Genomic DNA, 143,829 nt, shown 5'->3' with positions numbered 1-143,829 from the left:
TCCATGGAAACGGAAGGAAGTGACCCTGGATCCTGGCAAGATGATGTCTTGATGTCTCACTAACTGCCAGCCACCAGGGACAGAGGGAAGCTCGGTTCCTCTCTGAAGTTCTGAAAGCAAGCCAGGCGGGAGCTGTCAACAGGCAGAACTCCATCCGAGGCTTCTAAGTGGGGGTTTCGGCTTCTGGGCAGCTCTGCCCAAATTCTCCTCCCTGTTAGCATGAAGCTCATTTATTTTTTAAAAAGCAGATGATGCTACTCCTTGTTTAAAGCCCCACTGTGGCTTCTCGTATTGTGTCATAGGGACAGGCCCAGCCGGTACCAGCACTTCAGCCTCACGGAGCCTGTCCTCTGCTCTGAGTGTCTGGTCCAGGATATTCCGCCAACATGTAAGGACTCCAAGGGCAGGAGCCCCGTCACAGCGTCCTCTTGTTCCCCAGCGTCTCCCCGCAGCGCCCACTCCCTTGGTGCTCGCGACGCCTTTTTGGCGTGAATGAATGTCCCACATCCACTGCCACAATTCGTGTCAAGAGCCACAGTCCCGACGTCTCCTGGGTTTACGCTCCCGTAAATTCCCCAGTGCCCATCTCTAGGTTCTTTCATGGGTCTCTAACCTGTGGAGGTGTGCCTTGGCTTGTTCGTTCCATTTTAACATCCTGACTGTCCTTTTAAAACCGAGAGAGGTGGGCTCTCCTTTAGTCAAACGTGTCTCACTTGGCACGATTCAGTGAGTGTCCGGGGCAGAGGGCGGCCTCTCTTTGGGGCAGGAGGAGGGCGGACCTGCGGAGAATACGGTCACCAGCACCCAGCCGAGCTGGGAAACAGGCCAGCAGGACCTGACTTCAGGTAAGGGGTCAAGCCCGACACGGCCCAGGAGGGCACAGCGTCCTGACTGGCCACACCAGCTGCCCGGCTGGGAACATGGCAGTGTGTTGGTCACTCAGCTGAAGAGATGAGGACGGACTGTGCCCGAGAGGTCAGAACGTGAGAGGAGACAGCAGGGCCGCCAGGATAAACCTCCAGCAACACCGCACCGAGCCGAGCCTCCTGGGGAGGACCCATGTCTCACGTCTCCATGCTGAGCTCTGTTCCCCGCGCCTGACCAGTCCTAATACCAATAGGAGAGCGACGCCAATTCCACTCAGCCAGGCCAGCTTTATGCCACGAAGATGAGCCCAACTTTGGATTTACAGAGCATAAAACAGTGTGGAAAAGTTAAGATACTTAAGCACTCTAGTTATGAAAAAGTTATCCATGGAAATGGAAAACAAATGTCTAATTAAAATCAGTGGAGTAAAGACAGGTCACAGGGCCAGGTACATGGGCGTGGGGTTTGCAGTCCAGATAGGGAGTTTGTTGTGCAAACTGTCTGTCCCTCTTGGCCTGCAGCTTACCAGTGAAAAGACAGCCCTGGCTCCCAGCCTGCTCTGAGGTTGATGAACACAGCCTATGTCCAGGCTGAAAGAAATCATCTTTAGGAGGAGGTTCCTCTAAAACCAGTCCGCTGTATGAGGATCAAAAAAGGAAACACTTGAAAAAGGAGACATGATGAGCTCTGATCTGGATTTCTAGGGCCTTGGGAGCAAACAGCTCAAGAAAGGACCTTTCACCCTTATGGTCATCTGTGCAGCTATAAAGGCGGTTATGTTGAGTTTTCTCAAAGCATTGTAATTTGCTAATTTAAAGTAATAATAACCTTGACATTCCCTGCATTTTTTCCAGTGGTTTTTCTGTCTTTATTAGTCTTTTTTTTTTTCAAGGTTCCATCATGTGAACAGTGGCTGTCAAATATGCGCTTTGTTGAGAACACAGGCTAAGGAGCACAGCACGGCCGCGAAGGCTGGGCACAGCACAGCAGCCAGCTGCTGCCCAGCGCGAGGGGGCAACTGCCTGGTCATGCTATGGCAACTCGCGTTAGTTGACTGTCCACTTTCATGGGTTATGGTGGAATTCCAGTCTGAACAAATGTCAGCGACTAAGGAATGCATGAAAAATCTCCATTTTTGAAAATAATGTTAAGTGTATTTTTTACTTCAGAGAATTCTATTCTCCAGGCCCATAAAATCCTATACAAATTAACACACACAGCTTTTAGATTTTTTTTTTTCTCTTTTGATTCTGGTTTATTGGAGTACGTATTATTAGAGTCCCCTTGAGGCTGGACATCCCATGTTTGGTGGAGAACAGAGTGAGTCTACAAGTGTGGTGATTTCATCAGATAGTTCCTTCATCTTGGCTTCAGTTCCTTCAGAGCCCTCTCAGGTTGTCCTGGTGATTCCAAGTCGCGGGTCAGCTTCAGCGGATTTCCAGCTCAGCTAACCTTGGCTCTGAACAGCTGTCCTCACTGGCATCCCTGTATCTGTCACTTGAAGACAGCTTGCATCCCTGTAGGAGGTAGGCATTCAGATTCCCAGTTGCCGCAAGTAACAGCCCCGGGTATGGAGGGGAAGGCTTCATTGGCCTAGAAGAAAACTCGGGATGGAACTGGACACCAACAAAATAGGGGTGATTTGCCAGTTCAATGATTTCCATCCTTTCTCCATCAACATCCTGACCTACAAAACTTAAGTCTTTCTGCTCAAGTTGGCTGATCAGGCTAGGATTCACCTCATACCGATGTCTGTGTCTTTCTTCTATGAAAGGTACATCACCATCAAGTTTCCTTAATATTGAATTTTCAGTTTTGAAAACAGTTCTTCTTATTCCCAGCCTCATCGTTCCTCCCAAATTGCCAGGGTTGTGCTCCGGCATATCAATCACCTTAAATTCAGAGTTGTAATGGCTTTACGATTAGAGTTTTATGGTAGTGAAGGGGCTCAGAACAAGTCTTCCCGAAATCTAGATTTTAATTTTACAAACTTTGCTGTGCACACACTCATACACACACTCTCCCCCACCCCATCTGTCCTGGTGTACACACACACACACACACACCACTCCATCTGTCCTGGTGTACACACACTCACACACACGCATTCCCCATCCCATATGTCCTGGTATACACACACACTCACACACATTCCCCCACCCTATCTGTCCTGGTGTACACACACAAAATTCTCCATCTGTACTGGTGTATACACACACTTTCCACTACATCTGTCCTATTGTACACACACTCACACACACTCTCCCCTACCCGATATAGTCTGGTGTCCACACACTCTCCTACCCCATCTGTCCTGGTGTACAAACACACACACACACACCACTCCATCTGTCCTGGTGTACACACACACACACACACACACACACACACACACACATTCCACATCCCATATGTCCTGGTATACACACACACACACACACTCCCCCACCCCATCTGTCCTGGTGTATACACACTCTTCCCTACCCCATCTGTCCTGGTGTACACACACTCACACACACTCTCCCCTACCCCATCTGTCCTGGTGTACACACACAACATTCTCCCACTCCATGTGTACTGGTGTATACACACACTTTCCACTACCACATCTGTCCTATTGTACACACACTCACACACACTCTCCCCTACCCGATATGTTCTGGTGTCCACACACTCTTCCCTACCCCGTCTGTCCTGGTGTACACACACACACACCCTCCCACCCCATCTCTCTTGGTGTACACACTCACACACACTCTCCCCTACCCCATCTGTCCTGGTGTACATACACACACACCCTCCCACCCCATCTGTCTTGGTGTACACACTCACACACACTCTCCCCTACCCCATCTGTCCTGGTGTACACACACACACACACCCTCCCACCCCATCTGTCTTGGTGTACACACTCACACACTCTCCCCTACCCCATCTGTTCTGGTGTACACACACACACACACACACACACACACACACACAATTTACCCACCCCATCTGTCCTGGTGACATTTGCCCCTACACGCTCTTTCTCTTTTCCATGATTATGTTCTAGCTGTGGTACATCTTTATCACAGTTTATTCAATCATTCCCTTACCAATGGTCCTTCATATTGTTTCTTTTTTTTGTCCTTACCGAAAAATACAATGTACATTGATAAACATATAGTTTAAGGTGCTGGCACTTTTCTTCTTAGGGATGGATTCCCAGAAGCAAGTCTGCTGGGTTGGCCCTTGAACAACACAGGGGATAAAGGCACAGACCTTCAGTGTAGTTGAAAACCCAAGTATAACTTGTCGGTCCTTTGTATTCAAGGTTCTGCATCCACAGATTCAACAAACGGAGGCTGGAGTACATACTCACTGAAAACTCTGTGGATAAATGCACGTGCACATCTTACACCAGCGCTGCCCAGGGCCAACTGTATGCATGTTTCTGATGTTAAAAGACAGAGTCATAATTATCCCCAAGGAGGCTGCCACAATTTATATTTCTAACAGCAGTGTATCAAGTTACCCTCTTCCACTGCTTCCTTGCCATTAGGAGATGACAGTTTAGAAAGACAAGACTTACTGGACTATGGATATTCTGACAAATCTGTTCAGAAAATCACTCATGTTCATATACAGTCACAGCACATCAATAATCTCCAAAAATAACTACAAGAAAGGCCAGTTACAGCAGCCATTTGCTGTATCAATGCATGATTTGTGATGAAATCACAAGGAAATCACAAGGAAAGGAAAGTGTGAATTTGAAATGAGGCCTAAAATGGTATCTGAGTTATGCAAAACTGAGAAATTTTTTTAGGTTAATAAAGTGTTTGTGAGCCTTTAAAAGAAAGACATAACTCACACTAAGTCACATTCCAAAGGGAAATGCTTTTGGTTGATGACAGTGAAACTCATGGAAGTAGAACTATCTTCTTTAAATAGAATTCTGCAGAAGTTTATTTCTAAAGTGGACTATGCACATGGAAGTTTTGAAAAGCAGTAAGACATTTATTGACAATTACTTAAAATAAATTATTTCTCTAAGTCTCTGAAATGTGACACTTGAACTACATACACATCCTATTTGTTGCAAGACAATGTATAAAATATTAAGAGAAATAAGGAAACACAGAATACAAGTGGTTCCTGGGTTATACAGTATTTTGGTTAAGACATGCATTTGTACGTAAATACCCCAGTGAAACACAAGCACACGTTGGGTGCGGCTGCTCTTTACACAGCCCGTGTGTTCTGTGCTACACACTGCCTCCTTTTCACTCTCTTCAATTTCTCAGTTATCTCACACTTGCATACTTATGTGTCAGTAATACTTCTGGGAAGTCTTCAGCAAACCCAGAAGGCTAAAACTTCAACAACACTGTCTTCTGTTGACTGACGAGGCAACTCAGTAACTGTGTACCCGCAAGAGGAGAAAACGTATGCTCTCTGGAATGCATCCTGGATTGTAAGGTACTGAAAAACACGTGATGCTCAGTATGGAAAATCGTGTTTAGCTGTCCTAATTAGGACAAGAATGTCAAACTCTCAGTGTCTGTTAAATTTACATACACAGATCTAAAATACAGTGTTTGTGTGTGTGTGTGTGTGTGTGTGTGTGTGTGTGTGTGTGTGTGTGGCATATTCTTGCACATGACCACTGAATCCATAGAGTACTATCTTTAGCTCCTTTATGCTGCCCAGAATACTTCATTACTGAATAATTCACTCAGGATTTCTAAAAGCTCACTGTAATACAGGTAAGTTTGTCTATTTACAGTTGGATATACTCTGGTACATATTGTTTACCTGGGTATCATACCTAACTGTTGGTACAATATTGTTCTTAGGGGGCCCCATTTTTACACATTTGTGTTGATAGATTGCATGAGTTCCCATGTTCCTTCAGCACCTCCGTGAGGTTCCTCCCCAGGGGAAGGGTTCTCCTTGGTACAAGTGGGCTGCAGTGTCAGGGTCTGTCCCCGGTGTGAACTCTCTGATGGACACTGAGTCGGGACTTCCTGCTGAAGGCTTTCCCACACTCAGCACACTCATATGGTTTCTCTCCTGTGTGGATTCGCAAATGTAATCTAAGAGTTGACCTCTGGCTGAAAGTTTTGCCACACTCAGTGCATTCATAGGGTTTTTCTCCAGTGTGAGTTCTCATGTGTATAATGAGTTGTGAGTTCTGGATAAAGGATTTTCCACATTCACTGCACTCATAGCGTTTCTCCCCTGTGTGAATCTTCTGGTGTATAATGAGATTTGACTTCTTGAAGAAGGTTTTTGCACATTCATTACACTCATAGGGTCGTTCTCCAGTATGAATTCTCTGGTGTGTGGTAAGTTCAAATTTCTGGGCAAATGTCTTGCCGCATTCGCTGCATTCATAGGGCTTCTTCTCCATGTGTGCTCTCTGGTGTACAATGAGGTTTGACTGGTGGGTGAATGCTTTTCCACATTCCAGACATTCAAAGGGTTTCTCCCCGGTATGAATTCTCTGATGTTTAATGAGGTTTGCTTTATGGGAGAAGGTTTTCTTACACACATTACATTCGTAAGGCTTTTCTCCAGTATGTATTCTCTTATGACTAATGAGGAGTGATTTAAACGAGAAAGCCTTGTCACAATAATTACAGATAAAAGGCTGCACCAAATTTCTAATTTTCTGGTGTTTAAAAATGGCTTCTTTATGGCTGAAGGCTTTCCCACTTTTATTATATTCCAAGTATTCCACTCCAGGATGGGTTTTCTCTTGTTTCAGATAGAAAAGTGTTTTTCCAAATCCATTACAGTCATCTGCTTTCTTTCTTATATAGTTTCTATTGCTAGTAAGTAAGTCTGAATTATATCTCAAAGTTTTTTCATATAAGTCATATTTATAGGGTACTTGTCTTAAAGAAACGAAGTCTGTGCTAAGGTTAAATGTTTTTCCAAAGAGATTATTATCTCTTTCTTCGGTTGGGGTTTGGTCCTTCAAGATTACAAACGGCCTCGCCTGCTCATCTGGGTTTCTGTGGTCCGTCTCCATCTGGTCATCAGCCTTCCATACCTCTAGGAAAGAGCACATGAAATACTGTCAACCTTTGCACCAAAATGTTACAGGATGTGAAGCTCCACAAATGTTCCACTGCAGGGCTGTCTCTTTCTTTAGTTTGGGACCCAGTCTTTCAGTATAAAAAAGTCCCCAGTTCCAAGTTTTCCTAGCTCTTAAACAATGAAAGAAAAAGACAAAGCCTGTGGCAAAATGGACACAGACAACACCCCAGATTACAAAACGGCCTGAAAAGTGGGTAAAGTGAAATAAAAACAACTGATGTGGGAAGGCTGGCAATTCCAAAGACAAATGTGACTTGGTGTCCTCAAGGACACCAGCTGACACAGAACGAGATAGTAAGTAGATGTTAAGGGAAAAACCAGGCAGATCTAAGTTGAGCAGCCAATGCTGAGACTCTAACTGTGGTTGGATGGCCACCACATCTACACACTCAAGGCTCTTTCCCCTTTCCTCTCCTCTGTTCCTCTAGCAGGTTTACCAGTAACTTCCTAAAGGCAACATTTCTCACAGATTTGCAGACAGAACCCTACGTGGAGCTCCAAATCTCCAGTCAGACTTTTGCAAGTGGAAGGCAAAATCCAGAAACTCATATATTCTGTAGGAAATATGAAAGGGATCCAAGATCCTTTTGGCAGAATCACTCACTGCTACTGCTTGGTGCACTATTTTTTTCAATCAAAGTTGTTGGAGAAAATGTTTCTATCATTGTATCTTATTTTTCTCCTTTAATGTGTTTCATTTCTTTCTCAAACCAGTCTAAGTCCCAGCTTTTATTCCAAGGAATCTCAAGGATCAAATTTACCTGGCCCCCACCTATGCTGTACAAACCTTTACTTTCATCTCTGTGTTACTGGTTATTCCTGATCATTGGGTCCTGCTGCCATTTGTGGCACTCGTACTGAAAAATGTGTATTTTCCTTGAGGCTATATACCAATTCCCATGACCTAAAATATAGAAGTCACCATTCTGGCTAGGTGACAATACTAATGAAAGAGAAACTAATCATGAAACAAAGGCTTATAACATGCCAGGAAAGAACCAAGGCTTGACTGTGAGAGGCAAATAGATACAAAAATTTAACAGAAAAAAACTAAGCAGGAAGAAACTGATGTTTGGAGGTATGACTCAAGATATGAGGTGCACAAGTCATCTGTCCTCAGCTTTCTCTAAAGGTTTAGGGATTTGAAAAACAGATTCCTAAACAATACTTCAAAGATACCAACCCATTCATAATCTCTAGGATATTACTTCCAATGGCTTCTATCAGATTCTCCTTCCCACCTTCTGCATTTTTCCTAGTATGTTCTTTTTTTTTGGACTTGGCATATTTTATTAAGACCACTTGATTAATAATAGACAGCGTTTCTGGTTAAGTCTTGGAAAAAAGTATGAAAATCTTTCAAAAACAAATATCAATACTTACAGTTCACTCAAGACCTATGCCCAGATGTTTTATTTTTTGAAGGAAAGGAAAAAATAATTCTGGATTATGGCATACCACCTATTTCCATGACAATACCATCTCAAAGTTCTCATAGCTGAACATTTTAAACATTAATTGATCAAATACTGTTTTATCTAAAACTAAACTAGCAAATATTTAAGAAGAAAAAAAGCGAACTGGTAGTTTTATCTTCATCATTTTCTTTTTTCTTTTTTTTAAATTAAATTATTTATTTTAATTGGACGCTAATTACAATATTGTGGTGGTTTTTGCCATACATTCACATGAATCGGCCATGGGTGCACCTGTGTTCCCCATCCTCAACCCCCCTCCCACCTCCCTCCCCATCCCATCCCTCTGGGTCATCCCAGTGCACCGGCCCTGAGCACCCTGTCTCATGCATTGAACCTGGACTGGCAATCTGTTTCACATATGATAATATACATGTTTCAATACTATTCTCTCAAATCATCCCACCCTCGCCTTCTCCCACAGAGTCCAAAAGTCTGTTCTTTATATCAGCATCTCTTTTGCTGTCTCGCATATAGGGTCTTTGTTACCATCTTTCTAAATTCCATATATATGTGTTAATATACTGTATTGGTGTTTTTCTTTCTGACTTACTTCACTCTGTATACTAGTATGTTCTTTTTTGGGGGGGAAAAAAAAAAAGAATTTGGCTTACGATGGGCCTGAGTGGTGCCATGGGGGATCTAGTTCCCTGGCCAGGGACTGAACCCAGGCCCCTTGCATTGGGAGTGTGCAGTCTTAGCCACTGGACCACCAGAGAAGTCCCTCCCTAGAAAGTTCTGAACTGGCAATTCTAACTCTGATATCCACAACTATTCTTACTGAAAATGTGGTTTGATAATATTAGAGACCTTGATAATGGGACATGGCTCCTAACTGCTTGGACTTAAGAAAGCCTGAAAATAAAGAAGGCAGAACTTCAGAGTCTGCACTATCTCAGCTTTAATACATAAAGCTTGAGACCAAAACCAAGAAGCTTGTAATTTTGGGTAACTGAGAAAGGACCTAAACACGACTGGGCAAATGCCGAATTACACCCGAAAGCTGTCCTTACCCACTGATAGTAAGTTGCTGTAATTCTCCAGCATCACGTCCATGTAGAGGATCCTCTGAGAGGGGTCCAGTTGCTCCCATTCCTCCTGGGTGAAGTCCACAGTCACATCGGTGAATGAAACTGATCCCTGAAATGGCATATTGCTATTTATTCTGATATGATTAGCATTTGGTGATGCAGGAAGGACACATAAAAACATACTCTATGTTGTAAAAGAATCATCTTTAAAATTTACATATGACACAAACTGTAAAATTTCATTGTTTTGTCATGCCTCCAAAAATATCTTTATAAAAGTTAACGCATTTATTCAGATTCCCATAAATTCCAGCATTGTCATATTTGGCAGATACTAAGATTAAATATTAATATGCAGTATTTAATGTTACCAGTTAGTGATGATGCTCATATAGGTATTATTTTCGTGGCCTCAAACTAGACAATATTTAAAGAGTTAAAGCTTTGAATATTTAAAGGTAGAATATGAAATTCCAATTATAAGATAAACTATCAGGCACAGGTGAAGATCTACACTATCCAAACCATAAAAAAGGCAGACAAATAAAAACTAACAAGTGAGACTACAAACTAAAAGGCTTCTGCACAGCAGAGGAAACTATCAACAAAACGAAAACCTTATCTGATACGATTTGCAAATATTTTCTTGCAATCTACCAAATGAGAGAAAATATTTGCAAGTCATGTACCTGATGAGGGGTTAATTTAGCAGAAAAAAAAACCAATCTGATTAAAAAACAGGCAGAGGAAACAGACATTTTTCTGAAGACATACAAATGGCCAACAGGTGTATGAGGTGTTTAGAATCACTAGTCATCAGGGAAATGCGAATCAAAATCACAGTGAAATAGCCGTTCTTATAGGTGTGGTGCCTATTTATATACATAAAGACAAAACTATTTACATGTCCTTTATATTGTACAAGGCACCTTAAGTTATCTAGAGATGATTTAAAGTACATGGGAGGATGTATGTGGATTATATGCAAATACCACGCTTTTTATATAAGGGACTTATATAAAGTCCATTGAAGATACCGAGGGATGACTTATCACTGTGTTTATTTCAGTATAATTTACAAAAACCAAATATGCAAACAACCTCACTATCCATTGATGGAATATCATTCAGCCATAAAGAAGAATGGAATGTTGCCATTTGTGACAATATGGACCTTATGCTACATGAACTTAAGTCAGATAAAGACAAATACCATATGGTCTCAATTATATGTAGAACCTAAAAAACAAACAAACAAAAAAAACCCCACAAGCATGTAGATACAGAGAACAGACTGGCTGTCAGAGGCTGGGGTAGGAAAATTAGGTAAAAGGGGCCAAAAGGTACAAATTTCCCCTTATAAAGTGAGTCAGGTAATGTACAGCATGGTGACTGTGGGTAATAATATTGTATTGCATGCCTGAAAGCTGCTAAGAGAACAGATCTTAAAAGTTCTTAGACTCAGGAAGTTATGTGTATATGCTCAGTCATGTCCGACTCTCTGCAGCCCCATGGACTGTGGCCCGCCAGGCTCCTCTGTCCATGGGGTTTTCCTGGCAAGAAAAAGAGTGGGTTGCCACGTTCTCTTCCAGGGGATCTTCCCAACCTTAGGGATGGAACCTGCATCTCCTGCGTCTCCTGCATTGACAGGCAGATTCTTTACCACTAGTGCCACCTGGGAAGCCCAGGAAAACTGAGAGGAAGTAAGAAAAAAAATATGAGATAAAGATCTGAACACTACAAATGACCTAGTCATACTGCATGAATTTTCAGGTAACCCAGAAGTATTGTTTTATGACATCTTACAGGAATCTTTAGCCATGTGGCCTGGGAGCAGAGAATGCTGGTGGTAGGTCATCTATGCCTAGGATCAGTATCACTGAGGTCAGCAATCATAGAGTCAAGATTTTCCCAGCAGTAAGTATTCATTCCCATTTTCAGATCACTTCTGAAATCTGTTACAAAAACAGGAACACTGGGAATTTCCCAAGGAATAAACTGAGTACTGAGGACCAAGATCAGTCTTCACCCTTAGAGGCAAGCTATAGACCCCTCGAATCTAACCTTCGCTTCCTTTCATTGCCTCTCAGCTGCTACCAACGCTTCCTAACTCTTATTTCCTGTCTCCTCTTATTCTCATCTACTACACATTATAAGCTAGCATGATTTTTCTAAAGTATAGCTCTAACTACAGGATTGGCTGGATTAGAAACATTGTCCATTATCTCTTAAATTAGTGACTAGCCCACCATTCAACACATTTCAAATTCCTTCTCCACCCCCCTTCCCCTGACTCCACTCTCTATGCACAGATTCTCCCACTTAGGTCAGGTCACAGATTGCTTAGATGGGACCTTCCATAATTTTGAGTCCCTCCTCTTTTAAACCCTGGAGGACTTTGGTTATACTTCTCATGTGGCATATATTTCACTCAGCTTTCTTAAAAAAAAAAAACAAAAAACACAACCTTATTTCTCTTACTCTCCCCATTAGATGTTATGATTTTTTAGACCAGAAACTGTTCTCTTTGTATTTCTGTTAGCACGAACTACACGAGTACAAGTTAGGTACTCAAAGAAAATAACTTTATATGAGTTAGAAAACTAGAGCTGTTTCTCTTTAGAAACAAAAGGAGACAAACATAGTATTTTGGGTTCATCTTTGATATAAATTTCTCAGGGTTGAGGTACACTGACTCAAAGATCTTCTTTCTCCATGAGACCCTCAATTTCTGTAGGTAACTTCACTGCAGACAGAGCCAGAGGGAGGAAATCGGCCGGAGGTTCCCAAACTCTGCCATGTGGGCTGAGAGCGGCAGGAGGCCAGCGCGCCTTCAGAGCCCGCCCACTGGAGGCCTGCCGCCCAGTCGGGGGCTTCGGCGTCCAAGATGGCCTGAAGATGGGGCTGCTCAGCATGGGCTTCCGACTCTCAGGCCCAAACTGGCTGCTTCACAGAGGGGACAGAAACCCGCCGGCAGGACCCCACTGGGCAGCTACAGCCTGATCAAGAGGCGCAGAGCCTGGACACCTCGGGAGGGGGCTGTGCTCCGACTGCGTGGTGTCTCACCAGAGGCAGGACTCTGGGCTCAGAAACACAGGCTTGGCCATTGGGCTGACAGCTGTGAGAGAGCCTGGAGCGTGGCGCGGCTGGTTGTGACAGGGCGTGTGGAAGTCGGGTGGTATTTTAAGGGTGGGCTAGTGCCCTCCCTCTCCAGAGTCCCCCAAACTTCCTTCTTTCCTTTTCATCTGAGCCTCTTCTTCCTGTCTGCACACCCCTGACCTCAGGAGAAAGGTCTCACTTCTGTATCACTTGAACGATCTGTAATCACAGAATATATGCCCAAGCTACGTTCGGTGCGGTGACAAACACGAGGCTCCTAGCGAGTGAAGCTGCAGGTGGCGGGGCGGTCTTGGTACTACAGGGGGGTGGGGGGGCGTGGAGGGGATGGCGCTCAGTCACACGACAGTCCAGCCTGGGCCCAGCCTACTGTGACTCCAGGGATGTGACACCAGCCAGGATCAGTGGGGTCTAAGGGAATGCAGCAGGCACGTCTCTGTTTCTGAGTTTAATTTTCGTTTTAAACTGGCGAGTAGTTGATTTAGGATGTCACATTCGCTAAGACTTCCCAGGTGGTCCCTGTGGTTAAGATTTCAGCTTCCAGTGCAGGGGTGCGGTTGGATCCACACGCCTTGCTGCCAAAAAAAAAAAAAAAAAACAACCCACCAAAACATAAAAAAAGCAAGACTGTAACAAATTCAATAAAGATTTTAAAAATGGTCCACACTAAAAAAAATTTTTTTTAAATGTTGTGCTTAAGTATTTAGCAACTCGATTCACTAATATAAATGGGTATCTACATATTCCTGTGCTATACAGTAGGTACTTGATTATCTCTTTTCTAGGGTGTATATGATAATTCCAACCTCCTAATTTATCCCTCTCCTTAATCCTTCCCCTTCAGTAACTGAAAGTTTGCTTTCTACATCTGAGATTCTGTTTTTTAAATTATTTCATTTGTAGCAATTTTTAAATTCTACTGGGCTTCCCTAATAGCTCAGTTGGTAAAGAATCCGCCTTCAATGCAGGAAACCCTAGTTCAATTCCTGGGCCAGGGAGACCCCCTGGAGAAGGGATAGGCCACCCACTCCAGTATTCTTGGGCTTCCCTTGTGGCTCAGCTGGTAAAGAATCCACCCGCAATGTGGGAGACCTGGGAAAAATATCAATAACCACAGATACGCAGATAACACCACCCTTATGGCAGAAAATGAAGAGGAACTAAAAAGCCTCTTGATGAAAATGAAAGTGGAGAGTGAAAAAGTTGGCTTAAAGCTCAACATTCAGAAAACGAAGATCATGGCATCTGGTCCCATCACGTCATGGGAAGTAGATGGGGCAACAGTGGAAACAGTGTCAGACTTTATTTTCGGGGGCTCCAAAATCACTGCAGATGGTGATTGCAGCCATGAAATTAAAAGACACTTACTCCTTGGAAGGAAAGTTATGACCAACCTAGATAGCATATTCAAAAGCAGAGACATTACTTTGCCAACAAAGGTTCGTCTAGTCAAGGCTATGGTTTTTCCTGTGGTCATGTATGGATGTGAGAGTTGGACTGTGAAGAAAGCTGAGTGCCGAAGAATTGATGCTTTTGAATGGTGGTGTTGGAGAAGACTCTTGAGAGTCCCTTGGACTGCAAGGAGATCCAAGCAGTCCATTCTGAAGGAGATCAGCCCTGGGATTTCTTTGGAGGGAATGATGCTGAAGCTGAAACTCCAGTACTTTGGCCACCTCATGCCAAGAGCTGACTCATTGGAAAAGACTTTGTTGTTGGGAGGGATGGAGGGCAGGAGGAGAAGGGGACGCCAGAGGATGAGATGGCTAGATGGCATCAGTGACTCGATGGACTTGAGTCTGAGTGAACTCCGGGAGTTTGTGATGGACAGGGAGGCCTGGCGTGCTGCGATTCATGGGGTCACAAAGAGTCGGACACGACTGAGCGACTGAACTGAACTGAACCCACTCGCTTCCCTGGTGACTCAGCTGGTAAGGAATCCGCCCACAATGCGGGAGACTTGGGTTTGATCCCTGGGTTGGGAAGATCCCCTGGAGAAGGGAAAGGCTACCCATTCCAGTATTCTGGCCTAGAGAATCCCACGACCTGTACAGTCCATGGGGTCACAAAGAGCTGGATATGACTGAGCTACTTTGACTCAGATTCCACCTGTAAGTGGTATCATATTTGCCTTTATATGTTTGACTTACTTCACTATTATCTCCAGGTCCATCTGTGTTGCTGAAAATGGCATTATTTTATTTTATGGCTGCAGAATATTTCTACCCTATCTTCTTATCCATTCATCTGGCAGTGGACATTTTGCTACTGTGAACAGTGCTGCAGTGAACCTTGCGAGCATGCGCCCTTTCAAAGTGTGGTTTTCCCTGGACAGACACCCAAGAGTGGAACTGCCGAATCATCTGGCAGGTCTGTTTTTAGATTTTAAAGGAACTTCCATACTGATCTCCATAGTGACCGTTACCAAGTTTACATTCCCAACAATGGCTTAAGAGGGATCCCTTTCTCCATGGCTTTCCAGCATTTCTTGTTTGTAGACTGTGACGACGGCCATTCTGACTGCTGCGAGGGAACACCTCATTGGAGTGTTGATTTGTATTTCCCCAATAATTAGCAATGCTGAGGAGCTTTCATGAGTAAAATTTACCTCTTGAACTTGGGTTCCTGAAAGCCTACCCTATTTCAAGTTGTTTATGATTATCTACCCAAGACATTTTTTGAGGGCCCCTGTCATTTACAGCCTCAAAGGCCTAGTGATTATGAAGTGCCCCTAAGCACTGACTTTAAAGCTGTTTTTATAAGAAATGGCCAGAAGGTGGCAGGATTTCTTCTTGCCCCATTCTGGTTACTCAGGGAATATGAGCCTGAGGGAGGGAAGGTCCTGTTCCTGGGTGGTAAATTACAGTGGGATACGCCTGACCAAACACCCAAGGGCCTGATGAGTCTCATACCTCTTACCCTTCATCTTCCGGACAGACCCCTAGCCCTGAAAACCTGTTAAGGGTACTGTCATCAAAGGCAGGGCAGCTCTGATGGGCAGGCTGGAGATAATCACTGCCGGGAGACGGCGAGAGGCACTCCACTCATGGCAAAGGTCATGAGGAAGGAGGCTCGGCATACGCAAAGGCGGGATCGAGCCTCAGGAATCCCCCTGGATATTCTCGAGCATCTACCCCCAAAAAACCAGAGTCTGCCTACTTTATTGCTTTGTGCTCTCACCTCTGACTTTACTGGGGGCTGTCCCCCACCACCATCTCACTCTCTCTGACAAAGAGTTAACTTACAGCTCCAATTAATAAAGTTCCTGGGCATTAGGAGTGTTTAAATCCAAACCCCTCAGATAGCTCTCTAACTCGCCTGATAAGTTTACCCGGACTCCTACAGCTATGCATACGATTGTTTACAGTCTCTCAGCCGTGAGCTTAAGATATTCAAATAGCTTAGAGCCTCTCAGAGAGTTAGAAACTGTCAGAATAAAACTAGTAAAAGATTTCATTGATGAGCCAATGCTTGCTGCCAAGTTTCCACATCCCCTGTATTGTATCCTTGAATGTGTATTAATTAATATAGTTGGTATGTAGAAAAAATAAGTAGTGGCCTTGGTGTTAGCAACTTTAGACCCTTAAGGTAATAAATTCTTTCCTTTGTTGTAAACCCACTGCACCTCTGCCCTATAGGAATGCAACTTTATCTAACACCTTCGGAGGATGGCGCCAAACCTTAAAATAATTACTCTTAGAGAAAATAAGTCTTACGGTTGACAGATCTTTGTCAAGAGTCATAAAATGTTAATAGGCCTTCTGGCCAGAAGATGATGTAAATCACCCAAACCATTTGTATACGATAAATTTGCAGTAAAGAAACCCTGGTTTCGATAAGGATCAAAGACTGCTGACTTTGCATGATTTCACATCCCCTATTATCCTCTATGTGCAACTTAGGGTATAAAAGCCCCTGTTGAAAATAAAGCTACGGGCCTTGCTCACCGAAGCTTGGTCTCCCCATGTCATTCTTTTCTCAATTTCTGGCTGAAGTTTCCATCTGGAGCGTGGCGGTCCTCTGTGACCATTTATTTGCCTGGGCTTTTAAGACCCGCTGGAGAAGGTGTCTAAGGTGGGGCACCTTCCGCTATTTGAAAGGGTGCCTGTGGCCTCCGTGGTCAGAGCTAACCTGCTGTCACAGGTTATATTGATTTTCCACGTAAACCAAGCTACTCAGCCTCTTTTCTCCACTGAATTTTCCTACTGAGCTATCCTCATTCTATTACTCTTTATATCTTTGATGAATATTTAAATTAATCGCTGATGCCGTCTCCCCTTCGAATACCCTGGATCAGCCGGGGCTGGACCCTGGCAGGTCACCCCACCACAAGGAGAGGTGGAGATGAGGTGACTTTTCAGATCTCTTTCAGGCCAAAAGGTCCACCTTCCTGTGGTTGCCCAAGTCGTGTTTTGGCTGCCCCTGGACTTGGAAGACTGTGGTTCCACGCAGAGGGGACCAGGCACTACGGGTCACAGGGGACACGTTTCTTGGTACATCCTCCCCAACACCCTGTATTTCATGACAGTCCAGCCTTGGGACTCAAGTCTGCTCAGGCACCAGGGATATGACACCAGCCTGGGTGAGCAGGGCCCAAGGGAATATAGCAGGCATTTCTGTTATTCTTTTTGAATTAATATCTGTATTTTACACTGGAGAATATTTGCGTTACAGTGCTGTTTGTTCTGTGTACACCAACCTGACTCCCACTGACAGGTGTCTACATATTCAGTTTAGACTCTTTTCCAGCTAGGTAAGTACAGTGAGTACAGTGCTGTACAGCAGGCCCCTGTCGATGAGCTCTTCTCCATATGCAAGAATGCATGTATATTCCAACCTCCTAGCTTGTCCGTCTGTCCTGTCTTTCCCCTCTGGTAACGATAAGTTTGTTTTCTATAGCTGTGACTCTTTCTTGTTGGTAAATTAGTTCATTACTATCAACTTATACATTCAACCTATAAGTGGTATCTCACATTTGCCTTTCTCTGTGTGACTTACACCACTCAACAGCATCCTCTCTAGGTCCTTCCATGTTGCTGCAAACGGCATGATTTGTTCATGAGCCAATCGTATTCCACTGGCTTTATCTTTATCCATTCATCTACTGGTGGACACTTTGGTGCTTCCACCCTGGCAACTGTTAATAGTGTTACAGTAGGGCTTCCTGGTGGTCCAGGGGCTCAGACTCTGAGCTCCTGACGCAGAGGGTCCCGATCTGATCCCCGGCCAAGGAGCTAGATCCCACATGCTGCAGTGCAGACTGAGGGTGCCTTGTGCCATAACTAAGGTCTGAGGCAGCCAGATAAATACATCCTTTCTAACAACAGTGCCACAGAGAACCAGGGTGCGTGTGTCTCTTCCGGTTGTCCTTCTCCTAGATATAGGTCTGGGGATGGGATTGCTGCATCATCTGGCAGCTCTAGTCTTAGAACTTTTTAAAGATTTTTTTTTAATGTGGACCATCCTTAAAGCCTTTATTGAATTTGTTACAATTGTCTCCTGTGTAATGTTTTGGTTGTTACTGCCAGGAGGCATCTGGGATCCCAGCTTCCTGACAAGAGATCGAAGCCCCACCCTCTGCATTGGAAAGCTAAGCCTGAAGCATCGGACCACCAGAGAAGTACCTCTTCTAAGATTTTTAAGGAAGCTCCACACTGATCTTCCTAGTGGCTATTACCACTGACGTGGCCACCGGAAGCCTAGAGAGGGTTCCCTCTTACCCTCTCCCATACCTGTATTTCTTCTTTGTAGTTTTTGTGAGGAGGACCATTGTGAATGGTGCCAGAGGAGCAGCTCATTGTATTGCTGACTGGCATTTACCCCCAAATTAGCGATGTTACAAATCTTTTCTTGTTCTTGGTTTCTTAAACAATGTGAGTAAAATTTAACTCTTGAAACTGGTTTCTTAAGCCTTTCTCTATTTGAAGTCGTTTTCAATTACCGACAGTGTTTTTGTGAGGGCACCTGTCACTGAAGGCAGGGCAGCCCCAGTACACAGAGGCGCCATAAGCACCAGTGTAAGAGCTGCTGCCAGGGAAAACGGCCAGGCTGCAGAATTTCCTTCAGCCCATTTTGTGGTCTCGGGAAAAGTGAGCCACAGGGAAAGTCTGGTTTGTGACATGGAAATCAGAGTGAACACACCTGACCAAACCACCACCGGCTTGAGGCTCACTATGTCCTCCTCGTTACTGTCATCCCTGAATACATTCCGGTCCCGGGAAAACGACCTGTTAGGACCCTGTGAGCAGGAGGTAGAACCAGAGGAAGGATAGAGGTGGGAACCCCTGCGAAAGGATCCGTGGAGATGAGGTAACATTCCAGTTTTATCGGAGGAAAGACAGCTCACCATGATTTCAGTGTCCAAGGACAGCCTTAGCTGTAGAAGGACATTAATGGACAACAGTATGTGGTACCGAGCACAGGAAACAGCCAGCACATCCAATGGGGGGGCGGGGGGCATTGTTGGTACATCCTCCCAGCTCCCTCAGCAGGACAGACCAGGAAATGGACCAAACACGGATCAGACTGCAGCGAGGAAACAAGAGTGATGGCGTAGGAGTCCGGACAATATGGAGTCTTCGGCATACTTCTTTTTAACTTAGTAAATATTCTTACAATACAGAATATATGACTTTAAAGATTCTGATAAGTTCAAGACCAACTTGATTAGAACTCCATATATAACTAAATAAATTTCTTCTACCTAAAACTAAAAACAATGTAAAACTATTATATTTCCATGAAAAAAAATTACATGGGAAGGAGAAAATGAAAAAAAAAAAAAAGACCACTCTCGTCCACCCAGGCCTCAGTGACCTGGGTGGTCATACTCCTGGGGACCCAGCAAGCTACGATCTAAGGGCTAGATACCAGGGGGCTGGGGGCGCTAAAGAGGACTGCCGGGACATGAACCCCTTGCTGCATCTACAGCACCTGGTCCCCTCTGGAGCAGACCACAGCTGACCAGTCTGGCACGCCTACACCTACACCCGGACTGCTTCTGCTGCTGCTAAGTCGCTTCAGTCGTGTCCGACTCTTAGCGACCCCATGGACTGCAGCCCACCAGGCTCCTCCGTCAATGGGATTTTCCAGTTAAGAGTACTGGAGTAGGGTGCCATTATACCCGGCCTACTGCACCCCCATAATACTGGACACTCTGGGCTGGAAGCACTTGGAAAGGTCCCCAGTCTCCATTTCTTTTGGTAGGGGGGTTCCCAAGTTCAACTTCTTACAGTCTCTCCTACATAGGAAGCAGCCTCAAAACAGGACATTTCTGGGTCTCAGATGGCTCTTGCCGTCTCAGACCCGGGGGTGGGGGTGGGAGGGTGGTTGTGAGAGGAAAGGGGCGTGGAGGAAGGGCACTCAGGCTCTGCGGCGATTCCTCAGGCGGTCTGCACGCTCCTTGACAACGAAGTCAGGCTCAGGAACGCCACGAAGGCTCGGGTTCTGGGCGCCCACCGCGCAGACCGCGGCTGGCAGAAGTGCTGCCGCGCTGTGGCCGTTTCCTGGAACAACACTGCTAAGCCAGGGGCGAACACGCGCTTCCCCCCCAGAGGCCGGCCTGATGCTGACGGAACCCGCCCTCGAGAAATACCCTGGGGTAGCTCAGAGAGAGAGGATTCAAAACAGACCTACTTTCAAAAACCAAATACAAACGGTAAATTTTCCTCGCGCTTAATGGAAACCAACTATCTGCACCTTGAAACGATCTCTGCCTCCCTAATTCTTAAGAGATTGCCAAGCAAACCTACAACCAACTATCATCAGGCAGCCCTCACCAGCAAATCAGAACAATAAGTGCTGGAGACCCGCAGGGAGAGAAGGGAATCCCCCCCTCCGCTGCTCCTGGAAATGGAAATTGCGACCAGCCACGATGGAGACAGGTTCCTTTAGAACAAAACCAGCACCTACCACGAGATCCTGCAAGCCCTCACCAGGCCCTATATTCAGGGAAATGCATCCTTTGAAACAACACAGGCATCCCACATTTCAGGAAGGCACTCTTTCCCAGCGCCAAGGCACCAAAGCAGACATAAAGTCCTTGCACACGGGTAAATACTGGAGCTGTGCTTCATATATGCCTCGGAAAATTACTCAGGCATAGAAAAGAATGAAAAAATGCCATTTGAAGCAACGTGGAATCGAGAGATGATCACAGAGTGTCAAGTAAATCAGACAGAGAAAACTGGCACAGGGTATTGTTTATAGGTGGAATCGAAAAGTACAATCAACTAAAACTTACTAGCAAACACAGTCCAACTCCCAGTCACACAACAAATGCTAGCTTATCAAACACAAGACGGACTCTGGGGGTCGGGGTCAGGGTGCGGAGATCACTGAGGAAGTTCGGGTTCAACAGTACACCGTAGACACAGACACATGGTCAAAAAGAGACCCACAGACACATCAGAGAACAATGAACAAGCACGGACTGGACAGAATCAGGAAGTGTGCTCAACACTCTGTCAACAGCTACATGGGAAGTGAATCCAAAAAGAACAGATGCATGAATATAAAGGAATCCACTTCTTGCTCCACCACAAACAAACATGATAACAGAAATCGAGTACACTCCAGTGCAAAATACACATTACAGGGACAGGAGGAAATGAAAACAGACGCATACCCCAACCCCCTCAGGCCTGGTGACTGGGGCGCTGGCACACCCCTGGAGCCCGCAGCCCGGCTTCGGGGCTGCGGAGGGTGTGCGGGGCAGAAGCCCTCGCTGCATCTACAGCACCTGGTCCCCTCTGGGACACGCCACAGCTGACCAAACTGCCAGGCGCTCCTGCACCCACACCGGGGCTACTGCACCCCCACTTCCACTCTAGGCTGGAAGCATTTTAACAAGTCCCCGTCTCCATTTCTCTGGTCGGGGGGTTCCCAATTTCAACTTCTTCCTTACAGAATCCACATATATAGGAAACAGCCTCAACAGCACACCTTTCTGGTGGCTGAGATGGCTCTGGCCAGGCGGAGGTGGTGAGGGGGCTTTGTGAAAGGAAAGGGACATGGAGGAATGACACCCACACTCTCTGGTGTTTACTCAGGCAGTCTGCACGCTACTTTACAACTCAGGAACACGACTTTGGCTGGGTTCTGGGTGCCCACTTGACTGACCACAGCTGGCAAAAGTGCTTCTGCCTTGTGGCCGTTTCCTGGAACAAATCGTCAAAGCAGGGGCTCTGAATCGTGGTGCTGGAGAAGACTCTTGAGAGTCCCTTGGACCGCAAGAGGATCTAACCAGTCTATCCTAAAGGAGGTCAGTCCTGAATATTCATTGGAAGGACTGATGCTGAAGCTGAGACTCCAGTACTTTGGTCACCTGATGCAAAGAACTGACTCCTTGGAAAAGACCCTGATGCTGGGAAAGATTGAGGGCGGGAGGAGAAGGGGACGACAGAGGATGAGGTGGTTGGATGGCCTCACTGACTCAACGGACATGAGTTTGAATAAGCTCCGGGAGTTGGTGATGGACAGGGAGGCCTGGCGTGCTGCAGTCCACAGGGTCACACAGAGTCGGACACGACTGAGCAACTGAACTGAACTGAACTGACACAACTGAGTGACTGAACTGAACACGCTCTTCCCAGTCAGAGGCCTGCCTGATTAAGCTAAATGACCCTGTCCTCAACAAATAACCTACGGTAGCTCAGAGAGATAGAATTCAAAACAGGCCTGACTTTCAAAACCTGACAGCAAACGGTAAATTTTCCTCACATTTAGTGGAAACCAACTATCCGCACCTCTAAAAAAACTCCGCTTTCCTAATTCTTAGAGAAATGCCAAGCAAACCTACAACCAACTATCATCAGGCAGCCCTCACCAGCAAATCAGAACAATAAATGCTGGAGACCCGCAGGGAGAGAAGGGAATCCACCTCCACTGCTCCTGGAAATGGAAATCGCGACCAGCCACGATGGAGAACCATATGCAGGTTCCTTTAGAACAAAACCAGCACCTACCACGAGATCCTGCAAGCCCTCACCAGGCCCTATATTCAGGGAAATGCATCCTTTGAAACAACACAGGCATCCCACATTTCAGGAAGGCACTCTTTCCCGGCGCCAAGGTGCCAAAGCGGCCATAATATCCCAACACAGGGATAAATACTGAAAGTGAAAGTGGTGTCTGACTCTTTGCGACCCCCATAGAATTCCATAGTCCCTGGAATTCTCTAGGCCAGAATACTGGAGTGGGTAGCCTTTCCCTTCTCCAGGGGATCTTCCCAAACCAGGGATCGAACCCAGGTCACCCCCATTGCAGGAGGATTCTTTACCAGCTGAGCCACAAGGGAACCCTCCTCCACTGCCTCTGGGAATGAAAACAGCTGAGACAAGATGCAGAACCTTATGCAGGTTCCTTTAAAACGAAACCCAGACCTACAGTGAGATTGTCCAAGCCTATGTGCATGGAAAACTATACTATGAAATAAGGCACCCCAACATTCAGGAACCCATTATTTACAACAGCCAAGATATGGAAGCAACCACAACATCTATGAGCTTTATATACTGAAGTCGTGCTACATATAGGCCATGAACAATTACTCAGCCTTAGAAAAGAATGAAATCATGTTATTTGCAGCAACATGGCAGATACTGGAGATGATCAGACTATATCAAGTAAATGAGACAAAGACAATTGGCTCAGGGAATTCCTTACAAATGCAATCTGAAAAGACAAATGGCACAGGGAATTCCCTAAAGCCTCAATCTAAAAATAAATACAATGAATTAATTTAGGAAATGCAAAGAGACTCCCAGAGTTAAGACAAAAGCTTAGGCTTAAAAAAGGCAAATATACAGTATTTGAAGAGATAACCAAGGAGACTGGGATGAAACCATACACACTGAGACACAGATAGAGTGTCACAAAGAGACACCCAGAGATACATCAGAGAAAAACGAACAAGCATTGAATGGAACAAGGAAGTGCGCTCAACACTCTGTCATGAGCTACAGGGGGAGAGAATCCAAACGAGATCAGATACTTAAGTATACTGGAATCCACGAGTGGTCCACACACAACAGCCTATTAGGTGAAGTCAGTCAGAAAGAGAATGACAAATACCATATAAAACTACTTATATACGGAATCCAAAAAAATAGAACAAACTAACCTATCTGCGAAACACAGACAGAATCATGCCCACAGAGAACATACCTGTGGTTGCCAAGCGGCAGGGGTTGCGGGAGAGATGGAGTGAGAGGTTAGGGTCTGCAGATGTAAGCTATTACAGACAGATAAACAACGAAGTCCCAAGATATAACACAGGGAACTATATTCAACATCCTATGATAAACCATAATGAGAAAGAATATTTTTTAAAAAGAATGCATATGTATGAATAACTGAGTTACTTCACTGTACAGCAGAAAGTAACACAACACTGTACATCAACTATACTTCAGTAAAAAAAAATTTTTTTTAAAGGGCCAAAGACCTTAACAGGCGCTTCACTAAAGAAGATATACAGATGGAAAGTAAACATGTGTAAAGATACTTAAGATGTCAGAGAAGTATCAAATTATACTGCAAAACACCTACGAAAGTGGCCAAAGTTCACAACACTGACAACACCAAATGCTGGCAAGGACGTGAAGCAACACAGACTCTCACTCACTGCTGGTGGGAATGCAAATATTACAGCCACTCTGAAAGACAGTTGAGCAGTTTCTCACAAACTACTCTTGCCGTACAATCTAGCTGTACAATCCAGCATTAGTTTTCCTTAGCATTTACCCAAATGATTAACTTACATTCATAAAAACACTACACAGACATGTTTATAGCTGCTTAATTCGTAACTGTCAAAACCTGGAGGCAACCAAGATGTCCTTCAATTGTTCAATGGGTAAATAAATAGTGGTACATTCAGACCATGAAATATCACTGGGTGCTAAAAAGAAATAAGCCGTCAAGTCATGAAAAGACATGGAAGAACTTTAAATGCAGATTGTTAATGAAAGTCTGAAAAGGCTACATACTGACTGATTCCAACTGTATAACATTCTGGAAAAGGAAACCACTGATATAGGTAATATATATCTTTTTCACTGCCCCTCCAATTCTGCCAGGTGCTCAAGGAAAGGGAGGGAAGGATGACTAGATGAAGCACAGGGGATTTTGTGAGTAGTGAAACTATTCTCTAACATACAATGATGGTGGATACATGTCATTACACATTTGTCAAAACATACAGAACGCACAACACCAAAAGCAAATCCTAATGTAAACTATCGGAGAAGGCAATGGCACCCCACTCCAGTACTTTTGCCTGGAAAATCCCATGGACGGAGGAGCCTGGTGGGCTGCAGTCCATGGGGTCGCCAGTCGGACACGACTGAGTGACTTCACTTTCACTTTTCACTTCCATGCATTGGAGAAGGAAATGGCAACCCACTCCAGTGTTCTTGCCTGGAGAATCCCAGGGACGGGGGAGCCTGGTAGGCTGCCGTCTCTGGGGTCACACAGAGTGGGACACGACTGAAGCGACTTAGCAGCAGCAATGTAAACTATGAACTTTAGTTTGAGTATCAGCATTGGCTCATCAATTTTAACAGCTATACCACATTAGTGCAAGATGGTAATAAGAGAAGAAATCATGTGTGCAGAGGGAGGAAAGGAATTCTGTACTTTTCACTCAAATTTTCTGTAAGCTCAAAACTATTCTAAAAAAATGAAGTCTATTCATTAAAAGCAAAAGAAAACACATATAAACAGAACAGTATAATTAGTATATGCCATCTCATAATAGTCTGTACTTATACTTGTGTAAATATGTAGAAGTACATTCTGGAATGCTACCCAAGAAAGTAATGACAATGGAACTCGTGTAAGTTAGGGGGAGAATTTAAATACATATCCAGCTCTTTAGTGAGTTTTCTGGCATCATGTTAATCTCACTGGAAAAATAAAATACACACTGTATTACCCTGAAGAATACTATATGAATAAACTAGAGATAAAATAATAATCTGTTTTTCTTCCTGGGAATGCTGCTCAAAACACGATCTATATGAATGTTCATAAAACTAATTTAGACCTAATACTCGACGACCAAGGAAATGGTATTCATAATCAATGCAATATTTGCTTAATTAACTTGATTTACTTTTTAACTTTTTAAAAAATACCTGATTAACTTGATTTTACTTTTTGTCTGCTGGTATTGATTATTCTTACTATGTTTTTCTGAATTTTACTCATTTATACCTTTCATTTCATTTTCTAGATCCTTATATATTTCCTCAAATGCACAGAAAAGTTAGGAATAAACAACTCACCTGGGATTTATTCATTTTCTGCAGCTTTTGGATAAAGACAGAGAACTATGAAGGCAGAACTGGAAGAGAGGAAAACAGAAGGTATTATTATTAAAGGTCTGACTTGCCTCAGAACTTCCAGAATGACTTGTTTATAAATTGTTACACGTCACCTGAGAAAATTCCACCTCATGGGCTAGTCCTTTTGCCTGTTCAGAAAGGGCAAAAAGGATCATGCTGGCAGAACCCAGCTTCAATCAAACATTATGAAACATCTGAAAAGGTAAGACTAAGACAATTGTTAACTGACAAAACAAACAGCAGAAAACATAACTGGTTAAATTATCAAACAGGGAATTTAAAATTATTATTCATATATTAAAGCTTTGTGGAAAAGATTTACAAAATGAATTAACAAATAGGGAACTTCAAGAGACGGAACCACCAAGAAAAAAAATGGAAATGCTAAAAAAATGCAGTAACAGAGTTGAAAGACCATCTTCAATATGCAATGCTACAACAAAGCTGAGAAAATTTTCAGTAAATCTGAAGACAGAAAAATTACCCAAAGGAATTGGGTCCAAAGAAATTACCCAAACTGAGACACAAAGAGGAAGTTTAAAAAACAAAAAAAAACCCCAAGGAATCCAAGGGCTGTAGTGCAATATCAAATGGTCTAACAAAAATGTATTGGAGGGACTTCCCTGGAGGTCCAGTGGCTAAGACTCCACACTCCCAATACAGGGGGCCCAGGTTCAATCCCTGGTCAGGAAACTAGATCCCACAGGCCACAACTAAAAATAAGATCCCACATGCTGCAATGAAGACTGAAGATCCCATGTGCCCCAACTAAGACCCAGCACAGGTAAACACATAGATAATTATTTTCAAAAATAATGTATTGCCAAAAATTTGGCAGTCCAGTGGTTAAGCCTCCGCACCTCCAATGCAGGGGGTGCAGGCCTGATTCCCGGTTGGGGAAGTAAGATCCCATGCCCCTCGGAGCAATTAAGCATGCTCAGTCCAATTACTGAGCCCGTACCCACAACTATAGTCTGGGGGCTGCAACAAGATTCCACGTGACACAATGACAATCCCACGGGCTGCAACTAGGACTCAACACAGCCAGATATATAAATGAATATTTTTAAAAGTAGTATTTGAAGACATATTGACCAAGAATTTTCCAAAAATGGCTAATAGCAAACTTCAGATCCAAGAAACTAGGATAATTTATCCAAAAAGGGTTAAGTATCAAAAAGCAAAACAAAGACACACCTGGACATATCATATTTAAGTCAAAGTTAAAGAGAAATTCTTAAAAGCAGCCAGAAAAAAAACCTGACATATTCCATATAGACATACCTTCTTTTTTAATTGCTCTTCAGATTGCTTTTTTAAAAAAACAAATTGAAAGTTTGTGGCAACTCAGCATTGTTAGTTAATGGTTAGCACTTTGTAGTAAGAACATTTTTATTTATTTATTCATTTGGCTGCACTGGGTCTTAGTTGCAGCATGCAGCATCTTCAATCTTAGTTGAGACATTAGATCAGATCAGTCACTCAGTCGTATCCGACTCTTTGCGACCCCATGAATTGCAGCACGCCAGGCCTCCCTGTCCATCACCAACTCCCGGAGTTCACTCAGACTCACATCCATCAAGTCAGTGATGCCATCCAGCCATCTCATCCTCTGTTGTCCCCTTCTCCTCTTGCCCCCAATCCCTCCTAGCATCAGAGTCTTTTCCAATGAGTCAACTCTAAGCATGAGGTGGCCAAAGTACTGGAGTTTCAGCTTCAGCATCATTCCCTCCAAAGAAATCCCAGGGCTGATCTCCTTCAGAATGGACTGCTTGGATCTCCTTGCAGTCCAAAGGACTCTCAAGAGTCTTCTCCAACACCACCATTCAAAAGCATCAATTCTTCGGCACTCAGCCTTCTTCACAGTCCAACTCTCACATCCATACATGACCATAGGAAAAACCATAGCCTTGACTAGATGGACCTTTGTTGGCAAAGTAATGTCTCTGCTTTTGAATATGCTATCTAGGTTGGTCATAACTTTCCTTCCAAGGAGTAAACGTCTTTTAATTTCATGGCTGCAGTCACCATCTGCACTGATTTTGGAGCCCAGAAAAATAAAGTCTGACACTGTGTCCACTGTTTCCCCATCTATTTCCCATGAAGTGATGGGACCGGATGCCATGATCTTCATTCTCTGAATGTTGAGCTTTAAGCCAACTTTTTCACTCTCCACTTTCACTTTTATCAAGAGGCTTTTGAGTTCCTCTTCACTTTCTGCCATAAGGGTGGTGTCATCTGCATATCTGAGGTTATTGATATTTCTCCTGGCAATCTTGTGTTTCTTCCAGTCCAGCGTTTCTCATGATGTACTCTGCATAGAAGTTAAATAAGCAGGGTGACAATATACAGCCTTGACGTAGTCCTTTTCCTTTTTGGAACCAGTCTGTTGTTCCATGTCCAGTTCTAACTGTTGCTTCCTGATCTGCATACAAATTTCTTAAGAGGCAGATCAGGTGGTCTGGTATTCCCATCTCTTTCAGAATTTTCTACAGTTTATTGTGATCCACACAGTCAAAGGCTTTGGCATAGTCAATAAAGCAGAAATAGATGTTTTTCTGGAACTCTCTTGCTTTTTCCATGATCCAGTGGATGTTGGCAATTTGATCTCAGGTTCCTCTGCCTTTTCTAAAACCAGCTTGAACATCAGGAAGTTCACGGTTCACATATTGTTGAATAGGATCTCCTAATTGCAGCATACAAACTCTTAGTGGTGGCATGTGGGATGTAGTTCCCCGACCAGGGATTGAACCCAGGCCCCGAATTGGAAGCACAGAATCTTAGCTACTGGACCTTCAGGCATGTCCCGGTAATAACGCATTTTTAAATTAAGGTATGTAGAGGACCTCCCTGGTCGTCCAGTGGCTAAAACTCCACGATCTCAAAGCAGGGGGCTTGGATTCGATTCTTGGTTGGGGAACAAGATCCCACATGATGCAACTAAGAGTTCGCAGGCTCCAACCAGAAGATCCCGTGTGTGGGCTCAGTCAGGAAGTCGAGTCTGACTCTATGACCCCATGGACTGGAGCCCACCAGGCTCCTCCGTCTATGGAATTTTCCAGGTGAGAATACCAGAGTGGGTTGCGATTTCCTCCTCCAAGGAATCTTCTCAACCCAGGGATAGAACCCAAGTCTCTTGCATTGGCAGGTAGATTCTTTACCAATGAACCACCAGGCATGGCCCTGCCACAACTCAAGATTCCACACGCTGCAACTAAGATCAAAGATCTTGCCTGCTGCAACTAAGACCCAGCACAGCCAAATAAATAAATATTTTAAAAGTAAATAAAGTTATATACATTTTTTTAGGCATAACACTATTGCAGACTTAACAGACTGCAGTATAAAGGTAAACAAATTTATATGAATTGAGAAAACAAAAAATTAATGTGACTTGCTTTATTGCAGTGATCTGGAACTGAATGCTGTTTTGGAGGTTTGCCTGTACAGAGGACTCAACATTAAAAAAAATCACAATTTCTCATCAGAAACTATATAAGCTGGAAGGCAATGTAGTGACATCTTTAAAAAAAGAAAGAAAAAACTACCAATCCAGTATTCTATACCCAGCAAATATATCTCACCAAAAAAAAAAAAAAAAAAGAAAGAAAGAAAGTGAAATAAAAACCTTATCAAACAAAAACAGAGAATGCATTACCAGTAGTCCTATACTACAATAAAAAATTTTAAAGACGTTCTTCAGGTAGAAGGGATACCAGACAGAAATGTGGATCTACACGAAGAAATAAAGATCTCTGGGAGTGGTTAAAACGAAGAGAACTATAAAAGACATTTTATCTTACTTTTAATCAATCTAAAAGATAATTAACTGTCTAAACCAAAAAGACCAGAAAAGTTTTGTGAACTTATAGGATATGTAAAAGTAAAATATGACATTAATAGCATAAAAGATGAGATGATGGAATTGTTGATGGAAGTATAGTTTTAAGGATCTTACCTTACACACAAAGCAGTGGAATATATTTAAAAGTTCACTGTGATTCACTCAAGAAGTTTATTTGAGCCTCCTCCCTCCCTGTTTAGTATGATACGTCCATCTGCATTACACATTAACCAGACCGCCTCAAAGGCAGGAATGCTTACTTGCCATAAAGATCTGTTTTCTTTTGATGCGAGCAATGTAACTTCTTAAAAGAGTAATGTTCTTTCTCAACTCTGTAAGAGGTCATGATGACTTGAGGTTCACTCTGCACATGCTTAGTTGAACTACTGTATACTTGGTGAACTTCATGTCAGTATGTCATTTTGATAAATGATCCTCTGTCTCAAAAATGGACAAGAGATTGTCATATTGACTGAAGTAGTCAGAAGAGTGTCTAATATCCCTTATATATGTGGAATCTAAAAAGAAATGATACAAATAAACTTACAAAACAGAAAAAGATTCAACAGACTTGGAGAACAAATTTGGTTTGGTTGCTGAGGGGAAGGGATAGTTAGGGAGTTTGGGATGGACATGTACACAGTGCTGTGTTTAAAATGGATAACCAACAAGGACCTACTGGATAGCATAAGGAACTCTGCTCAGTGTTATGCAGCAGCCTGGATGGGAGGGGAGTTTGGGGGAGAATGGATACATGTATTTGTATGGCTGAGTCCCTTTGCTGTTCATTTGAAACTATCACAAAATTGTTAATCAGCTATGCTGCTGTTACGTCACTTTAGTCATGTCTGACTCTGTGCGACCCCATGGACGGCAGCCCACCAGGCTTCCCATCCCTGGGATTCTCCAGGCAAGAACACTGGAGTGGGTTGCCATTTCCTTCTCCAGTTAATCAGCTATACTCCAATACAAAATAAAAAGTTCAAAAACAAGTATATGACTATTCCTTCAACATCTAATAAGCAGAACAGTTCTCAGAGCTCCTAAGTCTGTCTCTTGGGTTATAATCCTCAGATTGGCTCAAATAAAATTTTCTTAACTTGACTGTTAATTGAATTTTCACCAACAATAGCTAGATCAAAACAAAAAGAAGACGGACTCTCCTGGCAGTCCAGTGGTTAAGACTGGACTTAACCAGGGAGCAGGGAGCATGGGTTCAATCCCTGGTTGGGAAACTAAGATCCTGCATGACATGCAGCACAGTGGGGAAAAAAAAAGTAACAGGATAAGAAAAGATTCCTTGCACACATTAATCAAAAGAAAGCTGGATTGATTAATATCAAAGTAGACTGAACAAGAAAAATTACCAGGGATAAAGTGTGACATTACATAATGTCACTGCGATAAATGACAATGATAAATATATCAAATCACCAGAATACGTAACAATCCTAAATGTTTATGCACAAAAGAACTTCAAAATATAAGAACCCAAAGTTGATAAAACTGAAAGAAAAGATAGGTAAAATCCACAATAGTAGCTCAAGAATTCAGGATTCTTTTTTCAGGTGACAAGACACGTACATAGAAAACTAGTAAAGATACAGAAAAACTGAACCACACTACCAACAAACTTGACCCAGTTAGTAGTTACAGAAAACTCTACCACTAACAGTACAATAGTCCTTAAAGTACATAAATAACATTCTCAAGGTATAACATATCCTTGGCCATAAAATAAAACAAAACTTTTTTTATTTTTGGCTGTGCTGGGTCTTCTGCTACAAACAGGCTTTCTCTAATTGCAGTGAGTGGGGGCTACTCTTCGTCACAGTGTGCAGGCTTCTCAGTGGGGTGGCTTATCTTGTTGCTGAGCATGGACAGTAGCTGCCCCAGGTGTGTGGAATCCTCCCAGGATTGAAGAGTGTCCCATGCATTGGCAAGTGGACCACTGGACCTCCAGGGAAATACAAGTTAACAAGGTTTAAAGAACTGAATTATGTAACAAAGTATATTCTTTAACCAAAACAGAATTCAACTAGAATTCAGTAACAGACAAAGATCTAGAAAATCCCCAATGTTTGGAAATTAAACAACAAATTTCTAAACAACCAATAGGTGAAAAAGGAAGTCACTAAGGGAAGTTTAAAAAACTGAATGGAAATGAAAAACAAAACATAACAGAATTTAAGGGATGCAGCTAGGGCAGTATTTAGAGGACAGTTACAGCATTAAAATCAATGTCAGTAATGGGAGAGACATTACTACAGATGCTACAGACATTAAAAAGTTACTCTTTTGCAATAAAAAAAAACCACTAGCTACACTAATTAAGGAGAAAAAGGAGCAATCTCAAATACACATAAATAAGCAAAGTGGGAAATATCAAATAAGAGAGAAAAAAAGATGAAATAATGGGGAAAAGATTCCATCTTCATAGCAATAAATTACTACAGAACAATAATATAAAAACGCAAATATTTATGAAAAAACTTACAAAGTGCTCCTACGGGGGAAAAAAATGAAAGACTTGAACAAATGGGAAAGCCTATAGTAAGAGCCAACATTATAAAGGTATCCATCCCCCGTAATTAAATGTTACCATCAACTGGATCATAGAAGCACGAACAGATTTTTTAAATATAATTTATTCTAAAGTATCAGTGGGAATCATCAGCAAAGGTGTATAATCTCAAAATGGTGAAGGTTTTGGGGTGCCCAATAAAGGAAGAGCAGTAAACTCAACCACAGAAAAAATCGTAACGCCTCCACGGTAAAAACTACTGGTGAGCAAAATTAAGAGGCAAAATGAAAAATGTTTGTCGTTCGTGCGACAGGACCAGCTGGCTGCGCCACCTCGGGTAAGCGCGGAAACGCGCGAAGACGCAGGAGAGGGCGCGCCTCGGGGAGCCCCGGCTGAGGGGCCCGGCGGGGAGGTCGCGGCGTCGCCGTCCGCGCGGCCCGCGCCTCGCCAGGGCGCTCCGGCCGCCCTCCGCGAGGCTGCGGCCGTGGCGCACGCGGCGCCCGCGCGCTCTGAGGCGCGCCCGGCCCCGCCCCGGCCTCGCCCCGCGCCGCCCTCCGGGTCACGCGCGCGCCCGCCCGCCGGCTCCCAGAGCGCGGCGGCGCGGCCGGAGACCTCCGCGGCCGGTCGGAGGCGCCCCGCCTGACAAAGGGAGGGAGGCCGGCCCGCGCCGCCGCCCGCCGCCGCGCCGTCCCCGCCCCCGCACGTCCGGCCGGGCGGCCCCGCCGGCACCGCGCCGCCCACAGCGCCGGGCCGCCGCCGACGCCGCCCCGAGGGTCGCCGCCCCGAGGGGCTCCGAAGTTTGGGCTCCCGCCGCGCGCGGGCACGAGCCCACCCCTCGTCCCCTGCCCCTCGGCCCCCGCGGCCCCGCGGGGCGGCCTGGCAGGCCCCCTCCTACCTGGAGGGGCACAGCCTCCGCTCGTGGCGCAGGGCCAGGCTGGGTCACGGTGGGGAGACCGGGGCCCTGTCACCTACTCGCGGCTGCAGGTGGGGGAAGGGCGGCCACCGGCGCGCTCGCAGCAGTGCGCATGCGCACATGCAAGGGGCTGCACGCCGTCCCAGGGTCCTCCGAGGGGTGGTCCGTCAAACTTCGGGACTACATTTCCCATAAGCCCGCAGAGCCACACCGTAGGGACTCTCAGGAAAGTTTTCACCTTGTTCAGCCGATCGGATGAGTGTTGACCATGATAATCCCTTGGCCTGGACCTCATTTCCACCAAAGGGAGTATGAGTTACAATCACCACCTCCCCCAAAATAGGAATCCTGGCTTTTAAAGATTACACAGGTAATCTATGATCACAGCATTTGAATTAGAAAATATGTATAAAATAGAGCAAATATCACCCATGATCTCACCTTTCAAAGATAACTATATATAACATATTAAGTTACCTTTCTGATACTAAAAATAAATAAAACTGGCCATAAAGGTACCATGTGCTGTCAGTAGGGTTGTTTTTTTTTTTAAGTTTTGGATTTACAGTAAAATTTGAGGAGAAAGTTCCAATGTACCACGTGTGCCCACACATGAATGGCCTCCCCCACTATCAACACCCAGTACCAGAGTGGTATATTTGTTACAATTAAACATGCACTGACAAGACACACAAAGTCCATAGTTTACACTAGGGTTCACGCTGGGTGTTGAACGTTCTATGGGTTTTGACAAACATACGGTGACATGTATCCACCACCATAGTATCACACAGAGTAGTTTTACTGCACACAAATTCCCCTGTGCTCCATCTATTCCTCCTTCCCTCCCTCTCCCTAAGTCCCCGAAAGTCACTGACCTTTGTACTGTACCGCTAGGATTATTACTGAGTCCAAGCTGCACGGAAGACCAATAAGTCAACAAATAAGTTGTTGGGGCAAGGAATAGCGACTGAACTGGGAAAGCAAGCAGACCAAGAAGATGATGAACTCATGTCCCAAAGAACCATCTTGCCTACTTTTGGATTCAGGCATCCTTTATACATCCCATAAAAGGGGAGGGAGTGGAGTCAAACAGTTCCTGGTTCCAGGCAGCCTCTGGAGGGGATATGTTAATTTCTTCTTCTTGCAGTTATTCACAGGTGGGCGTGGTCAAGGTGCTTCCAGTGAGCTGAAGAGAGGTATTTTAGCCTAATACACGTGACCTGGGAAGCAGGGTTCCCAGAGATGGGTGATTATGTATAATGTAAGCTTTGAGGCAATATCCCTTTAGTGATTAACTTGTAATAGAATACAAAATTTCTTCCCTATTAACAGTTGTCTTTTTCAGAATGTCATATAGTTAGAATCATTCAGTCTGTAGCCTTTTCAAGTTGGTTTCTTTCACTTGCTGCTGCTGCTGCTAAGTCACTTCAGTCGTGTCCGACTCTATGTGACCCCACAGACGACAGCCCACCAGGCTCCCCCGTCCCTGGGATTCTCCAGGCAAGAACACTGGAGTGGGTTGCCATTTCCTTCTCCAATGCATGAAAGTGAAAAGTGAAAGGGAAGTCGCTCAGTCGTGTCCGACCCTCAGCAACCCCATGGACTGCAGCCTTCCAGGCTCCTCCATCCATGGGATTTTCCAGGCAGAAGTACTGGAGTGGGGTGCCATTGCCTTCTCCATTCTTTCACTTAGTAATATGCATTTAAAGTTCGTCCATGTCTTTTCATGGCTTGTCAGCTCATTTCTTTTTAGCACTGAATAATATTTCATTGTCTGCACGTACCACCATTTTATCTACCCATTCAGCAACTGAAAGACATCCTGGCTGCTTCCAAGTTTTGACAACTATAAAAGCTTCTATAAGCATCCCTGTGCAGTGTTTTGCATGGAAATAAAATGTTTCTCATTTGTGTAAATGTCAAGGAACACAATTATTAGGTTGTATAGTGAGAATATAGTCTTGTAGAAACTGCCAGACTGTCTTCCAGACTGGCTGTACCATTTTGCATCCCCACCAGCAATGAATGAGAGTTCCTGTTGCTTCACATCCCTGTCAGCTTTTGCTGTTGTCGGTGTTGTGGACTTTGGCTATGCTCATAGGTGTGTCGCGGAAGCAACCAGTTTTCAATTAAACAACATACGGTCTCAAAATCTACTGTTATTGAACCAGACCTGGGTCTTTCTGTGCACACTGAAGCTGGTGTGTGATGCCAGGTTGTGGTAAACAAAAGTGCAGAGTTTATTGCAAGGCTAAGCAAGGCATAGGGTCAGATACTGCTTCAAAGAATGGAATTCCCTGATGTCTTTCAGGGAAATTTTTTTAAAGACAGGATGGGGCTTCCCTGGTGGTCTAGTGGTTGAGAGTCCACCTGCCAATGCAGGGGATGTGGGTTTGATCCCTGGTTCGGGAAGATCCTATATACTGTGGGACAACTATGGCCGTACACCACAGCTACTGAGCCAGGGCTCTAGAGCTCTAGCCTCAACTACTGAAACCCGAGCACCTGAGAGCCTGTGCAGCACATCTAGTGAAGCCACCACAATGAGAAGCCCACACGCATTTAGACAGTAGCCCCCGCCCTCAGCACCTAGAGAAAGCCCACACGCAGAAGACCCCCACAGCCAAAAATATATAAATAAATCAATCTTAAAAAAAACAAAGACAGGGTGAAGGAGAAGGTTGTGGGGTAATCAGCTCATGGACATTTTTATGATTGACTGGTGATGAAGTAATAAGGAGTCTAGCTTGATTGACTCACCAACCTTCTGGTTTCAACCAGTCTGGGGTCTACATGTTTGTGGTCAATATTTAGTTAACTTCTTCTATCTGGTGGAGGTTTCAAGAAGTAGCTCAAGGATATGGTTCACAATATTATCTACAGCCCTTGAGGAGTAACTAAAGGTCCCTGAATCTGTCTAATGGTTAAACAATTACTATTTTGACTTGCTTGACTCTGTTTTTATATGTTTGTATTTCTTGGATTAAATTTTCTCCTTGAACCTTGGGGAAGGCCTACAAGACAAAAGTTTTCTTCAAGCAAGAGGCAGGCAGAGGGGACTTCCATAATGGTCCAATGGTTAAGAATCCACCTTGCAAAACAGGGGATATAGGTTCGATCTGTGGTAGGTAAGACCCCACATGCAACCAAGCCTGAGCCCATCTGCTTGCCCCAACGAAAGATCCAGCATCAAGACCAAAGACCCCGTATGCTGCAATTAAAAGACCCGATGCAACTAAAGGAATATTTTTAAAATGTTTTCTCTTTACTCAAAATCAAAGAAAAGCAATATGATAACATATGTAATATCATTTTGACCTATCAGTTTGGACAGTTTTTAAAAGAGTAAGGATACCCAGGGTTGGAACAACTTGGCGAAAAAAAATTTTTTATGTGTATTCATTCATTTATTTTATTATTTATTTTTGGCTGTGATGGGTCTTCGTTGCTACACACGGGCTTTCTCTAGTTGTGGTGAGCGGGGTCCTCACTGCGGTGGCTTCTCTTGTTATAGAGCGCGGGGTCTAGGCTTATGGGCTCAGTAGTTGCGGCTCACAGGCTCCAGAGCAAAGGCTTAATAGTCGTGGCTCACAGGCTTAGTTACTGCGCACGGCATGCGGGATCCTCCCAGACCAGGGATTGAAATGGTGTCCCTTGCACTAAAGGCAGATTCTTAACCACTGGACCACTAGAGAAGCCCCGAAAAAAAATTTTTTATACAATTCTGGTAGGTAAAATCTTTCTGAAGGCTTTATTGTATCAAAGTTAAAATTTTTATAGATTTTAATCTTGTACAACAATGTATATACATGAATGTTCTTACATTGCAGCCTATATCTGCTACAAAACACTGGAAAAATCTAAAAATCTTTCAGTAGGTGTAATTAAAATAATCATAATATGTAAATGGAATTTGGGGAGACATTGAAAATGATAATGCATACTAACTCCATTGGGCTTCTCTGGTGGCTCAGTGGTAAAGAATCCACCTGCCAATGCAGGAGACTTGGGTTCAATCTCTGGGTCGGGAAGATCCCCTGGAGAAGGAAATGGCAACCCACTCCAGTATTCTTGCCTGGGAAATCATATTGACAGAGGAGTCTGGCAGGCTACAGTCTATGGGGTTGCAAAGAGTTGGACACGACTGAGCAACTGAGCACACACACATGCTAACTCCATGGGGGAGGTGTCTAATGCATTCAGAAATGAAAAACTGCAGATCACACAGATTATGTAGAGTGCGAGCCTATTTTTGTAAAAGATTATACATATTTTAAAAAGACTAAATACTTAAATGTATAAAAAGAATAAATACACACTCTTCCCCCAATGAGTTAAATTCCACACACATGAGTTAAATTCCCAACTGCCTTATGCAACAACGTAGAGTACTGTATGTGGGGTTGTTTCTGAAGACCTTGCACATTATTCTTTATTAATTTCCTCTTAGGAATAAAGGGAAAGTGTGGAGGATTAAAAAAAAACATATTGCAAATTTTAATTTAAATGTTGCCTTTAATTTTTTTGACCTTCCACTAAGGTTTCACACTTCCTCAGTCAACTACCCAGCGTGTCCCAGTGGCTGTTGCATCTTCCCTGCATGTTGGAGCATCAACTTCCTTTCCAACAAGCATCGGCACCTCGCAGTAACTGCATGCTTGGACAGCGCTGTTATCGGATGCAAAGAGACTTTGTTACAATAGGGACTGTTGAGAGTGGAGCAAATATTCCAAAGCACATAAATAAAGTGTGGTTTGTTCCTGCGTGCGTGCATGCTGAGTTGCTTCAGTCGTGTCCTACTCTTGGGTGACCCTATGGACCAGAGCCCACCAGGCTCCTCTGCTCTTCTGTCTATGGGTTTGTTCCTAGATACTGGCAAAAAAATTTATTTTTGTTCATTTGATCAAATGACATTCCCATGGGGCACGGATCCTAGATCATCCAATTTTGTCAAACAACTTCTGTACTCTGTTACGTTAAGATTCATTGGTCTTTCTTGCACTTTGAATGGATCCTTTATCTCAAATCCATGATTTTGTCATATCATACCCTGGTCACTTGAAAAATACTGGCTTACTGAGTCCTAAAGATCTTTAAAATGTTGATACATTTTATTGCATAGTGTCAAATGACCATAATAATATCACCACTGGTCTCAACAGAAAAGCTTTCATAAGTTTTGGGAAGCAGAATCAGGTTTTTGCCAACATTCAAATTTTCACTTGAAAGATAATGTTACCATTGAGGAACAACTTGTAGTCACTTGTTTTCCTTGAAATAACAGCTCACTTCATTCATTTCTGAGAAAATGTCTGCCAAACACCCAGCCTTCAATTGATTCAAGTAAAAATATTTCATGAGAAAAGCAGCTAGTTCAACTCATGACTCAAACAGGAGCACAAGTGGTTTTCCTGGAGACAACATTGCATCTCTGTGTGCAGCAGAAGTATTATACTCTGTATGTACTTCCTGTTTCATCGGACAGAATATTAAAAAGGCGAGTGCTGAAAGGTTGAGACAAGCACAATTAATCATTTTTACTGCTCCACTGAAGTCATTCTTTAGTGAAACGGGCGCTTCTTTCCTGTAATTGTGTGAGAGTGCAGACAGCAGGGACCACCAGGGACTTCCCTCGTGGTCTGGTGGTCAGGACTCTGTGCTTCCACTGCACGGTGCATGGGTTCCACCCCTGGTCCGGGAACTGTGACCCTACATGCCTCAGCACAGCCCGAAAACACTAAAAGAAGGCAGTGACTGCCAGTGCAGTTTGGTGCCACTGTCTGGAACCCCCAGGAGGCTCCCCAGCATGTAATTTTTCAAAAGTGACCTTGACCTCCTGGACCCTCAGCAAGGGTCTTGGAGACCTCAGGGGCCTATGGGTCATACTTAAAGCACAGTCACTATGCACTATTATCACACCTAAAAATTTCACAGTGTTTCCTAAATACTATTCAAATATCCAGTTGGTGTTCACATTTCCAACTTGTTTCCATGAGCATCATACATTTCTTCAAATTTTTCAAACTCAAGATCCAGTCGGGGACTTCCCTGGTCCAGTGGCTAAGACTCCTAACTCCCAGTGCAGTGGGCCCAGGTTTGATCCCTGATCAGGGAACTAGATCCCACGTGATGCAACTGAGAGTTTGCATGCTGAAACTAAAGATCCTGCGTGCTCTAACTAAGGCCTGGCACAGCCAAATAAATAAATATTTATTTTAAAAATCCAAATGAATCCATGGCCCAGGATTAATGTCTTTTAATACATAGGTCCTTCCTCCATCTCTTTTTTTCCCTTTGTCACTTATATGCTAAAAACACTGGATTGTCTAATCTGAAGAACTTCCACATGGTCTGGACTGTCTTGATCACCTTAAATTTTAATTGTCAATTTTCTCTTCCTTCATCTGAACTCTGAACCTGAGGTCAAGGTTTAAGAAGAAATTTTAGCCAAATATTACCAGTGATTCCTTACTCCTTTCCAGGTCTTGAAACAATTATTTTTCTGAATAAGTTTAATTTTTCCCCCAAGTGTCTTTATTTTCGACTCCTTTATTCAGCATTCCTGCCATAGTTTATCAAGCACATGCTGGAGGCAGGCACTGTGTGTGGACACAGCTCTGAGGGACCCAGAGCCCTCTCCTTGTGAGCTTCCATTCTACTTGGGGAGACAGGCAATAAGCAAGTAAAACAGAGCATGTCAGATGGCGTTTACTGCTAAGAAGGTCATATCAGGGACTTCCCTGGTGGTCCAGTGCTTAAGACTCTGCAATTCCACTGCAGGGGCAAGGGTTTGATCCCTGGTCAGGGAGCTAAGATCCTACACACCACTTGGCATGCCCCCCCCCAAAAAAAAAAGTTGTATCAAGAGCTTGTGGAGGGGTGCGTTTTTGAGCAGAATGGCTAGTGAAGGCTTTACTCAGCAGGTTAGGTTTGAGCCAAGACTCTCTTAGACTCCATAATTCCTATAATCATAACTCTAAGACTCCATAATCAGACCCCTACTGGTGGATATTCCTTACTTGTATTATTTCCAGTGTCTGACAACACCACTCCATCTGGTCCCCAATTTCTCCCAGCCAGTTGACCGGCCTTCCTCTTTTTTATAGCCGAGATGATGAAAAAGGAATGATACCTAATCACAAGCTTTTCCCTCCTCGTTTGGGGCTCTGAGAAGTGACCTTCAATTTACTTTTTTCAAGGCAAAACTACAAAGTAGGGGCCCTGCAAAAATTCTAATTTGTAGCAAAGTGAATATATTATGCTATCTTTCCTTTATTTTTTTTTTTAATTATTTGGTTGCATCAGGTTTTCGTTGCAGCACGTGGGATCTTTGTTCCGTTACGCGGGATCTTTTGTTGGAGGTACCGACCCTCTAGCTATGGCGTCCAGCCTCAGTAGTTGTAGCAACAGGCTTAGTTGCTCTGCAGCAAGGAGCTTCTCAGGCGGCTCCGTTGTAAAAGAATCCACCTGCCAATGCAGGAGACACAGGACACGCTGGTTCAATCCCTGGGTGGGGAAGATCCCCTGGAGGAGGAAATGGCAACCCACTCCACTCTTCTTGCCCGGAGAATCCCCATGGACAGAGGAGCCTGGCGGGCTGCAGTTCATAGGGTTGCAGAGTCAGACATGACAGCACACACGTGCATGCACGTGGGGTCTTAGTTCCCTGACTAGGGATCGCAAGGTGGGTTCTTAACCACTGGACCACCAGGGGAGTTTCTTTCCTTTATTTTTAACATAAATGAACTCTGGGGAATGGAACCAACCTGAGCCTCAAAAAAATTTTTATCTTATTTGAGTGCTTGACAAGGCCATCTTTATCTTCAATGAACGAAGGGGTCTTACAAGGTCAGTGGCTGAGATCCATGGATCCTCTGTGCATACGAGGACTGTCTGTCTCATTTGTCACGGCCTTTCCAGCACTGTGCTTGATGTAGATGAGGAAAGAATGGATGACCGGGGCAGGAAGTAATGACGCTTGAAACCCAGCTACGGCCGGTATCGTGCACGTCTGTCCACCTGAGTGCACCAACTGCTACCTGCGCATCCTGCATCCTGCTGGAGTGGGCAGCTTCCAGCATCGCTCGACTGTTCAGGGCTGCCCACCTCGGTGGGCCAGCAGTGCCTCTGCAACACACCAGGGTAGGTAGCTGCTCCTCTGGCCCTTCTCTTGGGCTGGCCAGGTCTTGGGACTGCAAAGAACTCCAGCTATTTCCTCGCTCTATCTCCTCTTTGTGAAGAGACATCTAAAGACTACACTAAAAATAGAAGAAAAAAAGATTTCCCTGGTGGCCCAGTGGTAAAGAATCTGCCTTGCAATGCAGAGGACCAGGGTTCGATCCCTGCTCAGAGAACTCAGAATCTAACATCCCACATGCCGCAGAGTAAGTAAGCCCGCGCGTCACATCTAGGATGTGTGTACTGCATCTAGGAGATCCCATATGATGGAACGACAACCCAGGTGCTGCAACCAAGACACGAATCAGCCAAAGTAAATAAATAATTAAACAAATTTAAAAAAAGAATATCCTATTTATCCCACCTTAGGGGAAAAAATCATAGTCATTCTGAATCAGGTTTAATTTTGGGTACATTGGTTTTTATAGAGAATTTAGAGATAACTGCATATAAGTCAGAAAGACATAGGTTTGAATATTATTGAACACAGTATTATTCTTTTAAAAAGCAAATATTCTGAACTTGTTTTATTTCTTCTATTTGCCTTAGTCTTTTTTTATATTTATTTTTAATTGGAGGATAATTGCTTTACAATGTCGTGTTGGTTTCTGCCATTCGTCAACACCATTCAGCCACAGGTATCCACGTCCCCTCCTTCATGTATCTCCTTCCCACCTCCCACCCCATCCCACCCCTCTAGGTTGTCACTGAGCACCAGGCTGAGCTCCCTGCACTACACAGCAACTTCCCATTAGCTCTCTGTTTCACACATGGTCATGTATATATTTCAATGTTACTTCATCCCACCCTCTCCTTCCCCCATTGGACAAAGTATTATTACAAAATAAGCAACTGAATCAAAGCTTCCTCTATTTTAAGAGCAGAGCCATAAATATTAACAGAACAGATCAGGACTGCATTGGTCCAAATACCTGTTCACAAATGGAAAAAGCCTGGAGAAGCCAACAAGTTTTAATTCTGACAAAGATAAGCTGTTTATGGCTTCAAAATGATAATATGACTGTTTTAGGGGCTCCCCCAGGCCACGTTCAGGTTCAATTTTTCCTTAGAAGGACTCAGAACTCAGCAAGCTGTTATACTCATGGCTACATTTTATTGCAGTGACAGGATACAGATTAAAATCAGCAACAGAAATGGCACAAAGGCCAAGGTCCAGAAGACACGAGGCACAAGATTCCAGCTGTCCTCTCTCAGCAGTGTCATGCACACAGCACTTGATCCTCCTAGCAATGGTGTGTGACATCATACGCGGAGTACAGCTAACCCTAAGCTCAGCTGAACCTTGGTATCCAGGGTCTTTACTGGAGGTTGGTTGATCATATGGGCATGTCTGACTGCCTACATGGCTGACCTTAGTCTCCAGCCCCTTCCTATGTCACGTTGATACCCTGGGATCAAAAAAAGGAATACATGTTTATTGTTTTATGCCATGGAGTTTTAGGTGTTTGTTATACTATAGCAACAGCTAACTGATTCAGTGGGGTAGTAAACAGAGCAACAAAAGTACTTTTTGAAATTAAAGTGTACTGACACAAATCAGATAACCGTTAAGACATACTTTCTCAACACACTGCTGTCAAGCAAACATTTCTGGTTCTAAATGTGACAATGAAGAGTCAGCAATGCTTCTTCTTTAGTTTAAAAAGAGGTTCTTAGGGGATATAAGTACACCTATGGCTGATTCATGTTGAGGTTTGACAGAAAACAGCAAAATTCTGTAAAGCAATTATCCTTCAATAAAAAATAAATTAATTTAAAAAAATGGTTCTTGCATCATTTTCCTTGTCGGCTAGATCTTTAACATTTTTTAATTAAAATATTGTTTTAAGTGTAAGAACACCTGGGACTCCCCTGGTGGTCCAGTGGCTAAGACTTGGAGCTCCCAATGCAGGGGACGTGGTGGAGGAACTAGATCCCACACGCCACAGCTAAGAGTTCACATGCTGCCACTAAAAAAGAAACTTTGTGCCGCAACAAAGGTGGGTGCCGCAACTAAGCCCCAGTGCAGCCAAATAAATTAATTTTTTTTAATGCAGGACACTCAATGAGATGTATCCCCTTAACAGATTTCTAAGTATACTGTGCAGTAGTGTTTTGCATGAGCACAGTGTGGTACAGTAGATTTCTAGAATTCATTCATTTTGCATAACAGAAATTTTAAACCTGTAATTAGTAACCTACGGGATAAACACATTTAAAAAATGCCATTTTCGGGCTCCCTGGTGGTCCAGTAGTAGGAATCCCCCTTGCCATGCAGGGACACCGGTTAGATCCCTGGCCCAGGAAGATCCCACATGCTGCAGAGCAACTAAGCCCACGCACCGCAACTACTGCTCCTTCGCGCCCTAGCACCCGTGCTCTGCAACAGAAGCCCCTGCAGCGAGAAGCCCGAACACTGCACCCAGATAGTAGCTCCCACTCTGCAACTAGGGAAAGCCCTTGAGCAGCAACGAAGACCCAGCCCGGCCAAAAATAAGTAAATAAATAACACCATTTTCTTCTAATACTTTTATGATGTCACTTATTTACATTTAAATATTTTATCTCTTTGGTATTTAAATTAGATATGGATTCAACTTTATTTTTCTCCCTGATATCATGTGTTAATAAGTCCATCTTTGCTACACTGACTTTAGGTGCCACCTTTGTCAAACATAAAATATTTGTAATTGGTTATACTTCTGAACTTTCTATTTCTGTTCCACTGGTCTTTCTGTCTATTCATGCAACAATATCACACTTGTTATCATTGTGTATTATGGTATGTTTAATTACTAGGGTCCAATCCCCCCTCATTAATCCCCTTTTCTATTTGTATTTTTATTGACAATTTTTTCAGAAAAGTTTTATATTTACCAAATATTGAGCAGATAGCAGAGCTCCATATCTCCCCCCCAACAAGAGTGCACAGTTTTCCTCTATTATTAACATCTTACATTAATTAGTATGGATCATTTGCTGTAATTAATGAACCAATGCATGTGAGTGCTAAGTTGCTTCAGTCATATTTGACTCTTTGCGACCCTAATGGGCTACAGCCCTCCAGGCTCCTCTGTCCATGGGATTCTCCAAGAATATGGAGTGGGTTGCCATGCCCTCCTCCAGGGGATCTTCCTGATTCAGGGTTCAAACCCAGATATCTTATGTCTCCTGCAATGGCAGGCAGGTTTTTTTTTACCAAGGACCACCTGGGAAGCCCAATGAATCAATGATAGTATATTATTAACTAAAAGCCATAGTTTTTCAGATTTCCTTAATTTTACTGACTGTACTTTTTCTGTTACCAGATTCCATCCAGGAGGCTACATTTAGTCTTCACGTCTCCTTAGGTTTTGCTACAGACTGAATGTTTGTGTCTCCACAAAATTTATAGGTTGAAAACTAACCCCCAATGCAATGGTACTTAAAGGTAGGGTCTTTGCGGGGATGATTACGTCAGGAGGGTGAATCCATCATGAATGTGCTTAGTCTAGAAAGCTCCCTCACCCCTTCCACTATGTGAGGACTCATTGAGAAGACAGCTCTCTGATCCAGGAAGTGGTTATCAGACACCAGATCTGCCCATGCCTTGACCATGACACCCCAGCTTCCAGAACTGTGAGAATTAAATGTTATGTAAGCCAATAAATGTTGCTGTTAATGGGTTACTGAAGTCCATCCGAATGAACTAAGATGGACTCCCTTGGTTGTGGCTTTTTCAGACTTTCCTTGTTTTTGATAACTTTGACAGCTTTGAGTACTGTCAGGCATTCTGATATTCCTCTATTGGTGAGTGCCTGATGTTTCTGTCATGGTTAGACTGGGGTTATGGGTTTTGGGGAGGAAGACATCAGAGGTAAAAAGAACCATTTTTATCCTATCCTATCAAGGGCAGTATATTAGCTTCCTCGGGCTGTTATAAAATTAAAAAAGTTTCACAAAGTGAGTGACTGAAAACAACACAAACTTGTCCTTTCAGAGTTCTTGATTCTGAAATCAAATTGTTGGCAAGACCATGCAGCATCTGAAACCGATAATGAGGAATCCTTCGTTGCTTCTTCCCAGTTTCCGAGATGCCCAGATGCAGCCCCTTCACCGCTGCCTCCATGGTCACGTGACATTCTCCTCTCTCGTCTCAGTGTCTCTTCTCCCCTTCTTATAAGGACACCAGTCACACTGGACTAAAGGTCAACCCTACTCAGTAGGACACCAGCTTAACTGATTATATCTGCAACAACCCAGTTTTCAAATATAGTCCGCTCTGAGGTCCTGGGAAGGACATGAATTTTGAGAGGATTCTATTCAACACAGGACAGGCACCGTCAACAGGATTTGACTGCTGGTGTTGGTTTTGATCATCGGGCTGGAGTAGCACTTGCCAGGCCTCTCCACTATAACGTGACCCTTCTCCTTTCCCCCTTTCCATACTGTCACTGCGGAAGGAAGTCACTAGGAGCAGCCCACAATTAGGAAGTGGGAAGTTATGCTTCCTCCCTTTAGGGGGAAAGTTCCACATAATGTATTTACAATTCTTCTGCACAGGAGACTTGTCTGTTTTCCCTACTTATTAATTTAGTCAATCAATCCAGTTACATGTAAAGCCGATTCAGAAGTGTTAACTCGTCTCCCTGTGGGAAACAACTTGACTGACTCGAAGACAGTGCTTATGGGCAACTCCTTTTGCCTTTAGTCTAACTGAAAACTCCATTCATGTAAATCAGCACCTGTTTCCTCCACCCTCTTCAGAGAGGTCGCTTTATACATTTAGAAAGATAGATTCTCTTGTCACAGTCTTTATTCTTGCCTGGGATCTGCCAGCCTCCTAAATGATCGTTTAGAAATCTGCATCCACTAAGGTTCACTCTTGGTGTTGTAAAGTTTTATAGGCTATGAAAAACGTGTAATGTCAGGTATCCACCATATAAGTTATCAGAGTACAGAGGCTAGAGAAATATATTAAGCGATCCCACAAAAATGCAATCATCCAAAAACCAAAGGTGGAAAATTCTACAGAACAAACGTCCTAGTTTCTTTAACAAGTAAATGGCATGGAAAAATGGGGGAGAGGGGAAATGTTGTAGATTAAGAGAGGCTTATGAGACACAATAACCATTTGCTCTGTGAGGGCTTTCCCTAGATCTTGATTTGAACTGCTGCTGCTAAGTCACTTCAGTCGTGTCCGACTCTGTGCTATCCCATAGACGGCAGCCCACCAGGCTCTCCAGTCCCTGGGATTCTCCAGGCAAGAACACTGGAGTGGGTTGCCATTTCCTTCTCCAATGCATGAAAGTGAAAAGTGAAAGTGAAGTCGCTCAGTCGTGTCCAACCCTCAGCGACCCCATGGACTGCAGCCCACCAGGCTCCTCCATCCGTGGGATTTTCCAGGCAAGAGTACTGGAGTGGGGTGCCATTGCCTTCTCTGTGATTTGAACTAACCAACTGTAAAAGAGACTTTTTTTGATTTTTCTTTTTAAAATTTTTGGCAGTGTGACATGTGGGATCTTAGTTCCCTGACCAGGGGTTGAACCTGCATCCCCTGCACTGGAAACGGTGAGTCAGATAAGCCAGTTAAGCAACACATTGAAAGTGGACACATGGATTTATTTCAAATGTGGTTGAGGAGAAAGACCCAAGTAGGAGTTTGTATTCCTGGTTTGACTGGGAAGGAAAACAAAGACAAGAATAGCTTTATCTCAGTAATGTTACAACAGGTTTTTTTTTTTTTTTTTTTTTTTTCAGTTTCTGTAGAAGGAAAACCAAGCTTGGAATAGCTTCAAGAGCAGCAGCCACGTCACTCCCCAAGATCCTGGGATATGCCCAGTAGGAGAGTGGAGACAAGGGGATGCAACTGTCTTTTCCTTTACTTACCTGGTAAATTGCTGTTCATCCTTAGCACTCCTCTTCCAGGAAGTCTTCCTGGCTTGCCTTACTGCAATAGCCCACCCCATCCCCCAAGAGCCTTCCTACGCTTTCCTTCTCAGAGACCCATCAAGGCTTACTCTGTGACACTGGAGCTGGGTCTTGTGGGATGAGAAAGCTCAAGGGTATTTGCCAAGCCCCTGAGCCTGGCTGGAGCCCTGGGTACTCGGACCACAAGAAATCATTGCATAATCTTAAATTAGGTAGTGGCTGCTGTTCCGTCTCCCTTTGGTTCAGTAAACCTCACCTCTCCTTCAAGAAGCACTGACTAAGCAGGGTCTGGCAGGGCCACCTTAAGGCTGTACCACCTTAAGCAGCTCCGCCCCCAGCACAACCAATAGCCCGGGGTGGTAACTGGCGACTGCACAGCTATGGCCATCCTGCTCCGGCCTGCAACTTGGGGACTGTTCTCCTGGAGGGGCTACTGCTCCAGGGGGACGCAGGTGGGTAGGAGGGGAGGAGCCCCTTAGAGGGTGGGGGGCCTGGCTCCATGCTGCCCCAGCATCCGGAGATCTCCTGGGGAGGATCGCTGGGCTCACCCCATGTCAGATGTGGGTGTTGAGTGAAGGGGGCTGAAGCCCCTGTGTCTACCATGAGGGGGGCTGGGGGGTTTCAACTCCAGAGTGCCCCTTTGGGGCTCCGGAACACACACACATTTTGAAAGAATGCATGGGAGGCAGGAAGCTGGTTCTAGGCCAGGTCCTGTCATGGATTCGATGGCTTCTTTTCCCCGACCGTAAAATGGGAAGAAATACCCAAGAAGGGCTCCAAGAGCCCTAGGAGGCCCCTGCCAACGTGGGGCAGGGCTGTGGGTGCCTCTGTTCACAGGCAATGGAAGCCCCACCCCTCCCCTCCCACCAGACAGGTGGCCCCAGATATCTTTGAGTGACCCTGCCAACGTGCGTTTCTCTCCTGCAGGGCAGACTCAGCACGGGCTTTGTGGAGGCTCTGAAGGCAGTTGTGGGGAGCCCCCACGTGTCTACAGCGGCTGTGGTCCGAGAGCAGCATGGGCACGATGAGTCCATGCACAGGTGGGTCCCACCTCCACATCAGAACCCCCGGGGAGTGAGGGTCCTGGGGTGTCTTCGGCACCCTTTTGGGCGCTCTGGCATTCTCCACCTCTCCTCTGTGCCCCCAGAAGGGTGTTCTCTACCCACTGCGCAGCCTCAGGCCCTGCAATACCTACAAACATGAGCAGTACCTGAAGGTACCACACACCCCTACACTGCTGAGGGTCTGGTTGCAGGTGCCAACCTCCGGACGCCGTGGTGTGGCCCCAGAATGTGGAGCAGGTCAGCCGGCTGGCAGCCCTGTGCTATGGCCAAGGCGTGCCCATCATCCCCTTCGGCACAGGCACCGGGCTGGAGGGTGGAGTCTGCGCGGTCCAGGTATGAGCTGCGGCTGGCCTCCTCCGCGGGCCAGGCTCTCCCGTCACATTTGTCACATGGGCGGCGGCCTCCTCCACCACGCTCAGCACCCCTTACCAGCCATCCTGGAGCTCCGGTCCGCCTGCTGGGAGGTTGGCCACGAGCTGAGGTCCTCCTGGAGGAAGACCTAGGGCAGCCATTCTTTGCATGCCTCCCGCCAGGGTGGCGTCTGTATCAACCTGACCCGTATGGACCGAATCTTGGAGCTGAATCCTGAAGACTTCTCTGTGGTGGTAGAACCCGGCGTGACCCGCAAAGCTCTCAACACCCACCTGCGGGACCGCGGCCTCTGGTTCCCTGTGGGTAGGCTGGGGCATTTCCCCGGGCCTGGCGGGCTCCCTGGGGGCGGGGTGTTTCTGAGGCTCGGTGGGACCCCTCTGCGGGCACCAAGCTGCCCTCTGCCCTCCAGACCCAGGTGCAGACGCCTCTCTCTGTGGTATGGCGGCCACTGGAGCCTCGGGCACCAACTCTGTGCGCTACGGCACCATGCGCGACAACGTGCTGAACCTGGAGGTGGTGCTGCCCAGCGGGCAGCGGCTGCACACCGCAGGCCCCGGCCGGCGCTACCGGTGAGTGCCGTCTCTCGGCCGCGGCCCCCGGGAGACAGGAGACTGTCCTGTGGGACCAAGCTGGTAGTCCAGTGGTGGGGGTAGTGCCGGGAAAGGCAGGGCTTCCCTGGTGGCTCAAGCTCAGAGAATCCGCCTGCGAGGCAGGAGCCCCAGGAGCCGCAGGTTCCATCCCTGGGCGGGGAAGATCCCCAGAGGAGGGCACGGCAGCCCCTTCCAGGGTTCTGGCCTGGAGGATCCCAGGGACAGAGGAGCCTTGTCTACGGAGTCGCAGAAAGCGGGACAGGACTGAAGCGACTTAGCAGGCGCGTAGGGGAGCGGCTGCCTGGGGGGTAGTCTGCACCGAGGGCGGTCAGCCCAGACCTCGGGCTCTGCTCCCTCCTGGCCTCTAGCCAGAGATCCGGCGGCATGTGGCCTGGACGCTCACCTGCCTTGTGTCTCCGGGCCCAGGAAGAGCGCAGCCGGCTACAACCTCACTGGGCTCTTTGTGGGCTCCGAGGGAACGCTGGGCCTCATCACAGCCGCCACTCTGCGCCTGCACCCTGTCCCTGAGGCCACTGTGGCCGCCACCTGTGCCTTCCCCACCGTGCAGGCGGCGGTGGACAGCACCGTACACATCCTTCAGGCTGCAGTACCTGTGGCCCGCATTGGTGAGCAGTCCAGGTGGGCTCCCCGGGGGAGGCCCCCTTTAAAGGCCAGGCTTCACCTCACCTGGCCTCTCCTTGGCCCCAGAGTTCCTAGATGAGGTCATGATGGATGCCTGCAACAGGCACAGCAAGCTGAACTGCTGCGTGGCACCCACGCTCTTCCTCGAGTTCCACGGCTCCGAGCAGGCGCTGGCAGAGCAGGTGCAGCGCACAGGTGTGCTGGGGTGCTGTGGGCAAGGGGCACAGGCTGCCCCCAGAGTAGAGCTTGGTGTAACTCCCCCCCGTCCCCCACAGAGGAGATCATCCGTCATAACGGAGGCTCCCACTTCTCCTGGGCCAAGGAGGCGGAGGAGCGCAGCCGCCTCTGGGCAGCCCGGCACAACGCCTGGTATGCAAGCCTGGCCCTGCGGCCGGGCTGCAAGGTGAGCGGGCTGGGATGCAGGTGGGAGCCTTTCCTCGGCCTGGCACCCTATCATCCAGGGCGGCCAGCTAAGGCCCTGGCGGGCAAGACTGCCACATCCTTGGGAGGGAGCCCCTTCCTTGAGCCAGGCCCTGGGTTCAGGGACCGAGCAGTGGCAGCACGGTGCCCTTAGAAGTTTCAACACAGAAGGCAGACTGGAAGAGGTGGTGAAGGGGGAGGTGGTAGCCTATGGGAAGGGGAGGCAGGGCCCCAGGTAGCCAGTGCTGGGGGACCTGATCGGGGGTAGGGAGCAGGCTGGGAGCCCTGGGAGCCTATGTGGGCCAGTTTTCTTGTTCCCCAGGGGAAACTGAGGCTTAGAGACGGAGTGGACACATGCATGTGAGAGGCCGAGCTCCCTGAGCCCATCTGTAGCCTTGACCCCTTACCTCCTGGGCATGCTGGGTGAGGGGGTTATTGCTCACGGAGCTGCCCCAACTCAGGGCTATTCTACCGACGTGTGTGTGCCCATCTCCCGGCTGCCGGAGATCCTGGTGCAGACCAAAGAGGACCTGGAGGCCTGGAGACTCACAGGTTCCGCCAGCCCCCTGTGGGCGCGTGGGGCAGGGTGGGGCGGGGCCAGGGCCACAGCTCTGTCCTCTGGGCCCTCAGGAGCCATCGTCGGGCACGTGGGCGACGGGAATTTCCACTGCATCCTGCTGGTAGACCCCGAGGACCCTGAGGAGCTCCTCAGGGTCCAGGCCTTTGCAGAGCAGCTGGGCAGGTAAGGGCAAAGCGGGAGGCAGGGCAGGAAGGCGGTGGCGGGGGCTAGGGGTGTCCCACTGAGGGTCCCTTCCGCTTGCCTCCCAGGCGCGCACTGGCGCTCCATGGCACGTGCACCGGGGAACATGGCATTGGGCTGGGCAAGCGGCAGCTGCTGCCCGAGGAAGTGGGCGCGGTGGGCATGGAGACCATGCGGCAGATCAAGGCCACGCTGGACCCCCAAGGCCTCATGAACCCAGGCAAGGTGCTGTGAGGGGCTCTGGGCACCTGGCCCACAAGCCCTCACAGAGTGGCACCTCCCGTTCTGGAGCCTGTTTTCAAGCCCCCAGACTCTGCAGGGGTCTTCACCAGCTGGAAAGGTCTTCACCTGTCTTTTTAAACGAACCTGAAACCAGGGGGAGGAGAGAGAAGCTTGAACAGGCCTCCGGCTTCTCCCCAGCTCTCTTGCTGTCCTCAGGAGCCTTTGCTTCAATAAAATTGCTGGGGGTCATTCCCAGTGAAGCAGCTTCCTCTCTGCTCTGACACAGCCGGGCCTGGGGCGGGGGAGAGGCACCATGGGTCACCCCAAAGACTAGGTCCACTCCCCTCCTCGGCCTCCACAGCACAGGACAGGAGAACAAAAGCTGGGGACGCAGCACCCATAGCCCAGCCCCATCTGCCTGGTGAGGGGAACGCCCTTTGCTGGTGGGGAAGGGAAATTCTGCTCCATGTTCTCAATCCCGCGCCCTCCCCCACACCCAAATAAACCTGAGCCCCACTTGCAACTGTCTGGAGATGAGCAAGCTGCACCTGTGAATGGCCTCCTGTGCCTGCCCACCCCACCTCCTCCAGGTTCTCTGTCCTTCGGCCCGTGATGCCCTCATCCCTCACCCGGCCCCTGCTCTTTGACCTGTTGCAGCCTGAGGAGGGGATGGTGCTCAGGCTGCAGGAGGAAGGTCACTTCAGGGGACCCAGGTCCCTGTCCCAGTTGCTCTGCCCATGAGAACCCCAGAACCTGAGGACTAAACCATGGCCATCCTCACTTACCATAGACTCCCCCCTCTGAGCCCCCAAACTGGGCCCTAGAACATTCTGATCATGTCCTTCAAGTGGCTGCTACCAATCACTAGAAATGGAAGTGATTTTCCTGGTCCCACAACTGTCCACGGTGTGGTATGTTTCTCTACCAGCTTTCTTGACTCTCATGTCAGGCTCTGTCCCACCGAGGCCTGCCCCAGGCTTGGTCACAATTTCTAGCCAGAACTCCTCGTCCAGGGTGCCTGGCAGTCGTTCCCCCTAAGCCCATGCGAGGGCGCCTGACACCACAAAGCTCAGACACCAGTTATCGCCTGGGGTGTCTGCTCCCCTCGCAGGGACTTACAGCTCTCAGCTCTGGGCCCCCCGTTTTCCAGGGTCCAGCAGATGCCTGGAGCCCAGGAAACAGATCTCCAAGCCCCCACCCACCTGCAGGTCCCAGGAGCCTCTGGTGGAGGCCCACCTCCCTCCCTGGTGGCCTTGGCCCTCAGGAAAGAGGCTGAGCAAGGGGTGCAGGGGAGCCAGCATCACCCCCCAACTCACTTCACTCCCATCCTCCTAAGACCCCGCTGAGCTCCTTTCCTGACTCCACCCCATCACCCATCAACTGTTCAGGCCCCCAGAGGCAGCCGCTCTGAGACAAGCTTTGTTCAGATTCCTCTGGTAACACCAGGCTGAGCCCTGAGTTCGCTCTACTGTGACATTTCTGTCCCTTGGATGTAACAGGGGTAGTGTGGGGCAAGTTTCATGTCCCCGCCCCCGCCACCACCCAGTAAAGGAAACAGGAACACTAACATGGACTCACCGGTGCCTCCCCTCCACGCAGGCTGCCTGCCACCAGCAGTCCTCCAGGGTGGCATTCTGCAGGGCCAAGGCTCCTCCCTGGTGTGCCACCCCACCACCCAGCGCCTGGCAACTAGTAGGTGCTCAGCGAATGGCCATTTCCCCAAAATTCTTTATAAGGAGAAGCTCCAAACAAGCAGGAGAGTTGAAAGAACAAATACACCGTTCACTGAAGATTCAACAGTGAATATTCTTACCTGGCTTGCTTCGTGTGTGTATTGTTGGGAAATCATTTGGAATTGTTACAAATTTTTTCACATCATTCACCTATACAATTCAGCATGTTTCCTAGGAATAAGGACCTAAAAACCTTGACATATTAAATGGCTACTGTGCATGCTAACTTGCTTCAGTCATGTCTGACTCTTTGTGACCCCACGGACTATAACCTGCCAGGCTTCTCTATGGGATTCTCCAGGCAAGAATACTGGAGTAGGTTGCCATGCCCTCCTCCAGGGGATTTTCCTGACTCAGGGATTGAACCTGTCTCTTATTATGTCTCCTACATCAGTAGGCGGGTTCTTTACCTCCAGCCCCGCCTGGGACTACTAGACGACTAGTTTTAGTGAGGTGCCCTTTGCGCAGGAAGCCACCCTCTCCAAGTGTGCAGTCCACTTGGCAATCCTCCAATAGCAACCCACTCCAGTATTCCTGCCTGGAAAATCTTATGGACAGAGGAGCCTGGCAGGGTACAGTTCATGGGGTCGCAAAGAGTCAGACATAACTTAGCGGTTAAACAGCCAAGTGTCCTGAGCCAGCAGAGAGAGTGGGTGGAACCCGCCTCCCAGTTCCTGCCAATTCCCCCCGCCCTCAGAAAGGCAGAGCTAGGGAGAACCGTTTGGCTGGAGGATGACAGACACCAGTTCCATCTGGGAAGCCAGGACAACCCCATCCCACCCCCGTCCAGGAGCTGGCAATCTGGGGCTAAAGTCAGAGGACACGGCCACCAGCAGAGGGCTGTAGTGAGCCGGGTGGGAGTGAAGTCCCTGGGGGTGGGATAAACACCAGCACAGGAGCCTGGAATAGTACCCGGGGCGTGGGCTCCAGCCCTCCTCTCACCCGGCTCACCCAGGGTGCCGCCAAGGCTGCCAGGTCTAAGCCACCGAGGTGGGCACATGGGTCCCCTCTGCCTGCAGGCCTAGGGGTCAGGCAAGGAGACATTCAGGGCCACCTTTGCTGGAGGAATTAAATATAGAACAGGGAGACACAGTTGCCAGGCAGAAGCAGGAGGTGCTGTGAATAGAACAGTGCTCTCTGTGGTGACAAAGCCATGAGAGAGCCTGCTATGCATGTGCCAAGGCTTCCGGGCAGATTCTCTGACCCTCACGGTGACCTCTGAGCTGTGACTTTGTTCCCACTTCACATGTGGGGCATCTGAGGTTTAGATGGGAGTCCTTTCCCAACATGGTTCTGCCAGGCAGAGACGCCCCATACAGACAGTTGAGAGCCCAGGCTCCTGCCACCACAGCAACTGCAGGTTTCCGGGGTCACCACCCCACCAGCTTGGAGCCAAACTCCTCTTGAGTTTTTCTCTGGAACGCTGGACATGCTGGGGCCTTGGCTCACAGCTGCCCACCAGCCTGTAATACACAGAGCAGGTGCTTCAGCAAGCGTCCGACAGAACATGACTGCAGGGCCTTGGTGGGGTCAGAGCCCACCCGCGGGGGGCTGGAGTCCGGCAGAGCATGTGTCCCCCTCCTGAGCTGCCCTCGCAGGCCCTGCAGTGACTCTTCGGGAGCGGGTCTGGTGCAGAGACACAGGCCAGGTGGGCACTGGCACCCACTGCCCTACGTTTCCCACCCTGCCCAAGGTGTGCCAACTCTGGTGAGCCCCGAGTGGCTGGTTCTAATTCAAGGGCTCTGAGGGCTCTGAGCTGGCTCAGCTCCAAAGCAGGGCCTCTTTCTGGGCCTCAATGAAGCATGCCCGTGAGTCAGCATGGAGACTCGGCCGGAGCAACAGGAAGGGCAGGGTGCAGAATGAGGAGCCAAGGATGGTGGTGGTGGGGTAATGCCTGGAAGAACGCGAGTCCCTACAGCCTCCCCGGGCTGCAAGATCCTTGCCCAGCAGATTTTTCCAGAAAAGTTCTGTCACGACCACGCCACAGGTGACGCCAGATAGATTCCATGGGGCTTGAGCGGGTTTGTAAACCTGCGGGACTCCAGCCTGCCCTGCCCTGTTCCCTCACCCATGAATCCCCGCTGAGAACCGTGTCACACACTCGTAGCCCCGACACTAGCCTGAAGGAAGGCTAAGGCAGGTGGGCGAGAGACAGGGACGGAGACCTTCAATGCTCACTTCTTGGTTGTGTAATGATACTTGATTAAAATGAAGTCACACAGTGCATCTTTTATTAGACATTATTTTAATACCATATCAAAACACCTTGACTAATGAAGAAAGCCTTTTCCCCCAGCTTTGAACATTTTTTTAAACATTTTATAAGGTTTTTTTTTGTTTTGGATTTTAATATATAAATACAGAAACCTATCTTGCCGGAACTGATGTCACGCATGAACATCAACAGCTAAAATGTTCTCAAACAGAATGCCTGAAAACAGGGGCAGCTGTACACATCCTTTTAGTCTCTTGTTTGTCTAAGTTTTCTGGAAAAAAGAAAAGAAAATACACAGGGGTCTAGGAAAAACGTTCAGGCATTTTTGCAGGACACTTGTGATTGTTAAATCCTCTGAACTGACCAGAACCAGGAGGGAAGTGGGAAGGAGAAATGGGAAGAAGGGGGAGAAGGTCCTGATGGGCTCGTTTTTGGCAACAAAGTCAAGATATCCGGGTCCCCAGGGGAGAAAAGTGCAAAATCAAGCCAGAAAAATGGGGGGAAAAATCAAACAAACAAAAAAACCAAGGCAGAGTGGCTGATGGAGAGGCCGCTGGATGCCGGGCACAGGAGGGCTGTGAGCTCGCTCCACGCCCTTGGGACTTGAGTGGCAAGAACCCGGCTCTGTTCGTTTGTCACTGAGTGGGTTCTGGCCGGGCAGCAGACAGCGATCTGTAAACATCACGAGGGAAAACACCAGTCGACACTAGACTTTTTGCTTTTTTTATAATTTTTTTTTTTTTTGTAAACACTTTAGAGACAGACCCACAATGCCTTTCAAAGGTGAAAAAGAAAATGCCCTTTCCCTCCTGGGATGAGGATGAGGGGAAGGATAGCGGGTGATTCTTTCTTCTCTCAAACTGGCTCTCATCCAATCTGGTGTCCTCAGGGAGAAAGGGGGGCCATTCTCTGGAAGTCAGTGCAGGAGGGCGCCCTGTTCCCACTGCTGTCCCCAGCTCAGCTCTGCCCCAGTGTCCGAAGCCTCCTCTCAGGAACGGGGCCCTGGCTGTCCCTGTGGGGACCGGAAGATGTCAGTCGCGCTTGGTGGGCCCGAGGCCGGCCATGTGCGTCCTGTGGAGGCCGGGCTGGGGCGCCCCCCGAACCGGACGTCATGCTGGGAATCTGGACTCGCAGCTGGTGCCAGGCTCCATGCCCTCTGCCTCCTTCTTCCCCTCGCGTTTTCTTCACCCCACGTCCTCAGTTTTTGAGGTGAAGGTAAAAAGAGCAAGTGTCCCTGAATAGTTTGACATCGTCAGCTGTTCTGGGGGTTTACTTGGGATAAATGAAACAAACCTAACAAAGAACAAAAGAAAACAAAAAAACGAGAGAAAGAGGGAGACGAAGAGAGAACGAGAAAGAAAGGAAAGAGGCCACTGAACCCCTGGGTGTGAGATGAGGTAGGTTTTGGTTCCTCTGGGGGTGTTGTCTGTTTGGCCGAAGGGACAGGTAGGATGGGGACAGGAGAGGACATTCAGCAGTAAAGCAAGGTGCCCGAGGGAGACACGGGCTACACAATGGTTACAGGGTGGGAAATGCCCACCGGCTGATGGGCACTCCCCTTTCTGGGGAGGAAGCTGGCTGGGCTGGTCTGCAGTGCAGTCAGGGACCTGGGCTGTGGTGGCGGGGCCCCAAGTCTGGCCTGGAGGCCCCCGACTCATCTGGAGGGGGGTGAGGGAGGTGGCCAAAGGAGGCAAGAACCTGGTGAGCTGACTGCAACAAGGGCTGCAGGGACAATGCGCGGTCCTGTTCAATGACCATCATGTCCACATGGGGGTGCAAGCGAGATGTCCCCATCCCCAAAGAAGCAGGACCCCCCACCCCCCACCCGGATGAGGACCTGCTCCACAGCCCAGAGAGCACAAGGCACAGGCTCCCCCCAACCCAGCACTTTCTGAGGCTCCTGCTGAACCTTCTCAGGGAGATTTGCCCTCAACGTCTGGATCACACTGGTCTTTCCCCAACTCCACCTCCACCCGTCCAGATTCTTCTGAATGACCATGCAAGAGTGGACTCTCAGGCTTCCCAGGAACCACTCCCACCCCACAGAAGCACTGCTGCTTAGACCCTCTTCCCCCGACCCCTTTCAGTGGGGAGGCGGGGGTTTGTGAGGGCAGCTCAGCAACGCCCTCCCCACTCCAGGCCCCCAGTCACTGGCTCACCATTGAGAGGAGTCAGCAAGCGAGCCCAGCAGGGTCAGTCCGCAGGGTGTTCTGGACAAGATCTGTTCACTTCAAACCACGAGTCTATGCAACTGAAGGGGGAGACGGCAAGGGGGGCGCGTCACTGGCCGAGCAGCTGCTCCTCAGGGCCGGGTCTCCGAGTAGGATTCCTACGTCTCACCCGCGAGGACCCGACACCCACTGCTACTGGCGGGAAGGAGCAGGGCACTCAGGTGGGTGCTGGCTCAGCCGGAAGACCCGTGCCATAAGGTGGGGTGGCGTGGGCCTAGGCCCACAGGAAGAGGGGAGAGCGGCCTAGAGAGGGATGAGGCCTCGGGGGCGTGGAGTCCGGGAAGACGGCACAACTACCAGAGAGATGGCGAGTGTGGGGGGCTGCGAGGGGCGGCCAGGCGACCGTCTCCAAGGCTTGAAGGGCGAGGAAGGCTGGGCAGCGCCCTGAGCGGTCTGTCTCCTGAGGCTCCCTCCCTGGCGGTGACTTCTCAGGAGACCCCACTGCTCTGCCCGGCTGTGGCGGGCAGCCAGCAGCCAGCCCTCCCGGGAGAAGGTGGCCAGGGGGGGAAGTCAGGAGCGCCAGGCAAAGGCCGGCAGTGAAGTCCTGGGGTCACAGAAAGGGCTGTCCGAGCCTGTCTTTTCGAAACAGGTACCAGACTGGCTATTTGCATAAGTCTCCCCCAGAGCTAGAGTCCCGTCCCCAGTTCTGGTCAGCGCCTGCCGGGACGCTGGCGGCCTGGCGCTGGGCCCGGCTCCCCGGCCCTCACTCGCGCCCTCCCAGCAGCAGCCGCATCCGCGTGCGGCCTGTGGCCGGCGGCCCCAGTCAGGCTTCAGGAAAGCCTGCGTCATGAAGCGCTCCGGGACCCGAGGGGCCGAGAGCAGTGGTGGCCACGGGTGGCACGGGGCGGCCTCCCGTCCTGAGTGAGGCGTCTTCTTTCCAATTGGAAACAAGACCCAGGCTCGAGCTGGAGCCCGAGGACGAATCTCGGCCCTGTTAATTATGGAGGTGCCAGCCCCACAGGTAATGAATATTACCGCCCGCGGGGCCTCTGGGGGCGAGGGGCGGGGCCTGGGAGGAGCCTCCAGGGCCCCGATGGGGTGGGGCCTGGGGCCGAGGAGCAGGGCGGGGCAGCCAGCACCTCCCTCCGTGCAGACCCCGCGGCACAGACCAGTCTCGGCACACTGCGGAGCAGGGGGGCTCAAGGAGACGCACATAGACCCAACCTTCCAGGGGGCCAGGGATCCACAGGCTTCCCCGGCTCTGCGCCCCGCACGTCCAGACGTCCCTGCCTGCTGGCCTCTGCCTCGACCCTGTTCAGGGTCCTTGTGACGGCTAGCTCTTTCCTCCCACCACAGGGAAGGAGCCCTCTGGGGTCTGGGTGTGGCAGAGCTGGGCCTGCCAGCTCCCTCATACCTTTTGTGATAAATGCACAGGCAGGGCAGCCTGGCTATCGTGTCCCCCTGAAGCAGCTCCTCCAGGCAGATCACACACTCACCCGCGTCTTTAGTCAGCACGTCATCTGCAGAGAGGGGACAGCGGGAGAGGACGGGGGTCAGTCACCAGCTGGCAGGGGTCTGAGGGCCGGTTGGGACGGCGTGGGCCGCCTGAGTGGGTGAAAGCCTGAGGTGGACCTTGACATGAAGGTCCTCACTGCAGACACCAGACATGTAAACCACACGCCAACTATCTGAGGACAAAATGGGATTAATCACCAAATATGCAGCCCAGGAGACAGCGGATGAAAATGGACGGGAGAGTGAGACACAGGGAGCTGGGCAGCACAAGACAAATTGGCTCCCTGGACAGACTTTCCCTCTAAACATACACACAGGCCAGGACACTGATTTCTGGCTTGGGGAAAAAAAAATGGTGATGAAGAGAGTTGTACTAGGCAAGAATGAGAGGGAAAAACAGGCACTCTAGCCAATAGAAGTGCACGCAGGATTATTCACAACAGCGGGTGGGAAATGTCCACTAGCTGATGGAGAAATGAACCATCAATGAACCATGCGTGCGTTGTGGACCCACACAATGGAGTATCGCTGAGCCAGGAAAGGTGAAGGGCTGATGCGGGCTGCAACATGGACGCACCTCGACAACATGGTGTGAGTGAAAGAAGCTAGACGGAAAAGGCTGTACGATTCCCTTCATGCGAAATGTCCAGAAGAGGAAAATTTAGAGACAGAAAGTTAGGTCAGGGGGCACCGGAGAGTGAGTGCTTCATGAGTAAGGGATTTTCCTTTTTCTTGTGGTAACATGAGATGTACCCTCCTGATAAAAATGTAAGAGTACAGTACACTACTGCTTATAGGCATCATGTTGCAGAGCAGACCTTGAGACTTATTCATCTTACGTAACTGAAATTTTCTACCTGTTGAATAGCAGTTGCCTGTTTCGCTCTCCTCTGCCATCTACCCTTTGCTCTCCAGTTCTATGGAGTTGACTGTTGACTCCTTTAGATCCTTCATTTAAGTGGAATCATACAACGAGGTCCTTCTGGGGTGATGAAATGTTTGCAACTAGACAGAGATGGTGGTTGCATAACGTTGTGAATGTCCTAAATGCTACAACACTGTTACTTGTGTGTTAAACACATTTTAATTAAATAAGGGAAAATCTTTTGCCACCTCATGCAAAGAGTTGACTCATTGGAAAAGACTCTCATGCTGGGAGGGATTGGGGGCAGGAGGAGAAGGGGACGACAGAGGATGAGATGGCTGGATGGCATCACCGACTCAATGGACATGAGTTTGAGTGAACTCTGGGAGTTGGTGATGGACAGGGAAGGCTGGCGTGCGCGATTCATGGGGTTGCAAAGAGTCAGACACGACTGAGCGACTGAACTGAACTGAACTGAGAAAAAAAAAAAAAAAGACACCTTACGCTCCCACCAGAAAAGAATGAATGGAAGGAAGATGCCCCGGGTGAAGCCGTAGGCACAACAGGAGGAGCAGAGCCGGGGGCCAAGCCAACACCCTCTAGGACGCCCCTGTGACATTCTGGGCACTGGTGACTCAAGTGAATAAGCCATGGTCTCAGGACTCAAGAAACTCACAGCCCAGCAGGGGAGGCTGAGCAAGACGGAAATGAACAGCATGGCGATTCCTGGAAGTCTTAGGACGCACACAGATCCAGATGTGAGAAGTGTGGGAGGCGCCTGGGCAGGGTGGGGACGGCTCAGGGAGGGGTGTTCCAGGCGAGGGGACAGCATCTGTGCACCTGGGGGGAAGGACGCTGCTGCAGAGTCATGGGGCCACGGGGGGGAGGAGAGACCAACTTCCTGAGGACGGGCTTGGGACCTGCATTCTGCTGCGGGGCCTGGGCTTTCTCTGGTTCACTGAGGGGCCCTTGGAGTCACACTCTGATCACATCTGGTCTTCTGAAACCACTAAGAGTGACTGGAAGAGCCCTCGGTGGGCAGCCCGCTCCGGAGGCTGACGGAGCACGGCAGGAGAGGGGAACTCAAGGCCAGCGCCAGCACTGGGGGTGGGAGGCTGACACGAACTGGGGCAGCTGGGCAAACTGGGGAGGAGGGGCAGCGGGCGGGCGCTCGTCATGACAGGAAGGAGCCCAGGAGGAGGGGGCCGGCTTGGGACGGAACAATGAGCTCAGCGATGGGTAGGAGGTGCTGAGCAGGAATCTCCCTGGGGACACAGCCACGGAAACCTTCCAGAATCCACGCAAGTCCAGATCTGGGGTTTAGAGGAGAGCTGTGGGCCTCAGCGGGAGGTGGGGGATACAGAGCTTAGACAAACCCAGAGAGGGCAGATGACTGAACCAGGTGAACTCTAGTATTTGAGAGGCAGGTGAAAAGAGGCAAAGTCAGCAAAAGGCTACCCAGACGTTCTCAAAACCACAGGAGAAATATCCAGAGGGTGGCTTCTGGATGTGAAAACAGCAGAGCCTGAAGCAGGAGAATTCCTCACTCCTGAAAGATTTTAATTGATTGTGGACACGGCCAGTGATATACACTGAGATTTCGTGTGTGTGTGTTCAATGAGCCTCAGGATCTTAAAAGCCAGGCAGGACACCTGGTTTTATTCCTGATTGGCAAACAGGGACAATGAGGCCAGAGAACCAGATACCTTGCTGAAGTCACAGCGGGCTGGGGACCCTGGGAGCTCAGGGAAGCAGGTGGTGCCCACACGCAGCACAGACCCCAGGAAGTGGCATCCCCCCACTGCGGAAGGCAGGAGGAGCCCAAATCCGGCAACAGGTCTGAGTGGGTTGAGTAAAACTTCCTGTCCCAATCCCTGGGGCACTAGGAATCAGCAGCCCCCAGGTGTCCCTGGGTGCCCAGCAGGGGCGGGAACATGGCTGAAGCTCAAGTCTGGCCACCACCCAGATCCTACAGGACTTCTGCTCTCTCATGCTGGGAGACCGCCGTCAGCTGCCAGGGGACCTCGCCACCCAAAGGACAGGACCCTGAACCACGCTGAGATTACTATGCAGATGGACTCCAATGCCTCTGGGCTGGGCACCCTGAGGTCCCCAGAGCTTGGATACTTGACTGATCCTGGTCAATGAGAACACAGAACCAAGCTGTTCTTTCTCCTCAAGCCCCACAAGCTCCAGCTTCCTGACACTGCATGCAAAGCCAGGGTCTCTGGCCTGGGAGGAAGCGTGGAAGTGAACCTGGCCTGAGGGGTGGTGCTGACAGGGCCAACGCTCGGCTCCAATGCAGACCAGAGAAGCAGCCCAGGGTGGTGGGCAGTGCGTCCTGCTGCCGGAGCGAGGGTGGGAGGTGGCGGCGCACTTCTGCCCGTCCCTGTCCCTGACAGCTGCCGTTCATCAAAGAGGAGCGGCTGAGGAGGAAGAGAAGAGGGAGCCCTCCTTCTCTGGGGCCAGCTGCAGGCCACGGAACCCCGAAGATGCTGCAGGGTCAGGGCTGCAGCTCAGGCTGAGGGTAGCGGCCAGGACCCCCGCGCTGCTCCTTCCACTTGGCCAACCTGCTCCCGTCCTTCAGAGACCAGGCGACAGTCTCTCCTCTGGAGCTGGAAACCAGCACCCACCTCACAGACGGCTGCGGCCCTCCCTTCGGGTAGGGGGAGGAGCCTGGCTGTGGGGAGCGCAGGCCTGACGTCGCCCAGTGAGACGCTGGAGGGGCACGGAGGTGGGTGTGGGCACTGGGGGCTGAACCCACGTCCCCAGGCCTATGGCGGTCACAACCCCGGTGAGCAGGACGGTGGGAGCCAGAGGGAGAAGCCCCACACACGCCCCAGACAGGCTCCACCTGGCCTCGCCTCCACGCCAGGTACCCAAGAGCCTGGCACTGCAGCCTACCGGGGACCGGGAAGGGGTAGTGCCACCCACGCCGGGCCATGCCAGCTCCCTTCCTGGGGAATCTCCAGGCAAAGGGGAGACTCTGAGTGGAGCGCTCCCCTACCAGCAGCAGCGTCCCACCCCAGCCCCCGGACTGCCAGTGCTGCCCAGGTGGGCTAGGCTTCCATCATGACAAGCAGAGGGGGGTCCTCAGGCCCGAGGGGCTTCCTGTTATAGAGGCTGCCCTGGGGCCCCTCAGCCCCCTCTCCCTAGGGCTCCCTCTCACCCACGCCTCATGCACAGCAAGCCAGGAGCCCTCTCCTGCCCTCCCTCTGCAGGAAGGGCACCTGCACAGACACCCCCAGACAGACCCCAGGCCGTCAAGACTCAGCCACTCCTAGCATCAGTAATAGCTCCCAGCAGCGCCCCCACTGGCTTGGGCAAACTCTCCAGCCAGGACCTGGCTCCCCAAGGCCCAAGAAAAGGCACTTCCATCACAACCACGGGGTCCCTGAGAGCAGAGACACAGGCCAAACAAGCACCATGGACATAAGTCTGCTGGCGGGGGGTAAACGAGCAGGAGGCACACCTACTTTGAGGGGAGCCAGAGTCCCTTTCCTTTAAAGAAACCTTGTGTGACATTCAGCATTTAGCTGGAGGCGATGACCTTTGGCAGAGAGGAGGGGTGGGCAGGCAGGACCTAAGAGGCAGGGCATAGGTCTGTGCCCCAGAAGAAAGCTAAGCAGACAGGAGCTTTTAAAGCTGCTCTGACAGCCACCAAGCTCGCTGAATATTGCTGGCAAAAGAGCCTGCCACATGCCAGGCTCTCCCAGAGCCAAGGAGCCCTGTTGGTCGCGGTATCGGGGCCTCCTCGGTCCCAGGACTGTGACCCTTCTGTTCACGGTAGAACCAGGCCCCTCACCTCCAGATTCACTCTACTAGCTGACCAACATGAAGGTCAAAACCTGAGTGCATGTTCTTGAGGATGCAAGTTGCCCCAGTCTCAGAACCACAGAGAGACACTGAAAAGGGAGAGAAATTACAAGACCCTGTCAAGCTGGCCACATGTATCCAAGCAAATGGGTCCCCCGACTCCATTCTCACCCCTGAGGTATCCATTCTGGGTTCAGAGCTGCCCGCAGAGGAGAAGTGAAGACAGGAGAGCCTGTGCTCTGGGGTGCACCCCCATTGCATCACCACGTCACCCCGACTCATGGGCCCGGTGCCCGTGCGGGAGCACCAGCTCCTAGTCTTCACGGTTCTCCTGAGCACTGGGTGAACCAGTTAAACTAGTCTTGCCCTTCCTAAACTGGCCTTAAAAAAAAAAAAAATCTGGCAGGTGGCTACTGGAGGCCTTCCAACCCACGGCTCAGGCCAACCCTCATAATAAGAAAAATACTACTTTCTATCAGCCTCATTTAGGAGGTTTCTTTTCCCCCCACTCTTTGGTGATTAATTTCACCTTATATAACTGCTATCCATTTCCTAAAAATTTCCCCAATTGGTGCTAGCATCTACAGAAAGGGGGTGTGTGTGTGTGTAGATGGGGAATCTCCCCGGAGTGACCAGGAATTTCAGTCAATCTTCATAAGAAAACAGCACATACCCACTAAGAAAGTCTCAGATCATCCCCTTCCCAGAAAGATTGAGAGTTTTATACCTCACAAATGCCTTAAATCTCTTCTTTTTTTCCTTTTTTGGTAGAAAAGACAGAGTAGGATGATAAGAAGTCATCAGTAAAATACAGCCTAGAGGTCCGAATTGGGATTTTGGCTTAAGGCCCCAAAAGGCCTGTGTGTATCTCAGAACAGGCCCCAGAGCAGCCCTGGAGACTCGCACTCCATATACAGACCCCAGTGGCAAATGCCTTCCTCATACCTGGAAGGTTTAGGTGTCCTTAGACAAAGCCCGCCTGTGCTAACCGTGCGGCAGTGGGGCGAGGCACCTTCTTCGCCTTAAGACAAATTCCACTGATGGCACCAGAAGCAACATGCTGCTCTTTGCCTTGGGTGATTAAGGCCTGGCTTTTACAGAAGAGGGCCTCCTGTTCACATTCACACACCCATTCTCTCAAGCACACCCTCCCCTCCCCTGCCCCCAAAGAGATGGCTTTTCAACTGTGTGTACGTCAGTCACTCAACCGTGTCTGACTCTTTGTGACTCCATGGACTGTAGCCCATCGGGCTCCACTGTCCATGGGATTCTCCAGGCAAAAATCCTGGAGTGGGTTGCCATTTCCTCCTCCTCTTCCCAACGCAGGGATCGAACCCGGGTCTCCCACATTGCAGGCAGATTCTTTACCATCTGAGCCACCAGGGAAGCTCCCAAGTGAAAGTCACTCCATCGTGTCTAACTCTTTGCAACCCCATGGGCGGTAGCCCACCAGATTCCTCTGTCCATAGAATTCTCCAGGAAAGAATACTGTTCCCCCTTCTCCAGGGGATGTTCCCAACCCAGGGATCGAACCCATGTCTGCCACATCGCAGATGGGTACTTTACCGTCTGCCTGAGCCACCAGGGAAGGCTTTTCAACTAAAGGAGGCAGAAAATGGGAACAGACCAAGAACAGTCACAGCCAGGCCTCCGGCTGGCTGGCTAACCTCTGCTCCCTCTGAGGGGATTCAGTCTGAGTGTGGCTGAGTGAGGCCAGGAGGACACCGAGGGCAACACGGCACACCCGTGCCAAAGCAAGGTACTGGGGCTTGATCCCGAGGAAACGGCAGCCCGTGGACAGAGCCTGGTGGGCTACAGTCTGTGGGGTCCCGAAGAGTGGGACATGACTGAAGCGACCGAGCACGCACGCACGTCTTTGCACAGCACGCTAGGCAGGTGTTCACTTTCACTTTGTCCACGGGGTGTCGTGGCGGGGGACTGGGGTTTCATGGAGTCCCCCGATGTACTCATGCTCAGCCCCAAGGTGGCGGGTCAGTTCTTAGTCCCCAAAGGTGTCCACACATCACATCTGTTCTGCCCTGGACAGTCAGGCTTAAGCCGGTTGTGCAAAGCTTGGCCGGGACTCCCCTTCCCCACAGAGAGCTGGTGCTCCCGCAGACCCTCAGCTGTCAGCTGTGTGTGACCAAGGCCTGTCTCCCGACCAGACGCTAGAGGAGCTAAGCGGGTAGCAGGAAGGACGGGGCGCACTAGCCTCCTGAGGGACTCCCGCCCTGCCCCGCTCCCCTTGCCCTTCCCGCTCGGAGGCAGGGTGCAGAAGCTGCCCAGAAGCCACCCCCGCCTCCTGCCCCAGCCAAGCCCTCACCGTTGTAGGAGAGACGAGGTTTGCTCAGACACATTATAAAGTGCATTTCCATCTCATCAGAAGCCACGGACTTGGAGCAAATGGGGCACTTGAAACCTGAAAGGAGAGAACAGAATGAAATGTTTTGTTTCCCCAAATCAAGCATATCCATAATAAAGGTGCAAACTCTTGTGTGACTCTGGCCATGTGGGCTTAGAATCAACACAGAGAATGACAGTCTAGATACATCCCAAACTGACTTCTGCATTAAGGCAACCAGCATTTCGTTTCTTTGTTATAGCCTCCAACTCCCACTTTTTTCACGGAGACTCACCCTTAGCAGAGACATTACTTTGCCGACAAAGGTCTGTCTAGTCAAGGCTATGGTTTTTCCAGTGGTCATGTATGGATGTGAGAGTCAGACCATAAAGAAAGCTGAGCGCTGAAGAATCAATGCTTTTTGAACTGTGGTGTTGGAGAAGACTCTTGAGAGTCGCTTGGACTGCAAGGAGATCCAACCAGTCCATCAGGAGATCAGTCCTGGGTGTTCGTTGGAAGGACTGATGCTGAAGCTGAAAATCCAATACTTTGGCCACCTCATGCGAAGAGCTGACTCATTTAAAAAGACCCTGATGCTGGGAAAGATTGAAGGTGGGAGGAGAAGGGGACGACAGAGGATGAGATGGTTGGATGGCATCACCGACTCGATGGACATGGATTTGGGTGGGCTCCGGGAGTTGGTGATGGACAGGGAGGCCTGGCGTGCTGCGGCTCATGGGGTTGCAAAGAGTTGGACACGACTGAGCAACTGAACTAAAGGGAACACCCTTGTCATGCCCCTTGCCGAAGCCTATCAGCCATCTCTGGCACCCGACTTGAGTTTTCTTTGCATTCAGATCCTTTCCCAAGGGGGGTCTAGTGGGCAGTGGGGACAGGGAGTCATTGAGCGAATCAAGGTGACTGAACAGACTGTCTTTGAATAACAAAGAGCTAACATCCTTCAGCCTCCGGCCCTCAAACCACTTAGCTGGATCACCTGGGGAAGGAACCCCTACAGGTGTGGGCACCTCCGCCCCTCAGCAAGAGCACCTTCCCTCCCGCGGCCCCCGCAGCTGTCCTTGGAGAGTGTGCGTGCAGCGGGGTGGCCCTGCACAGCACTCCCGAATGCCGCACATGCCTTGGCCACATGCTTCCAAGAGTGACAGCTGTTTCACAACCGCAGGCGACTGACCCTGCTGTTTTATTCTCCAGGAAGTTTACTCATCACACACCTGGGGAGTTTCATCAAACTGTATCAGCGCTGGATATTTTGTCGGAGAACCTTTTGAGCTGAACTCCATTATGCATTGATCGCTTTTTTATAAATTATCTTCTGACCGATTTTTACAGATGAGTACAGATTTTTACAGATAAATACAAATCTTTCCAATTTTCCCCATTTTACTTTTATTAAAATTACTTTTCAAAGGGGGAACTCCCTCCCTGATGCTCCGGCGGCTAAGACTCTTGTGCTCCCAATGCAGGGGACCTGGATTCCATCTCTGGGTCTGGGAACTAGATCTTGCATGCTGAAAATAAAGATCCCACATGCCTCAATGAAGACTTGGTGCAGCCAAATAAAAAATACTTAAAAACAAAACAAATGGGAAATTCCCTGGTGGTCCAGTGGTTAGGACTCTGCTTTCCCAGGTTTGATCCCTGGTCAGGGAACTAAGATCCCACAGGCTGCACAGTGGAGCAAAAAAAAAAAAAAAAAACCCTACTGTTTTCAAATAGATTACTTCACTTTCATTCTACTAAAAAGACCGAAAAGTCATCTATTTATTTGTCCACATCAAATTTTAAACACCACAGTGTCTCCCTTATGCAACCATAATCCCTACTTTCCCAGTCTGGAGTTTCCAGGTCAAATACAGGACGTCTAAACACTGTTGTGAAGATTTGACCCTTCTGTTGATTTTCAGCCTAAATGTCCACACAGTTTCACTGGACGCAGGAGCAGTATCTACCATGAGGAGAGGGTTCAAGGCAGAGAGGAGCTCACAGCTTCCCCAGCGTCCTTCCCGAGGGGGCTCACTCACTCTGCGGGGCAGCACCTGACCTGGACAGCTGGCGGTGCTGAGACAGGAAGCGGGCCGGCTCCCGGGCAGGGCACAAACCCGTGGCATGAAGTCTTCTCCGAACCCACCTCTCTTCAGGGACAGGGCTCTGAGCTCCAGAACCAGACAGAACACCCACAGTCCGGCCTGCTCCGGGCAAAGCGGACCTCAGACTCTGCGGCACCGACCCCACCCCCCCAGCCCCTTTCCTCAGAGACACTCAGCGTCTGTGTGCGCTGGTCCTGGAAGTGCTGCCATCTCAAGGATCTGGCTGAGCTCTGAGAAAGGGCTGTATTTTCTGATCTCTGGGTGGTTGTGAATCCATCAAAGAGAAAACCAGAACACAGAAAAGAAACATGAGAGGGGAGGGTCCACCCCGCGTCCCAGCACAGGTGAGTCTGGCACAGTGAGAATGCTCTTCTAACCTCGTCCTTCTGTCTCCCTGAATCTGCCTCAGGCCTGTGTCCTACAAATTCACCAATACTCGTACTCAATAACATTCCACAGAATGACCAGCCACCGAGAGAGCAGTTGTTCACCCTTCTTTCTCACTCAAAAGACCAAAGTTCTGCAACACTTCAAGTGACTACAAGATGCTTTCACTTTAAACTGGCCAAGTTAGGACTCTGCCTGCAGGCTGAGGGCGCAGGGCTGAGGGGAGCCCAGGATGGACCTGACAGGTCCTCAGATTGGTAAAGTGACTTCTCACTAAAGAAAAGCCCTTCACCTTGTACATTACTCACATCTCTGATTACTTAGAACAGTCATGGTTGTTACAATGGCATCATTCAAACCTTTGCACCCCACCGTGATTCCCTGAGCACAGGAGAAGGGTCAAGTTACAGCTACGATGCTGCGAAAAAGGGACACCCTGCAAGAAAGGTCTAGGAGGAAACGTCACTGGACATTTATGTCCTAGGAAAAAACAAGCTGAGATTCACAGGTTTAGGCCGATCCTCTCATGGTACAGATAAAGAAAGAGACCCTGGGAGGCCAACAGCCAAACAACTGAGGGGCTGAGCTGAGACCAGAATCAGATTTCTTAGCTCCCAACCTAAAGTCCTCGCCATTGGAGAAAAAAGAGTTGACTGTGGGTGTGATACTGTGATTTCTAATCAGAAGTATACGTTTGGCCTTTGTCCTGTTTCTGGCACAGACCTAAACTAAAACCCTTGGAATCCACTAACGAAAGGCCAACAGCATCTGGTCTTTTGTCATCACTTCCTGAAACAGCTCCAGAACCAAAGGTGAAAGAGTTAAAGGGCTGTTTATTCATAACCATCCCCTTTGAACTACACCACAGTCTATGTACATAAGGCGACTTTTGGAAAGTCCCTAGATGATAACCTAAGGATGGGGTCCAGTTGCCAAGAGAACCAACCATGTGATTAGAAGACTGGAACTTCCAGCCCCACCCCTGACCTAGAGGCTGGACCAGTCACCAGGGATTTAATCGATCATGCCTATGTGATGAAGTCCCCATTAAACCCCCAAGGAGAGGGTCTGAGAGCTCTCTGCCTGGAGGTCTGAGGAGAGCGGTGTGCCTGGAGCCAGTGTGGCTCTGCGTTCCTTCCCCCGACCTGACCCTGTGCACCTCTCTCCCTGGGCTGTTCCTGAGTTACATCTTGGCAAAATAAACCGTTGGTCTAGTGAGTGAAATGTTTCTGAGGTCTGGGAGAGGAAGGGGGCATGGGAACCTTCAATTAACAGGCAGCTGGACAGAAGCGGAGGTGACAACCTGGGCTTGTGACTGGCCTTGGAAGTGGGGGCCATCCTGGGGGGCTGAGCCTGTGGGATCGGATGCCATCTCCAGGTAGATACCCTCAGAATTAAGTTAATTGCTTGGTGGTGTTGGGAAACACACCTCAGAACAGGGTTTTCAAAAAGAGGTGGGCTGGGAAATACTAGGTCTTGGAGGAAGCGCCACTATAGTAGGAGAGACCTATATTCTAATGAAAGCAGGGTCAGTACCACTTCCATCACCTACCTCTGCGTTTGTGTGTGTGTGTGTAAGGCTAAAAAAACAAAAAACCTCAGGGTATGTTGTCATGTGAGTGGGGAAGGCCAAGATGACCCGGGTTTTCCAGCTTCAAGACCTTGGCAAGTTATCTACTCTCCCTGGACCTCAGTTCCTCATCTGAAAAAGAGAGACATCTACTTCCCTTTGGAGGATCAAATATGAAATCTGAAAGCAGGCTAAAATGACGCTGAACAAAGGTACACCATCAGCAAGTCAGGCAGTGCGTAACGGGGAAGGGGGGGCGGTGAGGGATGGGGAGACGGACCAGCGGGGCACCTTGGCCGTAACAGGGAAGGGGCGGCGGGGGCGGTGAGGGATGGGGGAGACAGACCAGCGGGGCACCTTGGCCGTAACGGGGAAGGGGCGGGGCGGTGAAGGATGGGGGAGACGGACCAGCGGGGCACCCTGGCCGCAGGTCATGCAGAAGTGTGCTGGGGCTGACCATGGCCATCTCTGCTGGGCCCCTCTCTTCAGAGCACAGGACTCTGGAGCACTGTGAATGGCGCTTCCTGTACAGCCGACAGGGAACTGTACCCACCAGGTCCCTAACCTCTAAGGCACCCACTCATGCAGGTGATCATCAACCGCATTTTCGCTGATCTGGGCAGCTTTACAGGTCTTCTCATTTGCTGGGAATATGAGGCGGGTCAGCATTAACGTTAACTCAATTTTGCAGAAGAGGACACCAGGGTAGGTCACCTGCCCAAGGTAACGCAGCCAGAGGGCCAGGGCTGGAACCCAACAGCCAGGGAGTCTCGCCTCCCAGCAAGCGCTGTGTTCCCGGGACCGTGGGACAGGCCAACCAGTGCAGGAGGGTCACATGGCAAAAGGGATGTGAAACGCTACAAACATACACACACACACACACACACACACACACACACACAAGGTATCCTCAAACATTCACCTCAAGGCTTCCACATCGTCCCAGCAATGCCCCCTGAAGCAACCATGGTCCTGGATAATCCCACAAACTGTACCAAGAGATAACTTTATTTTCCCCTGGGGGTTCTATTAATATGGAAGGACCGAGTTCTGCTTTCCTCTTGGCACTGAGCCTGTAGCATTGGTTGTAAGATGCTGAGTTTGCAAACTACCTTTTAAATGGAAAGTGAAGAGCAAAAGGTAAAATACGGACAGCCTGGGGGTGGGGGGACTAGTGACCCCAGCTCCCGTCCCAAAAGGTCCGCATGATCAGGACGGACACCGGCGCTCTGCTGCCCCAGGCGCTGCTTGGAGCTGTCCAGTCACGGCTCAGCACCAACAGCCCTACGATGACAAGTACTGTGATCTTTTTCACGTGAAATGGCTGATTTTAAAATGCCTCTTTTATCTTTATTGACTGCCCTGGGTTTCCGTTGCTGCAAGGGCTTCTCTAGTTGCCCCGAAGTTGGGCTTAGATCCGCTGCAGCACGTGGGGTCTTAGTTCCCTGACCAGGGAATGAACTCCTGTCCCCTGCACTATGATCTCTCTGAGCCACCTGATGGTTAAAAAAAAAAATCTAGGAAATTTTGATACCACTTTGAAAAAAAAGTCCCAACTGAACTAAAATCAGCCCAGCAAGCCAAGATCAAACAGTGGTCCCTGAAGTCATGCAACTGACATGATTTCCGTCAGCTTCATACAACCTCATCAGCACTCAGGAAATTCGGGAAAGAGATGCTCTCTTGTACTTCACGAGGAAGCAAGCTCCAGGTGGGACTCTTGAGGACTCTGCCCAGCAAGCCCTGGAAGCGGGGTGAGCAGACAGCATGCGCCCGCTGCCTTCCCCTGTCTAATCTCTCTTCGGAGGGCCCTGCCTGCATAGTGTCTTCGTCTGCCGGAGGGAGGAGGCGCCGCTAGCTCAGGCTGGCCGGCCACATCTGCCAGCGGCTCCCGAGCCTATCTGCCCCCCCAGGCTGTGGCAGAGGCAGGGGCACAGGACAGAGCACTGCAGGGGACTCATCTCCACCCCAGGCCTGTGCTGGGGGGCTCCACCGAATGAACACTGTTACAGGACCCTTCCACCCCCCAGTCAAGAGGAAGATCCTAACGGAGACCCCGTCTTCCTTCTTCCTCTTGCCATCAGATAAGCCCAGGGTTACACAGAGAGGTGAAGGCCAGAGCCCAGCTGCTTCCTGTCGTTCGACAAGCGTCTGGCCTGAGTGGGGGGAATCCTCGCTGGACTGAAGATCAGAGCTCCTGGGACAGGACAAGCCTGCACCTGGTATGGGGCTGTCCCCCTGCTATCCTGGGTTAAAGGGAGGTGGTGTCAGTGAGCTCCCTGGCAGAGAACCAAGAGGGACCCAGGAACACACACGTGGTCATACACGTCCAGCGTCTTCTGGGACAGGGTTAACTGGGCCCCTTGGACTTGACCCAGCTGCTTCCATCTGACCAGAAGAGCAAGTGAGGAAAGATGGGGAAAACCAGCTCAAGTTACAACTCCCTCGTGCCTCTACAGCATTTATCTTGCAATACAAAGGAAAGCTTTTCTCATTTTCCAAAACTGCAACCTTCTCCTTTAAGACCTGATTTCTTGGACAGGCAGAACGCGTGCTCTCACGTTGCCCCAGTTCCCTTCCGGACCCTCCCTCTAAGCTGATGCGCTATTTTAGCCCTGCCCCAGTTCTGCCTGTCTCTGGGATCACCTAAAGGGAGAAGATGCAGAAGCAGCAGCCAGGGAAAAGGAAGCCACGCCAGACAGGCCCTCCACCCTGGTGGGGGCTGAAGGAATTCCTCCCACGGAGGGGCGCAGGGAGCACCCCCCACTCTGTCCCTACCAGCCAGGGCCTGGTGTCCTGCCAGATTTCTCCCTCTCACATTCTTGTGGTGCCTAATACCTGTTAAGTGAGACTTGACTACATGAATTCTACTAAATGGGATTTATTACAATGAAAGGCCAAAGGGTAATGCTGGATGACTTATTTTTCTATACCGAAGAAATGTGTCCCCAAGAGCACATGAGTAAGTATCACATTCTTAACACACACTGACTGTCTCTCTCTCTCTCCCTCCATCAAAGAAACAACTGGAAACCAATGCACAGTTTATCAGTGGTTGATGTCTGGGCCATTCTCTCCTGCAGAACATCCTGAACTAGGGAAAGGCCCACCAGTTCTGACTGTTGCCTCTTTCGACACACCTCTTCTGGACTCAGCCTCTTGTTCTAGAGTCTGGGGCTCACCTACTGTCCCAGGAGTCAACAGAATTCTCATAGCAAGTATCAGGAGACAGCCCCAAGGATAGATACTTAAAATCAATTTAATACCCAATGCGTCTGTCTGTGTATGTACTTAACCTATCTGTTGTGTTGGTTAATTTTGTGTTTACTGGGTCATGGGGTGCACAGATATTTGGTTACACATTATATCTGGGAGTTTCTGAATGAGATTAACATTTGAGTTCGAAGAGTGAGTAAAGCAGATTGCCCTTCCCAGTATGGGCTGGAATCATTCAATTTGTGGAAGACCTGCAGAGAATAAAAAGGCAGAGGAACAGAAATATATATATATATCTATCCCATTGGTTTGGTTTCTCTGGAGAACTCAAATACATTTCTTTATTAGAATGTCAAATGTTCAAGTTTAAAAGACTGACAACAACAAATGTTGGTGAGGATATGGAACAACTGGAACTCTCATATTCTTGGAGGGACCATAAGAAGACACAGTCATTTTGGGAAAAGGTCTGGTAGTTCTTTGTAAGACAAAACACACACTTAGCCTAACCCAAGAGGTTGTTGTGCGCAGTTGCTTAATCACATCCTACTCTTTGTGGCCCCACGGACTGTAGCCCACCAGTCTCCTCTGTCCATGGAATTTTCCTGGCATGAATACTGGCGTGGGTTGCCACTTCCTACTCCAGGGGATCTTCCTGAACCAGGGATCGAACAAGTGCCTCTTGCATCGTCTGCGTTGGCAGGTAGATTCTTTATCACAGGAGCCCTCCTAACACAAGAATTACTGTCTAAATATTTATCCAAAAGAAACAAAAACATATGTCTATATGAATATGTATCAGAATATTCATCAAAGCTTTATTCTTAGTAAGAAATCTCTGAAAAAATCCAACTGATCATCAATAGAATGGATAAACTGTGATATAATCATGGAATGCAATTAGAACACTACTCAGCAATAAGCAGCATAAACTACTGATACATGGAACACAGATGATTATTAAAAACATGCTGAGTGAAGTGCGTGAAAGAGCACCTGTAATAGGAATTATACAAAGTTCTAGAACAGGGAAAGCTAATCTACGGTGGAAAAAATCAGAACAGTGGATGTCTCTAGTGGGTAGCAGTTGGGGCAGAGATTAATTGAAAAAGGTTCAGAGAAGCTTTTGGGGTGATGAAAATACTGTGTCATGGGGATGTCACAGGGAGGGCTTAGGTTACACACACACGTGTATCTGTCAGAATTCTGTGAACGTACGCTGAAGATAGGAGATTTCACTGGTGTACATTTCACCTCAACCAGAAAAAACTGTAGGCAAATACTGAACTGTAGTTAATGACGGGCTGAATGAAGCATTTAGAGGGAGGTGTACTAATGTCTACATTAAAACAAAATGCATCAAAAAGTACGATATATAAGCTAAACTTTTCAAATTTTATGTATGTTTAAAATTTTCATAATATAATGCTGGAAAAAGTGTCATTTGATAATTTGCTTTTTCCTTTCTGAGACTGGATGTGTTTTATTTCTTTTCTTGCTTAATTGCTATGGCTAAGATTTCCAGTACCTGACTGTATAGATCACAACAAACCGTGGAAAATTCTGAAAGAGATGGGAATACCAGACCACCTGACCTGTCTCCTGAGAAATCTGTACGTAGGTCAAGAAGCAACAGTTAAAACTGGACATGGAACAACAGACTGGTTCCAAATTGGAAAAGGAGTATGTCAAGGCTGTATACTGTCACCCTGCTTATTCAACTTATATGCAGAGTATATCATGTGAAATGCCAGGCTGGATGAAGCACAAGCTGGAATCAGGACTGCTGGGAGAAAGATCAATAACCTCAGATATGCAGATGACATCACCCTTATGGCAGAAAGAGAAGAACTAAAGAGCCTCTTGATCAAAGTGAAAGAGGAGAGTGAAAAAGCTGGCTTAAAATTTAACATTCAAAAAACTAAGATCATGGTATCCAGTCTCATCACTTCATGACAAATAGATGGGGAAACAATGGAAACAGTGACAGACTTTTTTTGGGCTCCAAAATCACTGCAGATGGTGACTGCAGCCATGAAATTAAAAGACACTTGGTCCTTGGAAGAAAAGCTATGACCAACCTAGACAGCATATTAAAAAGCAGAGACATTACTTTGCCAACAAAGGTCTGTCTAGTCAAAACTATGGTTTTTCCAGTAGTCACATATGGATGAGAGAGTTGAACTATAGAGAAAGCTGAGTGCCGAAGAATTGATGCTTCTGAACTGTGGTGTTGGAGAAGACTCTTGAGAGTCCTTTGGACTGCAAGGAGATCAAACCAGTCAATCCTAAAGGAAATCAGTCCTGAATGTTCACTGGATGGACTGATGTTAAAGCTGAAACTCCAATACTTTGGCCACCTGATGTGAAGAACTGACTCACGGGAAAAGACCCTGATGCTGGGAAAGATTGAAGGCAGGAGAAGGGGACAACAAAGGATGAGACGGTTGGATGGCATCACTGACTTGATGGACATGAGTTTGAGTAAGCTCTGAGAGTTGGTGATGGACAGGGAGGCCTGGCGTGCTGCAGTCCATGGGGTCGCAAAGAGTCAGACATGACTGAGCAACTGAACTGAACTGAACCATGTTAGATAAACGTTCGCCTGGGTATACGATTCTTGAGTTGCCTTCCTTTCTTCCTCAGTGGTCTGCAGATAAAATTCTATCATTTTTTAGCTTCCTGGAGTTGCAAATAGAAAATCTGATGCCAGTGTGATTCTTTTTCCTTTGTAATTGGTATGTTCCTTTGGCCTGAAAGCTTGAAAGATTTTTCTTTCCATCCTAAGAGTTAAGCAATATTACTAGGATACTCTTAGATGTATCTTAAGTTTTTTCCCTTCATGGTAGGTCAGGAATGCCGTTTACCAAATATTTCTAGCTTTCCTCCTTCCGGCTGTATGGTAGGAACATATGTGCCTCCCTCTGAAGTTAACAGTGGGATTGTGATTTGCTTTGGTGAATAAAATAGGAGAAGTGATATACGCACTTCCAAGCCAACGTTAAGTGCTATTAATAGTTCATGATTCAAAGCCTCTGTCACCTTTTGTTCATGAATAACAACAAGCAAAACCCCCTCCTCCCATACCTATACTGGCTACTGCATCATGGGGGGAAATAAACTTGTTGAGTTAAACTACTGACCGTATGGACTGTTTGCTATTACATTTTAACCTACTTCTAGCCTGTCCTCACTGATACCCCCTTCCTTTACCTTTTTCTCCTTTGAGTGCCCCTACTACTTGTATGTCAAGTGTCTTGGTTCCATCTTCCAGGTGGGTCTCTTGTCTCCTCTTCCATAACTTCTCTGTCTTAGCATCTGCTCAGGAGTTCAGCCTTTATGACTCCTCCAGGCCCTGCCTGCCCCTGCTTGCTGGAAGAGGTCAACGGTTGGCAGCAGAATCAAAGCAATGAGACATGCATTCCGATTAGAAGCCTCTCTGCCCAGATATCCACACTTCCCTCTTTTAAATATACATTCTCTTTGTATCAGTAACAGTCCACATACGTGTCATTTTCAATGCCTCTGCATTCTACAGTAATAATATACTGTGCTTGGCTATCTTCTTCTGTGGGTGTTTAGATTCCCAGTTGTTGCCTACTATAAAGATTCTCTCAGTAGTGACTTCCATTCTGTACTCTAAGCAAGGAAGAGATACCCATGTATTTTTGCTGTTTCTGGATTCTAGGCTGACTGGTCTGGAAGAAAGAAAATTATATTAGGAGTCAAAAGAAATAGGCTCCCTTTATCACTAGCCGGGTGGCCTTGTACAAGCTCCTCAGTAATATCTGCATAGCATAGCACCCTGCCTTCTTTCCCATATAGTTCTAAAATCCAACCAGCAGTGGATATGCAAGTGCTCTGTGCAGAGCACAGTCATGTGAAATATGAGGTGGCCATTTTACTTGGCTGCACTTAGTGCAACTTGAACATACAGAGACTTGCTAGTAAATCTGCCTATTTGAGGAAATATACAAATTCTTTGGGCAAAGAAGTGAAAAATGAGCTGATCCTATGTAATGTATTTTTGTGGACTCTGAGATGCCATCAATTTAAGTGGAGTGTAATTGCTTTACAATGCTGTTCCAGTTTTTACTGTACAACAGCGTGAATCAGCTACAAGGTTACACATGTCCCCTCCCTCTAGAACCTCTCTCCTATCCCCCAAGGTCCCACCTCTCTAGGTCACCACAGAGCAGAGCTGTGTTCCCTGTTCCGCACAGCAGGCTTCGGCTCGTTATCTGTTTTACACACAGCAGTGTATATATGTCAATGCTACTCTCTCGATTTGTCTCCCCCTCTGCCATCATTTTAAGAGGCACCATTATGAACCTCCAAGAAAGAGAAAAAAGCTGTCAGTTGTAATTTGGGCATGTGAGTATATGACACATCCCGATTTTAGAGTTAAATTGTGTTTAGTTGTTAAATTGTGAAATGTATGTGCCTTACAATCAATGGATGTATGAAAAACACATACGTAAATACTTTTTAAATACACAGGCTGAATCCCAATCAGTACATCTATCCCGTTCATTGGCAAAATGAGAACAGGCTCACTGGAGTGCCTATCGTGGGAACAAGGGCAAGAGCTGCAGGCTGTGCATGTGGGCATGTGCCTGGTGACTGCAAACTCGCCCACGGCCACGGCAAGCCCCGGCTGCGCTCCTGCCAGGTGGGGCCCGACACCAGCGCTCCAGCCAAGAGAAGAGCGGGAAAAGCATTTGCCAGGAGCAGGAGCTATGCTGCTAACTGGTCCCGTTCCCCTTGACCCTCTAACCCATTTCTTCCATAAAGAGGCCCTGGAAGGACTATCCTGGAAGGATTACTGGGTGGAGGGAAGCAAGAAGGGACATGACAGTCTGATGACCTGGGCCTGAGCAAGGACAAATACAAAAAGGATGAAAGGCTCCGTGTGAGAATGATCAAGTCCCCAGCCACTGACCAGGAAACATTACTGTCAAATGATAACCCCTCATCGCATGGCTAGCATGCTGGGCCAAACTCAGGGGCAGCCAATCATGACTCAGTGGACGTGGTCTCCAGATGAACATCTGGCTTTTAGTACGGAGATGTCTTAATTAAAGGATAGCTCATCTGTTCAAAGAGGAAGATGGCCCAGGACCCAAAGGATCAAGGCAGAATTCCTTCAGATTCTTAGATATTAGGCTTATCTATAAGCTAGGCAATAAGACAGACAAGGCTGGCTGGGAAATGCCCAGTTACTCAGCCAAGTACCATGCTTTCCTCTCAATGGCGGTCTCGCCTCCATTCCATGCCCCAACACAGCACAGGCCCACATCCTCCGGACCCAGCACCCACAGCCGTGGTTAGAGGGGGCTTTCTGGAGTCTGGGCAATGCCGCAGTGCATCTGTGGAACAGGCAGGACTGCTCAGGCTTCTCCTCATAAACTCAACTGCATCAAGCAGGGCCAAGGAGCCCCCTCCCTCAGAAGAGACAAAGGGAACGTAACATCTGGGTTTTAGGCAGAAAAGGCAGTTACCACCCCCAGAGATATGGGGACTGCCTCCACAGCGACGGCAGATGCGAGCCTCACTTCTTCCGATTCTGAGGGGGATACTGTCTGAGCAGGACATGCGCCATGCAGGCCTACCCTCACACGTAAAAGGTGCCCTCCGCTGACTTTCCCAGAGAAATGGGACTATACTTGGAGTCACCCTATTGTCAGCCCATACTCTTCCAAGTCCTGGGATCCTGACTGATAAAATTTCCAACTTTTAAGTAACTTTTAAAAAATGGTGTGTGTGTGTGTGTGAGAGAGAGAGAGAAAGAGAAGGTGGAGTTGGAGGAGAGAAGGAGAGTTAACAAAGAGAAAAGGACAAAGATAGAAATTTCTGCACAAAACCCATGCAGGACCAAGAGTTTATTTCTGGGTTTCTGAAGGCACTGTCCATCCCGATGCACATAAGCCTGATAGAGATTTTTCACTTACAAGAAAGAAAACGCCTAAACACACCATGAGATCATGTTCAGCCAGCATCTGACTCACCCGGCGAATGGACAGGACACTCTCATCTGAGTGACCGCTCATTCTGAAAAATGCCATTTGCCTAGCACTGTGGGACCTGCATCTATCTACTCATGCTGACAGCCCTGGCTGCCGTGTCCCTGGAGGTCTGCCAGAAGCCCCCTCCACAGCCCCCAGTATCATCTCAGGATGCAGATCTCACGCTGCTGTACATGCTCTACAGAAACCATTAGCTCCGGTCGGGCCCTGCCACGCGGCCACACGGCAGGCTGAGCTGGGTTATCTGCAAGGATGAGTGCTGGCTGGCGTCTCGCCTGGGCCTAGAGACCTGGCCCCTTCTCAGCAGGGGATCCGCTGCTCATCCGCACCTCCAATACAGAAGGAGATGTAGGCAGGAACTCGGCGGACACGATCCTGCCGGCCACAACTGTGCTTTGAAATGGCTTCTAAAGAGGAAGAAGCCAAAAGAATAGAAAGAGGTTGTTTTGAGAGCTCAAGAGCAGTGAAGTGATCAATCCTGTGAAAGAGAACTGTCAGGGCAAGAGAAGACCTTCATGCTTCAGTCCTTGATTTCCTGTCATCCACAGCTTTGAGTACCACAGAGAAAGAGATGAGGGGACCCTAAAGAGCTACGAGGTACTGACCAGTGAGTTAAAAAGGATTTCCCAGGGACCCTCCAGACACAAAGCACAGGCAGGAAGGGCCATCAACTCTAAGATCCCTGAAACAGCGAATGACCCCTATCAAGATGTGTCACGTGTGCCACTGTACTGATGGCTTGGAGTCTAGGAGACAAAACGGGAGAGGTCGGTGTGGGGGAGCCCAGAGGGTAAAGGGGGAGACTCCCGTGTAGTAGCAGGAACATGGCAACACCGCCTCATCTTGCCTCATAGTAGTTCCAAGGTTAAAAAAGTCAGAGATCTCCTAATGATACATGATCTGGCTGACTGGCAAGCAAAATATTAGTAACATGCTGCAACATGAAAATCAAGTATATGTCAGTGGACAAAATATTAAGCCACTAAGCATTCCCTGTATTGGACCTTACCCATGAATGCTGATGAGAAATGGGAACGCCACGCAAACTGGAATTAAATTCTTTCTTCACTTTGATCTTTTGCTGTGATAACCACGATTACATAGGTTTTGACATTTCCTTATTTCATTGAGTCAGCACATCAACTTCCCCAAATACTGGTATCAGGAACATAAACACTGACAAATATCACTAACTGAAATCCATGGAAGACATGAGAATTAAAACACGAGCAGCCAAGCAGAATGGAACAAGGTGGTTAGGACTCAGAATTCCAGCACTCAAGTCACGCATTTTGGAGCCAAGGGGAAATCACCTGACCTCTCTGAGCTTCCATTTTCTCACCTGTAAACCAGGAATAATTTTACCAACTGAGCCTCTGAATGAGAACATATGTGTAAATAGCTATAGAAGTGTTTGGCTGGCAGAATAATAGTCGCTAAAAGGTGTCCACACCCTAACCTCTGGAAGCTGCAAATGTTACTGTTTTTATATAAAAATATACTTTTTATTGTGGTACAGTTACTTTATGTAAATATTATCTTGTATGGAGAAAAGGGCCTTACAGATGTGAAAAATTAAGGATTTTAAAATGGAAGACTATCCTGGATCATTTGGGGCGGGGGCGGGGGGCCAATATGGTTACAGATTCTTTACAAGGTAAAAGAGATAGCCAGGGAATCAGATGTCAGACAGATGTTTGAAAATGCTAGCCGCAGGCTCTGAAGACAAAGGAAGGCGCCATGAGCCAAGGAGAGCGGGTGGCCTCCAGAAGCTCCAAAAGACGAAGAAATGGCTTCTCTGGAACCGCCACAAGAAATGCAATCCTGGTGAAACCTTGGTCATTTCAGGAATTTTAACCTCCAAAAATGTAAGGCAATAAATTTGTGTTGTGATCATTTGTTACATCTGTAACAGGAAACCAACACAAAACATAACAGGAGCTGTGGCTATTTCCCAAAAGGAACAACTTGTTACAGGGGAGCTGCCGGCTTGACAAGAAGTTACCGAAGCGTGGTGTCCTGTCTCCGGCGTCAGTGAGGACTGCACGGCCAGCCGCTCCCCACACTCACGCGGGGAGCAGCCAAGGGAGGCAGGCAGTCTGTTGCTCTTACTCCGGTCACTAAGCTCACTAAGCGTAAGAAACAAGGCAAAACGTTACATTGTCTTGACCCTCAAGGAACTGACGATCTGCTCGGGAAGAAGAGAGAAGTAGGGCCATATGGCTCTCATTTTCCCTGCCATTTCCAGAGCCTTCAGGGACTGATGGCGTTGGGAACGTATGTGACGTGTAGCCTCTTGACCTGGGTGCTCCTGGAACAGATGTCAGAGGATCCATCAACCTCCCTAAACAACATAATTGGAGTGTTTTTCTTGGGTATGAATCTGTAGATTTAGATTGTCAGAAGGGTTTGGGTTTAAAACCCCAAAGTTCGGAACTATTTGGATAGCAAGAGAAAGATTACAAACACGTGGAACCAGGCTCTCCAGGGCTCTTCCTTACAATCAGGGTCTTTACAACAAGTTCCATTAAATGCACTTTCCCTCGCTACTGAGTCAGCACGTGGGCCAGGCATCCCCTAACACGATCCTCTCTCAGTTCCACTTCCACCACTGTAAATGAGCAGCTGCCCCGCGTACCATGAATAGCACCTGCAAAGAGTTGTCTGCAATGGGCCTCTTCACTCCCCCTGCTTCCATTCCCTCCTGAGCTACTCTACACCCCCAAACTGCCCTCACCAAGGTTACCAACGACTCCCAGGCGGCGGTTATCTGCAAGTCACTTCTCCAACCATCAGCGGTGTCTGAGAAAGCGACCCTCCTGCTCCTGTCCCGCGGGGCTCCACTGGCTTTCCGGTCCCCGTAAGGACCCTCTCCCTGACGATGTCCGTTCCCTCACATGGTCTCAGACCACCCTCCTACAACACCCAGCCCTCTCCAGATGCACCCTGTCAGCGTTCACGGCCTCTGCACCTGCGTCACCCCCACGATGCCGCACGCTCCCTGGAGGCCCCTTTACTGCTGTGTCCCCAGAGGGTGGCAGAGGGTGGGATCCTGAAAACATCTGTCGGGTGAACAAACACCGCACTTTGTGGAACTGGGTGAGAAGGCTCCAGCTGTATAACCGGGGACAGAGAGCAAGGGGAGGCTACGTCAGACTGTGAGCCGGTTCCCAGCAGAGGTTCACCTGCTGCCACCTGGGGCTCCAGCAACTGCCACACCACGGGAGCGCCACGTGGGATCACAGTGTGCGAGACGGAACGTCGGTTAGAACCCACTGCGGTCACGCTGCTTCCTGCCCACGCCTGTGGTCCCCATGAGGGCGCGCGTGGTAATCACACGGGCGTGTGCACAGGCTGCAGGTGCCCTGCCACCAGCACTGCGGTGTGCAGCGGATGTGGGGCTTTGGCTGCCACCTGGGCAGGCCTTGAAAGCACTGGGGGCAGGAAAAAGGTCAGCCCTGCCCCCACACTGCCCCCAGACCAAGCCTCGCTAAGCTAGCACCCTCAAGTTCCCACTGCTTCGAGCAACAAGGGCGGGCAGAGCCCCACCCCTCGCCCCCTCGGGGCAGTGCCCAGGGGCAGTGGAAGAGCAGCAGCTGGTGACCTGGGTCTTCTACCCCAAGGTGAGGGCCGCCAGGAACCCAGGGGCCATTTCCTGGACAGGGGAGCTTCTGAATGCTTCAATAGTCTGATAGATACATTTCCTTTTACAAAGCCTTATTATGGAGAATTTCAGACATACAAAAAAACAGGATGTAATGAGCTCCCAGGCACTCATCACCCAGCTTCAGCAGTGATTAACTCAGATCAAGTCAGTCTCTTTTTCCCCTGGGGTGGCCATGTCTTGGTGTGTGGAGACAATCACGGTTTAAACTTCATGTCCTAATGGAATTACTAGCCCCCTTGTATCCGCCTGCAGCGCAGGAGACTTGGATTCAATCCCTGGGTTGGGAAGATCCCTGGAGAAGGGAATGGCCACCCACTCCAGGATTCTGGCCTGGCACAACTGAGTGGCTTTTACTTTCACTTTGTTCAGTCTCAAAACATGCCTAGGATTGGACAATAAATTACACGGTCACCTGATCTTTACCCCACTCACCTGGTTTATCTTGAAGTCAATTTCAGATAAGTCTGTTCATAAATATTTCAACATGTGTTCCAAAGATTTATACAGCTCAACACTCCAGGTATCGACCTGCCCACCCTGAAAGGCTCTGTGCACTCAGGTCCTCCATATCCACTTTGTGGGCTGACCACACGATTCCAGCTCATGCCACTGGGCAGCCAAACGCACGGAGAAGCCAAACGTGCACCGACTCAAGCTGGCGACTCCGCTGGATGGCCGCCTGCTCATGCCTCCAGGCAGAGGTCGAGAAAAGCCGTGGACAATGGGACACTGGGACAATCCCCAGCACCGTGGATCGTGTTCCACGTGGACACAGAAGGAGCAGAATGAGTCTCAATTATTCCGAGTAAAGGAATTCATGCTTCAAACCGATCCACAAGAGAATACAGCCCCAACCTTTGCCTCCGTTTTCTGGATGGTATCACAGCAAGGCTTCAGAGGCAGGCTAAAAGCTGGGGCAGTCTACGCAACATACTTTCTCAACACTTAGCAGAGAAAATGGAGAGAAGCGGGATACAATCACTTCTTTTGAATCTTTAGAAGAAATGATAGGATAAAGTTCACTGCTCTATGACCAAGTGAGCCCATTTCTGGTAGGTTTCCCTGAGAAATCCTCCTTCAGGCCCATCAGAAGATGGTTCGGAAAGTTCCCCACCGCAGGGCGGCAGCGAGCTGCAGGCAGCCCGGGTGAAGAGCGGGAAAGGTAAGTGCCATGCAAGTGCGGACACTACGGAGTTTTTGTGCACAGCAGGCATCAGCAATGGACCGAACGCACACACAGGAGAAATCTGAACCCAGTGCCAACTGGAGAAAAGATATGAAAGGATCTGGAGCACCAAGCCATTTAAGGTAAAAACATACGTATGTCGTCACTGAAATCCAAAAACAAAACCACATAGCACACAAAGCAACAATTCCTAACGCAACAAGGAGAGAATATATACGAAGCACCCTTGCGTGGTTGGCTACAGGGGCAGGGGAATGGAGGACAGGAATAAAAGCAAGGAAATGGACACAGTCAACGAGAGCCCAGAGGGACAGCCTTACGCAGACCAGCGACAACACGCCACAAACTGAGGAGCAGCGTCGTTACCGCAACCCTCTGCACCAGAGGGAGGTCTAAGGATAAAGCGGGGGAGGCTCATTATTATCAAAAGCTGGCAAATGACGAACCTGAGAAGGGAAGCCTGGTCTCCATTTCTGAAGTGCCTTCTTGACCTAGATACCTGGCTGACATGGTCCAGGACCGGGCAGGGAGAGGGCAGGGGGGCTGACAGGGAGCCTCACTCCTGCTCGCTGCTGGCGCCTGGGGAGGGCGTGTGGATGGCAGCGCCCAGGCTCATCGCCGAGGCAACAGGGTCCCGGCTCGGAGGCGAGGGCAGGGGGCCATTTGCTGCGGGCCTGGGGCTGCGGCTCCCAGAGGCTCCAGTTTCTGGCTAGACGACTCCTGCCACAGCTCGCTTTACCACCTTTACCTGCAAAAGCAGGGGGCGGACAGGACAGTCGAAACCTGAAACTGCTCCCTACTCCAATTCTTGGTGCCTGTGCGTGTGTTACAGCATTGTTAATCCTGTGTGTTACGCTGTTCTGTGCATAAACCACAGTCTCCAGTGGGGAGACACTGAAAGATGAATCCACTTTCAACAGTTACGCAGTTGCTGTGGATTTTCAGGCCAAAGATGCTGTGGATGGGGGCCAGGCTGTGCTGCTGCCAGCCAACCCCGGGCAAACATTAGGCTCCCCTGTGCTCTGGGGGCCTCTGGACTCGCTGCCCAATGGGCCATTTGGTGGATTTAGAATCCAGAAAGGACATCTGGTCGACTCAACTCTGAACAATTATTTACCTTGATTACTGAGTTTTTTGGTGTCTCCTCACACTTCGTGCCCAATCCTGGTGTAAAAGCATATGGATGAAAAAAGATCTTCAACATGTTCATTCTCCTGGATTTTTATTTTTTAATCTTAGAAGTCAGAGGAATGGGTGCAAAAGCATTCATAGTTAAAAAATGATGCTCAGGTTTCTGGCTTCAGAAACTATGTAGACTGTAGTTTACACAGATATACAAATCTTAGGAGACTGGCCAACAGAAAGGGGGCAGGAAAGAAGATGACAGTTCAGTTGGGACGTGAGTTTGGGGAACTCACGTGAGCAAGACGGAAGTAGAGCCGATGGTGTGTCTGGTGTAAGGAACGGGGGCCCTAAGAGAAGATCTACCCTGGAGATATGGACTAAGGTAGACACAGTTAGAGAATAAACCCACGGGAACAGACACGCCCAGTCTAGGAGACTGTGTGAACATTCAAGTCAGAGCATTGAGGGAAAATAACATTGACGGGACCACACTGAAATACACGTGAACATGTGGGGGAGACTGGAAGTAAAATGGAGCGAGTAAGAATAATATATTCATAGTTTATATCCCTGGGATCCAGAACAAAAAGCAAAGACGCAAATGAAGCTCCAAAACAGTAGATGCCTATCCGCAGAGCAATCTTCTTGCCTTCTTCCTTCTTGCTCCTCTTCACTCCCTCTTTTCCCGGCCCATTCGTCCCCCTCGGGCATCAGCTTGATTCCATCCATTTGCTGAATGAAACCAGGGAGGAGGGAGTGGACGTCCGTGTTTTTGAGTGCACCCAAAATAAACTGGTAAGGGAGCTTCAGATCCATTTCACAAAGAGGAAAAAGACCCAGACAAATAAGGAAATAGACACATGGTAAAAAGGCAAGTGTGTTCTTATAGCCCTAGTCACCAGGGCCAACTCCTAAGCGTGGATTAGGGTGATTATATTTCATGCCCTGGAGGGAGGCGGGATTCGTGGCTGGAGACCTGGAGCTTGCTGTGCAGACTCCAGACCCTAAAACCACCCTCGGCGTCACTCACTCCCGCAGCTGGTGTTGGAGGCCCTCGCACACACCTGGGGCTCCCTTCCTCCAAAGGTCACGCTTCAGAATGAGATCTCTGGGCCTTTAACTTTTTGGACAGGGAAGTGTTTGAGTTTGGCTTTAATAGGCAAGACCAATCAACCAGATCATCCATAAAAAAGAAACAGCGGGTATGGATCAGAACCCAGCTTGGCCTCCTGAGAAAGGATTCGTCTCGGGCGCCACTGCCCCACTGCCTGCCCTCCGCACAGAATGACACCTCCTGGTCTGGCGAGCCACTTCCTTCTGTTTCACTGCCGGGGATGGTATCATGCGTGAGGATTTTTTTTTTGTTCCCAGTCACTTAAGCATGTTACAAAATGTTCACCAGTCCTAAGTGCCACCCTCCTGCTCAAGGCTTCCCCAGTGTACTGCACTCCTGGAGAAAGCTGACTCAGCTCTAAACTTTGAGGCCAATTTTATGTGACAGAAAAGGGTTTTATTTTTAAAATATATTTCTGGATTATATGTTGAGACTTTTTTTTTGGTATCTATACTATTCTGAAATCTACTTTTTTCATTTTTAAATACATTTTCTTCTATGGAAATGATATAATCTCATCTCTTTCAAAAACAGTTATGCGGGATGCTACTGTGCGTGCGTGCTCAGTCGCTAAGTCATATCCAACTCTTTTGAGACCCCATGGACTATAGTCTGCCAGCCAGGCTCCTCTGTCTATGCAATTTCCCAGGCAAGAATACTGGAGTGTGTTGCCATTTCCTCCTCCAGGGGATCTTCCCAACCCAGGGACTGAACCTGTGTCTCCTGCACTAACAGGTGGGTTCTTTACTACCAGAGCCAACTGGGAACCCCAGGATTCTACTATATGGAGACATAACTTATGTATCCAACTTCCTACAGCTAGACTAGATTTAGGGTGTCTTGGCAGCACTTGTCCGGTCTCATCCTTGGGTAAATTTCACGAAGTGAACTGCTTAGTTAAGACACAGATACTTCACAAAAACCACAGCTACAAAAGAGAACAAGGGAAAAAGTAAAAGTCCCCAGGTTCAACTCCCCGGAGGTACTCATTGATGATTACATTTTAAGGCCTGGGGAATGGCTTTATTCTACCCTCATGTGTCTGTCAGTGGAGGCTGACTGACTGGTTTCACTGAAGATGCCAAACGTCTCTTCCCTGACCTGTTTCAATCTCCCGGCACACCTGCTGATTGGATCACACGATTCCCGGCACTCGGGCCTGAGCGAAGCCTTTTTCTGGTGTCCTTTCATTCCCAAGGGTCATTCCATTCTCCACGCTGCAGACCTTTTCCCCTGGGAGCAATCATTTCAATCTATTTCACATGCCTCCTCTGCTTTATAGGTGTTCTTGCAAAATGTGGATTGATATTTTGGCTACGTGACTATTATTTTTTTTTTCTCTTTATCATCCTCATCAGCAAATAGGCCAGTATGTCTCCAATTTTGGAAAAATGCCTTGATTCCGCTTCAACTGACAGCTATCTCTCCATTTCTTTTTATGGTTTTGTATCAAAAACTCTTCTGCAAGGTTGTCTATATTTGACAACGCCTTTCTTCCCTCTCACCCCAACCCCACTCCAACAAGATTTTTGCCTTCAGCACTGCACTGAAACTGCTTTGTCAAGGGCACCCCGGCATGCAGGCCACCACACCTAACAGTCACCTTTCGGTCCTGTCTACCTGAGCTCTCTCGGGAGCAGGGCCAGGTCGGCGCTCCCACCTCTGTGACTCACTTTCTCCACTTGGCTAACCCGGACTCTCTTGGTTTTCCTCTTACTCTGCTGGTTGCGCTGTCTACTTTTCTATTTCCTCTTCTTCCTCCCAACCACAAGCACAGACATAATAATGGTCTATGCTTCAAGGCTCAGTCCCGACTCCCCTTTTATTCTATTCTACATCCTCTCCTTTCTGAGTCTCAAGGCTTTAAATGCCATCTGTGTTTGTTGCCTTATTTGTGCTTTACAATATTCCTCCTTGCTCCTGTGACATGGAGATACTCTATACTCCTCCCTGCTTTTCTATAATCCCTTATCTGCAAACCTTGGGGCCAAAGGAGTTTTGGAATTCAGACTGTTCCAGACTTAAGAAAGGTGTTATCATGTGATACTCCTAATTAAAGTCTAGAACAGCACATATTACACAGATTAATAGTTTTGAAGTGACCCACCAAGGAAATAATTAAGGTAAGAATCACCAATGGATAATAAAGCCATTAGGTATTATCATCAGAACACTAAAAATTTGGACATTGGAAAACAGGATATTTGCAAGTCACCAATGAATTGCCCTGTAAGTAACTGGCTAACTGCAAGGAGGGAAGAAAAAAAAAAAAAGGGGGGGGGGGCTTTTACAAGGGAATTTTCTGGTAGTCACCATGTCAACCAAATTATTAAACTTAACAGAACTAGAGTGCGGAAAAACCTGACATTTCGTCATGTGTGTCCTTACATCACGTATATGAAGTGCACAACAACAACACCTGGATTCTTGCCAAAAATGTTCAAATGGAAATTATTCCAGACCTTTCAGTTTATAAAGAAATGCAAGGGATAGTTAGTATCCAGAGAAACAGGTTAAACGACACCATGAGAAAATCAGACAAATCCAGAATGCTGTTGCTGCTGCTGCTAAGTCGCTTCAGTTGTGTCCGACTCTGTGCGACCCCATTGACGGCAGCCCACCAGGCTCCGCCGTCCCTGGGATTCTCCAGGCAAGAACACGGGAGTGGGTTGCCATTTCCTTCTCCGATGCATGAAAGTGAAAAGCGAAAGTGAAGTCGTGTCCGACTCTTCGCAACCCCATGGACTGCAGCCTACCAGGCTCCTCCGTCTATGGATTTTCGAGGCAAGAGTACTGGAGTGGGGTGTCATTGCCTTCTCTGAATCCAGAATTAGGGACATTCTATAAGTCAGTTGGTTTTGGTCTTTACAGGACGTCAATGTCACACACACACACACACACACACACACACACACACAGTTCTGGATCAAGAGGAATGAAACATACTAACCAAACATAATGGCTAGAATCCTGGCTGGATCTTAGTTCAATAAAGCCATCTAAAGAAGTAAATTTTTGGTTTAAGGCCAAATATCCCTCAAATTAGAATCACATTAAGGTCTGAACAGAGAGAGAATGAGTTAGGATCAGGAAAAGCAGCCAGCTATTCTCCCAACAAAGCTATAGCAGGAGGAAGGCCCCTCCAGAAGAAATCAATGATTCCTTGCTTAGTCCTTCCAGAGTTTTGTTTCTGCCAGTACTATGGCATTTATTGTAGCCTGCCCTGCATCATATATATATATATTTTTTGGTGTATGGTTGTTGTATGTTTGTTTCTCCTACACTAGACTTTTCCCAAGGACAGCAAACACGTCTCAATTTATTTCTGCATTTTCCGGAGTGACCTCAATAGCAGGTGTTCAACAATGTTCACTCAACATTATTCAATGAACAGTAAACAAATAATCTGCTGGATCATCGAAAAAGCAAGAGAGTTCCAGAAAAACATCTATTTCTGCTTTATTGACTATGCCAAAGCCTTTGACTGTGTGGATCACAAGAAACTGGAAAATTCCTCAAAAGATGGGGATACCAGACCACCTGACCTGCCTCTTGAGAAACCTATATGCATGCAGGTCAGGAAGCAACAGTTAGAACTAGACATGGAACAACAGACTGGTTCCAAATAGGAAAAGGAGTACGTCAAGCCTGTATATTGTCATCCTGTTTATTTAACTTATGTGCAGAGTACATCATGAGAAACGCTGGGCTGGAAGAAGCACAAGCTGGAATCAAGATTTCCAGGAGAAATATCAATAACCTCAGATATGCAGATGACACCACCCTTATGGCAGAAAGTGAAGAGGAACTAAAAAACCTCTTGATGAAATTGAAAGAGGAGAGTGAAAAAGTTGGCTTAAAGCTCAACATTCAGAAAACGAAGATCATGGCATCTGGTCCCATCACTTCAAGGGAAACAGATGGGGAAACAGTGGAAACAGTGTCAGACTTTATTGTTTTGGGCTCCAAAGTCACTGCAGATGGTGACTGCAGCCATGAAATTAAAAGACGCTTACTCCTTGGAAGGAAAGTTATGACCAACCTAGATAGCATATTCAAAAGCAGAGACATTACTTTGCCAACAAAGGTCCATCTAGTCAAGGCTATGGTTTTTCCAGTAGTCATGTATGGATGTGAGTTGGACTGTGAAGAAAGCTGAGCACTGAAGAATTGATGCTTTTGAACTGTGGTGTTGGAGAAGACTCTTGAGAGTCCCTTGGACTGCAAGGAGATCCAACCAGTCCATTCTGAAGGAGATCAGCCCTGGGATTTCTTTGGAAGGAATGATGCTAAAGCTGAACCTCCAGTACTTTGGCCACCTCATGCAAAGAGTTGACTCATTGGAAAAGACTCTGATGCTGGGAGGGATTTGGGGGCAGGAGGAGAAGGGGACGACAGAAGATGAGATGGCTGGATGGCATCACCAACTTGATGGACGTGAGTTTGAGTGAACTCCGGGAGCTGGTGATAGACAGGGAGGCCTGGCGTGCTGCGATTCATGGGGTCGCAGAGAGTCATACACGACTGAGCAACTGAACTGAACTGACTGAGACAAATAATGCTCAAATGCTCAATAAACATGTGTTGAGTGGGGAAAAATGTGGGGGATAACTGGACAGGTGTGAATGTGGGTACTAGATGATATTATGGAATTACTGTTAAATTTTTTTTAATGTTGACTATTATGATTCTGTAGGATAATGTCTCTTTCCTTACGGAAATACCAATACATAGCAGTACGTATAGAGTATCACAATGTCTGTGACTTATTTCAAATGGTTCAGTAAAAAAAAAGGGGAAAAAAATATACAAATACACATATATAGATAAAACAAATAGACCAAAATGCTAAGTATTGAGTTCAGCTGTAGATATATGGGTGCCCAATGGATGACTCTTTTAATTTTTCTGAATGTTTGTAAGTTTTCACAGTAAGTTTGATAAAACCCTGCAGTGAAATGTGTGATACTCACATTCAGCAGGACAAGGAAATGTACAAAACGTTTCACCTCAAGTCTTCCTGCCTTGTGGGTTAGGAAAGAGCTTTTGGTTTTCAGAGCTTCTTGGATTTCACATTTGTGGATAAAGGAGAGTGGGCCTCTATTAATTTTGTGGTGTTACCACTTTCATTTAGGCCTTTAATTCTCTCAGAATCTACCATCGTATGTGATAAGATGTGGTAAACTGGTTTATGGTTTTCCAACTGATGAGTCAGTTTTCCCAACACTACCTACTAAGCAATTCATCCTTTCTTCATTGATCTGTGGTGCCTTTTTATTTTTTTAAACATTCACTTACGTCTTCTGGCTGCGCCAGGTCTTAGGTGCAGCGTGCAGGACCTCCCATCTTCATCCTTTCGGCCGCCACATGCAGGATTTTTAGTTGCAGAATGTGGGATCCAGTTCCCCGGCCAGTGGGCAAACCCGGGCCCCCTGCACTGGGTCGAGTCTTAGCCACTGGACCACCAGACAAGTCCCCTGGGGCACCTTTTTATAGTATATTAAGTTCCCACATATACATGGGTCTGTTTCTGAGACCTGTCTTCTATTCCATTTTTGTCTATCACCTGTTCTGGCATTAATACCATACTTCTTTTATTATTATGGCTTCTTAGCTTGTATCTGATGCAAAAGTCCTCTTTTTCTTTGTAAAAGTTGACTTTGCTATTTCAAATGCATTTAAGAATAAAAGTTGTCCCCCTAAAAACCCAGTTTAATTCTGAATGGAACTGCAGCTCTGGCAGCCTCTATTTTCCAAAGATGCTTCATCTCACACACTCTTTCTCCAATGATATTAACATTCTCTTATGGATACACGGGGTTTATGTTCCCTTCTCTTCTACCTAGAGTGACCTTCGCAACCTGCCTGAATCAATAATGTGCAGAGGTGATGCCATGTGACTTCCAAGGCTGGGTCAAAAAAGGCTCTCCCCTGGTTCTCTTTTGGGACAAGGGAATGTGGAAGCCCTGTGCCACAAGCCCAGCTACCTGGAAGGCACCATGCTGGTAAGATCACAGGAAAAGCCTGCAAACAGAGATGCCCAAGGATCCCCAGCTGTTCAAGCCCCAAATGCTTGAGTCTTTTCAGACCAGGCCCTGGCGCATGAGTGAAGCACCTTTGCCATGGTCCCATCCACAGCTACCATTTGACTGCAAACTCATGGGATCTGTTGATCAAGATCTCCAGTAAATCAAACCATTTCTTCAGTTAAATATAATGTTTGTTATTAGATATCTGTTATATAACTGTCAAATTAAGTTCTTTTAATCATTATTTTATTGAGTATTTAAAACAAAAAATGCTGCTGAACTTACAAATCATTTTTCTGTATCAACTGAGACCCTAATTTCCTTTGTCTACTGATATCACAGATTTTCTGATGCTGAACCACCCTGTAGGGTGGGGTCGGGGGGGCGGGGAATAGTACTTGTTTGTACACATTCTCAGTACACTATTGAATTGGATAGCTGATCTCTTATTTGGGGATTCTGGTAATAGGAATGCCAAAATTTTCACTTGTGACCAGACCTCTGCTCTGTAATAAGTTCGGTTTCTTCAAGCCCAGAGCCTTCAAACCTGCAGCCCTGCTGTAGGAGTTCTGGAACCGAACAGGCCAGGAATCTGGAGCCTCCGGGTACAGTGTGCATTCTCATCCGATCCTCCTACCTCTGGCTTGGTACCTCACTCCCACCTTCCCTTCTTTGGTGTCTGCCCAAGTCCATAAACTCCCGCTCAGTTTCTCCAGAGACAATACCTCCCAACTGCGGCAGAGCTGGGAGGGCTACCGGATGGAGAAGAGGTGCCAAGTGGCCCTTATTCAGACTTTCTCTCCTTATTTTCAAGGTTAATAGAAGTCTGGTGAATAATCTGTGGAACGTCCATATGATGGGCTAGTGGACAACTAAAATTTAAAAAAAAAATTTTTTTTTCTAAATATTAGAATTTGTCCACATTTAAAAAAAGCTGCAGAACAATATGTAGAGTGTGACACCCTTAGAAGACAAAGCAACCCACACCTGCTTGCAGCATGAGCTTGGACGTGCATCTGCAGACACACCCGTGTGTGACGGGTACCCGGTCACCCACAGACCAGAGGCTGCAGCGGTAGAAGGGACACAAGCTTTTACTTTCAACCCTCTGCAGTATTTGACCCTGTGATAATGAACTCAAATTACTTTCAGAATTATAAGAACCAAAGTTTTTTTGGTTACGTCCTCCCACTCCCTAACCCCCACCCCAATTATCCCTGGTACTCGGTGAAAATCATAGTGATTGAAACTGCTATTTATTAATAGGGCAAAACCAGTGGTCCAGGCCTGACGAATGACTCGCACTGAAAAACCCAGGGTGAGTCTGTACAAGGGAGCACCAGGGGCCCTGCAACGAGGCCAGGCAGCAGCGGCAGAGCCTCTCCAGCTTTCCCGGCGTTTCGGGACCCCCCACCCCTGGCGCCGCGTTCAGCCCTGCCTGCCTGCCTGCAGCACGGGTTCTACTGTAGTTGTCAAAGCAATGGTGAAGGAGGCGACAGAACAGGCTCCGTCTTGGGCTGGACTGTGGACTTTGAGCTCTACGCCCAGTATCTATGGAAGCAACATACCAACTGGAAAACCAGACCCCCCAGATGGAAGAACCCCACGGCTCATACCTAGACTTTCCAATGCCTAAAAGAATACCCTAATTATCTGTGTAACCAAATAGAATCATAAATTCTATTATGCTTATTGGGGTATGACCAAAGGCCTATTGATGACTGTCCTCTGTTAATTACCTAGGCTTAAGGCATATGAATCACAGGTTAACTTTGATTGTATCTTTCTCTTCCTTTGTTCAGACTAGTTTCAGGGAATTTGGGGAGGTGGGTTTGGGCATGCATGCTTAGGGTATATAAGGTTTTCACAAAAACTGGTCAGGGTCCTTGGCTAAGAGGAGACTCTGCCTTGGGCCCGCCGGTGTACTAAACTGCACTTCACTATCTGCACAGTCCTTCTGAGTGAGTTTGTTTCCCGGAACGCGTGGCTACAATGGGACTGGTACAGTTCCCAGCTCTATGAAAGCACACTCCTTTCTCCCTTATTTGAAGGCACAAGAGCTACTGAGCAAGGACCACAGGAGCCAGACCCCACCCCACCCCCATCGCATGAGATAAGGTGAGAAACACCCCATGTCTCCAGGAAGACCAGCTGCGTCGCCTCAATTCACCGAATACCACACTCCTGGGCGACCAGCTCTGAGCTCCGCACACCAGCGGGAGCTCCAAGCGCCCTATGTGGGGTCCTCTTTGGGGCGCGGAGGACGCACAGTGAGCTGAGGGCAGGGTGGGGCACTCAGTCTTGCAAAGAGCCTCTTTGGCTCTCACCGACGCAAGACACGCTGGCACCAAGCACAGCCTGGAAAGGTCTCCGTGCTCTTGCCGCAGCAGCTCTGCGCCGGCTGCTCACGGGGTCTCCATCCACCCAGGAGGTGGGCAGGAGGGGAATGGGGGGGAGGAGGACAGGGAAATGAGAACAGAGGCACGCATTCCTGAAGCTGAGCCTGGCACAAGCGCTGGGTGCTTTATTTGCACGACTACATGTAAGCCCTTGGACCTCTGTGCTGGGCACTGCAATTATTCCTAATTTACAGGGGAAAAAACTGAGGCACCGAGACGTGAAGGCCAGACAGGATGGAGCGGCGCCGAATCCCAGCCCAGGCAGGCTGGCCCCGGAACCACATGGAGAACCGGATGCAGAAGTGAGACGGGGAGCCCACCAAGGTTCTGGCTGGTTCCTCCCTGTCAATCAAGGAAGAGCAACTGAGTCTGGGATTAAAATCAGGCCTTCTGTCAAAGGCTGCCCAACGTGAGACGAGGTAGGGGAGAAGTTTTTAGGAATAACACTCCTATACTCCCTGGGATGACCTGGAAATACAGGTTTCCAGAACTATAATGATAATGGGGAACGGACCCGTGTTTCAGCAGAATCCTGAGCTGGAAGACAACCTCCACTTCTCCTGCAGCCCTTCCCCCAGCAGTGGGGAGGCAGACACACATAGGCAGGTCACAGCCCGCCTGTCCCCAGCTTTCTACTGAGGACAAATGCAGTGACTGGCCCAGAGTTTCCCGTCTTCATTCCTCAGGAACGGGGCCCTCCCTTATCCGCGGAGCTGGTGGCAGGAGGACCACCTTGCTGGCAGCCACACAACTTCAGAGCTCAGAACGGGACCTCACAGACTTCAGGACCCACTCTCAGACCACCAGCGCGTTGTCTCCACTCAAGGGTCACTCATCAAGATCTTTAAGCTGAGATTTAAAATATACATACGAGACTCCACCATACATATTTTTTAAAGTAACAGAACAAGGACATCTATCCAAGGCAAATGGTGAGGCCAGCGGGGTAGGGTGGGAGGAGAGCTGGAGATGAAAGGGATAACGTAAAAACACCATCCACGTGGAGCCTGGCTGTCAGTGCCTGTCCCAAGCCAGGCTGGGATCTACCTCGGGCCTCCAGGAATGTGAACACACCTCGGCACCACCAGGCTGGAGGCTCCTTCCGCCTTCCCTAAAGGCACGCCTGTGTAACTCCGGGCTCCAAGGGCCCAGCCTGCAGCCCCTGCAGTGGGAAAGGGACTAAGCAGGAAGCTAAAATATGTGCATTCTTATCAAGGTTATGAATCATGATGTTTCTGAGTCCCCACTTTTTCACCTGTGAAGTGAGGAGACTGGCCTATGCCTCTAAGATTTGTTCTAATTCTAAGGCTTATGAATCTGAAATTAGTGATGACTGTGGGTCCTCTTCAGTTCAGTTTTCTTTTTCTTGCAGGATCAGATCTTAGTTCCCCGACCAGGTAGTGAAAGCGCGGAGTCCTAACAGCTGGACTGCCAGGGATTTCCCAACACCCTTGGTTTCTATTGCCCCTGAAGAAAAGCAGTATTATTTTCAGGTAAGCTGAAACAGTTAGGAAACCTCAGGCCTCACACGTGATAAATATTCTAAAATATTTTCAGAATTGATATTCCTGTTTAAAAAAAGAGAGAGCCCCTATTAGAAAAGGCAAGGAGATATTAGTTCCTCACATGCTGACTGCTAAACCTCAGAAGATTCCTGAGAGCCCTCCATGGACCCCCGTGCAGCATCCTTCCCCCAGCCCTCCCTTGCAAAACCTCCAACCTACAGTGGCCTGGGGAGAGACACTCACAAAGAACTCAGGTGCGCGCGGCCAAAGCTGCTGGGAAAAGGCAAAGACTATTCTGTATTAGCACTCCCTTCTACTTAAGCTCTTTTAATCGACCCTTTCCGATAAATAATTCACCTCACCTTGGCAACTGTCAACTTTAGTAGAAGGTCAAAGCATTACCCTTGGGCTGCTGTCGGAGGGAACTTCTCCAGCTGCCTTTGGAGAGGCCTACAGAGGTTCTGAGAAGAGAGCAGTATTTCCCACATGACTAAGAAATGCATTTTTCTGAAGAGACATGGGGTGTCTGCCTGTCACCCTAACCTCCCAAGTGCTTAGGAACAACTACAAGGCATTACCTTCTTCTGAGACGCTCTAAAACAAACAAGGTTCCAAGCGTGTTATTATAAATGAGATGTAACAAGTCTGTCAAAGCAGCTTCTTTAAACTGTCTCGATGCTTTTGAAGCTGCTGAACAGACATTTGCTTAGATCCTTCTGAGGATCTAAGCTGCAGGGTAGCAGTGAGAACACTGATACTCTGTCAAGTCCAAAGTATAATTTATGTTTCACAGATTAACTTGAGAGGAAATACAATATAAACCAGTGTCTTCCAGTGCCTCAGCAGCCAGGCTCTTCAGAAGGGCAGTCTCTCATGGTGATACTGCACTTAGGCCAGTTTTTCATTAAAAGGCCTCAGCCAGGCCATAAGCTGCGACAAAACAAATTTCTTGAATTAATACTTTAAACCGAGCTGGTGACAAGATGATTAAAGAAAGCTGGGGGAGTGAAAGTTGTACTTGGTACAGGGATATTCTCCACGTCCTCCTTCCGCGATTACTTCTGACTAAATCCATCCCAAAGCCCTCAGTGTGAACACCAGAACCATCACTGCAGGTCTGAATTCACCGCGTTCCCCCTGAAAGGTCGTCACCCTTGGGCAGTCTTCCTGAGCTCTTGCCTCGCTTTCTTAGCCTCCTCCTTCATGTAGTTAAGAAGCTCCAGCACCCTCAGAGTACAGAGAAATGGAGAGAGAACTTCAGAAGTCTTCCCCCAGATCAAGAGGGCAGCCAAGTTTAGGGGTCTGGACTCCTAAACTCTCCTGAGGCTGGTGTGATAGGGCGGGTTTCATGGCCCTGGTGCTCAAATGAGTAGATATTAAGAGAGTTTATCCCTCTTGTTTTGGTCCAGGTAGGATCAGCCTAACTTACCCAGCTGTCTAGTCAAATAGACCTTCCCCAACTCTCTACATTGCTGGACTCTGTAAGTACCAAGGAGAGATGGGAGAAACGGTGAGGGGCTGGAGGCGGGGGGGTGGGTGGAGAGGAAGGAAGATAAAACAATGTGACTGTCAAGGGTCAGATGAAACAAAGCCAGCCTGAATGAGAAGAGGGGAGCTGTCAAATCTACCAGCCTAAGATCTTCAGTCCATTTTAAAACTGACTTAGGCAACTTCTAGTCACCACAGGGGAGAAGGCAATGGCACCCCACTCCAGTGCTCTTGCCTGGAAAATCCCATGGGCAGAGGAGCCTGGTGGGCTGCAATCCATGGGGTCGCTAAGAGTCGGACACGATTGAGCGACTTCACTTTTACTTTTCACTTTCATGCATTGGAGAAGGAAATGGCAACCCACTCCCGTGTTCTTGCCTGGAGAATCCCGGGGACGGGGGAGCCTGGTGGGCTGCCGTCTCTGGGGTCGCACAGAGTCGGACACGACTGAGGTGACGTAGCAGCAGCAGCAGCAGCGGCAGTCACCACAGGCAGAGTGAAAAAACTCAAGCTTTGGGCTCCAAATACTTCTCTGCTCACAACTGGGAGGATCAAATAAGACCTAAGGACAAACATCAAGAACCAGAGTCTTTTGATGGCAGAAAAACTGGTTTTCTCTGATACCAGAGGTTTATTGGGCTCCATCTTGATTTACGATGATGTTCTTTTTCAAATCCCACAGATACCTGACGCCAAGCCTGCAAAAGGGAAGGTAACCGCCAGGGGTCTATAATGAGTCCAGCGTCTGAGCCCAAGACAGCCGCGAGTGGGACCTTCCAGCAAGGCCAGGTTGTTCCAGCAGTGCCAGGTCGGGGACGTTTGCAGGGCTCCCTTCACAGATCCCAAACACTACACAGCTGGAGATCAAAGCCGGGATCCAGTTATTTATACTCAAACGGGGAAAACCAACTGGGCAGTGGTAAGTAGAGACTTGATTTATTTAAAGGAGAAAAGGAAAGGAAACACTTCTGGATCCAACCAGCAAAAGCTGTACCCAAAGCAAGCCTAAGTACTGAGAGTTACTGCTATCTAACATCTTAGCATTCTTGGGCTCCCCCCGTGGCTCAGCTGTTCAAGAATCCGCCTGGAATGTGGGAGACCTGGGTTAGATCCCTGGGCTGGAAAGATGCCCTGGAGAAGGGGACGGCCACCCACTCTGGTATCCTGGCCTGGAGAATCCCATGAAGTACAGCCCATGGGGTCACAAAGAGGGGACACTGCGTACTGTCACTTTCACTTGTCAGACTCAGTCTAAGCGTTTCTGTCCAAAGCAGCAGGACGAGAAGTACTACTGGTTCTGTGCCCAAGTGCAACACGAAGGGCTGGGACCCCCATCGTCCAGCAGGGCTTCGACTCTCCTCCAAACTGCCCGAACTGTAACCACTTCTCTCACCCTTCCGTGAGGCCTTGGCTGCTTTCCTTCCCCGTAGGCTCTCCTGCGTGTGGCGCTGCTGGGCCAGCAGGTGTGGAGAAATTATCCCTGGGCTTCACTGTTTCTGCAGTGTTATTCTCAGAATGCCCCTTGCAACATGGCCACTGGGAAGCCAAAAAAGGAAGAAGCTGCCCACCCCTGATGAGAACAGCCCACCTAACGGAACGGCCCCAGGCTACCATCAGGTCTATACACTCCTGCAGAGAAAGGAAAGGAAAGCGGGCAGGTCAGGTATCAGAGTATTTACAGAATCAGACACAGAACAGAGGCTCCGCCCGCCCCCACCCCAACACTCAGCGCAAGGCTAAAACCTCAGTTCCCAGGGCAGGCAGACAGCACCGCCTTCCTCGCAGAGCAGCTGCGGATGACCGTCCTGAGGCCTGGAGTGATGAATCCCTTGTTTATGAAGTTTTCATTTGCTCCTGTAAAGTTATTTTCTATCCTACTTCCTAAGACTTCTGACTCTGGAACTTGAACTAGAAGGTTCAAAACTGACAGAGACCCAGAGGGACGATAAGGAATCAAGCCACCTCGATGCCCTGAATCAGCCAACCTCTGGGCTAAGGGAAGGTTTCTAGTCTCAAGGCCCTCTCAGTCAATGACTAAATTAAATCATTTAAAAGGGGATTTTCTCTGGTGGTCCAGTGGTCAGGACTCCATGCTTTCATTGCTGAAGGCCCAGGTTCAAGCCCTGGGTGGGGAACTAAGATCCCACAAGCTGTGTGGCAGAGTCAAAAAATTAAAAAATAAAATTGACACTTCCCCAACAAAAATCCTTTTTAAAAAATCTCCAGGTATTGATCAAACCTGGTGATTCTTGCTGAGCAAACAAAACTCTATGGCCAACTCTATTTGCACTGGAATAACCCACTAAAATCTGTTTAGATCAGACATCTGCTTGGCATGAAAAAAACATAAGCATTTAGGTTACACAGGAGTCAGAGGAGTGGGGAGATGGAGGAGGAGGCTTGCAAAACGGAAGTTTTCAAAGAGACCCTGGAGCCATCGGATTCTGAATGAAGGAAAACAGGAGACTCTGAACAAATCTGAAAGAAAATACAGAGCGTTGACTCTGTAAGGAGAAACGCCATCGTAACAAGAACCCTAAGTCTTGAGTTCCAACAAGCAAGTAACTGAACCGGAAGAAGCCATGGGACTGAATAAATGCACTGGGGAAGTAAAGTTGGCCTTCTTTTTCTGGCAACAGAATGGCCAAAGCCAGAGAGCTCTGGGTTTTCTAGTTGCTTCTCAAGGGAATCCCCAAAGTGGACGGTTGAACTTACTGGTATTAAAGTTCTCTTCCATGAGATAAGAACGTGGCGATTCCTACTCCCACGCGCTACTTGTGAACTCCAGTCCCATTAAGTCTGTACAGGGACACAGTTCCCGTTCTGGTTAGACTGCCCACGCTGCCTTTATTCTTTAACCCAGAAAGGTTAACGCCGACATTGGAAAGAACTGTCTACCTGACTTTCAAATCTGTTCTGGCCATAACCATCGCTAGAGCTGATGAGCAGTCCATCCTCAGAAAGGAAGGACTGCTCAGCCCGGTACCTCCTCTCCAAGGCCTCTGGCCAGAGCCACCGAATGACACGCGAACGAACATTACAGCCCCTGTGACCTACGGGTAGACCGTCCTTTCAGTCAACCTCCAAATGCACCGACCTCTGAAGAGGAAGATTCCGACTCATCTGTACGGATCCTTCTCTTTCTTTCTGTTACTGGCCATGTGGCACATGGGATCTTAGTTCCCTGACCAGGGGTTGAACCTGTGCTCCCTGCGCTGATAGTGCCAAGTCTTAATCACTGGACAGCCAGGGAGAGTCCTATGGATCCTTCTATTTCAAACAGATTAAAAAAAAAACTTTTGAAGTGAAATGGTAAGGGGGACCTATAAAAATAACCACCAGCTATTAGTAGCTAAAATGGCTGCAGCCCTCAGAATTTTCTAAAGCAACAAATAGTCCTGATTACACATAAATATAACCTGCCAGCTCAGCAAGGATGGATCTAGATTCTGAGCGGCTCCGGAATGGCTCTGGGTCAATAGCAAGAAAAATGTCTGTACTGAGGAAAGACCGGGGCAGAAACTCTTTTTGATTTTCTCCAAAGCTTGTGATGCAAGAGACTCCATCTGGGTCCTTCGAGGACACGTGCAGTTAAGAGACGAGGCTGACTCTCCCGGGGCAAGCTCAGTTCGGTAGGAAGGGCAATAATCACCCCTACGGACAACGTGTTTATGCTGCTTTTCTTCTGTAAAATCAAGGTCCTTTGTCTCCAAGCTCACTTGAAGTGGTCATGAGCGTCATTTCCATGCCTTTCCAGCAGAAGTGACTCCCCACAGACCAGAAGCAAGGGCTTTCTGGCTCCAGGTGGCAGCTGCTGAGTCTACAGAGCCTCTGGCTTTGCGGGCAGGGGGCAGGCTCTCCCCGCAGAGGGAGCAGCCGTGCCGTCATGAAGCCCACAGCCTTTCCGAGAGGAAAGTGGGCCTGCAGTGGGCCCAGGGCATGGCAAGTGTGAGGACCAAGTTCTTCCACAAGAGACACCAAGAGCCTGAAATCAGGACCCTGGTTCTGCACACAAAGGGCCAAACTCTTCAACCCCAGGTGAGGGGCCGGGAAAGCAGACTGAATACACACCGAGGTCCTTCACTCCAGTTAGCCAGCGCTGCCATTTATTCAAACCAGAGAAACGGTTCCTTTAGAAAACACTGAAGTGGAAGCAGTGGGGAAAAGCCCAAGCGATGCTCCCACACTTGTCCACTCTCTCCTCGCACCACCGCAGGGCGGGGCCTGTCCTGGCCCTGCCGCGGGAGAGTGACGCCAGCCCCGCAGATGAGCGAGGACCCCACCCTGCCGCCTCCACAGCCTTCTCTCTGCCATTGCTCTGGGAAGCAGGAAAGATCAGAGGAGCAGGCTCACCCATCCCTGCTCCTTTATTACCCTTCTAAAACAAGAGAGCTACACAGAACAGACCGGGAAGAGACTCGGACTCTCTTGTTTGGACTTGACCACTACGAAAGGCCAAGTATGAGAGACCAGGAGGGCTGAGACCATCCAGCAGACGGGGCAGTGAAAGCCAAGGACCATCGCCAAGAGCTGGTCTCCCGCTCCAGGAGACATGACGGTCCACACGAAGAGGTGAGGCAGCCCCCGGGGAGCTTATCAGGAGAGGAGCCACAGCTTGACGCGGTAGTGCCGTCACAGACGCAGATGGAGGAGACGGCCAGGGAAGCCAAGACGCTGCTACAACTGACAGGCAGATTACTGAATTACTGCTTAAAGAAAAAAGCAATGATTCTAGACCTTTAATTAGACATGCATGATTCAGAGGTCAGAGTCAGGGCTGAAAACCCAGCATAAGACCCGAGAAGCCCCCAGGGGTCTCCGTGTCAGCTCCACTGTGCCCTCCCCACACTCCTCTCTGCCCAGGATCTGAGACCAGGGGTCCCAGGCCAGCACCCAGCTTGTCCCCAGGCCCACGGAGGCCAGCAAGGCAGAAGGACAGCCAGGGCATCAGGAAGGCAACGGGGAGTCAATTTCCTCCAGCAGGACCGGGGCTGGAAGTCCAGAACTGGACCCTGAAAGTCCCCTGCCGTTCACAACACTTGCTGAATTTTCATTTCCTTCCTCAAACCAGGAACCACATTTTTGGATCAATACGGTTAACAAGACCCTTCACACTCTGGAAGGCAAAATGCGCCCATGAAAACGCTATGCCTCTGAAACACACAGCAGGCCGATTATTCTCCATGTGGTCACTGCCATCTCCACCAGGAACCCCAAACCCAGAGGGAACTAGGTGGTCCTGCTGGGTGGAGACGGAGCACAAAGGGACTGTCCACCAGGAGGGAAGAGTGGAGCAAACCTGTGAGAGGAAGGAGGAGACACAGACTTAATTCAAGTAAAGCAAAGCTTTGCCCTGGGCTTGGGAAGATGCTGGCCACTGAAAGGAACGTAACAGAAGAATGTGAGCTACCAGGACGAGCCAGACAAGCCAGTGGATGATGCTACAGCAGAGGCTACGGCCTGAACAGGGAGCCCAGGAGCCCCAGACAGATCCGGAAACCCGAGAAGAAATATCTCTGAAGTCCAGATTTTCTTGAAAATGTGATGGGTCATCTCAATGCAAGAAATGAAAAGATATCATCTGAGGGCATGAGGAAAACCTCTATTTCTGTGAGTCAAGTCTGCTTATTCAATATGTCCCTTGCGTTTTGTATGAGGCATCCCTGTGATGGGAATTACAGATGCAAAGAAGGGGAAGACCTCCAGGCCCAAAGGTAGCCCTTGACGGCTACAGTTTTCCTCTCTCCAGCTGGAGTCCTCAAGTTGGAGAATATAATTCTTTTCTGACCCTCGGTTCCCATTTTACACGTATATTTAGATAATCGGTGTTTAACGTTAAGGTTCTATCCACCCACCTGAACTAATTTAATTTTAAAAGGTGGGATGGGCAGTGACAGAAAACCCTTGAGATTTCCTCTGGGATCTATGAACACAGGTTCAGGAAGGCCACTGGCCAACCTGGGGCGGGGCTGTATGGAGAAGTGCGTTTCCTTGGGAGGGAGGTTCCTCCTTCATCCCCAGCACACAGGCCTCGTGGGGCAGTGGTGGGATGTCTGGCCTTGGGAACACATGTGTCTTAGCCCTGACGGTAGCAAATGAAAATGCTTTTCCTATCTGCAGGCTCAGATTCTCCTCATTTTCACATGGGTCACCGACTCTGCCTTAATTTTAAAAGCTGGTGCCATAAAGGAGCAGAATCATAGAGAGATTAAAACTGCGTTTGACCTTATTTACAAAATAGAAGCAGAGTCACAGATGTAGAAAACAAACTTGTGGTTACCACAGGATGGGAAGGGAAGGGATAAATTGGGATATTGGGACTGACATATATACACTATTATACACAAAAGAGATAACTAGTAAGAACCTGCTGTGTAGCAGAGGGAACTCTACTCAATACCCTGTAACGGCCTATACGGGGAAAAAAATCTAAAAAAAAAAAAAAAAAAAACAGTGTATATAAGTATAGGTATATGTATAACTGATTCACTTTCCTGTATACTCAAAACTAGCATATTATAAATCAACTATACTCCAATAATATACTCCAGAGCTTCCCTGGTGGCTCAGAGGTTAAAGCATCTGCCTGCAATGTGGGAGACCTGGGTTCGATCCCTGGGTTGGGAAGATCCCCTGGAGAAGGAAATGGCAACCCACTCCAGTATTCTTGCCTGGAGAATCCCACGGGCGGAGGACCCATGGGGCTGCAAAGAGTCGGACACGACTGAGCAACTTCACTTTCACTTCATACTCCAACAAAAATAAAAACAAAAAACCTGCATTTGGTGAAATGCATCAGAACAACAGAATGGACTGCACTGATGAGCTCATGATAAAGCAAAGGTAGGGAAATGCTGACCATGGAGTCTGGGTGGTGGGTGGTGGGGGGTGGGTATATGGATGTTCACTGCACAGTGCTCTCAATTGTGCTGCCTCTGGTGGGTCCGTCTGCTTGAGGATGGAGGTGGCCTTGCAGGAATGAGGAAATTGCTCACATATGTGAGATCAGAAGACCCGGCCTCATCTTAAACATGCTTGCTGGCCTGAAGGCGGCTTGTCAAGTCACCAAGGACTTACATCAGAATCAGCCTCCTCAGAGTTGGGGGCCTTTGCAACGACTGATGCTCGGGCCCCACTGTAAGTCTCCTGACCCGCAAGCTGAGGCTGGCAGAGGGGTATAATTTTTCTATCTTGGTGGAGGTTTGTGTTGTTCCTGTGTATACTTTGTCAAAACTCAGTGAACATATACTTCAAATGTGTGCATTTAACTGTATGTAAAATTTCATGCCAAGGGAAACTATAAACAAACACTAAAAACAAGCTAATGGTATGCATGTTGAAATATTCAGAGGAAAGCATACAGATAACTGCATTTACTTTGAAATGCATCAAAAAATAAGACTGCGTGGCAAGATGAAAAGAAAAGAAATGTGGTGATAAACAAGCAGAGTAAAAAAGATATATTTCGGGTAGGTAGTGGTGGTTGGAGTAATATGACTATACCAGCAAAACAAGTATTTTTTTGTAAGTTCCTCAAGTGGGTTAAACAAATTGCAGTGGAATACTACTTAATAAATAACAACAAAAACAGGAATGAATTATTGATAAACAGAAGCTGGAAAGGGAATTAGGCTAAATGAAATAAGTTAACACTGAAAGTTATATACCTGTGTGAATCATTTATAGAACATTAACAAAATCACAAAATTATAGAGACAGAGAACAAATTAGCACAGCTGCCAGGCACTAGGGAATGGGGCGGGGTGGTGGTGGAGCATGACAATACAGGGGAGTATTAGAGAGCTCAGTGGTGATGGAACATTCTATAGCTTGACTGTGGTGATGGGTGCTCCAGCTGACACAGGTGATATAACTAGACAAACCACACACACACACACACCCCCACCCCCACCCACGGGTGCATGTCAAACGGTGAAATGTGAATAAGGTCTGTGGGTCGTCCCAAAGGTACCAATGCCAATGTCCTCATTTTGATATAATGCCACAGCTACGTAAGATATACACCACTGCGGCAAATTGTATGAAGGTATATGGGATCACTACTATTTTTACAACTTCCTGTGAATCTATAATTATCTTAAAGTAAAAAGCTAAACAAAAGTTCCTCAGACAATTCCAAATTTCCCTAGTGAAGGACTACTCGTTTAGTCTAATCACTGACTATAGAGAAGAAAAATCAAAATTCTATAGAGTTCTCTCAATCACAAAAAAGTTTACCTTCTAATTCTAAAACTAAACTTAATCAGATACCAAAATGTTTGTCGATACTTCTAAGCCAACAGTGTCTAAATACATCCCCTTCCTTCCCTTGGACAGACATTCTTGGCATTACATGAAATATCAGGATTGAGATCATCCACATGGGTAATCTGGGGGAAAAGAGGTAGGTCAAGTGGACCAAAAGAAGAGGAAAAAAAAAAAGAGGGATGCTACATTACAAAGGAGCAGCTGCAAATATGCAAACTAAAAATTACAGGGAAGTTTAAAAAAAACTGAGCGTTTCACAACCAAGCCAAGGTTTGTCAAAAGGGGTTTCTCTCAGCTTTCAGAGTTCCCAAGCCATTATTTGCTAGTAAATTTCATGAGAAGCAGAGGGGAACATGCTCCAGACACAGCTGTTTCCATCTGTTGAAAACAAGATCCTGCCTAAAAAAAGAAAATGTTAAAAAAGTCATAAATCCTTCCAACTACAACCTCAGCAGAGGAGTGAACCATACTTCTTTTCATCTTTTAAAATGTGATAACTTTGCTCCTGCTTGATCGCACTGAAAAGGAAACTATTCTGACACATTTAAATGCTGATGTGCTGATGCCCTTAAGAACTGGAAGATAAAGCAAAACAGGGCACACTTGGCCCTTCTACAGCTTAACAACTTCACTGTCCTTCCTGCTGCTTTTCACCACTCCATCCCTTTCTCCAACCCCCAACCATTAAGAAAAAGTAACCCATAAGATTTTTGTAATCGGGATTAACAATAAGCTGGAAGCAAAGATTCCGGGACTTGTTAAATTGTGAGAAAGGTAACAACTTGAGTCACTTGCTAAAAGTTCACAGAATAAACTTGAGCCTTAAAAATGATTTGAAGTGCCGAGTCCCTCAATTGTGAAAATGAAAACCAGGGGAACTTCCAGTTACAGTAATATGATAGCCCAGAAAACCAGAAAACCCTATTGCTGCAAATGCCTGATGCTACTGGAGAACAAAAGAAAGACCTGGAAATCCCCAAGCACCAGAAACCAAGAGAACTGAAGAGAGAAAGTGAGGTGGGGAGCAGGCTGGTCTGCTTGTGCTACAGAGAAAAAAGGCCTCGTCTGAGCTCTGTAGCTGCAGGCTTGCACCTCCTACTCTGTGCCCATGAGCTCACAGTCAAAAATTACAAAACACACGCGAAAACAACCCACCAAGGGCAGGGTTCCAAAACAGTACAATCTGACAGATACTGCAGATATGTACACTGTCTACACCTTAACTTTTAAATTGCTCAGAAAAAATTACACATGGGAGAGGTAAGGGAGTGAGAAGGAAGAGAGTTCAAATATGACAAAACAGTAATTGGCTGGATCTAGGTGAGGGGAATGAATAGAGGTGTTGGTAGTCCTGTTCTTTAAGTCTTCTGTAGGGCTGAAATTTTTCAAAATAACAAGCTGGGGAAAAGAAAAGCATCATCCTATACATTTATAAACTTTCATGTTTATAAAATGTACGTATCAAGGTAATTCAATATGGTAATGAGTGTGGGGGTTAAAAAAGAATGGAAGAACTAGAAGCAATTAATGAAAGATTTAATGTGCTTTCAATCCAACTAACTTATAGAAAAAAAAGAAGTCCCCAGGAGATCATTTGAGAGTTAGTTCATTTACTTCAGGAGACCTCATTTCCATACTACTTAAAACAGAGCTGGTAATAGTATGCATTTGTATTGGATCATCTAAGGAAATGTAATTGCCAACTTCTCCAAAAGATCTAAGAATAATGTTTTCACTAGATATTCTACAGCCATGAATCCCGAATACTAAATTAGCAAAAGGGTTCTTATGTGAATGTGAAAGTGATTTTTTAGAAAGAAACAATATAAGAGGATAAAAAAAATAATTTCTTCTATGGATTAAAAGACTTTTGTGGGACAGCAAAGCAGAGGCTAGAACAGGCAAATCTATGCAGAAAGCAGACTGCTTAATGCTGGAGGACTTGCTCGGCGGGTGGGGGAGAAGATGGGAGGTGTGGAGCTTCTTCTGATGGTGATGATGGTTGCACAATTCTGAAAATACTAAAAGAATTGTATACTTCAAATAGATGAACTATATATAAATTGTATCTCAATAAGGTTGTGCAAATGCATATACTAGAAAACAAAAATAATAGAAAATCGGTAGCGAGAGTGTCCAACTCAAAAACCTAGGAAAGAACTATAGAGTAAACCCAAATAGAAGGAAAGGGAGGACAAACGGGCCAAAAAAAAAAAAAAGCAAAGCACTCGGCAGAAAACAACCATGGTGTTCAGGCAGAAAAAAGGTTAATGGTGGCCAAGTAACTTGGAGAGAAGCTAAGCTTCTGAGCACAAGGCCACACACACCACGCCGCAAGCGGACCGACAAGGAGCCTCCCACCTCGGGACACTTGAGAAAAGCACCACCATCACACCACCCACACCCCACCCCGATGCCATTTACATGCTAGAATTTGACCCGTCCATAAACCGCCTCCATGGCCTCAAGTTGCTCTTTCCAAATTAGCCCTTGGAAGGGGCCCAGGTCATCTCTCTGGACCCTGCTGTGAGGAGAGCCAGGTATTCAAGTTTTCTGAGCTCTAACTGATGAAAGCAGGTCCTCATTGGTTTGGAAAGTCTCCAGCCTCCACTCCTGAGAGCAAAGAAGGCTCTGAGAGGACCTTCTTGAGCCCAGGCAAAGCATCTACAAGTCACAGCAACGAGCACTTTCAGAGGCGAAAGTTTAAGAACATTCCCCTTAAAATCCCTCTGTGGTCAGGAACGAATCAAGGACACCCGCCGTAACTACTTACGTTCAGTGGTGTGTGAGCCAGCCGAGACAGCACAGTGTTAAAGGCTGGAGTGGGGCCCTCCTGATTCCCATGTTGAAGTCTTAACGCCCAGTAACCCTTAATATGACTGTATTTGGAGACAGGGCGGTTAAGGAGGTCACTAAGGTAAAATCAGGTCATTAGGATGGCCCTAGTCCAAAATGACTACTGTCCACATACCAAGTGGAGATCAGCGCGCACACACACGGAAGACCATGTAAAGACACAGACTGTCTATAAGCCAAGGAACGAGGGTCAGAAGAAATCAACCCTGTGGACATCTTGATTGTAAACTTCCAGCCTCTAGAACTGTAATAAGTTTCTGCTGTCTAAGCTGCTCAGTTTGTGGTACCTTGCTATGGCAACCCTAGCAATCTAACATAGTAAGAAAGAGAGACAAAAGATACAAGGACAAGAAAGGAAGAAACACCACTGTGGTAAGATTATCTGCATGAGGAAAGGCAGGAGAATCTACAAACTGCTAGAACTAAGAAATGCTCAGTAAACTGCCATCTACACCCAAGAAGTCAACAGCACTCCTCCCAAAACACTAACAACAATTAGAGAACAAACAGGTACCTTAATTAACTGTCCCTCACTGTGCAAATGGGTAAAGAAATCGAACTATATTTATCCACAGATCAAGGGAACACTACAAAACAGTTATTTCTAAAATGAATAGGCTGGATCTGCACAGATATCTCTCAAAAACACAACCCTGAATTAAAAACAAAAAACCAAAAATCAAGTTACAAAGAAATAGATACATTCTATCTATTCATTTTTAATACACACAAATCATGGAGATGCACATAAGTACCAGTGCAGATAAACCCACAGGCAGGGTGTTTATGTTAAACATTTCATCTTGGTGATAGGCATATCATTTTCTGTACTGTTCTATATATTTGAAAGGGTTCATTTTTTGGATAAAAATAGAAGACTCTTTGAGGTCCAGATAAATGCAAACTTAAAATTCTAAGGAGTTCATGATTTTAAAAGCCCCACAGTATTCTTCTCTACTATCTGTACACATATGCTTTTTTAGGGGACTCTTAAAGTTCACTCCCATAATGTTCCTACCCCAGCAGGAAGATAAAACTAGCAGAGAAAACAATTTAGGTTTCAAGACATCTAATTTTTAAGTCAGAATAAAAACCAACTTTAGGTAGTGCCCCTTTCTCATGGCTTGTGTGATTGCCTATAATCTGAAAGGTGCCAGGGATATAAATACACCACATTCTCCACCTGGGAGCGCTCAGTGAGGCCATTAAAGAGAATTTTCAGCCAAGTCAAAGGATTACAGGCACCAGGTTCATGTCAAATCAGGACCATAATTGGGATACCTTGGATAAAGCCAGGGACTGATAATGTCAAGGAATCTTTATAGCTAGGTTAAAAAAGAAATCTTGGATCCAGTAAAACCTGTACTGGCCCCTCCTATGCTTATTAGCAGTCACCTTCCCCACTCACTCATCCATCCTCTATGCCTAGGATAATGACTTCAGTTCCTACTTCCCAGCCTTTTCCTAAGGGGGGGAAAAAAATCAAGAATACCTAATAAAAAACTGTAATGCAAAGGGCAGAGAGAGTTCATGCGTTTAATTTTAGGTCAGTTACCAGGTTTTTCTTGAGCTCTGGCCAGGGTTATTCTGGTACTGGCACAGGGAAACCTATTTTGCATGGGTGCGGGTTAGATTAAAAACAAAGAAAGAAACAAAAGTCTCGCAACAGGCACTCAAACTACACATCCCTCATGCAGTCCCTGAGGCCACCAGACAAGCACTGCCCACTGAGCCAACCAGGGCATCTACCAGAGATTCTGCTAAAGACAAAGGTTTCCCATGATACAGAAAGGGACAAGGGAGACAGCTAATAGAATCACTATTTCAAATCCTCTGCCACTGCCTCCTTCAGATGGAAGTATTAAGCAAAGTTGGAGAAAAAATATCTCACAATGTTGGAGGAAAAAAAAAAAATCCCACTTTCAACAGGCCAGTGGGTGACAGAGAACCATGTTAAGCTCCCCTTGAAGAATAAAACATGAAATAACAGATAACGTCCTTAAAATATCGTTACTCCATATGTCACTCTTGGTTCATTCATTACATATACAGCCCTTTTTTCCAAGGGAAAACAGAATGTCCATCAAACAATTTGATCCTTGCAAAATCAATGGCAGCAAACTGAGTCGCCAGGATAAGGGGCCTGTTCTTTACCCAGCAAGGCTGATGGTTAAACCACGCAAGAGATTCCTAAGGATTAAATTCTGAAAGTCAAGATCTGGGTTTTTAAATATGCAACAGTCGCTTCTGATTCATGCAGATTCTTTGGAAACCAGTACTCTCTTCGACCCCGAGATCCTCCTCTCTCCTATCTGCTCCATTCTATACTGTCTCTCTGAGTGGAGCATAAACTCCATGAGGGCCAGAACCATGTTTTATCCATTTGTGCAGATCTATTTGGGCCTAGAATGATACCCTGCCTATAGTCAAATGCTCAGACAAACATAAGCTGGGTTTAAGCAAATCTGGCCCAAAGAGGCCTGATGAAAGAGAAGGAAGATAAAAACTATAGTCTGGAAGGCAGCCTGTTCAAAAGAACTACACATTTAAAACGTTAAAAGATGAACAGCCATCCTCTGTAAGACACAGATAAAGTGTTCCTCTAAGTTAAATTGAGGAAGGGAAATACCAGTTTCCTCTGGCAAGCTTCTGAAAAGATAAAAGCATGTCTGCTTTGAGTGATAATGTGTTACAGGCTTAGGCAAGAACAGGTGAAAAAAAAAAAAATCTGATAAAACCATGAAGCTGCTGGTAACTCAATGAAGGGGGAACTGGAATTGGCCAGGCCGCTTCACAACTCATGGCTACACAGGATGGCTTTAAAATAAGGAAGGCTCAAAAAGAAGAGAGAAGACAAAGCCATTATCCTCAACTTGTCCTTTATTGCAGATGCTCTCTTACTCCTATTAAGCCTTTATGGAGTGCCAGCTACTGGTGAGACATCCAGGTGAAGGGAAACACCCCAGCTATCACTGTTCTGGAGCTGGCCTTGGCTTGTGTTCTCATTAGCTGTTCAACCTGCCGTCCGCCTAAGCTGGAGAGAGGCCAGCACAGCAAGCGTCTCTCAGGGATCATTTATTATAACCTATCACAGAGCACAGTCAGTTTCACTTTCTCTCTGAGAAGTCACAAAGACTCCTGAACGAAAAATATCAGGATTCAAAACCAGAGAACTGTTTTGCAGAAATCGACAAGCTGATCCTAAAAATTTGGATGGAAATACAAGGACCTGCTATTGCCAAAATGATTTTGAAAAAGAACAAATTAGAAGAACATACACTACCCAGTTTCAAAACTTAACCATAAAGCTGTACGTAACTAGGATAATGACAGACATATAAACCAGTGGAACAAAACTGAATCTAGAAATAAACCTTTACATTTTCAGCCAGTTGATTTCGCCAAGGGAATTCAGTGGGGAGAAAGAACGGCCTTTTCAACAAATGGTGCTAAGATAACTGAATATACAAGCGGTTCTTTAAAAAAAACCATGGAACTTGCACCTGTACCTTGCACTATAGCCCAGTATTAACTCAAACTGGAACAGAAACATGTGTAAGAGCTAAGGCTTTAAAACTTCTAGATGAAAACACAGGAGAAAAATCTCGCTGACCCTGAACCAGGCAACGATCTTTTTACATGATATCAAAAGCATGATCAATAAAAGAAAAACCTTGATAAACTGGACTCAATCAAAATCTAAAATACTTGCTCTTTAAAAAACACCATAAGAAAATGAAAGGACAACTCACATACTGGGAGAAAATATCAAACCACACATCCAGAATACACAGGGAATTCAGTGTACAACTCAGTAAGACAACAGGCAACCCAACTGAAAAAACAGAGAAACAAATGGGCAAAGATATGAGTAGACATTTCACCAAAGAACATACAGGAATTGATATGAAGCACATGAGAAGAGGCTCAACACCACTGGTCACTGGGAAACTGCAAATTACAACCACAGTAAGACACCACTATCCATCTACTAGAATAGCTATAAATTCTAAGACTGACGATACCAAGGGTTTTGAGGATGTGACAAAACTGGCATACCCCCTCCCCGATCCATTGGCCAGAATGTACAGCCACTCTGGGAAAGTCTGTCAGTTTCTTAAAAGGTTAGACAAAGAACTGCCATGTGGAAACACATGTCCACACAAGAGCCTATACATAAATGTTCACAGTGGCACCATTCGTAATTGCCTTAAAGTAAAAACAATCCAAGTGTCTACCACCTGATGAATCAACAGAATGTGGTAAATTCACACAATGGAATACTACTTAGCAATAAGAAGGAACAACAGCCTCAACAGGGATAAACCTAAAAGAAGGAAGCCAAATGCAAAAGACTGCATATTGAATGATTTCATTTACAGGAAATTTCCAGAGAACACTAGTCCAGGGCAGCAGGTCAGTGGGACTGAGCAGGGATTGACTGTAAGCAGATATAATGTTTGAGGGGATGGAAATGTTATAAAATTGGATTTCAGTGATAGTTGCACAACTCTTATCAGTTTACTAAAAAAATTCCAAAATTGTACACCACAACAGATGAACTTTATGGCATAAAATTCGTAAGCTTTAGCATGAAACATGTAAGAATCACCTGGAAACCTGTTAAAACCCAGATACCCAGATATCCTCCCATCCCAGATATGGATTCAGCAGGTCTGGGATGAGACCCACGAATGTGCAATTCTAAGAAGCTCCCGGAACATGCAATAAAAATAGATTCCAAAGTCCCACCAAAGGTCTACTACACAGAATCTTTAGGAAAGGAGGCCCTGGGATATCTCCACCTCCTACAGGTACAGCCGTCCCTCAGTACCCGTCCACAGGGCCTAGTTCCAGGACACAGCACCCCTTCGTGGATACCCAAATCCAAGGACGCGCCAGTCCCTCACAGAAGATGCACAAAACTAAACACAGCCTCACCCATACACTTCAAATCATCTCGAGATTATTTATAATACAATCTAAACACTATGCAAACGGTTGCCAGGGAGTGCCAAACTCAAGTTTTGCTTTTTGGAACTTTCTAGAATTTTTTTCCCGGATATTTTTGATCCACAGTTGGTTGAATCCATGGACAAAGAGAGCCAACTGTATGGGAGAATCTCATGCTCAATCTCATGGTTCAGCACTTCATGAGCTGTAACACTCTCATATGCAATTAATTCCAATGACTTGAAGTAGTTGCAAGAGTAAATTTGTGTGCTCTTATTTTGAAAACGACGAAGTAAACGTCCTATATTTTTACATGGTTCAAAATCAGATGGGGTTCTGCCTTAGGCCTTTCTAAATAAAGTAATTTGCAGAAAAGTAAACTGTATTCATTCAAGGTATTTTAAATATGGCTCCACATTAAAAAAAAAATTCTCCTTTAAAAATGTTTAGGCTACTTTTCGGGTTGAATCTGTTTTATCTGTTTAGGTGCATGATCACATGTTTTTCTGAATTCTTAACAAGGATGTGTAATTGATCTATAGGATCACAATTCTGAGTGCCATGGATAAATAACATTCAGCAGCACTGGTGCCATTTTTAATGGTTCAACTCAGTAACTAGTGGAGTCAACTAGTGTGATGCTCAGCTATCACAGAAGACACAGAAGACCTGGTTCACACTGGGGATTAACCATGCTTTTTAAAATCATAAAAACAATAGCACCCAACATCAGTGAGTGCAGAAACGGGAAATTTTTACAGAGGACTGTGTTCTAGGGGAAAAAAAAAAAAAAAAGCACTTAAATTATTTTCAACTTCTCTTATCGGTATGGCTCAAAAGAGTGGGAGTGGCCTTGCACTCGGGATGCCATGTCGCACAGGCCAGAAACAGCCAGGCTGAGCGCTGAGGACAGCCCACATGGGACTCCCCTTGGAGCGCCTCACCTCACTGTTGTTTCAGACACTGACTGAGATGGCCTGGGGTGGGGCTCAAGCTCTCCAGGGCAAGGGTTCCATGTTTCCAAAGACAGTCCCAACAATGCTGTCCATCCCACAGGCTTCTCTGCAACGGCCCCTCTCCTAGCCCTGACTCCTGTTACTGACCCACAGAATGTGGAGGGAATGACGCAAGTCACTTCCCAGGCTAAACCGTAAGAGAGCTACAGCTGTGTGTTCCCTGCCTGGAAGGCTTGCTCTTGGAATCCAGCTGCCATGTAATGAAACCCAAGCTAGACAAAAAGTGAGGAAGCCCCATGGAAAGGGAAAAATCCGTGTTTCCCAGCCACGCCAAGCAGCATCCCCGAGGCGTGAGTAGAGGGATGCCATGTTCCACCCCACCCCGGTCACTGTCACCTCAGGAGACGCCCCGCCCGCGGCCACGCAGATGAGAACCTCCCGGCTGAGCCCTGCCTCAGTCCCTGCGCCACAGCGTTATGAGCAAAGAGAAAACGGCTGTGGTCTTAATTAAGCCATCACATTCTGGGGTAGGTCTTGCTACCTAATACGAGAAAACAAAACAGGTCCCAAGTTTGCTCTCAAACGTTCTTGGTAAATGATGGGCAGACATTAGTCAACATGCACGGACTTGGTCTCTACACCTCAGGGGTGGGAAGAGCCTGAAAGCCAGTTACCAGGGAAAGAAAGTAAGTGATCATAAGCAAGACTCAATCTGCTTCAAAGACTTTTCCATATCTGTCGGCAAAAGATTTTGTCGCTTCCCAATTTTTGCACTGAAGAATCACGTTACATGAGTTTTGTGCTTTTCTAAAGGCCAAAGCAGGCACAGTACTGCCATTACACACCAACCTATCAATGTGATTCCACTTCTCAGAGTTTACTGAAACAGAACAAGCAAAAGATCCTAGAGATGTAGCCTTCTACAGTCTCATCCGTTCATCTCTTCCCTCTATACACCAGCACGGGTGCATGCTGTCACTTCAGCCGTGTCCGACTCTTTGTGACCCCATGGACCGTAGCCCACCTGGCTCCTTTGCCCATGGGATTCTCCAGGCAAGAATACTGCAGTGGGTTTCTGTGCCCTTCTCCAGGGGATCTTCCTGACCCAGGGATCAAACCCGCGTCTCTGGCATCTCCTGTACTGGCAGGCGGGTCCTTTACCACTAGCGCCACCTGGAAAACCCCGTTTACCAGAACCCCCGGTCAATCTTACAACAGGGAAGAGAGTTTAAACCCGACTGTATCTAAGATGCGCAAGCGTCGCTGAGTCAGGTGGGTTCAAGGTCTGGCGTGGTCTTCTCCCGACTGACAGATGGGAGGTGTGCACTGAACCTGGAAATGCCAGGTTCCTGTTTACTTTCTCTCTCCCCTCCCGAATCAATGCAACTAAACCTGTAAAGAGTTGCACAGCCCAAGGGCTTTCTTGCAGGTACTCTAAGCAAACACAATAAAGAAACTGAATCATATACAGCTCAGTTCCTAGCGCTCAGGGAGATTAAACATAAGTATCCAAGTACACTGAATAAATCTTACTCATCCAAGTTCCATACAGGTATTACCATCCCTTTTAAGTGGTTATAATTTCAACATCTGAGAAAGAAAGTTAGTGAAGTTGCTTCCACATTTCTGAACAGGTTGACCAAAATTCTTTAGACAACAGAGAAGATAACTTAGCTGCCGGAGAACAGGCCGTGCTTGTCCAGAGATAGATCCTTAAAAGGAGAAGTGCAGAGATGCGCTCTGAGTCTAAAGCAGCTATGCAAGTCTTAATGATCCTGACTCAAAGCTGGCTAGTGAACACTTCAGTGCTGGGAAGTAGTGTCTTAAGAGAGAAGGCGGTGGAAACAGGACAAAGTCTTCATATTCAGAAGAATGCCAGCAGGTACAGAGCTTAGTTCTGCTAGGGTTTAGGAGACCAAAGATTTCCAGTAGGATCCTTCTTGATTCTTACCTAAGACAGTAAGTTGAATCTTCTCATCACTGACATTAAATTGATACTAGCAGCCTCCTACTAATTATAGCCCAATCTTTACCGGTTTCTTTTATACTCAAATCTCCCTCACTCTTTTATCCACTTGAACCACGAACCAGAAAAATAAGACTACATGTGCTTTTCAGGTCTGATTACGATTTGCTCAAATCTTATAATTCTGCTATATGAACTGGGAAATCGCATTTTTATTATTTAGGGCCTACTCACTCACCCCTCCTCTCAGGTACAGTGGTTGAACTTGAGACCCTGAGGCAGCAGTAAAGGACTTGGAAATCTTCTGCTGGAGGCAAATGAATGGAAGAATACCGCTGGGAGGTTCTTACTCTGTACATTAAATGTGCTGTGCTGTGCTTAGTCACTCAGTCGTCTCCGACTCTTTGCAATCCCACAGACTGTAGCCCGCCAAACTCTTCTGTCCACACGATTCTCCAGGCAAGAATACTGGAGTGGGTTACTGTGCTCTCCTCCAGGGGATCAAACCCAGGTCTCCTGCACTGCAGGCGAATTCTTTACCATCTGAGCCACTAGGGAAACCCATACATTAAATAGTATAAAAGAGATTAAAGGTACACTATGATAAGTTAAAGATGTATAATGTAAAACCTAGACTAACCACTAAAAAAATAAGCCAATATGTAAAAAGCTAACAAGCCCATGTGCTAAGATGATTGTGCTCAGTCACTCAGTCGTGTCAGACTCTCTGTGATCCCATGGACTGTAGCCCACTAGGGTCCTCTGTCCACAGGATTTTCCTGCAAAGAATACTGGAGTTGGTTGTCACTTCCTCATCCAGGGGATCTTCCTGACCCAGAGACTGAACCCATGTCTCCCACATTGGCAGGCAGATTCTTTACCACTGAGCCATCCAGGGATCCCAAACAGCCCATAGTGAAGATAAAATAGAATAATTTTTTTAAAAAGCCAGAATATATAAAGAACTTCTACAACCAGAAAAAACGAACAGCCCAAATTTTAAAATGGACAGAAGATGTGAACAGAATTTCTCCAAAGAAGATATATAAATAGTCAACAAGCACACAAAAAGATGCTTAACGTCATTAATCATGAGGGAAACACGAATCAAAACCACAGCGAGTTATCACCTTATACCTGTCAGGATGTCTATTATCCATAAGAAAAGAAATAACAAATGCTGGTAATTGTGGAGAAAAGGGAATCCTTCTACACTGTCAGAGGGAATGTAAACTGGTACAGTCAGTATGGGAAATTGTATGGCAATTTCTCAAAAAATTAAAAATTAAAATTACCATATGGTCCAGCAATACCACTTCTGGGTATACATACACTGAAAACAAGGTTTCAAAGAGATGTATGTATACCCATGTTCATAGCAGCATTATTCACAATAGTCAGTAGATGGGAGCGACCCAAGGGTCTATCAATGAATGAATGGTTAAACAAAATGTGATACATATGCAACAGAATATTAACCAGCCTTAAAATAGAAACAAACTCTGGTGCTTGCTATAAATGGATAAACTTTGAGGAAATCATGTTAGATGAAATAAGCCAGTTACAGAAAGACAAATAACATGATTTTACTTATGTGAGGTAGCAAAGAGTCCTCAAAACTCACAGCAAGAGAAGCATAATGGTGGCTGCCAAGGGTCGGGGAGGGAAAAACGGGTGCTGCTGTTTACAGGGCACAGAGCTTCAGTTTCTCAAGGTGACAAAGTTCTGGCTAACACACTTAACCCAGCTGAACCGAACCCTTAAAAATGACTGTGATGGTAAATTTTATGTTATGTGTCTGTTTACCACAATTTTTAAATTTCAGAGTGAAATTCTTAGAGACATATGTTTAAAAATGTGTGCAAGACCTTTACTCTAAAACTGTAAAACACTGCTGAGAGGGATTAAAGATCACTTACATAAATGCAGAGAAATACTATTTTCACAGATTTGAGGTTGCAATATTTAAATTTATTCATAAATTTCACTTGATCTCAATCAAAATTCCTGTAGGCTTTTTTCCTGGAAACTTACAAGCTGATTCTAAAATGTACACAGAAATTCAAAGGATAGCGAATACTCTAAAAAATAATTTAGAAGAATTACACTGTTTTGATTTCAAGACTTACTATACCACCACAATAATCAAAAGAGTGTGGAACTGGCATAAGGACAGACATACAGAGCAGGACAGCACACAGTCCAGAAGTAGACCCACCACACAAACGATGGTGAACAGTTTCCTTCCCTTATTCCTTTCTTTTTTTGCAGTAGCACTGGTTTACAGCATTGTGCAAGCTTCACGTGTGCCACTTTACGTTTCTACTTCTGTGTCGCTACAGCGTACTCACCAGCAAAACTTTGGTTTCCACCCATCTCCACACAGTCGATCACGCTGACCAGTTTCACCCCCCACCCTCTTCTCTGGTAACCACTACTCTGTTCTCTGTCTATGCACTGATTCTCATCTGGTTTCTTCATTTTGTCTGTTTGTTCTTTATACTCCACATTATGAGTGAAATCATATGATATCTATGTTTCTCTGACTTATTTCATTTAGCATAATACTTTAGAGTCCATCTATATTGTAGCAAATGGCTGAGTAGTATTCCATCGTATATACACATTTTCTTTATCTGTAAATAGAATCAACAATCCAATAGGGGAAAGCATAGTCTTTCTAACACCTGGTGCTGGAACAACTAGGATGGAAAATGAACTATGAAAGCAAAGATAAGGCTTGTACATGGAAAACTACAAAACAGCTGAAAGAAATCAAGAAGACCTAAGAAACAGAAAGACAGCCCATTCAGGTTCATACATTAGAAGACTTCAGTACTATTGAGTACTATTTAATACTCCCCAAATTGATCTAAAGATTCAATGCAATCCCTAACAAAATCTCAATTGCCTTTTTCACAGAAATGGATAAAATGAGTCTAAAATTCAAATGAAACTGCAAGTAACCCCAATCTTCAAAAAGAAGAACAAAGCTGAAGGACTCATACTTCCCAACTTCCAAATGAACTACAAAGCTATAGCCATCAAAACAGCATTGGCATAGGAGAAACACACAGACCAACAGAATAGAGAGTACAGAAATAAATGTACATATCTGTGGCCAATTGTCAAGGGTGCTAAGACCATTCCACTAGGAAAGATTAGTGTTTTCAATAAATGATGTGGGGACAACTGGGCATCTCCATGCAAAAAGAATGAAGGTGGATCTCCACCTCACACTACAGATAAAAATCAAGAGATCAAAGACCTAAAACTATAAAACTCTTAGAAGTAAACTCAGGTAAATCTTTCTGATCTGAAATTAGGCAACAATTTTTTTTAAGTATAGCAAACAGATGAAAAAAATAAATAGGGCTTCATCAAAATAAAAAACTTGTGTGCTTCAAAGGACCCTATCAAGAAAATGAAAAACCAACTGAATGAGTAAATTTTTGCAAATCATGTATCTGACAAGAGACTAGGATCCAAAATACATAGAGAAAACTTACAGTTCAACAACAACAACAAAAAAAAACAAACAATCCAAATAAAAAGTTGTCTAAGGACGTGAATGGACATTTCTCCAAAAAAGATATATGAAGAGGCAACAAACGAGAAAAGATGCCCAACATTCTTGGAAGTCAAAGTGGAAATTAAAGTCGTGCAGTCATGCCAGACTCTTTGTGACCCCATGGACTATACAGTCCACAGAATTCTCCATGACAGAATACTGGAGTGGGTAGCCAGTTCCCTTCTCCAGGGGATCTTCCCAACCCAGGGATCGAACCCAGGTCCCCTGCACCGCAGATAGAGTCTTTACCAGCTGAGCCACCAGGGACATCCCCCAACACCCTTGGGGAAATGCAAATCAAAACCACAGTGAGATACCACTTCACAACCACCAGGATGGCTATTATCAAGAAAACATATAATAACAAGTACTGGACAAGATGGAAAGAAATTAGAGCCCTCATATACTGTGGGGGAGAATATAAAATGGTATATTTCCTTTGGAAAATAATCTGGAGTTTCTCAAAAACATCAAACATAGCAACCATAGGACCCAGCAACTTCACTCCAAGGTATATACACTGGTGAAATGAAAAGACATATCCACACAAAAATGTCCAAGGACACACTTGAATGTCTTTAGTAGTACGGTTTTTAATGCCCCCAAAGTGGAAACAATGCAAATGTCCATCAACAGATGAATGGACAGACGAAATGTAATATATTCATACAATGGAACGCAGTACTGCTACACACTGCAATATGGATGCGCCGTAAAAACATCAGGCGAAGTGAGAGAATGACACGCACAGAGTCACATATTACACAGCTCCACTTTTATTACATGTCCAGAACAGGCAAACACATACCCTGGAAAGCAGATTACTAATTGTCTAGGGCTGAGGTAGACTGAGAAACTGAGTTACTGTTAATGGTTATGGGGGTTCTTTTGGGGTGATGAAAACGTTCTAACATCTACTGTGGTGATAACTGCACAACTATGGGTACATAAGAACCCCTGAACTGTGCACTGAAAAGCTCTAATTGGTGTGGCATGTGAATTGCATCTCAATAAAGCAGTTAAAAAAATGGGTCAAAGGAAAAACTGAGCTAGAGAGGTAACTTTTGGAGTTACCAGCATATATACAGTATTTATAACCAGTATTCTCAAAGACTTCTCCAGGGTTTTGCTATACAAAAAAATGAGAAGTGGTCCAAGGACTACGCCCCCTTTCTTCAACACTAGAAGTAGAGTGATCAATGAGCGGCAACAAGAAAATTAGGTGAGCGTGGTATCCTGGAAGCACGTGAACCAAGTGTTTTAAGATCAACCCGTCAAACGCATCTAGCTTTCCCGAGCTGAGCGCTGAGATGCAGCCACTGACTTAGCAGACGTGAAGGTTCTCAACGACCCTGAGAAGAACAGTTTTGACAGAGAAGTGTGGACAAACACACCTGATTAGACTGGGTTCAAGGAGACCAGAAGGAGGAAAATCAGAGAATCAAGAGAGGTTTTTCTTGTTTGTTTTTTGGTCGTGCCCACGTAGGATCTTCCCAGACCAGGGATCAAACCTGTGCCCCATGCCACTCTGCCTGGCTCTTAGTAAGCCACGAGTAAGTGTCTGCCATTAGCAGCATTGCTTTATGTACTACTGTTTAAGGTTGTGCACGTTCCTTATTTTTAAAAACTGCAATAACAAACAAAAAACAGACTGTTATAAAAGGAACAGTCTACTCAGTAGGGAAGAGTTCAAAGACTCAAGTATGAAGGCTGGCTCAGGCTCAAGTCATTACAGAATTCTTCCAAGTACTTTCCCCACTCTGCTCCTGTCTCTCCACTTCCTGGGAACATGGGAGAAATAACACGTGCCATCCAACAGGGCTGTGAGCTCACAGGAACTCCATAAACATGAACTGTGCTGTTGGGTAATGGGTTCAACTTCAACTGAAACTCAATTTCTAAGTTCTGTGCCAGCTTCCTGCCCACATGGGTGGCCTTGATAGTCACATGGAATAGCAACATCCTTAAAAAAACCAACAGCCTAGGAAAGGGTGTTGTTTTAATTTAGGAACATTTCACATGTCCATTTAAAAGAGACCAGACTTCTACAGTTCAAATAAGATGCCTGGTTACTGGCCATTTTATTGCTGCACGGGTGCCTGGGAGGAGGGGGAGAAGCAGTTCTCCTGCCTGTCACCTGACAGGCTCCTCTGCGGGATCCCACCACAGTGTCGGGTCCCAGTGGCTCGCTGCAGGCGCCACTGGCATGCTGCCTGCCTGACAGTTTGTTTGCAGAACCCCGAGGAAGCAAAAGCACCCGCCGAGTGCAGAGCCCTGAGATTCGCTGCCTTACACAAGCCTGGCTTGAAATGTTTCCACCCTGGGCCCCACCTGTTGTTTTCTCTTAGGGCAGCTCAGATTGTGCATCCAAGGTAAAAATTTCTTATGCTCTAAGTCCAGCAAACTGGCAGAACCAATTATCACATCACAAGTAAAAATGGGAAGAAGCCGTAAACTCAGGAACAAGGTGAACATACTCGGATTATTTCAGGATTGAAGGCTGGGAGAGAGTGGGGCCCTGTGAAGCCTGCTGCCTGGAGTTGTCTACACACCAAACGCTCTCGGTGTTTGGGGCTGAGCACTGGGTTCTTTCTAGTTTATAATCTAATTGCTCTACCGAGAACAAACTAAATTTACAGGAAGGGCTATGTAATCTTTCCCTGTGACATCCTGTTAATAACTTACAGTTAAGGAAGTCTGACCAAATGAGAGGCATGGTCTCTAGCAAAGAGGTAAAAAGTTAAAAGCTCTCCGGGGGCAAACATCCTGGGCATCAACCTGTGACATTATGAGTTCACTCAAAGAGGCACAACAGCTGGAAGCTGAAGGGAAGAGATCCACTTTGAATAGCTTCCCCACCAACAGGCACAAGTTTCTGGAAATTACAACAGAGACAAAAACAAAACAAAATCCAGGAATGACATGGAACAATGAAGAAAAAATTAAATGAAAGACATAGGTTGTGAAATGAGATAAGCAGAATGTGATTTCTACCGTTTTAAACGTATTAGTCCACAGGGGCAAGCAAACACATACCAAAGAGATCATAGAGAACTTTCACTTTCTGTATGTTTGAAATCTTTACAGTGAATATTCGGATTATTTCTGTGACAGGGAAAAAAACCTAGGAAGAACCTATGCTTCCAGATTTGCTTGAAAAACAAAAAACTGCTAATCTAGAAACCACAAAGGCCTGTTAACTTCTGTTTCTGCCAAGGACCTATTAGTTCATCCTTTGCAGCTTCTTCCAACCTTATCCTTTCCAGCCTGTTATAGGACGTTTCCCTCTTTTACAACCTTTTTTCTTCTAGAAATGCTGTCTCTGCTTTCTAATCCCCTCCCAGTCATCTTACAAGCTATCTTTTTCTTTCAGATTAATTTCTTCCAAAAAGTCAGCTCTAAGCTAGTATTGCCAACCCTACAAAATCCACCAGGATGAACTAATAAGTAATGGATTCTTTCCCATAAAATTACCTTTATCTTCACCTCTAAAATTAACATCCTTTTTTCATATGTATGTCACTGAACAACTTTTATTTAGGTACCTACTCTATAGCATGAGCCATGCAAACTCCAGATAGAACTTTTAAAATTTCTCAACTACCATATCTGGCTCATAATAGGTACTCTGCAATCAACCAGAACAATGCTCCTTCTCAGAGTAGCAAACTTCAAGTTCAAATCCTAGCAAACAAAGGGCTTAGTCTCACATGCCAACTCCAGCTAGTTAGTCTGAATTGGGCACCTGAGCACTTTGTTGAGGATGCTGAGTCCTTGCAGCCTCCATAATAAAGACTGAAGTATGTTTTTGGGTTCTTTTTTAAATATTTATTTGCCTGCACCAGCATGTGGGATCTTTAGTTGTGGCACGTGGGATCTAGTTCCCTGACCAGGGATCAAACCCTGTCTGCATTGGGAATGCAGAGTCTTGGCCACCGAACCACCCAGAAGATCCGTAAAGTATGTTTTCAGCAGTTCTTTTTCACAGGCAAAAAACAAGGTGAGGGTCACTGGTTCTTTCCCTCTCTTTACAACCTGCTGGGGCCACCTAGTATGACCCACATTGTTCTTATTTTTGGTCTATCTTGAGTCCAGTCACTGTGAAATGCTGCTAAATTTGAAGAAGGTGTGGGTGTGTGTATGTGGTGGGGAGACGGGGTGGAGAAAGGAGGTACCTCTTTTCTTGAGAATCCTGAAGGTTCTATTGCAACTCAAAGGAAAACGAGATGGCATTTTAAGGGGGTGGAGAAAGATGGTTTCATTACAAGGAATTTCCAATCTGAGTCAAACTTCAAGTGATAAGACCTTGGGCTGGTTTTCTCCACTCACAATCTGTCTTCCCTGTTCTCAGTTTAATCACAATTGCATAAAATCAATAGACCCATGCAGTAAACCTTTTCCACGTTCCCTGAAGTTTATTCAACATTAGCTTCATTCACTTCTCTACTTACCCTGTCCCCATGGTATCAAATTACAGGTAAGACAAGTAAGCTTGGGTTTACCACTTCACCCGTACATCATTCTCAGAGTGCAGCACCCTTTCTGTATTCTTCCCACATACTGATAGGACAGAATGGGGATAACTCGAAGGAAAGACTTCCAGGTTCTGGTTATCAACAAGTTCACTTTGTGAAACTACATTTACCCATTCTGTCTACCATAAGAATACTATGGAAGAGTTCAGAACAGCCCTGTCCGAGACAACTTTCTGCTACAATGAAAATGTTCTGTATCTGTGCTGTCCAACTGTAGTCCTCACTAGCAATCCGTGGCTCCTGGGTACCTGAAATATGGTGGCTGCTGCTAAGTCGCTTCAGTCGTGTCCGACTCTGTGCGACCCCATAGACGGCAGCCCACCAGGCTCCGCTGCCCCGGGACTCAAAGGAAACTCCAAACTTTAATTGACAGTAATTTAAATAGCCATACATGACTAGAGGCTTCTATACTGGACAGTGCTACTATTCTGGACAGAAGAAAGAGAATATATCCAGCCTCATGGAAAAAAAAAAAAAAAAAATGGAAAACTCTAAAAGTTTACCCTGTAACTTCCCTCTGCATATCCCGAGGACAGAGGAAGAGTTAGGTCCTCTATTGCCATAGAAACAGAGCCCCGCCACAGCTGTGAGCCCCAAGAGGCGCAGTGCTGAAAGTCTGCCCTATGTGACTCAGGAGGCACTCTTCCTCTGGGAGTAGAGAACAAAATGATGACAGGCTTCCAGTTTCCTGCTTCCCTGTCCATAGTGTTCACTCAACAGAATGAGATGCCTCTGACAGGGCATTATGGAACTTCTGAGCAGGAAGCAAACAGAACACAGCTAGCTAACCCCACTGATTTTCCCAAAGAGAAAAACTAGAACCAGAAAAGATTTAGTTGTGAAAAAGTCTTTTTACACAGTTGAAGGGAAAAAGTAAGCAACCTACAAGGAATTTAAAATGTAGTTCAATGAAACATAAAACTCAATGAGCAGGTTAAAAAATAGTAGGTAAGAAAGAAGGACTGCACTGAAAGGTCAGTCAGTGCTTAGTTATGCTTGACTCTGCAACACCATGAGCTGCAGCCCGCCAGGCTCCTCTGTCCATGGGAATTCTCCAGGCAAGAACACTGGAGTGGGCTGCCATGCCCTCCTCCAGGGGATCTTCCTGACGCAGGGATCAAACCCAGGTGTCCCTCATTGCAGGTAGATGCTTTACTGTCTGAGCCACCAGGGAAGCAATAAGAAAGAGTGTGGCATACAGAAATAAAGAGTTGGAAAATATGGAGCTGTTTAAGAAACACGAAGAAAAAAAAAAAAATGTCTTTTTCAAGGTCTCCTCCAATTAAAAAAAAAAAGAAACACGAAGGATAGAAGAAAAAGGTCCAATACATGACTTCAAAGATTCTCAAAAGAAAAGATGCGAGACAATAAAACAAAGGCAAAATATGAAGGGATACATGGATACACTTTGAAAGACATGAACTCTCATATTCAAGGACAAACAGCAAGCAAGAAATATAGAAATAGATCAAACCCTGGACACACAACAGTAAGTTTGCAGAATACCAGGAACAAAGATTATAAAGCAGCTAAGAGAAAACACAAATTAACTGTTTAGAGCTGAGAATCAGAATTCTCAACTGCAATATCAAAAGCTAGAAGATAATGAAATGGAATAACATTGCCCAATTGCTGAGAAAAAAATTACTGCCAAAACAGATTTTTATACTCTGCTAAATTATCACTCAATAGTTACAGCAAATAAAAACTTTTTTTATTTGCAAGCAAAAAAAAAAGTGTTTAGGAACTTCCCTGGTGGTCTAGCAGTTAAGAAACCACCTGCCAGGACTTTCCTGGTATTCCACTGGCTAAGACTCTGTGCTCCCAAAGCAAGGGGCCTGGGTTTGATCCCTGGTCAGGAAACTAGATCCTACACACCACAACTAAAAAGATCCTACACGCCAAAACTAAAACCTGGCACAGTCAAATAAATAATTTAAAAAAAAAAAGAATCCTCCTGTAACGCAGGAGACATGGGTTCGATCCCTGGTCCAGGAGCTAAGACCTCACATGCTATGGGTATTTACCACAGCTGCTGACCCTGTGCTCTGGAGCCCGTGGGCTATACCCACCGAGCCTGCACACCACAACTCCAAAAGCTAGACAGTGCCCAGAAGCCCATGCTCTGCAACAGAAGAAGCTGCCACAAGAAGCCCACGCTCCGCAACTAGAGAGCAGCCCGCATTCACGGCAATTAGAGAAAGCCCATGGCTGCAACGAGGACCCAGCACAGCCAAAATTACATACATAAAAACTGTATGAAGTGTTTATGTCTAACATATTCTCACTGAAAAAATGTAATGCCTACCTCTACAAGAAGGAAATCAACTCAGAAGGATGAAGTATGATGAAAGAAGGAACAGTAGGCAAAAAATCTGCTAAGCAGGTGGGTGACTCCAACCAAGCAGACACTATCAAATAAGAGGCTAATTCTAGAGTATAAAAACAGAATGAAGTGGAATTAGAATACTCAATCTCAACAATGTTTAAGACAAACTGTGGGTTCTTTTTTATTTGGGAAGAGAGAAGTGATATTAATTTAACATTAGATTATTTTCAAACATGCAGGCCAAAAATTAAAGAGTAGCCTCTAAAAGAATTGAAAGCTCCCAAATGGAGATAAAGAAAACTTATATAGTAGAAGGAAGGAAAGCAGAAAAACGCAAACAAAATACATGATATATAACACAAGATAACTATATATAGTAAGATATTAAATTAACACAGTTGTATTCACAGTATTTTTTAAATGAATTAAATTTGCCAATTAAAAGTCTTGGATTAGCTTGAAAAAAAAATCCAACTGTCTGTCATCTACAGAAGATACATCTAAGACATTAGGACACAGGGATGGAAAATAAAAGGACAGGAAAAGACACCAACCAACAGTTACAAAAAGAATACTGACATTAATACCAAACAAAATAGACCAAAAGAAAAAGTATGTGAAATAATAAAGAAAAACAATCTGAATAAATGCAAGGGAAAATCTGATAAAACAGCCATTTGTAATATTTAATTTAACAAATTAAGAACACAAGGGAATTCACCTTTGAAGGAATGAACACTATCCAACAAAAACACAGACAATGCTTTTAATGCAAGAAGCACTTTCTTCACTAGGAGGAAAACAAGAATGCCCATGGTTATATAGATTCAAATAAACTCGTAACACAGGAAGTTGTCAGCAGTCCTAAAGCAGGAAAGAGGAGTCACACACAAGAGAATTAGAAAAGAAGAAACAAAACAGTTATTATTTACCAATGTGACTCGCTTGGATTTTCTCTGTAGATGCTTTCCATTAAAACAGTTAGACCTACAAGAGTTCAGCAAGTCTGCTGAATATACCAGAAACCTGAAATAGTTACAAAAACATTTTAAATACTACTTACAGCAATAACAAAAACTATAACGTACCTATGGATAAATCTAATGAAAAAAGATTCGAGATCTTCAGATAATTACTCAGCTTTACCCAGAGACATTAAGTAGTTACTTTTACTGATCACTTACTATCTGCTGGGCACTGTTTTGAGAGAGATGGATATGTCAATAAGTTCAATAAATTGATACAAAGTACATACAAAAGACAGAATTATTATGTCTCACTTAACCTTAACCACCACCCCACACTGCCTCTCCCAAGAAGGGGTGTCTCGTGTGCACTGGTAAGCACAGTTGTCTTCAGGAAGGCGTGTCTTGTTGCAGGCATCCCCCAGACAGAAACCTCTGACTCAGACAAGTCAAGGCTCCAAAAGACATTCTCAGGTGATACTGAGGCAGACTTGACAGGAATTACCCAGCCTCTAGCTGTCTAAGACTCTCAACTGAAAGCAAGATAAGACTCTCAACTGAAAGCAAGAAGCCTCTCTTTTACCAGATGAGATCACAGCACAGCACACACCTGGGAAACAGAGACTGGGACCTGATCTACATCAATCTCGTAAGGACACAGACCAGCTCTGAAGCAAGCAGATCTCCATGTGAGGCCTAGCCAGGTCACTTTAACATCATGTGGTCTTCCTATTTCTAGCAACAGATCAATGTAGATTCCTCAGACTTGAGATGCTTCATGTATTAGGACTGTAAGCTGCTTTGCAAAGTCAAGAACTTGGTGGATATTCAATTACTTAAGTCTTTTCAGTAACATTTGAAAATTCTGGCTAATGGAAATGCAATATTTTTTTGCATTTTGCAACTTTTCTATAAGTCTGCTGCTGTTGCTACTGCTAAGTAGCTTTAGTTGTGTCCGACTGTGAGACTCCATAGGCGGCAGCCTACCAGGCTCCTCCGTCCCTGGGATTCTCCAGGCAAGAACACTGGAGGGGGTTGCCATTTCCTTCTCCAATGCATGAAAGTGAAAAGTGAAAGTGAAGTGGCTCAGTCGTGTCCACTCTTCGCGACCCCATGGACTGCAGCCTACCAGGCTCCTCCATCCATGGGATTTTCCAGGCAAGAGTACTGGGGTGGGTCGCCATTGCCTTCTCCTTCTATAAGTCTGAAATTATTTCAAAGTTTAAAAAAAGTAAAAAAAAAATTCTTTTCTTATATCTGTTAGGTCCATTCCCATCAGGTTCATGGGTAGACCCAGTTTTATAAAGACGGCAATTGATAAACTCAATGTAAAACTCCAATAAATATCCTAACAGTTCCTTCCCCACAGAAGCTGTCAAAGCTGATTTTAAATTTTATATGGAAGCAAAAAGCACCAAAAATAACCAACCAGTTTGTATTGTTTTTATTGTTGTTGTCTGTAACATACAGAACTGTTTATTCTGCTGCTTGCAATACAAAGACATAGGGAAATGATATTGTTTGTGCAATATAGTAGGGGAAAAATTTGTAACTGCCCACTAGGGTCAGTTTGCCAGATGTCCTGTCACTAAAGAAAAACAGCTATAAACAGCACAGTTCCTGGTACTCTGTACTTCATTTTGCTGATTCTATCCGGATTCCCCTCTTTGTCCCCTAGAAAGCTTTATTTAGACAACACAGCTTTGAAAGAGAATAAATAACAAGTTGAAAGGATCTGCCCTTCCACACAGCAAGACAAAACTATAGTAATTAAGAAAGTATTAGCACAAGGATAGACAACTTGGCCAATGGAACAGAACAAAAAGCCCAGGAACAAACCTACGCCTGGAAGAAAACTTGATTATGTTGATAGAGGTATTTTGAAACTTGATAAAGGTAGCTTTGCAAATCAGCAGGAACAGGCTTTACCATTCTTCACTTGCTGTTGGGAGAGCTGGCTATTCATATGGAAGAAGGAAAAGAATCCTTATCTTATCCCATTCAAACAACTTAATTCTCCATAGCTTAAGGACTGAAATATGAAAGACAAAATTCAGAAACTTTCAGAAGACAATATAAGATATCTCTCTGACCTCAGGGAAAGACCTTTCTTAAGACACAAAATGCATAAGCCATGAGGGAAAACATTGGAATATTATATTAAAGGTAAATTAACCATAAGAAATTGCAAAGAGAATAAAGAGATAACCCACAAACTGGGAGATATACATCTGTATAACATGCTTCAGATGTGTATCTAGAAACAAAGGAAACAAAAACACAAATTCATATTATATGGACTAGTAAGAAAAGGAGGAACCATCCAATATGGATAAAAGACATGAACAAGCATGATAATTTAAAAACATATTAGCATATTAATTATATGTAAATATTATATCAAGTATATAAATAACAAAAATCACAATGATACACCATCTCGCACTTACTAGAGCTTGCCAAAAATTCAAGTATAACAATATCAAGTTTTGGCAAGAACATGGAACAAGTGAATATATGCTGTCTGGGGAGTATAAAATTGGTACCAGCACACTGGTCATCTACTGGGCAGTATTTAATCAAGAGTTGGAGCCTCTTGATGAGCCTATGACCCAGCGATCTCATGACTAAGAATGTACTCTAGAAAAACTCTCACTCAAATATGCAAGGAAACAGCAAAATATTCTCAAACTGAAAATAACTTTAATATCCACTGACATCCAAGAGAATGGATGGATAAATGGTGATATTTGTGCTATATTCATACAATAGAGAAGCGCAACAAAGACAAACGTGTTAGAGCAGCAAATAGTACAGTGGATTTACAGATCCCAAATCCAATCTTGAGGTGTATCTATAGACAGAGATATAAAAAGATGAGACATTATGAAGTTTAAATTGAATACTGTAAATACTATTTTGGATAAAAACAGGGAGTAAAAAGTAGGAACATACACAGGATGATCAACAGGAGACTCAGGGCAGAGGTTACCTTCGGGAAGGGAAGGAGAAACCTGTGAACTGCACGAGGTCCACACAATTACATCTATAATGTTCTATTTACTTATCTGCTTGGTAGGTAAGCACATTCTCTCTTGAATGCCTCAAACAGCTCATTTTTGAAAAGATTCCAAGAGACAAGAATTCCTATTTGGAGTCACACCACTATTTGATTTCCTAAAATGTGCAAGTGAAACCAAAACTGAAATAGCACAAACCCCTGTGACCCTTCCATCTTGCAGTCACAGGACTGGGGCTTCACAGAGTTCATCTAATGTGAATGGACAGGAAAAGGAAGGGGCAGGCTCCAGCCTGAATCCCATGACAAGATGTACCCTGGGGACCCTCCGGGAAAAGAGAGCAAAGTTTTTCCGCTATTTTATATAAGTGATAATCATGTTTTAGAAATTGTTTTGAACTCCTTAGGGAAAAGGTATTTTGTAATCATGCCATCAATTAAAAATATTGAGCCCCACTATACCATCTAAGAGAAATTTGAATTCTCAGAACAGAGGTTCCTACTGCTTTTTCCTTGTTTGAGCAAGTTGGTTAAAGTCATCTCTGCAGGATGTATCTATAATCCTAGAGGCCTGGATACCTTCAAGGCCCACAACTCCCCCTCCCAGTTCCCTGCTTCTGCCCTTTTCTCTTAGTTATTGCTGGCTCTTAGGCATCAAACGCTGGCTTCCTGTTCCCCCTCACTGAGCTCTGGAGACTTGGAACTGGTAAAAGGCTTTGAAAAAAAGTACAAAGCCAGGAAAACACGGAATGGAGACAGCTCTGACTTTCCAAAGGAAAGCAAATCTCAACAGTTGTAATAACCTTTCAGACTTTCCTTCGTCTGTAGCTTACATAAGACGTGGTTCAGACACGAGGACCGAAGAAGTACTGTTAAGTCACTCAAGTTGGAAAGGGTGAAAACTCGGGTTCTGGCGGGGCAGAGAGGCTGAAGACAGGCATTCTGGATGTTGGTAGTATATCCCTGGCTTGTTTTAAGTCTTGGTGTCTCTAGCATCCCCTCTTCACCATCCCACAAAGACACTGGCTCAAGGGTTCACTGAGTGTTATTCTAAGTGCTTTATTAAACCTGAAGTCATAAGAGCACAGACCCTGGGCGAATCCTCTCTGTGTGAGGTGGTCAGCACCAGGCGCCATGCCACCATTTCACAATGGGGAAGAAGCAGGCATGCTCGTGGCTTTTATGAGTCTCATCATTAGGACCACAGTCATCCCTTAATCCAGAAATACTGTTTTAGTACACAGCCTCAGGCCCTCTAACCCAAGGACTCTGTTTCATGGTCCTTTTACACTACAATGCTGTTTTAATGAAGAGTCTGAATGCTCAAACACCAATCTCATTGGTCAGGGCACTGTGACAGTTCTCTGAGCACAGGCCTTCTCCCTTCTATTCTGCTGTCCTGCACTTTGAATTCAGGGCTTGCTGTCAGCACGGAAAGCACCAGAGTTCTGATATGGCAGCCCTTTGGCTATGTTCGACCGAGGGATTTATCTTCCACAACCTACTCAAATCCTCCCCCAACAGCTACCAAAAATTCCCCTGGTGAGAAATGCTATTATGAGAAGGAGTGGCTGCTTTGTGACTCACACTGTTTCATTAAAAAGATTTTTTTTTTCCAAACAAATGTTCAGTAGAAGAATCCAAAGGTTTTCCAAAGCCACAGCAAAAACAGAACAGCTCATAATACTATTTCTCAAAGGTCTGCCACTTCATAGGAGATTCCTATACCTCAAAATACTGGAGATGCTTGGATTCACTATTCTTTTACATTGCATTTGGCCTCTGCATTTGAGAGGAGGTAGGAAATGGATGGATTAAACACAGCCAACATGACTGGGCTTGTTCAGATATTAAGATGGAAGGCAGCTAGTTTGCAAGCCAATCCTGAACACAGGCCTTGAATTTAACCAGAGTTCGCCAGGGCAACTGGCTGCAATGGTATGAATCTTTCAGCCATCTCTGAGCAGGACTGAGGGTCTAACGTTACATTCCGTAGCTTATTACAGTGGTGGGCAGAGTTGTCACAGAGTTTCTTTGGAAAGCTGACTTAGATGGTGCTGTACCTTTGAGGGCATTAGAAGTGTGTATGGTCTAAAGAGAATCAAACAAGATTACAGAAAACTCATTTGTATTTATGTAAACCAAATGCTCCATCGGCCTAGACTGGAATCCCTAGGGCTCCCTCAAATCCTTGCAGGATTCCTGGAGTACTAAGGTGGGAATCAAGATAAAGAATCCTAATAGCTTTCTCTAAGGAAAAGCACCATCTCAGCAGGGGTGGGGATTAGGGGTGTTCTCCAAACACTGGAGAAATGTGGGCAAAATGACCAAGCTGGCTAAGGTCTTGGGGGGGTCTCAGTCTTGCATTCTCCTACCTCTGTCTCATATTGTGTGGGCGACTCCATATTTAAGTTTCTCCACATGCTAAAAATCAACTTCGACCTTAAAAGACACTGTACAATACAGAGGTGACTAATTACAGAATAACTCTTTTTGAAGCATGGCTTATTTAATTACATTTTGTAGAGGGCTGAAAGTATGATCAATAAGCAAGCTGGGGCCATGGTAAGCCGAGTGTAACTCACCAAGATCAAGAGGTCACATACACGGAAATGCAAGGAGAGGTTTCTCCAAAGATTATCCTTCAGAGACTAAGGTATCACCTCAACAGCCAAAGTCTACGTAAAGCGTAAAGTCTTTCAGCATGGAACATTCTATATTCTTTACTTTGGGTAAAAAAAACAAAAACACACACACACACACACCTCAAATATAACACAGATTTAAAAATTTCTGGGGGAGAAATAACATTTTGGTCACCAGCGTTGCCTTCAAAAATTACTTAAAACAGCACTAAAGTGTCAATGTCGTGGAGCTCACAAACACAACACCAAGAAGGAAACACTCTTACTTACACTTCCTTAAGAACATTTTGGCTTAGGATAAATTTCACAGACATGGGTTAAAAGGGTGGTGAATAAGGCTTCCAGAAAACAGTGTTCAGTGACCAGAAAGAAAAGAGGCTCTAGGGATGACAAAGATACTGAAGGGCAAAGATAATTTCAAAAAAATGTTTTTCTTTTGCAATTTCCATTGAGAAGAGGACCGCTCGTGTTGGCACATATGAGGAATTTCTTCTTAGTAGGCTCTTGCCTGGAAACACAAAGAACAGATGACCTGCCCCAGCCCAGACAGAGGACTGAGGAAAGAAGGGAGAGTGTGAGCCAAGAGTAAGGAGGAGACCATCCCCGTAGCAGCCTCATGGACAAGCACATGAATCTGTCTGTGTGTTCAACAGAGGAACGAAGAAGAAGGTCAAATCTTCCACAGGCTGCAGTATTCAGACTCTCTCTCAGAGGAGTGAGGAAGCAAAAATTCTTAGAAAGAACAAATGCTAACCACCTTCACCATAAGTATATATGCCCAGCACCTAGGGATACTGGAAGCAATCAATCACAGTTGAATAAATCAATGTCTTAGTTCAACAGATCTACACATACAGTTTCATACTTCGTCAATTAAAAAATAAAATGAAAAAGGTGCTTTGTCCACATTTAAGTCTGGATTTATCCTACGATCTTGACTTGTCTAGCTTCCCGGCTGGGGATAGAAGAAAGAGGATATAACTCAGGAAGCCCTCCTGCAGCACAGGCAGCTAACGGCAAACACGCCTCAGGAGAAAAACCAGGGGAGGAGAAGCACGGAGGAGGGGACCCTGCCCCAACCACCTTCTGCTCAGAGCGTCTGGGGACTAGGGCAGACCGGCTCAGGCCTGCCTGCAGGAGAAAAATGCTTGGTACCACATGAAAGAAAAGGGCCAAAGACTGAACAATGCTCTTCTGGGTGGATATACCCTCTGGGAGCAATAGAAGATAAGATCCGTGTGGATTCCACTTGGGAATCTAGTTTAGAGATGTTGAAAGGGATGAATGCATAAGAAAAGCATTTGGAGTTCTCTGGGGAGAGAAAAGTTAAATCCATGGTAGGGGTGCCTTTCATTTATAGAGGGTATTCTGACTACATTTTTAGAATCATTTGTGACAAATTCAGGTCCTACTGAACTCCGGGAGCTGCATTTGTTAACCAGGCTCTGGAGAACACTGGGCAGAGTCACGTCTGCAAACCCTGTGAACCATTCACAGAAATCAGGAGAGCTCAGTGTTCGCATCTGCCTCCTTCTCACTGCAGATTTGGGAGTGCACTATAAATTCTTACCATGCTTCCTCTAACTTTACAGGGCACAGCCAACTCCTCCTTCCTCCTTACTCCCAGCAGAGCAAGGCTGTACTCTCAATTCCAGCAACTCCAGGGAGATCTCAAGGTAAACAGTCTCACCAGTCTATAAGTACCCCAGCTGCTGCTTTAAGATTCAACTTGGTTCTTATTTGCTTCACACTTGAGGGTTGCTCTTCAGGTTATTCACTCACACCCGCAACTCACCCCTCATCCATTCAACCTATCAAAATCAGGAGCCCAACTGTTGGTTTCAAGGATAAGCATGTGACCTTATGAGGAAATAAAGATTCAGAGGTGAAAACTGCCAGGTCTCATACTCAAGCCTACACCCACCATCATCACTAGGAACCATCTGATTGAGACAGGCCATGACAAAGCTTGGAAAAGAGACAGACGAAAATTTGTAAGCATTCATTACAAGACTAGTAACAGGATTTGAGTTTTGGACTAACTTTGAGATTTTGGTACCACAACCTCAGTGACCCAGTCATTAAAAACACCCCCTACTTAAGGGTTTGTAAGAGCGAGACCAAGAGCCCATTTAAGTTACCACCACTTCCCTATGACATTTCCCCCAATTTTGAAACTGTCAAAATTGAAGTTTAGTTTTAAAATTGGGTTTGCTAAAATATAAGTGCCCAATAAACTTGGGTTGAATATCATATCTGTAAAATACAAAGCATGTTCCTTTTCCCAAAAGCAACTAGAGCTGCATTTCTGGTAGAGTGGCTTTGGCTCAGAGAGTATTCCTTGTGACCTATTTGGGGGTGTGTGTCTGTTTAATGGCAAAATGTACACATCCCATAACAGAGTGAAACCACTGTTTTTTGCAACACCTTTCAAACCCCAATGAGGAAGAAGTAACTGTGACCTTCAAGAAATGATCTTCTCCTCAAGGGAACCCTACTTTTCTTTTATAGCAAACAAGCCCTCATGGTAACAGAGAACTAAAAACTCTTCTTTGTAAAAAGTCTTCCCAAAAAAAAACTAGTCTTCATTAAGGATAGAACTTTTGCAGGGCAAGGACTCATCCTGCTACTTGGAGGCCACAGAATGGTTTTCCTTCTCCAGAATCCATGGAAAGGACCATTACATCCAGCACACACCTAGAGTGAGGCACAAAGAGGCTTTCTGATCTACTTCAATGGGATTGGCAACTCTAAGAACAGAGAAGATCAAATCACTTGAGAACCCCAGAGTGTCAGCAAAACAGAACCCATGAGATATCCTGCTAGCAGGTTCAAAGACTTACCAAAAGTCACCTTCTACTGGCCCCTTTGATGGCCTGGTGACAACAGAGAACAGTTTAGTTTCCTGAACATGCACATGTATACACACATACGACTAAGATGGCGGAGGGAAATCTCAATGACCAGCCATTTTATACTCAGGCCCAGTAAAACGGGCAACCTCTTCCTTCCAACATGCTGGGTCTCTGTATTTTCCCCCCACATTTGGCAATCTGCATTCTGAATTAAACAGGACTATAAAAGGATGACCAGACCTCCAGAATACCACCCAGACAACCATTAGAAGAGTAAAAAGCCTTATAGCAAAACACATTTTAATGTGAAAAGACTCGGACTCTATTAGGCGGCTCTTCTCAAATGGCATTTGTTATTACGGATGGCCCCCTCAAAACAGGTCAAATTTCAGCAGAGAGCACTTGCTTTCATTCTGGACAAAGAGTTCACATGATTCTAAGTCTCTCTGCCCAGCAGATGCTGAGGAGGTGAAAGAAGGCAGAGAACTACAGAAGTGACCCCTGTAAGATAACCACTTCCCATTATACATGACTTGGCTTTCGTAAACACCCTCTCGTGAGACCACAACAGCGGCCTGGTAAGGTGGACAGAGCAGGTATTATCTCCATTTTAACAGGTGGAGAAATGATTGACTTCAAGGTGAAATGACTCGCTTGCACAAGGTCACAAGTCAGGCAGTGAAGGAGCAGACCGAGCAGGAGAGAAGCCCAGCCTTCTGACAAGCAGGCCAGTGAGATTTCCACAAGGTTCCCCAGCTTCCTTGTGTTTCAGGATGAGAGGAAGCAGAGGGTAATGACTAAGAGGTCAAATGGATTCTGACACTGGCAGGCCTGCACTGCAATCCCAGCTCTGCCTCCCATTAGCTGTCTGGCCTTGTGGGGGTTCCTTAACCTCCCTCTACACCTCAGTTTCCTCACCTGTAAAATGGGAATAAAACCATGTTACCTCCTACTGTTACAGTGATGAGTAATGATATGATGGACATACAACATTCAATTCATTCACTCAACAAATATTTGTGCATGGCACACAGAGTGTAGGAGTTACAACAGTGATCAAGAGGCACAGTCTTGCTCTCATGGAGTAAAAATTCAGTTCAAGTAAACAGAAACAGTAAATGGATAAATAAAGTGTGTTAAGGACTATTAAGGTAACAGGTGAGTGATGGAAGAGACTGACAGGAGGGAGGCAATTTTTAAGAGTGGTCCTTGAGGAGAAATTTAAGTTAAGCCTAAAGGGATCATAAAAGGTTATCTTTGTATGGAATGGAAGGAAAAGCCTTCCAGGGGAAGAGAACAGAGTGTGCAAGCTAGGGTCACAACCCTGGCGGAGGCAAATGTGACTGCCATGTATCCTCCCAGGATTTGGGGAACAACCTTTACAGGCTGTTATCTGTATTTTAAAAATAACAAAGACAAGACTCAAAAGAGGTGAGGTGTCTCGTCCAAGGTCACAGCTCCCGGGACCCTAGCATTCTGCCTCTTGACACAGCATCAGTTCATTCCCTCTGAGGAAGCCTCGTGCTCACTGAACTCCCCTACTTACTTCACAGACAACTGTTTTCTGTGCCCATGAAGAGATCCAAAAGCACCTTGGAAACACAAACAACGACATCACAACAACTTCCAGACACCTAGTCAACTGTGCCCTGACATCCTTACTCCTCTGCTCCTCAGACCCAAGAGTGAGAACTGCTGGGACCTTACCCAAAGGCCCCAGGATGGAAACAAGTTTCTCGTCTTACAGCAAGCAAGCAGCGAACAAGAGAGGAAAGGGATGTCCTGGAAGGAAGGGCCTGTGGCCTGTTTCAGAAGGCGAGAGAGAACCACCACTGCAGAAGAACAGAAGCATCAAAGTTCCTCTCAAATGAGCTGCATAGGAAAAACTAATTATTTCACTTGAATAAAACAACAAATCCCTAAGGCAGTGGTTCTCAGTCAAGCCCCAACCAAGAGCGCTCTGAAATTTGTGGGGGCGCTGAATGGGCAGAGCCAGGCATGTTCAATGCCCACAAAGGCCAGGATGGCCCATGATGACCATGCTGCTACCCTGAATATTAACAGCAGCCCCCCCACACACACTTCAATGTCAATCCCTCAAAGGATTAATATGCTTCAACTTTTCCTGTAGTCCCTGGTTCAGCAGCTCTTCCTAACCTCTAGCTGGAAAAAGAAAAAAAAAAAAAAAATTAAGGTTTTACAGCTGAGGAGTCTGAATTTTAGAATCCAAATCCAAGCTCATAACTCTGGCATGGAACCTGGTGACAGAATAAGGAAAAAGAACTTTCTGGTAAAAGACAAAAGAAACTTGAGTGGAAAAAGGGAACTCCTACTCTAAGATTACATTCCTTCTACACACAAAATCTGACCTGTGACTTTTGAGAACTGTCTTATCGTGCTTTTCTCTTTAAACTCAGACACTAATGACAGTTCTCTTAAAAACTTAACTACAATCACCTCAAAAATACACCTGACCCTTTCTGGGCCAAATTTTATAAGGAAGATTACTAAGTTCAAGATGTCGAAAGCTGATCAAATGATGTCTGAAAGTGCCAGAGGTAATCACACCCTACATCTCTTCAGGGCAGAGTCCATGATATCTAGAAGTCTGTTCAGGGATTAAAATTCCATCCTAGCAATTAAAAGCCACTTTCAAGGATTACCCTAAATTAGTCACTATTCCTCCCTAAAACTCATTTCACAATCAGTTTAAAGAATTGAAAAAAAAAATTAACATTATTTCCAGAAATAGAGATCCAAAGTGTCTCCCCTATTTCACAAGAGCAAGCAGTGATCCAACAGATAAATCCTCCATAGAGCAATCTTTCTTCTACACAGTATCTAAATTTTCTGAAGTCACCCAAAGGAGTCTGAATATGTTAACTTCTTTACTCCAACTCACCATTTAGTAAATAGCGGCCCCACACCCCTTCTGACCAATTTTCTGGAGGCCTAACCTGGTTTCTCAGGTTAGCTAAGCAGACAGACCTGTTTTCCTCCAGAAGCTCCTGCCAGTGTCTTTTCTGCCCTGCCAGAGTCTAGGAAATCCTCCTCCAGCTTTTTGCTGACCTGTCACCAGAAGTTCACAAAATGAATTCATCCAGGTCCTTTGACTCCTCCTTTCCCGCTGACATGTGCCAACAGCGGGGCAAGAGAACTGCCATGTCTTGGTCACAAAAAGATGCAGAATACCCAAGCACTTTAGCATGGAGGAGAAGAAAAAAGATGGAGGGATCCAAGAGTCGCTGAGCCAAGGCTGCTACTGCATGCAGCACGGGTAACCAGAGCCCCGGTCCCGCAAAGCCTCCCAGGGAGGCTCCCTGGCTGGGCCCTCCGACCAGCAGGCCACACCTGTCTATGGCAGCAGCCTGTCGGCCGCTCCATTTTAAACAATTCAGATATCCAGCACAGCCGCAAAACTGGGCACCCACTTCTCCAGCAAGAGCCAAGTGCCCTCATCCAAACCCCACTTGGCCCCAATCTTCTTTTCACATCCTTTGTCTGAGATGCTCGGTCAAATTGGATCCTTCTGTGTTACCGGTGCACCCAGCACAATGCAGCAGTAACAGAAACGAAGCACGGAGGCCGACTTGCGACCAGCCAGACTTCTCTGAGGACCGGGAGGCCAATGAATGAGACTTCAACAGGCATCCACAAGTGAACCAACGCCTGAAGTCCTCACACACCTGGCTCTCCTCGGCCTCTCAGAAAGCCTCTAGAGCGTGGGTATTCCATTCATCCCTTGGCTTCGGGAACCAAGGGGACGACAGCCAGACCCAGGTCGCGCACTCTACCTCCAGACCTTTTGCGTGCACGGGTGCGAAGGTGCGGGGTACCTCGGCGCGCCCTCCCTGGCACCCCACCCTCCGAGGCCTCCGGCGCCCGCGGACTCACCACTGTGCGAGCTGAACCACCGGGGTGCGATGTGCAGAGGTAGAGCATCCGCCAGCGAGGCTCGGGAGCCCAGGTACAGCATCCCGTCTCTATGGTGACCGCCACCCGTCTCCTGGTAACCATTGCCGTGGGCATAGGTGGAGTCGGACGCCGACCCTCCGCTGCCGGGCGCCCTCTCGGCGTCGCCGGCCCCCCGGGAGGCGGGGGTGTAGAGGCCAAAGGACACCCCGCCGGCCGTGCTGGGGTCCATGCCCATGCCCGCCACGGAGCTGACCGAGCGGCTGCGGAGCCCCATGGCCCCGCCACCCGCCCGGTAGTGCCCGAAGTGGGGCGCCCCTCCCGGCGGGGGCACGGCGCTGTCGTCGGTGGAGACCCCCGGGAAGGGGCCGCGCGAGCGGGCCGCCGTGCTCTGCTTGCCGCCCATGCTCGCCCGGGCCCCGGCGGGGCGGGAGCCTGCAGGCCGAGACCCTCCCCCTGTCCTCAGCGGCGGGGGCAGGGCTGGGCGGGCATACGGGGGAGGGGGGGGACAGAAAGGAGACCGGAGGGGAAGGGAAAAAGGAAAAAGAGAGGACCCGGACGGGACCCGGACTACGGGCTGCAGGCGTCCCGAGCCCGGCGCATGTTTCCCCTCACGGTCCGGAGAGGCGCGGCGCGCGGGCTCGGCGCACCCCAGGCCGCCCCCGGGCTCCCGAGGGCCGGGCGCCGCGGGGAGGAGGCCGCCCGCCCAGCAGCGGCCGCCGGAGGAGGAGGGCGGGGGCGCCGGCGCGTGCCGCCTCAGGACGCCGCGGCCGGGACGGCGGCCCGGACCCCCGAGGCCCGGGCGGGCTGCGGCGCCGGCGGCCCGCGGATCTCGCGAAGCCGCGCTCGCGTCGCGCTCTCGGCCCTGCCGCGCGGGCCCCGCCGGCCGCGCCGCTCGCTCCCGGGCTGCGCTCGCCGGCGCTCCTCGCCGCCGCGGAGACAATGGAGGGCGACAGCGCGCAGGCGCGACGGCACCCCCGCCCCCCGCCCCCCGCGTTAACCCCTTCGCGGCCCGCGCGGCGCCGGGCGGGGACACGGGGCGGGGACGCCTCGCCCGTCCTGCCCGCCCCGCCCCGCCCCGCCCGGCCCGGCCCGGCCCGGGCCGACGGCCTCGGGGCAGGAGTGGCCCGAGCCGCTGGGGCTCAGGACCAGAGGCGACGCGGCACCTTTAAGCCCCCGAGAACAGCTGGTCATTCAGGGGGAATCCCCCCGTGGGCAGAGGGGCGGCGGTGGTCCGAGGGGTAGGAAGGAAACCCGGGGAAGAAGAGAAAGGACTCCAGACGCGTACCTAGCCCCGAGGGTCACTGGTCAGGCTCTCCTCCCGGCACGAATTTGCCCCCGCAGCACCCTCTGGTGGACTTGCTGTCCGTTCTATCTGAGGTTCAACGTCCTGGAATCCCCAACACCAGGAAGCTTCGCGTTTTGGGACTCGACAGTTTTTCCGGGATTAAACAGGGGTGGGGGAGTGGGGGGGTTGCTTGTGATTTCAGATTTTGCTGCCAATAGATCAGAACTTCCTACTTGGGACTTAAGCAAATGGGTAGATCCTTAGATAAAATTCGATTCTGAAAATCATCAGGTGTACGATAAAAAAAAAAAAGACATGGAAATCTAATAATGCAGCTAGAACTAGTGATTTTAGAAACTCCCTGGTTCAAGGAAGGACTCCTGTTTTGTTTACCGTTTATCCAGGTATGCATCGCAGGGACTGGGACACAGAAGGTACCCAATATTTGGTCACGGAATCAGCGTTTTGCAGTGTCTCCCTCACATATTCACGTTCATTCACTCATTCATTCTTTCGTTCATTCATTTGTTCAACAGCTATTTTTTTAAGTGCTGAGTGCTGGCTAGGACTGTCACTCAGTCCCTGGTCGAACTGACTTCCTTGTTCTAAATGTCAGATACTTCCAAATCAAGGAGCCAAAACAGGGTGCAAAAAATATTAAAACTGAAAAAAGAAAGGTTGGTCTGTCATAGGTATTGATTGTCCCAGTGTGACCAGCTTGGAAAGAATAGGAGGCCTTTGCAAGCACCAAAAAGCCCTGTAGAAGGAAGTTGAGATTTCTGTATGAGAAATGATGAAGGAAAAAACAGAATGTTTTAATACCCAAAACGTTATCTGTAAGTTTCCAAATGGGGAATTTGTATACAGCTAAGATCCAAATGAGTGATTTGAAGAAAAACAAGAAAGGTTAAATTTAACCCTATTTCCTCCCTGAAGAAAGAAGAGGGGTAGTTCAGTACTGTGCAGAAAAGAGGATACCCTCAACAGATCTCTACTGAGGAGATAAATATATAATCTATAAGTATTGTAACCATCTAACTAGCTTTTGATTTACCTATTCATTCAACACTTTTTTTTTTTAATGTTGAACAAAATATGAACCTTTTTTTTTTTTGCTGCACTGGGAGGCTTGTGGAATCTTAGTTCCTTGACCAGGAATCCAACCTGGTCCCCCAACGGTGAAAGCACAGAGTCCTAACCACTGGACAGCCAGGGAATTCCCAAAGTATGAATATCTAATAAGTGCCAGGTATCGCACTAGGTTCTGGGATATGATAGTGAGCAAGACAAATGGAGTCTTGTTATCACAGGGCTTCAGAAGAAACACTAACCTAAATGTTCATCAACTGGTGGATGGGTAAAGCAAATGTGATATATTCGTACAATGGACAGTCATTAAAAGAACGAAGTGCTGATACATGCTACCACATGAATGAATCTTGAAAACACTAAGTAAAAGAAGTATAAAATGTCCAGAATAGGCAAATTTATTGACAGAAAGAAAGTTGGGGGGTGGGGGAAGGAAGGGAGGGGAGAATGGAGAATGACTGCTACTGGGTTTATTTTTGGAGTGATGAAAATGTTCTGGAATTAGATAATGGTGATGGTTGTAGAACCTTGTCCATATACAAAAAAAAAAAAGCACTGAATTATACACTTAAAAGGGTAAATTTGATGATATGTGAATTACAGTACAATAACACACACACATATATATGAGGTATCAACGCAGGCAGTGACACTCCAGTGTGGTAGATAAGCCTAAAGCAGTGCCTGGCAAGTAAGCAACACTCAATGTATGTTTATGAAATGAATGAATGAGTAATTGCTGTGAGAATTCAAGACCGTGTGCTGATGGAAGGAGACA

General features: G+C 46.7%; 3 protein-coding genes across 10 annotated transcripts; 1 reads left to right on the top strand and 2 right to left on the bottom strand.

The window, feature by feature from the left end:
• Positions 1-4,794: 4,794 nt before the first annotated feature.
• Positions 4,795-34,288, bottom strand: ZFP1 (ZFP1 zinc finger protein). 5 transcript variants are annotated; one of them, XM_044931131.2, is made up of 4 exons: positions 34,086-34,288; positions 25,867-25,925; positions 9,446-9,572; positions 4,795-6,912 (listed from the first exon to the last, which is right to left on the bottom strand). In XM_044931131.2, exons 2-4 carry the CDS (start codon positions 25,879-25,881, stop codon positions 5,828-5,830), a joined length of 1,227 nt encoding a protein of 408 aa, XP_044787066.1. In that variant the 5' UTR covers positions 25,882-25,925; positions 34,086-34,288; the 3' UTR covers positions 4,795-5,827. The 5 variants fall into 5 exon arrangements, with proteins under 5 accessions (XP_044787066.1, XP_006063392.1, XP_044787067.1 ...); XM_006063330.4 differs by lacking the exon at positions 34,086-34,288 and adding an exon at positions 33,190-33,328; XM_044931132.2 differs by lacking the exon at positions 34,086-34,288 and adding an exon at positions 33,190-33,266 and having other exon boundaries at positions 9,446-9,588.
• Positions 34,289-47,636: 13,348 nt separating this feature from the next.
• On the top strand, positions 47,637-51,628 carry LDHD (lactate dehydrogenase D). Of its 2 annotated transcripts, none has more exons than XM_006063329.4 (11): positions 47,637-47,750; positions 48,226-48,338; positions 48,554-48,695; positions 48,896-49,037; positions 49,144-49,303; positions 49,751-49,950; positions 50,033-50,161; positions 50,242-50,369; positions 50,848-50,938; positions 51,017-51,128; positions 51,215-51,628. In XM_006063329.4, the coding sequence occupies exons 1-11, from the start codon at positions 47,679-47,681 to the stop codon at positions 51,378-51,380; spliced, it is 1,455 nt and encodes a 484-aa protein (XP_006063391.4). In that variant the 5' UTR covers positions 47,637-47,678; the 3' UTR covers positions 51,381-51,628. The 2 variants fall into 2 exon arrangements, 1 of the variants encoding a protein (XP_006063391.4); XR_006545966.2 differs by having other exon boundaries at positions 50,033-50,148; positions 51,215-51,356.
• A 3,699-nt stretch (positions 51,629-55,327) lies between these two features.
• On the bottom strand, positions 55,328-141,346 carry ZNRF1 (zinc and ring finger 1). Of its 3 annotated transcripts, none has more exons than XM_044931142.2 (5): positions 140,657-141,346; positions 66,007-66,102; positions 58,902-59,007; positions 57,476-57,567; positions 55,328-56,550 (listed from the first exon to the last, which is right to left on the bottom strand). In XM_044931142.2, the coding sequence occupies exons 1-4, from the start codon at positions 141,078-141,080 to the stop codon at positions 57,510-57,512; spliced, it is 684 nt and encodes a 227-aa protein (XP_044787077.1). In that variant the 5' UTR covers positions 141,081-141,346; the 3' UTR covers positions 55,328-56,550; positions 57,476-57,509. The 3 variants fall into 3 exon arrangements, with proteins under 3 accessions (XP_044787077.1, XP_044787076.1, XP_006063388.1); XM_044931141.2 differs by having other exon boundaries at positions 55,328-56,609; positions 140,657-141,344; XM_006063326.4 differs by having other exon boundaries at positions 55,328-56,328; positions 140,657-141,338.
• Positions 141,347-143,829: the final 2,483 nt, after the last annotated feature.

The sequence above is a fragment of the Bubalus bubalis genome, chromosome 18 (assembly GCF_019923935.1).
Source record: "Bubalus bubalis isolate 160015118507 breed Murrah chromosome 18, NDDB_SH_1, whole genome shotgun sequence".
Taxonomy (NCBI): Eukaryota; Metazoa; Chordata; class Mammalia; order Artiodactyla; family Bovidae; genus Bubalus; species Bubalus bubalis.
Note: the sequence above shows the minus strand (reverse complement) of the source record. Positions and strands in the feature narration are given on the sequence as shown.

What these genes read in the sequence shown, in the direction of transcription:
- ZFP1 (XM_044931131.2), bottom strand. An exon ending in CAGCAACTTACTATCAGTGG is followed by an intron (nt 6,913 to 9,445) that starts GTAAGGACAGCT and finishes GCTCTTTCCTAG; the next exon opens with AGGTATGGAAGGCTGATGAC.
- LDHD (XM_006063329.4), top strand. Translation starts at nt 47,679, where the DNA reads ATGGCCATCCTGCTCCGGCCTGCAACTTGGGGACTGTTCTCCTGGAGG. An exon ending in CGGCCTCTGGTTCCCTGTGG is followed by an intron (nt 49,038 to 49,143) that starts GTAGGCTGGGGC and finishes TCTGCCCTCCAG; the next exon opens with ACCCAGGTGCAGACGCCTCT. An exon ending in AGTACCTGTGGCCCGCATTG is followed by an intron (nt 49,951 to 50,032) that starts GTGAGCAGTCCA and finishes CCTTGGCCCCAG; the next exon opens with AGTTCCTAGATGAGGTCATG.
- ZNRF1 (XM_044931142.2), bottom strand. Translation starts at nt 141,080, where the DNA reads ATGGGCGGCAAGCAGAGCACGGCGGCCCGCTCGCGCGGCCCCTTCCCG. An exon ending in ACCTCGTCTCTCCTACAACG is followed by an intron (nt 59,008 to 66,006) that starts GTGAGGGCTTGG and finishes CCCTCTCTGCAG; the next exon opens with ATGACGTGCTGACTAAAGAC. An exon ending in CTGTGCATTTATCACAAAAG is followed by an intron (nt 57,568 to 58,901) that starts GTATGAGGGAGC and finishes CTCCCCCTTCAG; the next exon opens with TTGCATAGACTCGTGGTTTG.